This window comes from Manis javanica, chromosome 6 (assembly GCF_040802235.1).
Source record: "Manis javanica isolate MJ-LG chromosome 6, MJ_LKY, whole genome shotgun sequence".
Classification (NCBI taxonomy): Eukaryota; Metazoa; Chordata; class Mammalia; order Pholidota; family Manidae; genus Manis; species Manis javanica.
This window is the reverse complement of record NC_133161.1, coordinates 111600141-111722036: the sequence shown is the minus strand read 5'-3', so window position 1 is coordinate 111722036 and position 121896 is coordinate 111600141. Positions and strand designations below refer to the sequence as shown.

Genomic DNA, 121896 nt, shown 5'->3' with positions numbered 1-121896 from the left:
TGTGCTTGGCAGGTATGTACCTGCCATATAATTGCAACACAATACATTCTTGAAGGAGGTAAGAGTGGCTATGAAAACAGCTGACTCGTCATAAACAGTCTGTCACCCAGTCCTCTAAGCTTCAGTCCTTAGATGTTCAAGCCAAGTCAGAGTGCCAGGAATAGTGCCACCTAGCGAATTAATAATGCTGATTCATATGCCAACTCGGCCACTGTGTGCCTCAACCTCATATCTCCAAACATTGGCTGACTCCAAACTAACTCAGTGAAACCAGAGAGGATGAGGACCTGAGATGGGGCAGGCCAGCCCTGCCGGTCAGTAGGGCAATTCCTTGAGGATGTGGTATTCACTTCCTACCATTAGGTTGCGAAATCAAGTGGAAAGGTGTGCCCCACGCTGAGGTTAGAATAGATTTATTGCTACATTTATATACAATTATACAAACAGCCCAGACAGGAAAGAGAAAGTTGTATCAATTTCTCCAGATTCCACAGATGTGGGCAAGTGAACAGAGTTGTACATCACTGAGTTTCATCTCAGTTCAAAACCAAAAATAAACCACATACATTTTTGGAAAAAGTGGAAAATTCTTGGAAATTCTCTCCATTTATCCTTCCTTACAAGCTAGTCATGCAGAAAGAAAGTGGTTTCTTGGAAGCTGATGCCTGCAGGCATCTATTTGGGGGATGGTGCCTTGAAGACAGGATGCAGTAGATGCTGGTTTGGGGCTGCAGGATACAATGCAAATTCCCAAGTCCTGGCCCATCTTCCTAAGGCCTGTCACTGGAAGGGCAATTGAGGGGTGTTGGAGAGAGAGAGAAAACAACAAGAAAGGGAACCAACAGTTAAGTAAGATGTGGAAAGACCCGTCAGCAAGAGCCCTGGGGAAGGGAGAACTCATCCATCTGGCTCCAGCCGAGATTCTGGACTTCGGGGGATATGCACATTCAAAACATCAGGCATGCCTTGGTGTGTCCGTATCCTAAACTCACCGTATGTTAGATGCCAGGGACCTGCAAGAAGGCACAGAAAGTGAACAGGAAAGTTAGCTGAGAAGAAAACTAAACTTAAATATTACAATAATGGGGTTGAAAAGGGCGTGACCCTAAACACCTTCCCACATTTCATAAGTAACATTTAGCCAAGGCTGACTTTACCATTGAATCACGAAGAGAGGTGGAAAGCTGCTAGGGAAATGCGATGACAACAGTTCCCACCAGAGCAGAGGTGGCTCCCAGACGTCACACTCTGACCTCAGCCCAGCTGGAATTAACTTTTAGTGTCAAAGGGAATCTAACATAGATCTTGCACATTCAGATTCAGAATTATAATGTGGATATGAGATTGTGGTATAAACACGTTTCCTTCTGTGTCACAGGCATATAAGCCTTTGTGATGTGAACCTCAAAAGAACTAGCTGAGCTAGTGGGGGGTGTGCCCAAGGTGTATTCACCTTATTTACACCAGCCCCTCTTACCCACCTCAGGTCACTACCCATCCCAGGGGTCCAGGAAAGAGGATCTGCAGATGAGGTCTAACATGCCCCCAAAGCTAAAATCAGCCTAGCACCTCAGAGAAAGGAAAGGACAAGGCCTGAAGGGTGACAGCAAGAAGCCTGGATACCCTAGACTACCAGGGTAGAAGCTCATTAGGAATTTGGATACAGCCTGGTACCCGAGGCTGAAGGGCGTTCTTTCCCTGAAGAAACCCACCAGCCAGAGCTTGCCGACGGCTATAGATGTCACTTCTGATTCCTCACCACCATGATCCGCCAGGCCCACCTGGTCATTACAGTTCTGATGGAAAAACCCTAAGGACAGTGGGAGAAGGGCTGGGAAACCACACAGAAGTCCCTGACCTTTTTCTTGAGTCAACAACATAATCAACCACGGAGCAGCCCAGCAGTATTTCTGAGGCTGCCAACTATATGACCTTTCAAGCTGAAGGATGTGACAATTGCCAGCTCCCTTGATCCTTTAATAAATTCGTCCATGGGTAATTTAAAATCTCTGTGATTTGATCTTGACTTGTCTCGAGAGTCATGCAGAAACTTTCTTTTCCTCCTGATGACATAGCACAGAGTCAAACTCACTCAAAGGATTTGTAAAAACATTAACAGATGAAAATCAGGAAAAATTGTAAAACATCAGGCAAATTTTAATTTGGGGGATCTTGTTACTCAGCGAACAAAATTTAAAGAGTTACATAAATTCCTGCTTTGGAAAAAATGGCTTAAAGGTGTAAAGCTAAAAAGGGTACTGTTTGTGGCAATCTATGGAACATTAAGAACATGTGTTAACCAAGGATCTTAGCTCAAATATCAGGAATAAGACTAACTGGATTTTATAAGTTTGCAACCAGCTATACCCTTTCAAAATGTGAGCAAATGATGATGGCTATGTGACAAGCCCTTTAAATGGATTTTGAAGCAGTGAGAATATTTTGTTGATGTCATGGAATGTCACAAATTCTTGCATGACCTTAAATTCATTTCAGAGCAATCTTAAATTCAAGGCCAAAGAAGCAAATCATTTCTAAAAATTCCCCACATGAAGTGAAGATATATGACCATTTTTTATGTCCCATGAAAACAAAATCTAAAAATAATATTACAATGGACATTTATTCCATATCTTGAAGAATTATCTCAAATATATTCACATATAGCTAGAGTTTAGGTTTATAGAACTTTGAGAGGCTTAATTAGCAAGCTGGAGGAACTCAAATGTACCATTCAAGATGTACAAAATAAATTGCATTGCTGTGGTTTTATTGAAAAATGTGATGAGTCAAAAGTCTCTGCCAAAGAAATGAATTTTAAAACAACCTGTTATCATGGGAATCATGTTGATCTATGATTTTTAAATATTTCTAAATTGAGATTAATGCATAATACTAACCTGACTTAGGAATCAATTCTGGAATTCTGTACAGTATGTATGGCACTTCATTTTAAGTATATCTGAACTTCTTTTAAATAAGAAAAAGTCTTCTAGCAGCACATAGTGTCATATGTGTGAGCTAGTAATACTCCACATTTAAAGGTTCTTTTACAGAGGTAAGAAAGCAGTCTAAAGTACCATGTCCAATCATTCACTAAGTACAGGAATAATCTCATTTTAATAAGCTCTACCTGACTTTCAGAATTATTAAACTGGAGGAAATGTTCTTGGTTTGTAGAGCCCAAAAGATGCAAACAATTGAGAAAGAATCTGGAGGGCATGGAATTCAAGGCTGTAAGGGTAGGGGTTGCTCTGGGTCTATTCCTTTGACTGAGAATTCCCTAGATTAAAGGCTCTGGGCTGTGAATGAACAGTTCCGGGTTTTATGGGGTTCCACCACTCCTGACAGTGAAGAGGGTGGTAGTTGTAATGGGAAGTTGGCTGGCCCTGGCCCAAATCACTCACCCAGCGAGGGAGGGAGCCTTCTCTGTGTCACATTTGCTTTATGCTGCTCTGGCAGGAACGCATCTGGAATAGCGCATACAGTTTGGGTCCCCACCTTTCAAAGGAGACATGAAGAGGTTAGAAAGCATTTAGAAAAAGAGCACAGAGGAAGCCGAACAGTACAGAATGCCAGGAACATTCTGGGATTGGGTGAGGCCTTCTGGGTAACCAAATTGCCAAAGTAATCTCTGTCCTAATGTTTAACTTTCTTTTCAATCTTCTTTTGAATCTCCACTTTTACACTGTGGATACGACTTCACATCTCCCTTCAGATGTTAGAATTCTAATCATTGCAGTTACTGTACACAAACCAGTTTTGCAAGAATAATTGATATCAAAGTCATATGCATAAAAGCTGTGTAAGTACTACAATAATACTGAAGATCCGGTTTATATTTTATTTAAAGTTCTCTCTTGATTAATCTAGGCACTGTGAAAGTATCTTTCAGAGACCAACCACACATATGGACACAAAATACTCTCTGATGCCTACTTTGAAATCAGTAGTTGCTATCTTTAGTTTATATCTCAATATAATATATAGTATATTAATAATTTAATACACTATACCTGTCATGGTGGGTTAAGACTGAGAAGCAATAAAAACTACTTCCCCTGCAGCAGTGTTAGCTCCCTAGTGGTTAGAGAGATCATGTCAGGCTTACTCTCTCTGGACTGCTGCTTCTTCAGCTGACCATTGCCATTCTCAGATAAATCCCTTAGAGACACCAAAAACGAAGTCCTGATAGCTCTACAAAGAAACTGATAAAATGACTTAGCTTCTCCACATGCCAGTTCTCTGACTAGGGAGAATCCTGCTTACAGTGCTTTCCATGCTCATGGGCTAAGCAACTAGAAACACAGTTACTGGCGATCTCTATCTTATAAATCAGTTATGCACCAAAAGCGCATCTTTAGGCGGCTGTTCCCCAGGGAAACCATGTCCTAGATGGTAGTTCAGTTTCCAGGCATTTTAACCCATAATGAGAACCTAAGGCTTTGCAGGAAAGTACAGTAGAAACCCTAAACTTGTCAAAGCTAGTGATAAAAAAAAGAGAAACTATGAAACTTGTTAACAGCTTTGTAATTTTTATTACTTGAGCTTGATATTAAACTGGGCAGGATTAATTACATGATTAAGTAGTACTTAAAATTTAAGAATATTTTAAAGGGAATTTTTTCAAGGACTTTTAAAGTTAGAGCTGGCACTTTATTGTATCAAATACCATTTTTAAATGTATTGCTATATTTTTTTCTTAGTCACCAGCTTTATTCTCACCATGATTAGCCATAATTGAGGTAGATGAAACTTGTAAAGAAACAAAGGTAGAGACAAAGAGCAAAGGAAGGAAAAAAGAATAATTTGCCGGAGTATACTGAGAGGAGCAAGAGAAAGGTGGGTGGGGGAGTAAAGTAGATAAGTGTAAAGTACAAAAAGGAAATAGAGTTAAATGAAGGGTTTCAGTGATAACAAAAAAAAACCACATGCATGCCTTCCCGTGAGACAAAAGAAGGGGATTCTAAATCAGGAATCTCCGAAGCTTGCCACCAGGTGTTGCGATGAGATCAAAATAACTTGGTTACTTTGGGAGGGAATGGGAGAGAGATACCACAAATGGAGGAACAGGATATTCACAATACAAGGGGCTCAGGGTTCGTGGAGTGCTGAGCCATAGGTTAGGGCATATTAAAATTTAGGACATAAGTCCTTAATAGGACATACCAAGTTACTCCAGGAACACATACTTGGTTTAACATTAGAAAATCTAATTCAATATGAAAACCAAATAAAAAAGCATATGCACATACTATCTCAATATACACAGAAATTACATTAGATAAATTTAAAACATTTTTATTTAAAAAATTCTAGAAAAATAAAATAGGCATATGTATAAAAGTAAGTTTCATTAACCTGATAAGGTGCATATTCCGAAAACCTACAGGAAACATGTAGTGACAAATGTTAGAAATGTCAGAAGCATTCCTCTTAAATCAGAAATGAGATGCTGCTTATGTTCAACATTGTGCCGAGAGCTTCCATCAGGTCAATTCGGTGAAATAAGATAAAGAACTAAACATATGTATTGAGGAGACAGATGGTCGTTATTTGCAGAAGATGAAACTTTTAGAAGAAAAATTTAAAACAAAACTTTTAGAAGAAAACATAGGAGAAATCTTCATGATCTCAAGGAGGTGAAGAATTTTCTAAACAAGATAAACACAAAAATCCCCACTAAATCATATGGACAGATTTATAAATTAAGCTACAATAAAATTTAAAGCCTTCATCCATCAAAAAAATTATAAAAATGTGAAAAGACAAGGCACAGTATGGAAGGAGATACCTGTAAAACATTTAAATGTAAAAATATTAGTAACCAAAATATAAACAAAGTCTGTGAATCAATTAGATCAAAATAAAGCTAATAAAAAATAGGCAAAAAAACCCAGTCATTTCAAGACATGAAAGACCATAAATATAAGAAAAATTGTTACATTAGGAATCAAGAAAATGAAAATGAAAGCACAGTAAGATACCATTTTAATCTTATCAAATTGGCAGAAATTTAAGAATCTAATATCAAATGTGGTAAAGATACAGATATATCCTTAACTTGGAAAACAATTTGGTGGTGATATAGTAAATCTGAAGAGGTGCATACTCTGTAACTGAAAAACTCCCCTCCCTGAGTTTAGCCATAGAGATACCGTTGCTCACATTCACTGAGACATGTATGAGAATATTTATGGCTACATTGTTTGTAAAATGAAAATTACTGGAAACAATCCAAATGTCCATCATCAGAAGAATGAATAACTTATAAATGCATTATAAAACAAATACACTCACAGCGGTGAGAATGAATGAACCCCTGCTATAGTCACCAAAGTGGATGTGTGTGTGTGCATGGGATGAAACTACATAAAGTTTATATGCATGTAAAATTAGACATTATACTGCTGTGGATATAGAGAGTAAAAATCAAATAAAGGGATGATGTTACAGAGGAGGAATAGAGAATGCCAAAGTTTCTGGCAATGTACTATTTTAAAAACTGATACCTGAGTATCTGTTTTATATATAAAATATATACAGTGTTTAATAATACATACCATATAAAATAGTAATGTATATATTCACCTATTTACATTTCTCCAAGGCAAATTTCTTTCCCTCACACTGTTGTAAAACAGTCACTTTTTTAAGTGTTTGAAACAGTCAGGAATTGATGGAGGAAAAATACTACAATAGATGAGAAAGTTACAAATTTGGTTCCAAGTATGTTTGGTCTTTAAACCATTAGATTTTGAAGGTCTCAAATAAACTTTCTAGGTAGAAAAGTCAGTAGTTACTGAATAAAAGAAGCAACTGTTATTCCCACCATATGGGGCACCCAACCTCTAATAAATCAGGGATTCTCAAAGTGTAGCTCCGGAACAGCATCAGCCTCACCTGTTAGAAACTCACGTTCTTGGGCCGCACACACTTAGTGACTCAGACTCAGGGATGGGCCCCGCTAGCTACATCGTAACGAACTCTCCAGCTGACTCTGATGCATGCTAGTTTGACAAACACTGCTGAAAGTTTTCAGATGTGTAAGGAAACCCCTTCATTACAACAAAGTAAAACCCCTCTGTGATCAAATCAAAATGGGAGACAGCCAAGAAAGCCAGAGCAACTGGCCTTTGGAAGAACAAGACTTTTAAAAATCCTTTAATTCAGGGGTCAGCTAACTATGATTCAAGCGATGAATCCAACTTCACACCTGTTTTTGTAGAGACCATGAGTTTTTAAAATAGTTTTTAATCAAAAGAATATTTTGTAACACATAAAAATTAAATAAGATTCAGATTTCAGTGTCCATAAATAGAGTTTTATTGGAAGGTAACCATGCTAATTTACACATGCCTATGGCCACTTCTGTACCTACAGCAGAGGTGTGCAGCTGTGACAGACTGTTTGGCCTTTGAGGCCAAAAATATTTAAAACCTGGACCTTTACTGAAGAAGTTTAACAACTTCTACTTTAATTCAATAATTAGAATTTACCACTCTAAAAACAAAATATAGGCAATCACAGTGATTTTTCTCTTAAAAACACAATTCTCATCTTAATTCAAAGGCAAAAACCTATAGTTTGAAGAATCACAAGAGAAGTTAAGTCAGATCTATTTTTATCTACTAAGTAAATCAAGTAACTCTCATAGAGCATCTGGAAAATGTTCTGAATTATGCTTTCTTCAAATATTATAGTGAATGAGAGAACTGACTGGTGAATTTTAATGAAATACTCTATCACGTCTAGTTCTGAAAACAAATCCAGCAATCTCCTCACAAAGGCTCTTCCGCAGGTGGTTCCTTCAGCCTGTGCATCTGTCTCCTGTGCTGCGCATTGACCCCACCTCTCAGGCCTCTCCTCAGCCACCTGCTTTCCCGTTTCTGGGGTGAAACTACGCAGGCAAGAGCCTCCTCCCTTTGATCCTCAACCTACTCAAGTTTTTCAGACCTAGTTCTGTTCATATCACTGAAGACCTGTTCACAGAGTTCTCATGAAATACGTTATTTGGCATCAATTGGTTGGCTGAAAAGTGTATTTCTATACATATCCCTCTTGAGTTTCATTTTACTCTAGGTTTCTAAGATCCCTTGAACACTGATGGAATCTTCTTTACATTTCAAGGGCTTTAATGCTCAGTAAAGTATGCTTTTTCAATCCACCCAGAGCAAATCATGTACTTCAACGTTAATCTTTAAGCGCCATTCACTCTGTCTTCAAGGCGAGGGCACTAAGCCTCTGGTAGGCTGGCGTTCCCAGCCCGCACGGACTAGCTGGGTGAGGCTGGTCTTCAGTTCGGTGGGCTAATACTCTGCATTCAACTTAATTTTTAAAACATTCTAGAGGAGCGGAGCCAGGATGGCGGCGTGAGTAGAGCAGAGGAACTCTCCTCCCAAAACCACATAGAATTATGAAAATATAACAAAGACAACTTCCTAAAATAGAGACCAGAGGACACAGGACAACATCTAGACCACATCCACACCTGCAAGAACCCAGCGCCTCACGAAGGGGGTAAGATACAAGCCCCGGCCCGGTGGGACCCAAGCGCCCCTCCCGCCGGCTCCCAGCAGGTGGAAAGAAACCAGAACGGTTTTTTTCTTTTTTTTTTTTTGGTGAGTGCTTTTTGGAAGCCTTAAAGGGACAGGGACCCCACTACTAGGGAAACAGGGCAGCAAGACCGGTGAGCGGGTGCCTGAAACCGGCGCCTCAGGACAAAGAAAATCGCGCATTTTTCCCTTTTTTATTGGCGAGTGCTTTGTGGAAGCCTTAAAGGGACAGGGACCCCAAAATTAGGGAAACAGGGCAAGACCGGTGAGCAGGTGCCTGAGACCGGTGCCTGAGGACAAAGAAAATCGCACATTTTTCCCTTTTTTGGCGAGTGCTTTTTGGAAGCTTTAAGGGGACAGGGACCCCAATACTATGGAAACAGGGGAGCAAGACCGGTGAACGGGTGCCTGAGACTGGCGCCTGAGGACAAACAATATCGCGCGTTTCTCCCTTTTTTTTTTCTTTTGGCAAGTGCTTTTTGGAAGCCTTAAAGGGACAGGGACCCCAATACTAGGGAAACAAGGCAGCAAGACGGGTGAGCAGGTGCCTGAGACCAGCGCCTGAGGACAAAGAAAATCACGTGTTTTTTCCTTTATTTATTTTTTTTCCTCTTTCGTTGTTGCTGTTGTTGTTTTGGTTTGGAGAGTGCTTTTTGGAAGTCTTAAAGGGGCAGGAAAGGACACTTAGCCCAGAGGCAGGGAATCTGGGGATCTCTGGGCACTCTAACCCCCTGGGCAACAGGGAGCACAGAGGCCCCTTATGGAGATAAACAGTCTCCCGGCCGCTCCCCCTCAAACGGGGCTCCACCATTTTGGAGGAGCAGCCCCAGCCAGGTCACACCCACTGCAACAGCGGATATAAACTCCATAGCAACTGGGCAGGTAGCAGAAGCCCTGTCTATGCACAGCTGCCAAGCATAAGCCACTAGAGGTTGCTATTCTCCCAGGAGAGGAAGGCCACAAACCAACAAGAAGGAAAGCTCTTCCAGCTGGCACTCGTACCAGCTCTGCAAACTATCACTATCACCGTGAAAAGGCAAAACTACAGGCAGACAAAGATCACAGAGACAACACCTCAGAAGGAGACAGACCTAACCAGTCCTCCTGAAAAAGAATTCAAAATAAAAATCATGAACATGCGGACAGAGACACAGAGAAAAATGTAAGAGCAATGGGATGAGATGCAGAGAAAAATGCAAGAGCAATGGGATGAAGTCCAGAGAGAGATCACAGATATCAGGAAGGAGATCACAGAAGTGAAACAATCCCTGGAAGGATTTATAAGCAGAATGGATAAGATGCAAGAGGCCATTGAAGGAATAGAAACCAGAGAACAGGAACGTATAGAAGCTGACATAGAGAGAGATAAAAGGATCTCCAGGAACGAAACAACACTAAGAGAACTATGTGACCAATACAAAAGGAATAATATTCGTATTATAGGGGTACCAGAAGAAGAAGAAAGAGGAAAAGGGATAGAAAGTCTCTTTGAAGAAATAATTGCTGAAAACTTCCCCAAACTGGGGGAGGAAATAATCGAACAGACCACGGAAATACACAGAACCCCCAACAGAAAGGTTGCAAGGAGGACAACACCAAGACACATAATAATTAAAATTGCAACGATCAAGGACAAGGAAAGAGTTTTAAAGGCAGCTAGAGAGAAAAAGGTCACCTATAAAGGAAAACCCATCAGGCTAACATCAGACTTCTTGACAGAAACCCTACAGGCCAGAAGAGAATGGCATGATATCTTTAATGCAATGGAACAGAAGGGCCTTGAACCAAGGATACTGTATCCAGCACGACTATCATTTAAATATGATGGCAGGATTAAACAATTCCCAGACATGCAAAAGCTGAGGGAATTTGCTTCCCACAAACCAACTCTACAGGGCATCTTACGGGGACTGCTCTAGATGGGAGCACTCCTAAAAAGAGCACTGAACAAAATATACAACATATGAAGAATGGAGGAGGAGGAATAAGAAGGGAGAGAAGAAAAGAACCTCCAGACAGTGTATATAACAGCTCAATAAGCGAGCTAAATTAGGTGGTAAGATACTAAAGAAGCTAACCTTGAACCTTTGGTAACCACAAATCTAAAGCCTGCAATGGCAATAAGTACGTATCTCTCAATAGTCACCCTAAATGTAAATGGACTTAATGCACCAATCAAAAGACACAGAGTAATAGAATGGATAAAAAAGCAAGACCCATCTATATGCTGCTTACAAGAAACTCACCTCAAACCCAAAGACAAGCATCAAAGATGGAAAAACATATTTCAGGCAAACAACAGTGAGAAGAAAGCAGGGGTTGCAGTACTAATATCAGACAAAATAGACTTCAAAACAAAAAAAGTAACAAGAGATAAAGAACGACACTACATAATGATAAAGGGCTCAGTCCAACAAGAGGATATAACCATTCTAAATATGTATGCACCCAACACAGGAGCAACAGCATTTGTGAAACAAATACTAACAGAACTAAAGAGGAAAATAGACTGCAATGCATTCATCTTAGGAGACTTCAACACACCACTCACCCCAAAGGATAGATCCACGGGGCAGAAAATAAGTGAGGACACACAGGCATTGAAAAACACACTAGAACAGATGGACCTAACAGACATCTATAGAACTCTACATCCAAAAGCAACAGGATATACATTCTTCTCAAGAGCACATGGAACATTCTCCAGAATAGACCATATACTAGCTCACAAAAAGAGCCTCCATAAATTCCAAAATATTGAAATTCTACCAACCAATTTTTCAGACCACAAAGGTATAAAACTAGAAATAAATTCTACAAAGAAAACAAAAAGGCTCACAAACACATGGAGGCTTAACAACATGCTTCTAAATAATCAATGGATCAATGAACAAATCAAAATAGAGATCAAGGAATATATAGAAACAAATGACAACAACAACACTAAGCCCCAACTTCTGTGGGATGCAGCAAAAGCAGTCTTAAGAGGAAAGTATATAGTGATCCAGGCACACCTGAAGAAGGAAGAACAATCCAAAATGAATAGTCTAACATCACAACTATCAAAACTGGAAAAAGAAGAACAAATGAGGCCTAAAGTCAGCAGAAGGAGGGACATAATAAAGATCAGAGAAGAAATAAACAAAATTGAGAAGAATAAAACAATAGCAAAAATCAATGAAACCAAGAGCTGGTTCTTTGAGAAAATAAACAAAATAGATAACCCTCTAGCCAAACTTATTAAGAGAAAAATAGAATCAACACACATCAACAGAATCAGAAACGAGAACGGAATATACATGACAGACTTCACAGAAATACAAAGAATTATTAAAGACTACTATGAAAACCTATATGCCAACAAGCTGGAAAACCTAGAAGAAATGGACAACTTCCTAGAAAAATACAACCTCCCAAGACTGACGAAGGAAAAAACACAAAAGTTAAACAAACCAATTAGGAGCAAAGAAATTGAAACGGTAATCAAAAAACTACCCAAGAACAAAACCCCGGGGCCAGACGGATTTACCTCAGAATTTTATCAGACACACAGAGAAGACATAATACCCATTCTCCTTAAAGTGTTCCAAAAAATAGAAGAGGAGGGAATACTCCCAAACTCATTCTATGAAGCCAACATCACCCTAATACCAAAACCAGGCAAAGACCCCACCAAAAAGAAAATTACACACCAATATCCCTGATGAATATAGATGCAAAAATACTCAATAAAATATTAGGAAACAGAATTCAAAAATACATCAAAAGGATCATACACCATGACCAAGTGGGATTCATCCCAGGGATGCAAGGATGGTACAACATTCGAAAATCCATCAACATAATCCACCACATCAACAAAAAGAAAGACAAAAACCACATGATCATCTCCATAGATGCTGAAAAAGCATTTGACAAAATTCAACATCCATTCATGATAAAAACTCTCAGCAAAATGGGAATAGAGGGCAAGTACCTCAACATAATAAAGGCCATATATGATAAACCCACAGCCAGCATTATACTGAACAGCGAGAAGCTGAAAGCATTTTCTCTGAGATCGGGAACCAGACAGGGATGCCCACTCTCCCCACTGTTATTTAACATAGTACTGGAGGTCCTAGCCACAGCAATCAGACAAAACAAAGAAATACAAGGAATCCACATTGGTAAAGAAGAAGTTAAACTGTCACTATTTGCAGATGACATGATACTGTACATAAAAAACCCTAAAGACTCCACTCCAAAACTACTAGAACTGATATCAGAATACAGCAAAGTTGCAGGATACAAAATTAACACACAGAAATCTGTAGCTTACCCATACACTAACAATTGAACCAATAGAAAGAGAAATCAGGAAAACAATTCCATTCACCATTGCATCAAAAAGAATAAAATACCTAGGAATAAACCTAACCAAAGAAGTGAAAGACTTATACTCTGAAAACTACAAGTCACTCTTAAGAGAAATTAAAGATGACACTAACAAATGGAAACTCATCCCCTGCTCATGGCTAGGAAGAATTAATATCGTCAAAAAGGCCATCCTGCCTAAAGCAATATACAGATTTGATGCAATCCCTATCAAATTACCAGCAACATTCTTCAATGAATTGGAACAAATAATTCAAAAATTCATATGGAAACACCAAAGACCCCGAATAGCCAAAGCAATACTGAAAATGAAGAATAAAGTGGGGGGGGATCTCACTCCCCAACTTCAAGCTCTACTACAAAGCCATAGGAATCAAGACAATTTGGTACTGGCACAAGAACAGAGCCACAGACCAGTGGAACAGATTAGAGACTCCAGAAATTAACCCAAATATATATGGTCAATTAATATTTGATAAAGGAGCCATGGACATACAATGGCAAAATGACAGTCTCTTCAACAGATGGTGCTGGCAAAACTGGACAGCTACATGTAGGAGAATGAAACTGTACCTTTGTCTAACCCCATATACAAAGGTAAACTCAAAATGGATCAAAGACCTGAATGTAAGTCATGAAACCATTAAACTCTTGGAAAAAAACATAGGCAAAAACCTCTTAGACATAAACATGAGCGACCTCTTCTTGAACATATCTCCCCGGACAAGGAAAACAACAGCAAAAATGAGCAAGTGGGACTACATTAAGCTGAAAAGTTTCTGTACAGCGAAAGACACCATCAATAGAACAAAAAGGAACCCTACAGTATGGGAGAATGTATTTGAAAATGACAGATCCGATAAAGGCTTGACATCCAGAATATATAAAGAGCTCACACGCCTCAACAAACAAAAAACAAATAACCCAATTAAAAAATGGGCAGAGGAACTGAACAGTTCTCTAAAAAAGAAATACAGATGGCCAACAGCCACATGAAAAGATGCTCCACATCGCTAATTATCAGAGAAATGCAAATTAAAACTACAATGAGGTATCACCTCACACCAGTAAGGATAGCTGCCATCCAAAAGACAAACAACAACAAATGTTGGCGAGGCTGTGGAGAAAGGGGAACCCTCCTACACTGCTGGTGGGAATGTAAACTAGTTCAACCATTGTGGAAAGCAGTATGGAGGTTTATCAAAATGCTCAAAGCAGACCTACCATTTGACCCAGGAATTCCACTCCTAGGAATTTACCCTAAGAACGCAGCAATCAAGTTTGAGAAAGACAGATGCACCCCTATGTTTATTGCAGCACTATTTACAATAGCCAAGAATTGGAAGCAACCTAAATGTCCATCGGTAGATGAATGGATAAAGAAGATGTGGTACATATACACAATGGAATACTACTCAGCCATAAGAAGAGGAAAAATCCTACCATTTGCAGCAACATGGATGGAGCTGGAGAGTATTATGCTCAGTGAAATAAGACAAGCGGAGAAAGAGAAATACCAAATGATTTCACTCATCTGAGGAGTATAAGAACAAAGGAAAAACTGAAGGAACAAAACAGCAGCAGAATTACAGAACCCAAAAATGGACTAACAGGTACCAAAGGGAAAGGAACTGAGGAGGATGGGTGGGTAGGGAGGGATAAAGGGGGGGGGGAAGAAGGGGGGTACTAAGATTAGCATGCATGGCGGGGAGGGAGAAAGGGGAGGGAGGGCTGTACAACAGAGAGGACAAGTAGTGATTCTACATTTTGCTATGCTGATGGACAGTGACCGTAATGTGGTTTTTAGGGGGGACCTAATATAGGAGAGAGCATAGTAAACATAGTATTACTTCATGTAAGTGTAGATTAAATATTTTTTTAAAAAATCAGTTTCTGTGTGCTGACCTCCAATGAGTTCTACACAGTGGTATACAGGGCATGTCAAAGTGTGGGCAAAGGGTCTGTTTGTTTCTATGCAGAAGATCAAGGCCTAGCTTGGTCACCCAGAAAATGAACTAAGATACGATATGAGGAGGAGCTTCCGGCATCAGCACTCTGTGGAGGACTCGTGCCGGGGGATGATCATCAAAAAGCCTCCACAGGGATCCGGGCGATGCTGCGGTTGTGGCTGCGTCCACCCCACCGTTTCCTGGACTTGCCATTGGAATGAGGAGGGAGATGTCTAGGCTGGCATGTGCATACAGTGGGACAACGAATTTGACCGGATCTATACTGTTGGAATTCAGTCAGGAGTTGGGGGGGGTGCAAGTTGTAGTGCTCCAAAATCTTACGACTATAGACTATCTACGGTTAAAAGAATATATGGGATGCGAACAGATCTCAGAAATGGGTTGCTTTGTCTGACTTCTCTCAGACTGTTCAAGTACAGTTGGACAATATCCATCATATCATAGACTAATTTTCACAAATGCCTAGGGTGCCTAACTGGTTTTCTTGGCTTCACTGGAGATGGCTGGCAATTATAGATTTGCTTTATGTCACCGTATTCCTATTATGTTAATATGTGTGCGCAAGTTAGTAGTTTAAAACCTATACATACTTAAGGTACTCTACAAGAAGATATGTCAAAGAAATAATCAATCCTCCCACGTTTTCTTCCATCTGCTACCTCTATAGCTTTTCTTCTTCCTTCCTAATTACAACCCTTAAGTAGAATTCGTGCCTCATATCGAATTTACCAAGTATCATAATTCCTCCAGGTGGTAAAGATACCTCGAGACAAGTGCTGGGCATAGGAGCCACAGGGCATAAATCTGCAAAGAAGTAAAAAGCTAACCTTTTCAAACAATATGGCTTCTCTCTCACTTACCAACTTTACATTTCCCTGTATGGCCCCGGAAGATGACTGGTTAGCCAGAGACCGGCAAGATTCCTCATGGGAGGAACAACCTAAGACAGGCACAGTCGCAGGGGGGCCATCAGGTGAGAATTTGGGGAACAACAGTGGTGAAGCTTAGAACCTCACCCCCACCCTCTTTTGAGAGAAAGCTTCTGCATTTGTGGATGTTTTATTGCCCTTGTCTAGCTAGGATTAGCACATAGTCTACAGGCACACACCTGATCATCTAGAATTGCTCTCTTACAACACTAAACTATGTTTTCTACCTTTATCTTGCATCTACCTACCACTTCAGCAGTTTATTAAAAATAAAAAAATAATAATAATAAAGGGAGAAATGTGGGATCCACATATAAATCAAGTATAAAAATCAAACAAATATTCATGTTTGACCTGATTGTTCATAGTTCATAATGCGTGATCAAAACCGAAAATTTCTGTGATGAATGCCCTTGTACTGTTCACCATGTAAGAACTTATTCACTATGTAAGAATTCGTTCACCATGTAAGAACTTGTTCATTATGCTTCAGAAGATTGGAGAGTGAAGAGAACTAGGCTTGAGATGGATTAATGACTGTGCATTGAGCATTGACCCTATACAGAATTTTATTGTTGTTAACAACCATTTGATCAATAAATATGAGAGATGCCCTCTCAAAAAAAAATAAATAAAAATAAAACATTCTTCTTTGGCCTCTAAATTAGTGGATACTCTCATTTTGAATTATGCAGACAGGGAAATCCTCCAAAGGTCCCTGTCGTATAAATGTATCTCAGTTGAAAAGGTAGTTAGTGTTTTATAGCCAAAGGAATATGGGCTTCCAAAGAAAACCAAAACCCAAATACACTCTGCCACTATGGTTGCCTTTGGGCAGGTTACTGAACTGCAAAATGGAGTAATGCATCAACCTTCAAGGACACTGGCAGCATTTAGGACACCATTGTGTTGATTAGGAAAAGGTCCCGTCCCCCTGGGAGGTGCAGCCCTGTGTCGCCTGGGGTACATGCTTGAGACCACACGGCCTTTGTACTTCTGCCCCTTCACTTCCGTTAGCTCCACGGGATCTGGCTTTCCCACTTCCTCTCACACATGCCCTCCTGTAGGCTCTGGATACACTGCCCACTTTGTTCCTTCGAACAATTCAAACCTTTTCTTGCCTCAAAGTCTTTGCATATGCTATGCCCTCTACCTGGAATGCTTTAATGAAAAAGCGTTTTGTTTAAATTGGTGTCCAGTGTGCCACTTCTGGCAAGTGGATTGTCTTGCCAACATTTTCTAGAATTTTTGCAGTAACTGACATGTAAAATTTTGTAATTGACATCACATAAAAATAACATTTCAACTTAAATATCTAAAGCATTATTCTTTGAATGTGTTTTTAAAAACCCAGGATGTATAGCAACACGGCCTACTCCATCTGAAGAACCACTGCCTCATTAGACAGGGCATGAGACTCCCTACCATACAGTCCCCACAAGGCTTCGTACACTCTGATCCCCTTGGCATTTGCATTTATCATCTTGATTTAAATAAGAGGAGGAGCTAGGCTTCTCTTCTTTCATGTAAGTTGCCACCTCCTCACAGAGACTTTTTATGGCCTTCCTACCCCCATATTCTCCACAAGGATTACTCCTACCAAAAGTTTCTTAGCCATCTCTAGAATATACACAAACTCCATTTTGACTGAACCTTCAGTCTCCAGAATTAGCCCAGGTTGTAAGCTGACTTTCCTAACCCATACCCAGAGAAGTCCTTCCACTACTTAGCACTCCCCCTCAACTCTGACGCCGGCTTTTGTCCCAGATTCCACCTGCCTCTGCTCACATGCAGATGCTCCTGGTTCCAGCACCGAAGTTGCTCCTAAGCTATACTTTTTCCTGGAACCCCTGCACAAGCTGGCATTGAGACCACCACTGGACATCCATGCAGATGTTCCCTCAGCCCTAAGAGAAAGCTGAGGGAAACTGGTACTTGTTCCTGAGGTAATTGACAATTACAATATTATCTACATTGTCTCAAGATGTTAGCAAGAGGTTTTTCCTCCCCACACACCTTTGTTTTCTTTTGTTTCATTGTCACACTGTTTCTTCACTTTTCTACTTCCTCCTCAAGACTATGAATGCTTGTAAAAATTATCTAAGAATCCTCAGGACCTAACTTTAGGCACTTAATACATGTTTAATGAATGAATGAAACTATTTGAATGGGTTAAATCATCAAGTGCCACATGGAGCATCCCTAGAAGGTAAACACAGGAACAGATTTTCATTTCCTAGGTATAATCTTACAAGCCTGAGTGTGGGTAGGGCTCACTCCAGTGTCTGCTTCAGACATCTGGGGTTGACAAAGGACACCCCCAGATAGTTTTCCTTGTTCTATGCATAAGTTTGTGGGACACACTTTCCGGAAGAAAGTGTACAGTTAAGCTAGGTGAAAAACTATTCTAATTCCAAGGAAATTGCTCTTTACAACAATTTTCTGGTTGCAAAAACCAGTGTATACATTAGATATTTTAAGACTGCTTTTTCATGACACTGGGAGTCACACATGCTATTCAACTGTGTCCTGTAGGGTTTGTAGTTCCCTCTCCTGAATGCACTCCTCTTGCTTTGACTTAAATGTTGGTGCTCACCACAAGTTTCTGTATTAAACCATTTCCCTCCTTACACTTCTCCATTGGGGAATTTCACTTGACATTCCATCAGCATTCCAAACTTAAACTGTCCAAAAAGAAAGGTCACAGGCACATCTGCACCTGCTTCCATCATGATTTGTAGTTGTATGGCACCACTTTCTGAATCTCACACTTTATACTTTTCAATACAGACAGTTCTACTATACTTAATGTCTTTTTGTACCTTGATGTATTTGAATATATAGTTCTTTCTCTCTGGATAGCCTTCCTGTCTTTCTTTCCTGACTAAGAGTAACTCATTTTTTATAGAGTTGGCTTAGGGATCATTTCCTTCAGGAAGCCATCCCTGGAATCCTCCTGCAAGATTAGGTGCCTTCCTTCTGAGCTCCCAGATTTTATCTAGCCCATTTATTTAACAAATAATTTGTGCTAGGCTCTATTTATCAAAATAATTTGCTCTAAGCACTGACATCACATTATACAAACAGTAAAATCTCTGTCTTCAAGGACCTTACATTTCAGCCAGAGCAGACAATAAACAGCACAAATACAGACAGTCCCTAACTTAAGACGGTTTGACTCAATGATTCTTTTTTACTTGATGGTGGGAAAGCTATATGCATTCGGTAGAAACTGGGCTTTAAATTTTAAATTTCTCCTGGGCTAGTGATAACATGGTTTGAGTCTCTCATGATGCTGGGCAGGGGTTGTGAGCCACAGCTACCAGCCAGCCACATGGTCATAAGGGTGAACCACCAGTACCCTTAACTATTCTGTTCCCATACAACCCATGTAAGACAAGGAAGATTTGTAGGTAACATATGTATAGGATGTTAGCTGTTATGCGCTATAGAGGATAATAATGAAGAGAATGGGTAGACAATACTGGGGAAGGTGCAATTTTAAATAGGGTGGTAAGGGAAGTCCACACTGAGGTGACACTTAAGCAAAATCCTGGAAGTGGCAAGGAAGTGAATCAAATATATCTGGGGAAAGAAGGCTTCCCAGGTGAGGTAACAGGAGCACGGGATAGTTCAAAGAATAACAAGAAAGCCACACAGTGAGAGAAGAGGAAATCAGCAGATGAGACCCAAGAGCGGCAGGGGACCAGACGGTGCTGGTTTCTGAATGGCCACTGCGGACAGGGCTTCTGCCCTGAGACAGGAAACCTCTGAAGGATTTTAAGCAGAAGTGACAGGATCAGACTTACCTTTGAAGGATGCTGTCTTAAAAGACTGTAGAGCAAGAAAGGAAGCAAGGAAACCTGTCAGAAGGCTCCAGCGATAATCCAAGCAATCCTGGTGTGTGTGGAACAGGTGGATAGCTAGGGTCAGATTCTGGATATCTTATATATTTTGAACGTTGGGCCAACAGGTTTGTGGCCAGATTGGTAGTGAGTTATGAGAAAAAATACTATATACAAGCCAAGGTTTTGCCCTGACTCACTGAAAAAATGGACTTGCCATTCAGTGAGAAGAGGAAGGCTAAGAGGTACAGGGGCCATCTTGAGTTTGGTTTGGAGTGAGTCTGAGAGAGGAAATGTCCAGCAGATAGTTAGATACATACATCTGAAATTCAAGGGGGGGATTCTGGCTGGGGACTTAAGAGCTTTTATCATCCAGATGGTATTTAAAGCAGTAATGCTGGGTAAGGCCACCAAGAGAGACAAGTGCTGGCAGACACTCCGATATTAAGAGGTTGAGAAAGGAACCTTATTCAACATACACAAACACACATAAATTACTTATTTTATCTACTGGGAATAAAGTATAAATTAATGCTCAGGTGTACCGCTCAGGACAGACCATGTCACTTTATCTTCACATAATTAGCACAGGTCCTGGCATGCACTTAATAAAAACATATGCTGAGCAATACCTTTTAAGAGAATTACAAGTAAAATCCTTAAAATGCAAAAAAGACACTGAAAATGGAAACCAAAGGAGGTGGTTATGAATACTGACAGAAGAACAAAAATATTGAGAAACAAAATGACAGAAGTCAATTAACATCTTTAATTCGCCATGCTGTAAACAAGTATTCTGTGTATATTGTTAAAGTCAATGCTCAAGAGATCAACAGTGTTACTCCCCCATTTAACAGAAGAGACAACAGGCTCCAAATGGCCCAGTGGCTTCCCAAGGTCACATAGCTACTAAGTGACCAGGCCTTTCAAACCCAGATGTGACCCACACAGTTATCTGTCCGTTATCTGCTTCACATCAACTCCAAACACTCTCTGAATGCCTGTCAGGCTGGCTATGCATTCACTGTGCTTTCAACTGACAGAACTTGGATCTAAACATCTTCTATAGGAAACAAAACATGTGCTGCTGAAGCAGCAGGAGTCTGGGGAAGGATCCCTGCATCTCTAGACTGGGGGGAACCACAGGCACAGTGTCTGTGATTCGAGGACCGGCAGTTTCGGAGCCCATCCAGAAAAACTATGCAGAAATAGGTGGCAGGGATGGGGACTCAGCAGCACTGGGCCCAGGAGAACGAGGGGAAGATGCTGACCATTACAGACTTCTGAGTTTATCTGGATATCAGCCTAGAAATTAGTGTGAATCTCAGGGAAAAGAGGGAGAGAGGGCGACCACAACCACTAAGATCAATGTTTCCTCTATCTGATTAATATGAAAAATTAGCATTTTTAAAACAAAATTAGCCTGTAAACCCTAAAAATAGTTGTGGCCCAAGAAAATCACTTAAGAACTAGGCCAAAGTTTATAGGCACAAAAGCAGTATTTGATCTAAAAAGGAAGTTCTTGAACATTTTAACTTCAGCAAGATCACATTAATGATACACTGAATTAAAAGACTATGAATATACTGTTAACTTAGAAGTTGTTAGGTTCAAAAAACACTTAAGCTCCTTAAAAATAAAAAGGAAACACAGAACCAAATTTCTTAGAAAAAGTTCTGCCTCTGTTGTTTGGCGTCATGGAAAAGTGCCTTATTAATGTTTTGCAATGATCTGAGCTTGTCACTTAACAAAGTAGGCAAATGAAAACTAAGCACTGAGAAAATGGTGGCAATAAAAGCAAGTTAAAAACCAAAAAGTTACCAAAATACATTTTAAAAATCCTACCCTACTGATATGTTTTAAAAATAACTATTTCCAATTATAGAATTTGAAGAAATCAGAGTTTTCATTATTGGCATCTTTCTCACTTGGGCACTCAAAAGTGAAACATTAAGATTATAGTTGTGTCACCTTTTAAGTAAACCTGATCTACAGAAATCTAATTTATGAAAAGAAGTATCCACTTTTCTAATAAAGGTGCTTTAACAGGCACATAATACTATGTACATTTTTTAAATGTAAAAAGTACACTATATCATTTAAGTAAAAAATAATTTCCTGTATTTTTTAAGAATCCCTGAAATATAGAAGATGTTAAATAAACTTACCTCATTCACTGGACTATAACAGAATTTCTTAAAGAGGATAAAACACAAGCAACGTTTATACAAGAATACATGACAGTACTATTTATAATAGCAAAGGACTGGTAAAAACATAAATGTTCTTTAGTGAAGGAGCAGCCATACAATTAAATTCCATGGTATCTTTGTATTAATTACTGGTTTCCAAAATACCCCATCCAGAGAAAAAAGTACAAAACCATGGAGAATGCTGTAACTTATGCAAACAAAAGTACATAATACATGTGTGTTTGTACATGTATAGGTGATCTCCAGGAGGAGACACAAATGGAAAACTATAGTTACCTCTGGGAAAAACTGGAAGACTACTGAACAGAAGAGTATTTTTAACTGTATCTATTGAATGTTGTTTTGTTGTCATGAATCACTTACTTTAAAAATAAATGATTTAACCAAGTTTTTTAAAATGGATCTTTAGCCATAAGGTAGCTAAGCATGACCTAAAGCACCTCTGGCATTTGGCAACTTCAACACAAAGCATAATACGGGAAACCAATGAAAAATACATTACTTCTTAAAATATTTGTCACTTAGTATCTACTTTTCTAGTTTTTAAAAGCTAAGTACAGCTGAAAATTGTTTTTTTCTTTAAAGGAGGAAACTTGGCAGAAAAAATCTCCAAAGAAAAAAATCACTTAAAAAAATCCTTAAATATTGCAGTGTCTGATGCTTTGCTATGATACAGCTATTGCTATATAAACTTACAAAAATCAACACAGACAATTCAGCAGTGTTTGAGAAGGAAATCTACCTGTATAGCTTGAGGTAATGGAATCCTGATATTTACTTAAAGCAGAAAAATAATTTGTAGTAAAAAATGGTTAGCATGCTGGCAAGTTAAATACAGCAGTTAACAAAAAAGTCTTTAAGAAAACTTCAATATTACATCTCAATATTAGCTATTCTAATATAAACCATTATTAGTAGTTGCTTATATTCAATAGACCTTTCAATAGACCCTATTATATGAAAATCAGACACATTAATATTTGATACTAAAGAATATGCAATTTCTTAGCAGCAGAGTGAACCAAGTTAACAAATCTATTAGCTAGCCTACCTAGTCATGAATTTTTAATTTCTGATACTCCCCAGCTGTTAATTTCACAATGAAGAAAACATTTCCCAGCCTTATTAGTCAATACCATGCTTTTTTGTTTTGCTAATTAGCACCTATTAAGTGACCTCTCATTTCTCTAGCTCCTGCACATTGTATCTCAATTTTTCTTCTGGTATTCACTCCTTTACTTTCAGTATCTTAATTCGAGTTCACTTTTAACTCCTGTTTGACTATAACTTCCATGACAAAGTCACAGAGTCTTAATCTATTTCCCATAACTCTAGAAGTGCTTTGCATAAAACAGCAATTGGTCTGTGAGTCACTTTAATAATGACTGTATGAATACATAAGTAAATTGAAAACCTTTTTAATTTCTAACATCTGAGACCTAAAGCACAATGGCTCCAAGAGGTAGTACAAAACATTTTCTTACCTGTAGACATCATACCAGTAACCTAGAAGACACACTTGCTTCCAGCCTCCCTAATGCTTGAGAACATTCCAAAAATATTAATGTGTGTAATTTCCTCTAAAGATGCAAAACTAGGGTTTCAATGGATATATTTTCTATACATTTTGATATAAAGTCTTTGATACAGTCTGTATCACCCAAACTCACTATAAACATACTTAAAACCTCAAGCTTATACTGGAATGTATGGTGGCCCAGCACATTAAATTATACTATAAACTACACAGATAATTAGGTTTGGGGTTCTAATTCCAGGTTTTATACTGTTTGGTACTCTACTTATTATAAAATACATGTGTTTTCTCAGGTTATTTTAAGAATACATATAAACTACTGAAGAACAGTGGTTTTATTTGGCACCTACCAACAAAAGTATTTTTCAGACTTATGACCAACTCCTTATAAAAGATGTTTATATTTCTTTGGAAAAAAATAATAGTTTCATCAACATATTAAAGGTTCTAAGAAACTAAAATGAGCTACCATCAAATAATACATTTGTAAATATTAATGAAATAATTAAACAGTAAACAGACCATTGAACTATGATTTCCCTTTGCACACACTGAAAAATTTTACACTTTTTGAAAGGAAGTACTTTTAACACTCAGATATTTAAAAAATGAAATGTTCTACATTTAATTTACCTATCAGTGATAAGCAATTATATTTTAAAGTTAGTGAGGAGGAAAGCCATCCACTTGTAACTCAGGCTACCAAAAGACTGTATTTACCTATATTCAGAAATATTATGGCCTAAAATTTAGAAGTATTTTGTATGAGGAATTAACTGTGGAAAACAAGGGAATAAACCTAACACATCACTGGAAATAAGCAGATAAATCACACCTCCAGGAAAAGTTACATTGATGAAACATAATCAAATATGATTCTCAACTTTGAAGAGCCTACAGAAATTACCATAGTAGTTGTTCAAAGCTGTTATAGCCAGTGAATAATTGTTATGTGTGTGTATAATCTTTGATAATCTTCACTGAGTTGAGTTCTGATGACTATAACTCCATTAATGATCTGAAAGAACTATTTTTCGAATCTCTTAAAACCTGTTTTTAAAAATGCTTCAAGTTTATTCAAGTCATTACATTATTAGGATCATCTGGAAGCAAAAAGAATACTGATACAACTATTGTAAACACACTTTGTAGTAATACTATGAACGAATATTAATAATTCAAAGTACATGAATATTAACCCTTGGTCAGGCATTAGTTTTTAGGAAGATAGCACATTTGGAATGTGTCTACATCTGATTTTAAAGAAATGCTCTGAAACAGTCTAATTCAGAATTAAGAAATTGCTTATAAAAACTAGAATACAAGACAGTGGTAAGACCTGGAATTAGAACACAGAATCCAATTCATTTATTCTTGGATGTCTTCAACTTCTAGTTTTTTTTGTGACACTCAAGAAGCCATCCCAGAAAGAGCATGGATAAAAGAATAAAAATGGAGGTCCAATTGGAAAATAAGCAAAAGAAAATACACTGCTACACATGTCAAACATAAGAACAAATTACATTATTATACTTCCTTCTAAGAACGTAGTAATGTAATTCTTTCCCATGACCACAGCCTTTCTTCAGGCTAATTACAGTATATGTCATTCTTCTAAGCTTTTTTTATGCTCTGCACTTTCTAGTACACCTTCACAGCAGCAAAAATTATCCTTTGGAGCTGTTTAGTTGTTCCCTTAGTAACTACATTCCCCCAAACACCAGATGTCTTAAAGTCAAATTGAACAACCTCAGCATAGGATTTAAGGCTCCATAAATTCTTGGCCCAACGCACTTTAGCTTTCCCATCCAAAGTCAGTGCACAGTGAATCTCACCTGCTATTCTAGTTCTCTCTCTCTAAACTCTATCCACTGTACATATCTCTTCTGCTTGGCCTCTTTGTCATAATACCTTCTTCATCAAAAATTATTTTTTATCTTTAAAAACCATGCAGACTAACAGCATAGACAAAAAATAAACTGGACTTCATCAAATCAAATACTTATGCATCAAAGGACACTATCAATAGAGTGAAAAGGAAACCCACAGAATGGAAGAGAATATTTGCAACTCATATCTGATAAGGGATTAATATTCAGAACATATAAAGAACTCCTACAACTCAACAGCAAAAAACTCAATTAAAAATGGATAAAACAAGCACTTCTGCAAAAGAAGACAACATCATAGAGAAATCCAGCACAGTGATGTGCAAATCAAAACCACAATGAAATATCACTTCAACCATTAGGATGGCTATTACTAAAACATATATAATTGTTAGTAAGGAAGTGGAGAAACTGGAAGCCTTACGCAATGCTGGTGGGAATGTAAAATGGTGCAGCTGCTGCATAAAATATTGTGGTATTTCCTCAAAATATTTAAACACTGAATCATATGATTCAGCAATTTCATTTTTAGCTATGTACCCAGAAGAACTGAAAGCAGGGACTTGATGGGTATTTGTGTATCAATGCACCAGCAACATTGCCCACAATGCTCAAAATGTGCAAACAGTGCAAATGTCCATTGACTGATGAATTGATAAACAAAATGTGGTATATACATAGCTTTAAAAAATAATAAAATTCTGATACATGCTATAATACAGATGAACCATTAAAACATTATGCTCAGAGAAATAAGTCACACACAAAAGGATAAATACTATTATGAGTCCACTTATATGAAGTACCTAGAATAGTCAAATTCAGATGGACAAAAAGTAGGATAATGGTTACCAGGGAGTAGGAAGAGAGAGGAATGGGGAGTTAGAGTGTTTAACAAGTACTGAGGTTCTGTTTGGGAAGATGAAACAGTCCTGGAGCTGTATAATAGTGATAGCTGTCCAACAATGTGAAACATAGTGATGTCACTGTATATCTGAAAATGGTTAAAATGATAAATTTTATGTTAACACACACAAAAATGATTCAACTGAAAACTCCTAACTCCATTAAACTTCTCAATACTTAATACAGTTATTACTAATTACTATCTATACTTGACTGGTTTGATAGTAGGGTAAAAAATGCATCTTCCTATTAAGTTAGAAAAACTTTTAAAATTGGGCTTTAAAAAGGAGATCTTTAAATACTGACCACTGTTTAAAATTTGACCTATGAAATTAATTTATCAGAGAACAAGCATACTTGAGAAATTATACTGAGCATTCTTATTCTCTATTAGTCACTAATTTTCCTCTATTAATCTTCTGTATGTTGTAGTTTCTTCCTTCATCACACAAGTATATTTTTTACCCAAAATAGCTACAATTTTAAAATAAACAATTATATAAATGGAGTAATGGCATACAGGGTTCAAATGCTAGACCTAAATGACAGACTTTTCAGCATAAACCAAAGGGAAAGGAGGGAGGAGGCGCTGCCTTAGAGAGCTAAGACATTCATGCATTTCTAAGTCTAAAACAGAAGATAAAACATTTTAATTTATCTTGCAAAAAAATTAGAAGGGTATCATATATTATAGAACAGTAAAAAAAGAATTTCACATAACAAATCCATTTTATCAAAAGGAACTTTTCCAAGGATGGTCACATGAATCCCAACAATCCTGACCGCAGACCAGCACTGCAAGGATGATGGACATCTGGTCATACAGATGTAGTAAGGATGAACTAAAATCAGTTTAATTTTTTAGGAGCAAACTAAATGACATGCATAAACATCAAAATGAATCTAAATTGTTTAAATGATCATTAAATAAAAGTAAACAAAGTAATAATAACAATAGATTAAATTACATGGATGGAAGCAAGAGATTTGATACAGGCATGGAGCAATCTGGGCAAATAACATGAATTAACAAAATGGTGCTGTCATCTTAGAAGAAATCCAGTATTGTAACAGGTTAATGCAAATGATTTAACAACTAAGATAAATTGGTATTTGAAGTTCCACATTTTAAGATAGGCCAAAACAGAGTCATAGTCATTCTAATCTTGCTTCTGTATCCTAGAATATAGCAAGTACATAATAAAAATGTATTGGCTGAATTTGAGGTCACTAAGTAGGAACCTGAAACCACTGAGCAGGTAGGAACTCCAGAGCCAAACAAAGGCCTGAGTTTAAAAGATGTGTCATAGGGTAATTATCTCAGTCATGATACTTAACCTTCAAATTCTGTGAGAAATAATGGGTTTGTCAACTCCTAACGCAGTATATGTAACCTGAAATCAGAAAACTCTTGCCTCGCAGAGTTTAAGCAAAGTTAAAATATTGAGGCAACAGAGAAAGGAGTTATGGTCTTTCCAGAGGGAAAATGGCAGCTCTTAAAATCTTGAAAGATAAACATATTAAGAAGTAGTTCCACTAGGAAAAAAATGAAATTACTTTAATTGGATTATGTAACTAAAAAAGTCAAGGATGAAAATATGATAAGCTTTGGTATATGAAACACAATTACAAGCCAATTTTTCCTCGCTATCAGTGCAAAATATGAGTCAGACTGCCTTGACATTTTACGCACTTATCAAATATCTGCAGTATCCACTGCTTTTTAAATTTACTGGAATATTGTCATTCTACGTGATAAACCACACTAGAATACTGATGGATTGGCTTCTAGCTAAAAAAGAAGTGCAGAATATGAAAATGCTAAGTTTCTCTTCATTTTAGAAGAGGACCCTGTCTACTAGTGTAACTCCATATTTAAGTGTTTTCCCTTACTCTTATTAAAAATACCTAAGCTTTGGTTTACTAATCAGTTCAGTAAATTAATGGTAAAGGCAGTAAATTTCCTTACACTTCAGTTTAAGCTTTAGATTTAAAAAAGACTAGCATCTTTTAGCATCTAAATAGCAAGATTAACCATGACAATGAAACTGTATCTTCCTTAAGAAAAAAAAATTATAAACAGTACACAATAAAATCAATAGCTGGAAGTCTTAAATGATTTTCCATAATCAGGAGTCAATTTAATTTTTCCACAGAATTAATAATCACTAGTACTTCCAAACCAAAAGAGGTATAATTTGGGAGAAATAATAAATCTATGAGGATTTTGAAATTTTCCTTATTCATTTCCCATTTTTAAGAGGTGATGATTCATGGGTCTAAATTATATTAATTTTCAGGAAATATACAAAAAAATCCATGTTAAATAACAACAGTGGACCTTGAAGGCATGAGCTTTTGTCACTTTATTGTTAACCAATGTTACCAAAATTATAATTTAATTGTACAACACAAAATTATGCTATTGGTAAATCCTATTAGAAATTACCAAATACTCAGTAATATATTTTTACATTGCTATATGAACATGTGCTCTCAACTGCTAATAATTAAAGTTATAATTGGTTTAATCACCATGAAAACCCATATTGCAAATAGCTGTTCCTGTTTAGAAAAATTCACACAGCTTTAAAAATGGATTAAATCCATTTTAATCCTAATCTACAGATGGATTATAAACAGCAAATATAACTGGTAAATTTTCAACACTGATATCAAACTGATGTAGCAATGGTAGTGCAATAATTCAAAATGAAGAAAATGAGTAAAAATCCAATGGAAGTCAATTTCCACCTATTATGGCAACTGCTTCAGTGCTTTGGAGAAGTGAACATTTATGCTTTAAGCAAGAATAGTGGGGGTTCACCATCTATCCCTCTCATGTGCTGCCAGTAGAAACATTCTCTTCCATAGTATTTTGAAACATGTGCACAACCACCATACAACAGCCACTTCAAGGTTAACCAGTTATCTTTTGTCCCACAAAGTCCAAAAAAATATATTAAATGCAACCTTTCTTCCTCATATGTCTGCCCAGATTAATCCTTTTAAAGTCAGCAAAATCAAAAAAGCACAAGAGATACTTTCAGACACAATTTGAATCTACTGTGCATGAAAAATGTTTAACAAAATGGCAATTTTAATAGGTAAATGTAAATTTGAGTGCATAATACCAAATGGAAAGTAGCTGAACCACACAGAGAAAAAAAGGCTTTATCTCCAAATCTAGATGCTTTACAATAAAGAAAATGTTAGAACATGTGAATATTAGAACATCTTTCAAACTGGAAAGATTTCTTCGTAAGACATAACTGAATTTAATATGACCTAGAATTATAATTTCTAAAATAGGATTAACAAACCAAATTTAACTATTTTTAGTTATAGACTGAAAAAATAAGCATAATGATTTAGAAACCAAATCTGCTAAAATGATAATGTAGCAATTATATCAAGAAATGAAGGTACAGCTGTTCTTCATATCCTCTAAGGGCAACATCCTCTCTCTCTCACACACACATACACACATGCGGACACACCCTCCAGGAAGAGAGTGTACAAGGGAGAGCTTACAATTTTAATGCAAGTCAGAGTCCCAAAGTTCAGCTCAACGAAAAGGCAGTTAAAAATTTAGCACTCTAAGATACCCTGAAGGAGAAGGAAAGCTCCACTGTATTCCTTCATGATTGAAAGTACCACTGCATATTTAAAATGTATAGCTTACACACTCCATTGTGTTTGGTCAATGAGACATTGCAGGTGTAGTAGTGAGGTAGTATTACTGCCCCTTTTTGGGACTGATGTTTTTCATGATACCCTTCCAGAAATGTCAGGGATATTTTTTTAGTGATTATATCAATTACCAACAAATGTGTATTTTCTTTTTATTAAACAACTGTTTGTCTAAATCTATGAAAGAACAGAACTTCCTAAATCTTTCGGAGACAACTGTTATTTGCAGGTAGTATTTCATCAATAAACTCTACTAGGGAACTACTACCTGCTGTCTATACCTTTGTGAATCTGCAGGCAAAGAAAAATCAAAGGATGACAGGACATGAAACACCAATCAATTCAGCTGTCAAAGATGACTGTAATTAAGCAAGCAGATATCAAATATCCAATAATATAATTAAATTGGGATTAAAAAAAATTAACCACTGGCTGCACACTACACAGTTCAATATTCTAATCCTTTTCATGATTCATAGCCATCTTCTATACAATTATCAAGGACTGTCCATCCTGTCACCTCTCATTTTAAACACTGCCAATGATCTGGTAGAATTATGATTATGGCATGGCAAGTATATCAGAAGGGCACACTGAGAAAATATGAATATGAGAGAATGTGGAAATATATGCAGATAAAATATGCAAGGGTAAACAAGAGTCACCACCACCCTTCAAAATGTACCGAGTGCTTAAATCACATATATATTTGTCAGACATAATAATTAACACTAATTATTAATCATCAACAGAAAAAAAAATGGAAAATGAAATTGTGAAAGGAGGTGATGGAGCACTGTTCTCCATTCCCTGGCCCAAAAGAAAATGAAAATCAAGCATGATATGACACTGCCTTAATGCTGAAGAACTCCCCTTAAATGTCTTTCAGCCCCCACAGTCAAACTGGTGTAAGTGCTTTGGCAAGGTGGGATGCATTCCATCACATCTGCAAAGGCCTGCTTTTCTCTGTTGGTGGTTCAGCTTAGGAAGAACATGTATGCAAAGTAACAGCTCTCACATTGCTTCAAACTCATCAATACGTTGCTTTGTATTGCCTTGTCGGATCTGCCGCAGAGTCTTGTACTTATCACGGCCTGCTTTAACATTCTCAGCATGAAGAACGTCATTTTGTGTTTTCTTGCTTTCATCTCTGGCTTGGGCTAATTCTGAACTTAATGCCTATATTTAAAAATAGAAAGTAGGACTGTATCTTTTCTTAGATTTAAAAAATTTATGAAAAATTGTTAAAGACAAAAATTAACATGTTACAAATCTGATTTTTTAGTTCATTAACATTTCCATTGTGAAATCTCTTTCTTTAAAGTGTGTGTTTTACTTTTAGTATTGGTGAAGGTAGTATTCAAAAGGAATACCCATAGCCTTTCATTTCTACACTCATGAACCATGATGATTTTGTGCATTATTCTAAACTTAACTTTTTCATACAATACTTGAAATGACTCACAAAAGTTTCAATGTAGATGTTATAGAATGTTACTACGAGATCTAGTATCTACACTATGAGAAGCTTCCTCCAAAAGTACAACACCTTCCTCCGAAAGGTGTTGTAACTATCACCTCATTTTCTTTTCTTTATTAATATTAAAGATTTATACCAATTAAAATATTAGAGAACTTAGCTGGAAAAAAGGTCTAATAATATGAAATTTTTCTATTTTGATCTAATTTACATTACATTATTAAATTATATGTTGCATTTAAGTTGTCATTTTGCCATTATAAAATCTGAACAAATAATTCAGTTTATGTAATGTCACACATGGTGCCTATTAAATTACTATTGCTTTTTAATGTGTACTACACAGTTTAAACACAAAATTAATTTGTTTTGTAAACACAGCATTAAAATACTTCCTACTTTTACTGTGGGTCAAGCCATAATTAAGGAGTAACTTACTAGCTAAGGCCTGATTACGCAGGGCCAACAAACATTTGCTAACAGGGTCACACAATGAAGGAAGTGAAAGAATGTGACTGTGGGCCAAGCACTCACAAACCAACACAAGACAAGTTAGTGTTAAAGTCTCCCCAAAATCATTATAATGATCCTTTTTAATAAGTTTGTCTTAATAAATGAAGAAAATGCAACTGTACTTTAAATGTGCATACAACTGCTAATTCTAAATACCTGGAGCTGTTTTTTAACGCGCTCATTTTTCTGTGTTTCTGCCACGCGCTCCTCCTCACTCCTGTGGTCCACCACTCCTTCGTTTGACAGCTCGGCACTGGCCTCGGCATTGTCCTCATCATGTTCATCGTGTTCATTTTCTGTCGGAGGAATGACCGGAGGGGGGGGAGGGGGAGGAGGAGCAGACATCACAGTTTTTAACTCTTCTTTGGTCTTTTCCAAGTCTTCCTGGGCTGCAAAAGCCTGAACATCAAAAATAAGTTTATCAGTTACTTAACCTTAAGTATTGGTGATTTAAAAAATCAAGTTATCATTCCTTTCTAGTAGAAATTACATTTCAGGGTATTGAAAATAGGCCCTATTTGATGAAAGCTCTTTTTTTAGGAGTGATAGAATTTTTAAAAAATCACTTTGCAAACCCTAATAAAATTATTTATTCTGGCAAAGTTGATCAACTGTTGCTAAAATTGTTATGCAAATGACTGATGAGAAATGGGTATTAGTATAATGCCAAAGAATGACACATCTAACAGATTATATTTAGCCACAAGGGAGCACATGTACCACACAATGGAGGAATCAGACTGTCATTACTCTAATCCAACGATCAATTAAAATCACTACTGGTAGGTTAACTGCACATGAAGTGTCTTCTGACATGATGCAACAGGAAGTAGCCAACATCACATTGTTTGGGTGATACACTGTGCCAGTTTGCCTGGAAAGGTCCTGCTTTTACGCTGTTGTCCTGCTATAATTATATACAATTTAATTATAGCTTCACTCTCAAAAATATTCTAATTTGGATTATATTGCAGTCTCACCCATGAGGCGTTATAGCCAAAAACTTTTAACTTGAAACCTTTAAGCTTTTAGGTCTATCTTCCAGTTTATAGGAAATATTGATAAGAGGCCAAACTGAATGTCACCAAGAAGCGACTAGACAAGAAAAGGAGGAGGGACAATTTGCAGGTCCCTTTAGGAAATCAGTATCATAAAAAGAAGGCCTGTGCTACTGTAAAAGAGAGCAAACGTATGTGATGAGAAGTCCCACTTTGCACACTAGCTTGACAAATTAGCAAAGAGATTTTTGAGTCTATTTTGAATATAGTCTACCCAGAAATAAAATCACAAATATATGGTCAATTAATTTATTACAGAGTAACCAAGAATATATAATGGGGAAAGGACAAGTCCCTTCAATAAATGGTGTTGAGAAACCTGGACAGTCATATGCAGAAGAAAGAAACTAGACCACTGTATTACCATACACAAAAACCCAACTCAAAATTGTTCAAAGATTTGAAGGTAAGACCGGAAACCATAAGACTCCTAGGTGGAAATCCCCTTGACATTGGTCTGGGCAATGACTTTTTGGATTTGACACCTAAAGCAAAGTCAACAAGAGCAAAAATAAGCTCAAACAAAACCTTCTGCAAAACAAAGGAAACCATTAACAAAATGAAAAGGCAACCTACCAAATGTGAGAGGATATTTGCAACCATTTATCTGCTAAGGGTTTAATATCCAAAATATATAAAGAAACCATATAACTCAACACCAAAAAAAGCAAAAACAAAAAACCCTACAAAAACAATCCTATTAAAAAATGGGCCAACAGGTACATGAAATGGTGCTCGACATCACTAACCATCAGGTAAATGCAAATCAAAACCGCAGTGAGATAGTCCCTCACACCTGTTAGGGTGGCTATTATCAAAAAGACAAGACTCAAATGTGTTGGCAAGGATGTTGAGAAAAGGAACTCTAGTCACTGTAGGTATGTAAACTGATGCAGCCAATATGGAAAATAATATAGAAATTTAAAAAAATTAAAAATAGAACCATACAATTCAGCAACTCCATTTCTGGATGATTATCCAAAGAAAGCACTAACTCAAAAACATCTGCACCCCCAGGTTCACTGCAGCATTATTTACAAGAGCCAAGATATGGAGACAACCTAAGTGTCCATCAGTAGATGAATGGATAAAGAAAATGTGGTATGTGTACATATACATATGTACATACATACACACACACACACAAACAGGGATATTATTTGGCCATAAAAAGAAGGGAATATTGCCACTTGTGACATCATGGATGGACCTTGAGGGCTTTATGCTAACTGAAATAAGTAAGAGAAAGACAAATATCATGATGTTACTTGTATGTGGAATCTTAAAAAAAAACAAACCCCAAAATGAAAAATAAGCAACAAGAAAAATTGAACTCACAGATACAGAGAACAGGGTGGTTAGCTGGGCAAAGTGGGAGAGGGGGCTAAAAACTCCCAGAAATAAGTCATTGGAATGTAATATACAACATGGGAACTATAGTTAATAATACTGTATTGTATATTTGAAAGTTGCTAACAGAGTAAAGTTTTCATCATGAGAAAAAAATATTTGTAACTATGTATGGTGATAGCTGTTAACTAGATCTGTGGTGATCATTTTAGAATATATACAAATATCACATCTGAAATTAATGTAATGCCGTATGTCAATTATAGCTAAAAAAAAGCTTGATATATTCTAATGTTAGATGAGATGAAAACTGACCAAAATGATACAGTATGTATAGTATGACATCACTCTGAACATAAAACCATGTGTACACAACACGCAAACAGGAAAAGATCCTAGAAGGACATGCACTAAGGTGTTAAAAGAGTGATCCTCGTTTGTGGGAACATGATTTTGTGTGTGTACACATTTTCTAATTTTTACAATTTGCCTTTGTGATATGTAAAAATTTATGTATCTTTAAAATTCTAATGAAGAATGTAGGTTAACAGTTTTACTTTGATGGAGTTATATATACACATATATAATTCTCAATATATCAAAAACTTCCCTATAAAATTTCAACTGCAAAGAAATTTAAGAGTGAAAGAAAAGCATATTCACATTTATTACATAAAAGTCATGTAACTACACACTTTTGAGTGTAAAATATTATGTTGCATTGAGGAGCTAATGGTACTTAGTTTGAATTGAACTCTTATTATGTTATATTCTCCACCCCTTCAACAAAAGCCTGACTTTTCAGGCATTAGCACCTACTATGACGGTTTATCCAGCTAAAGAACTTCTATTAGACATCTCAGTGCCATCCCCACTACATTCTTCTAATTCAACTCTATATCCCATCATTTGGTTGCCATTCCCTTTTGAGTCTCCCACAAAACGTCTTTCCACAATTCCTGTTCCTTTTTATTCTCATAGTCACATCTTCAGCTCTCAAGCAATCTCAGCTACTTATCCCAATCCATCCTTCACAATGACTGCTTAATTATTTTTGTAAAACCATTCCTGATCATGTTACATACTATTTTGATATTTTTGGATTCCAATAACTACAGACATTCCCATCATCTTACCTTAGGAGGACACTTATTTAAAGCCTTTCAAAGCTTAATTTCATCTCTAATTTTCAACTTTCCTCTTTAACTTTGAAGCCACATCTCCCAAAATTTCTGAACCCGTTTTCTAAGCTCTGTTCACTTACTGGTGTCCTCACATCTGTCACGTACTTTCATACTTCCTATACTCATTCAGTTCCCTGTCTAGAATGACTACCTCTTTACTCTCTAACCCACTCCCAATTTTTTCTGACTCAAAGTGAATTTATTATTCAAGACTCAGCCTAAGCCAATAAGGGTTTCCCCAGCATCTGCCTCATTCCCAGATATAAATCACTTCTTGTACGTAGACTAATATTCACTGCACTATACACACGTTCATACACACGGGTATCTTTTCTTGTCTAAACTGTGACAGTCTGATATGCAGCTCCATAAATCCGGCATACTGCTGGACACAAAGCAGGCCCTCAGTGAATGACAGTGAGGGAGCGAACAGATGGTTACTTTGTGCTGCCACTCGGTAGCTTCCTCTTCCTTCTTCTTCTTGGCTTCTTCCAGAAGGGCAATCTTGGCAGTGAATTCCGCGAGTTCTGCTGCCTAAAATAAATGACATATTTACCAATTCTAAAAAACTTGATATTTTTCCAATAATTTATATTAAGTCAACAAAGCTTTCAAAGTACATGCTTGGACGGTTTTACATGTTTTTCTTAGTCTTCCATTTTAAAAAGGTGATATTTCTTTAGGATTATAAGTATCTTCTTTGTAGTAGGTCTAATGAGCTAATAAGGAGACAAATTTAAAAAAAAATTTGTATTATTCTATAGACAAGTAGTTATTCCTCTTTCAGTACCAGGAACTTAAAATGTGAGATTTAGGAACTATTTTTTAACTTTTATCAATAAAGTTTTTGCTGAACTCTACGAAAGAAAAAAATTACACTTAAGTAACACTTTGTGGCAAGTGGAGGAATCTGAACCTCACAAAGACCCAAGGACACAGAGCATGTAAATAACCTGAGTCAGTATTTAAACCTAGTATCTCCTAAGTGTCACGCCTACTCATTATTTGCAAAGTTACTAAACAAAAAATCCAATCAATTATGGCCTACAGTTACCTTGTAGGAGTTAGAATATATTATCAATTTCTCTAAAGCTAAATATGCCAGTGGCCTATGCAAAATTTAAGTGAACCAGAATCTTTTGTTAGCAATACCTCCATTTATCTTTTATTCTGTTTCATTCTCAGGTATTTTTTTAAAGGTGGAAATAAAATTTTCAGATTCATTTCCAGACTTTGCTATTAAGTTAAAAGTAGTTTTGGTTTGCTTTCCAAACAGTATACTACAATTAATTTTTACAAGGTTCACTCCATGCTTTTGTCTAAATTTTTCTTTTTCTCCAGGACAGAACTAAGACAGCTTCTTTACCAGCTGTTCCTGGTTCTTCATCTGGTCAGCAGCTTGCTTGGCTATAGCAGACTTGGCCTCTTCCGCAGCTTGACGCTCCTTTTCAAGCCTTTCTGCTTCTTCTTTTGCTCGTTTTCGTTCCTGGTCCAGTTCTAGAGCTTTTCGAGTCTGTTCTTCTAGTTCTGCCAAATATCGGTATACCCCACCAAACAATGATTGAGTTCATTTATTCTTATATTCAAAAGACACAACATAGTAGCCAGGTATCTAATCTGTATTAAGTCCCTAAAAATCAGCACACCTGCAAATGAACATACAGCTTGTTTCTAACTTCACAAAGCCTAGAAATTTTTAAAAATCTATTATGCACTTTAAAAATGCAAAGACATGAAAATCCTCTGTAATTCAAGTTAGGTCATAAATCCAGCATATCCTTTATTTTTTTAAAGTAATCTCTCCAAAGTTTTGACCTAAGCAATTTGCCATCTCTTTCAAAAATCTGTAAAAAAAAAATACTTTAAAATTTATATAAGCTTTTACTTATCTAAATCTATTAGTAGTAAACATAAGAAATTAAAAATGAAAATAATACCTCCTGATTCAAAATAGGAATTGATATGAATTACTGAAAAATTTGAGCTATTGGTGTATATACACTCCTTGTATGAAGACCAGTAATATTTGGAGATAAATGACATGAATTTTAATCCTTAAATGTAGAGATCATAGAGTTCTCTTTTTTTATTCCAACTGAGTTGAATGAGAAAGGAAAATATTACTAGCACAAAGCCAAAAACAAATTTAATGGGTTTAAAAGTACTAATGTTAAGTGTCACTCTAACAGTCCTTGTTTAACAGCAAGGACATTCTGTAAGAGAGGACAACAGAAAGCCACCTACTGAAAGGATGTGATGTCCAACAAGGAGTGACTTTTTCTTTCTGTACTCTTCAGAGAAGGGAAAACTGAGAAACTGTATGTCAGGAGGTTTGAAAGCTAACTGCTAACTATGTGACCCTCCTTATCATTCTTAATTTTATTGGCACTGGTCAGAAATAATTTCAGTAACTACAGTTAAGGGTTGGGAGGTTTTGAGAGGACTGGGAAATGACTGGTTAGGCTTTAAATTCTTGATAAAATAATGTAAAAATTCTATTTGGCTATTTAGCTATAAAGATGAAATGTATATTAACACTGGATGTTACCACAGCTAAAGTCTAAGATTATTCATTTTAGAATTTGCTTTCTAAAAGTTGGACATCAAGCTAACCTACCACATTTTTCTTACAATCATTCTTTCCATTTGGTGACTGATATATAAAATAAAGCTCACAAAGCTCATGGCTTTATTATTCATGTAAACAAGCAAATAGCTAGAGAAAAAGTTACAGATAAAAACAATGTGATATTTTCTCTAATAATAAAAATTCTTTCTGTAATATGAAATAAGAAAAATAAGTTTGGGTCACAAATTTTAAAATAAATATTCACCAATAGTCATTATTTTCTACCCTTTTTTTTGTAGTATTTGAAGAATGGTAGATAAGGCAATGGTTGTTTTGTGGTATGTTAAGAATTATACACAAGTTTAATTTTTTAAATGTTGAAAATGAACTGAAAACTTCAAATCTACTCTAGTTTCTTCTAGAAAGTATATAATAGACATATGTCCTATATGGGACAATCGCTATACAACCCATGAATGACTTGTTTCTTTCCTCTCCAGTTAAAAGATTTAGAACAGAGAATGACAAACTATGGCGCACTGACCAAACCCAACCCAGTGCCTTCTTTTTGTAAATGAAGTTTAACTGAACACAAACCCTCTTTCAGTGATATACAGGCTATGCCCTCATTTATTTAGGTATTGCACACAAATATTTTCATGCTGCAATGTAGAATTGATAGTTGATAGGTACAAAAGAGATCAGGTAGCATGTAAAGCCTCAAATATTTACTATCCAGGCCCTTTACAGAATAAGTTTGCAAACCCATGAATTAGATTATTTCTATGAAAAAAATGTCTCTCCAGACCCCTATAGTGAAGGATTAGATGAGAAAGGTAAATACTATCATGATTTATAAGTCTACAACTTTTGAGGTCAGGATTGTGGGAAGAAGGTACCAAGGAAACTGGCTTCTTTTAGAAGATCAGCTCTTTCAGAATGAAGGTTACCAGAATAAATTGCTTCTCTCATTAATAGTGTCACATTGATGTGGAATGTGTTTAATTGGGAGACCTTTTAGGTCTAAGATAAAGCTAATAAAACTTGTGAAAGCCTCTTTTCCTTAATCAGGTTTGAATACAAGCTTATTTGATTTTGACAGATGTGAGATTTTCCAAGCCAAATGATCTCTTATGTTAGAGGACAAAGCTTAGAAACTATATAATTGCAACAGTATAGAAAAAAAAACATATTGATAAGTAAAATATCCTAAAAGGATTATAGATTTTTCTTCCTCTTTCCAGTCCAAGGGAATAGTTAATTACAACATTTTCTAACCATGAAAAGAACTAATATTGTCATAAAACAAAAGTAAATATAAATACTATAATAATTCTTTGAAATCATAAAATTAGGAATGTGATTATAAATTACTGAAAAAAACAAAAAAACAAAAAATCTATACTACATCTAAGAAAAGAAGTATTATACTACCATAAAAAAGTAAAGAATCTCTATTAATACATATATAGTAATTTTCAAGATATTGCCTGAAAACAGCAAGGTACAAAAGGATATACCTTCTATGTAAGAAAGAAGAGGAATCAAGAATACGTCACTGTGTGTATTGCATACTTGCTTACTTTGCATACAAAAAAGAAAAAACTCCCTTGTATCTGAGGAATCAAAGGCTGGAGTTCAGGGCCCTTTATGATAGAGGGACCCAGTAAATATTCAGCCATTCAGATGACACCCCCAAAAGGCTATAGATTAGCAGTGAGGAAAACACAGAAAGACACCAAACTTAACAAGGTCTGAAATCAAGCTCAACTCTGCCAAGGTGATGTGCACATATTCTGTCAGTCAAAAGAAAATTAAATCCTCTCTAAAGGAAAATAGCATCATCGAAAGTCTCTATAACTTTTCATACAGAATGTTGAGCATTCAACCAAAATTATCAGGCATACCAGGATACCAGGAGATGGAACCAACTGACCCTCTTCAATTCCCAAAGCCCCACAAAGAAAAACAGACTTTCAAATAGGCCCATAGATTATGCATATATTAGAGTTAGCAAACAAAGATGTTAATACGATTGATACTGCTTATGTAATAAAACTGTAGGAAAAAAAATAGAAAGGCCTAAGGAAAGAATCAGAAGTCCAGAGGAACACTGACAATAATGTAGAAACTGATTTCAGGCATCTTACAAACCTTGTGCAAAGATGCCAATTGCTAAAGTCCTCTTTATAATTACTAAAGTTCAATTATCAATCTCTTCCTTATGATTATGAACATATTCTCCTTTGCTATCTTTTAGAAACCTCATTTTACCTTTACCTTTTAGGTCCATGAGCTATACCACTTCCACAGAGAAACATCTAAAAATTCAAGATGTCTTTGACAGAGACCCAGATACACTACTAATTTTATGTTAGCAGAACAGCAAGCCCCTAGAATCATGCACTGAAAAAAACTTTGAAAAAGCAAACATTTATGACCACCAAAAAAACCCCAGCAAAAGTGCAAATGCGAAGAGCATGTGAAGAAACTCCTGTGGTTGAGAATTAAAGAAAAGGCCAGGCGTGGGTGGGGTAGGGAACAGGGGCAGGGAGGACCCAGTAGAAAAGCTGAATATAAATGCCGAATTGGAAGATCAGTCATGGACCTTGTCATCACATGCAGAAACTGTTTTCACACCCTCAAACAGCAGAAAAACATCCCAACAGCTAATCATCTTTCTCTCTTGGGCTTCCCAACTAAGAACTTCCTCTCTAGAAGCTCTCCATTCAGAAAAGGATTATGAATAACCAGAATGGGAAGCCAAGAAGATAGGAGGAAAGGAAAAATATAGTTAATATAGCAAACATGGAGAGAAACTACCAACCTGGAATGATCCGGGAGGGGTGTCACCTAGCAATATCCTAAGAGAAGAAGGTATATGCTGTGATACAGGCAGAACATCCTAACTGGTGACTCAAACTATGAAGCTCAGTCTTGGCAGATAACAAACACTTCTGGAAATTTAGTCTGTCCTGTTACAAACTAAATGGCTCCCTATAATAACTTTCTCAAGTAATTATTTTCCTTTTCTCAACCTCAGGATGATAAAGTATAGAAGAATGCAATGTATAGCAGTGAATAATTAATATCATAAAAGATAATGCAAAATCTTAATATGGAAGCTATGAACTGTCTTGTCTTTGAAACATGCTTCCTTCCTACTGTGCACTGAATTGCAAGTATTCTGTTGTACACCCGTTACTCAATTATGAGACATGTCAGTTACAAATCTTTCTAGATACACCTAATAATTGAAAAGTATGGCATTGGCAATAACATAGACAAATAGATGTGTGGAACAGAAGAGAGTCTAGAAACAGACCTATATATATATATGCAATTTTCTGGAACTATGACAAAGTGATGCTTCAGTTCCGTGGGGAAAGGACAGTCTTTGCAATAAATGAGTCTGCATCAACTGGAAATACATATGGGAAAAAATAAACCTTGAGCTTTACAAAAATCAATTACATATGGATTGTGGACCTAAATGTTAAAGGTAAACAATGTTTCTAGAAGTCAGTAGAGAATAATATATTCACAACCATAAGGAAGAAAGTGATAAATGAATTAAAATTAAAAGTTATCTTCATTAAAAGACACCACTGAGAGTAAAAAAGTAAACCATGAGAATTTTTTTTACAACACACATAAAGGACTCCTACAGATCAATAAGAGAAATAAAATCCATCTTTTTTAAATAGGCACCAGATATGAAAAGGCCATTTACAGACAGCTATAAGCATTTTCAAAAGTGCTCAAAGTAATCAGTCATCATGAAAATGCACTGTAGTTACTCCACTCACCAGTGAGTGGCTAAACAAACAAAACAAAAAAGAAACCTTGACACTAACAAGTGGTGAAAGTAATGGTGAAAAAATGTATAGCAAATGAACTTTCATTCACTACTGATAGCAATGAAAACTGACACATCACTTTGGAGAAATGGTGGCACTATATAGTATAGCTGTGTATAGCTGTGATTCAGCAATTCCACTCCTAGTTGCACAGCTCTCAACAATGAACAGAAAAGTGCTATGTTCAGGAATACTTATAGCAGACTAATTTGTAAGAGCCCCAAACTGGAAATATCCCAAATATCATCATCAGTAGAATAAATTGCAGTATATATGTGCAATAGAATATTATATAGCAGTGTAAAAGAAAAAATGTAGTTACATGCATAAGTTTGAGCAAAAAGCTGCCAAATATAAGAGTACAGGAATTCATTTATATGTAATTCAAAAACAGGCAAGACTATTCTTAATTACAACGCCAACAGCACAAGCAACAAAATAAAAAATAAATAAATTGATCTCTATCCAAATTTAAAACCACTGAGCTTCAAACAACACCATCAACACATGAAAAGATTACCTACAAGATGATAGAAAATATTTGCACATCATTTATCTGTTATCTGATAAGGGACTTGTATCCAGGCATATAAAAAACACCTCAATAACAAAAAGACAATGAAATTGAAAAATGGTCAGAAAATCTGACTACATTTTCCCAGAGAAGATATATATATAAATGGCCATTAAGTATATGGGAAGATTGCTCAACATCATCAGCCATTAGGAAAATGCAAATCAAAACCACTACGAGATAGACTTCACACCCATTAGGATACTACAGTTCAAAAGACAAGCAGTAACAAGAGTTAATGAAGATGCAGAGGAAATCATACACTGCTGGTAGGAATGTAAAATGGGAATAGTCCCTTAAGGAACCAGTTTGGCAGTTCCTCAAAAAGTTAAATATAAAAGGTATCATATGACTCAGCATTTCCACTCCCAGGTTTATACTCAAAAGAAATGAAAACAGGAATACACAATAACCAGTACACAAATGTTCATTGCAGCATATTCACAACAGCTAAACAGTGGAAACAAACTCAAATGTCCAACAAGTAATAAGTAAAATGTAATATATTTGCAAAATGAAATAATATTCAGCAAAAAAAAGTGTTTGATACAGGCTACAATGTGGATGAACCTTGAAAACATTATTCTCAGTGAAAGACAGTCACAAAAGACAACACAGTGAGTGGAACCATTTAAAATGCGTTGGACTTGGGGAGGGAAGATTGGGAAGAAATGGGAGTGACTGCTAATGGGAGTGGAATTTCTTTTTGGGGTGATGAAATTGTTTTAAAATTGTGGTGATGGCTGCACAACTCTGTGAATATACTTTAAAAGCCATTAAATTCTACACTTTGGCCAATTGTGTCGTATATAAATTTTATCTCAACAAAGCGATTAGAAAAAAGTAGGTGAGACTAAACTCTATGATTATATAAATCAGAATGATATGAGTCACATTTGGAGTGAAAAAATGACTGGGAAGGGACACAGGGAGGTTCCTTGAGTCCAGGTAATATTCTTCATCTTGTTCTGGGTAGTTAGAGGAATAAATTCACTTTGTAAAAATCTGTTGGGCCTTACACCTAAGAGACAAGCACATTACTATACCTATGCTATACTTCAATGAAAAAAGATTAATGTAACTATAAATTAAAAAAAAACTCAGGAAACGAAGTTGGGGATTATTTATTTCCATTTTAAAAATCAGGAAACGAAGGACCTGGAGAGGTTAAAATGACTTGCTTATGGGCTTATTCTAAGTTAATTCTAATTAAAGCTTGGCTCTTATCTATAAACAATGCATACCAAAGTGGACAACCCACTCCTACTCAACAAGCACTATTTTATTATACTATTATATTTACTTCTTTCAAAGAACTTAAAAAAACATAAAAGGATTTTTATTATGTTAACTTTACTACTGTGGCCTTCCTCAATAAAATGTAAGCTACATGACAGCGGGGACCTTATTTGTTCAATACTGTATGTCCACTATCCAGAGCAGTGCATATTGGGTGCTTAATAAGTATTCAGAATTAATGAAATCTCTATACCCCAAGTTTTCCCTACAGTTTCCTATTGTTTGTCTTTTCTAATACCTCTTTCTAAGAGATTTGTAGGAACAGTAAATGAATGCAAGTCTGCTCAAATATACTCATCAATGTATCTTAAAGATGGTTAAAAAAATGATAAAGGAAGATGATTCAATGATGATGAATTCCGGTATGTTAAAATGATAGAATGGTTCTACTTCATGATTTGTGACTAATTTCTAATAATAATGACTTCAATAACAAATTTAAAAAAAATAAAATGACAACAATGAAGTATAGAGAACTTTTTATTTCTTAAACAAATCTTAACAAGTAACATGACTTAGATATGGTCAGAGTTACTGCACTTGAATGAGAATTTTGCATAAATTACAAGACAATCATGCAGATTTTAAGGACAGCCTGGAAAAACTTTTATTATCAGAAAACAAAAAACAAATTCGAGGATGTCCTTTGCCTTAAAATGACTGATGTGAATTTGTCTTGATAGGGATTGCTCTATATTCTTTCTTATGTTCTTCCTTATATTCTTTAGTGTTTCTTTACTTGAGTAGTTTTCTGTGTGTAAATCATTAATATTTTTATTATACATCCTAAATGAGATTGAAAGATTTAGTAAGTACCTATTCTCTTAAAATTTAATTATGTAAATGAAAATGTGCTATCATTCAATCTTTTCTTCAAAATCAGACCAGTACCATAAATTTCTTTAGATTTTCCTTTCAAAACAGTTTAATATATCCCAGATATTTAAAAGAATTCTTCCTCTAGAAAGCATTGCTTATACTATTTGCATGACACTTAGTCCATATTACCTCATTTAATTAAAATATTTTTATGTATATATATCTTATTTCTGCCAATGACACAGACTTCCCTCTCATGCATACTATATATTTGTATTCCTAAAATGCAGCAAAAAATAGGCACTTCATGAACGACCACTTTAATCAGTGATAAAGACACCAAGAGTGGCAGAAACAGTTGGAATTCAGGAAATAAGTTCTACCCTTGTGTTGTGGCCTGCAAGTAAGTTTCTTTATTACTCCTGGGCTTTCAACTAAATAGCTTGAGATCTTTTCTAGCTCTGACAAGTGAGGCTTCTAATGAGGCAGAATAAAACACAGGGTTTTTTTTTTTTAAATTTCTTCTCTTAGAAATATTATTTCCAAGCCTCTGGGAACTGGAATGATCAACCAGTTTGTGAATTCATAGCAATCTTTGTGACTTTCTTCTCTAGCTACCCATTTGCAAATTATTCTACCCACTGTGCAAGAACATCTGCCCACCATGACAGGCTGGTATATGGAATGAAAATAAACCTTAAATAAAGTTATTTTTTATGGCTTAAATACATTATTATTTAATAAACCTTAAACAGAACAAACCATATTCTACTTTCAACAGAACTAAGGGTAGATTCTATAAGCTGTCAGGAAAGCAGGTGTTAACTCATTTTATAAACAGTGTAGATTTCATGTTAACCCCCACAGATTCTACTGCTTAGGAGGGACACATCTTATTTTGCTCAATACCTTTTTCCTTTCATTCTTCCCACTATTTGTTGTTTGAAAGTATTTTATCGAAGAGCTTACTTAATAGAAACCACTCTCTAAATTCCATGTATCCTTTCTATTCACTGTAGCATATTGGCTACACATTGCCTAGGAAGCAGATTCCAGCAAACATGTTTCCAAAAGCAAACAAGCACACCATTTCTATGCACTGTATATTTTTTAACACACTAAAATGAAATTTAAAGATTGAGTTCCAAAAGAGATTTTATATAGTTAGAATACCTTAAAATACCTTAAATGACATAGATGCCTTAAACTACATAAGTATCCATAAAGCGCTAAATAAATGCTTTTGCTTAAATGCCAGAAAGTATTTAAAGTGTGTGTTTATGGAACCCCGAAGAATAAAAGGAATAAATTAACACAGGCACTCATTTAAAATATATAACAAGAGTAGACATGAAAATAGTTGAATATCTAAGTAAATGAAACAGAAAGAACATATCAACATTGTATGTGCCTTAAACATGTTTTTGATGTGATTCTAAGTATTAACTTGTCAATTAAATAATTATTCTACATAAGATTTAACAGCAGGAAAGGAAATAATACTATCGGACAACAGAGCAACAATTTTGAATCTAATTCAAAAAGAAACTTTTACCTTTCTGTGCTTTCATTGTCTGTTCTTCAATTTGTCTAAGACGTTCCATTAGCTCTTCCTTTTCACGTTCTATTTTTTCCTTTTCCTTTTCTGCTATTTCTCTTTTCTTCTTTTCATTCTCTAACTGTGCCCTTAAGAGAAATCGCAATTAGCTTGTTACAAACAAATAGAAATATTCATGTGAAATGTAGGTACTGTGAATCAACTAAGAAACTACAGCACGGACTTTCTGCTGAAAAAGATGGTGGCATCAGAGGTGAGACAGAGACCTCCCCCTAAAACCACAAATAATATGAAAATATGATTAATACAACTAATTCTGAAAGAACAACAGGAAAGAAGGCTGTGCCAGACTGCATACACCTGGAGAAAAGAAAAGACCTCACAGAACAGGGTAACGAACCAAAGCTGGGACCCCGCGGGCCCCGAGCCCCTCCCCCACCCCAGCTCACCAGCGGGAGGAAGAGAAACCAAGCCAGGAGGGAGTGGAGGCCTGGGACTGCTGAACACCTAGCCCTGGAGATCTGCTCTGGGAGCAGGAACCTACATTGCACGGTGCTCTGGTGATTAGTGGGATTGGAAAGCTAAGACAGGCCGAATACCTGGAGAGACTTGAGATTCCAGCTGCTTGTGGAAAACAGGGATCCATATCTGGCTGACCTGGGTGGGCAGTCTGAGAGACTTCCTAACAGCAAGAGGGCTGCTAAAGGGGCAAGGACTGCAAAGAGCTTACTGCTCAGGATAAAGGGCAGGTAGACAAAATTGTCCGGGTGCACTTTGCCCAGCAGACTGGGAACTTTCAGGATCTTCAAGTGCTCCATCCCCCTGGCTGGCTGCACAGGAAAAGATGCTCCACATCTCTAATTATCACGGAAATGCAAATTAAAACCACAATGAGATATCACTTTACACCAGTTAGGATGACCAACACAGAAAAGAGTAGGAACAAATGCTGGCGAGAATGCGGAGAAAGGGAAACCTTCCTACACTGCTGGTGGGAATGTAAACTAGTTCAACCATTGTGGAAGGCAATATGGAGGTTCCTCAAAAAACTAAAAATAGAAATACCACTTGACCCAGGAATTCCATTCCTAGGAATTTACTCAAAGAAAACAAGATTTCAGATTCAAAAAAGACATATGCACCCCTATGTTTATTGCAGCACTATTTACAATAGCCAAGATATGGAAGCAACCTAAGTGTCCATTAGTAGATGAAGGGATAAAGAAGAGGTGGTACATATATATATATATATATATATATAATGGAATACTATTCAGCCATAAGAAAGAAACAAATCCTACCATTTGCAACAACATGGATGGAGCTAGAGGGTATTATGCTCTGTGAAATAAGTCAGGCAGAGAAAGACAAGTGCCAAATGATTTCCCTCATTTGTGGAGTACAACAACGAAGCAAACCTGAAGGAACGAAACAGCAGCAGACTCAGAGTCCAAGAAGGGACTAGTGGTTACCAAAGGGGAAGGAGGGATAAGGTGATTCAGGGGCATTATGATTGGTGTGTGGGGGTCACAGTGAAGACAGTGCAGCACAAAGAAGACAAGTAGTGACTCTGTGAAATCTCACTGCACTGATGGACAGCGACTTCAATGGGGTATGGGAGGAACTTGATAATATGGGTGAATGTTGTAACCACATTGTTTTTCATGTGAAACCTGCATAAGAGTGTATATCAATGATACCTTAATAACAAAAAAAGGCAACGCCCAACCTAAAAAAAAGAAAGAACCAACCTGCCCAAAATGGGGTCATGTGAGCTGAGCCCCACCTCAGCAAACCAAGACTTCATACCTAACCAAACAATAGTTTCAGCCTTCCCCCAGAATATAGCCTTGTCAGGAATTTTCTGGTCAGCATCGGTAATAAGATAATTGGTCACCTAAGCCTTCTCCATCTTCCCTAAAGAAGATTGGGAGATCTACCTTGTAAGACTCCTTTCTGCTCCCCCTAAGAAGCCTGAAATGGTCCCTTCTTCTCTTTGCTAGTAACTTCCCACCACCTTCCTGTCCATGAACTCCCTCCAATTTTATACAATTCCTAGGAGCAGCTCTACTTGCTAGAGGACAAATGATTTAATAAAGCTAATTAGATCTTCATATTTAATATATATATATATATATATATATATATAGAAAGTAAAGCCCAATCAAGAAAAATTTTAAGAAGCAGTAAGACTAGAACCACAATGTGATCCTAAGCCACCTAAGAGCAATAAAAATGACAGGGCCCAGTTAAATTAACAATATAACTTAGTATCTTTAATGATGGGATCGGGAATTACTGGGAAGTTTCATTCCTACATAAAAATGTATGATACAGTAAAGTTATCCAAGGCAAATTTTTGAAGGTTAAGTAATTTGTGAGGAATAATCTGAATAAAGTATCTGAATTATACAGAACATTTAAGAAAAAAATACATCATTAAATACAAACACTAAAAGTATAGGTAGCAAAATAATATCTAGTAATTTTGGTCCCTAAAATTAGGGCCCATTTGATTATTAGATTCCAATTTGTGATTTCCAATACTTTTGTAATATGTAAATGTATGTATGTTAAGGGCTACTCAATTTTACCTTGTTTAAAACTTACTCTATTTCTTAGATTATGGTGTATTCTATGAAGATTTCCTAAATAAAGGTTAACTTAAGTTTGGTCTTTTAAATTTTTTCAAGGAAAGCATAAAGGTCAAATTAAACTAGAATTACATTTGGGAATTAGGTTGCTGAAAACAGTAATCTGGTTCCAGGGTCAATAGGACTTTATTTAATCTTTCCATTTCAAAAACTGTCAACTTAATATATTTAACAGTATCTTTTTTCAAAAGTCTAAGTGAAATGCCATGGTTAAAAAGACCTGTGTCACTGGCAGAGAGTACTGATAGTAGTCTCCGAACCATTCTAGAAACTCAAGTGAACTGACAGTGTTTCTAAGCAAAATATTCAGCATATTTACCCTAATCAATTAAGATATACAAATAACAAGCAAAACAAACTAGAAAATTCCAAACTACTACATCCAGAGCAATGCCTGTCAGTGGAAAACAAGCATAATGAAAGAAAAGCACATCTGTGAAGTCATGAAGCTATTTTCTCAGAAATATGTCAGAGATTTCTAACTTGAAAATTGTATGTACTCATTTTAAAAGAGGATAGTGATAACACTGTCATTCAATTTTAATACACTGATAATGTAAAAATGTAAATTCAGAGTATGTTAAAGAAACTGAGCATACATAATTTCAGATAGCCTACTCCTATCAATTAATGAAAGGCTATAAATCCCATACCTTTCCAATTGCTTCTGGTGTTTCTCCTCCCTAGCCTGAGCCTTCATCTGCTGTACTTCGATAGTATCAGGCTTCCTTCTCCGCATGTAGAGCTCGTGGTTTCCCATACACAAGGCCAAAATCCGCTTATTGATTCTCAGACGAGGTGCATAAAAAACAAAATCCTAAACATAAAGTGTTGGAATTTAAAATCTTCCCAAAGGATAGTCTCTCTCACAATAATATATAGTAAATTTCAAAATGTGGTTCGAATTCTAATTCTTATGTAATGTCTTATTACATAAAGTTAAGAAATAATAAAATCTCCTAATTCCTAGTGAGTGCGACATAACTTTCATACTGGTTCCTTACCTTTTCATTCCCCACTCCTTTTGTTAAGAGGCAAACAATCTTATCCTCTAATATATTAAATGTCATTTATTCTTTTTCTTCTCCAAAGTAACTATCAGCATCTCCTCCTTCACCTCAGAGAAGGATTTTTTTATTTGTTTTGCCTTTTGCCATCAATTTAAAAATTTATCCTTTGTTCATGGTTGTCAAGTTTTATAATCTAGGTATGTTCTCCTTTTCTGTCTTTTCTTTAACAGAGTTAGAATACTACAGTCTACTTGACACTATGACAATCAAATACTGTGTTTAAATATAAAAATTTCTTAAGGCTTTGAGTTACAAAAACACAATGTTCATAATGCAAAACTCTATAAACAGAGTTAATTTAGAATAGGGTTAACTCTGCTATGTCCTATTCACCAACAAACAAGTCTTTTCTTAATAGCTTCTTAGGAATGTTGATTATCTTCAACTACTTCTTAATAAATATTACCTACCTTACGGTAGAATCTTAGTCAAAATAAAACCCTAAGATGTATATGTTGTAGAAAGATTAAGATCTTGTACTTTTAATGACATTCAGTATTTAATCACTGGGAAAGTTAAACCAGAGAATGTTCCTCAGGAGCAAGTCAATGAATGAACAAAACAATGCCATTCTTCAAGTGGTATTATAGCAAAGTGGCATAAATTTAAAGAGTTAATACACAGAACATATAAAAGAATTTTACTTACAGGTGCCTTTTTGTCAATTGGCTTTATAACAAATTTTTTGTCATTAAATGAAATATTTCTGATTTCACTCCATGGAAAACCAATTTTAGGTGTTAACCTTAAAAAATGAGAGCATCCTTTTATATCAGAAGCAAGAAACAATGGATAAAATTCACAGTAACTTTGTAGGACCAATTCAGCAAATGACCAGTCTTTAGAGTTCCAGATTTTCAAAATATATTGACATTCTCATTAACATACTGTTAATATTATCTTTTAAGGGGAAATTTGATCAATTAAACCATATAAAACAAAGAATTAACTATTCAAGGATTTCATAGATGTGTCATGGACATTGAAAGCATTATACTTACTTTTTTCTAATTAGCTAGAAAAAACTATATAGCAACTAGAGTGTACAACTCAGCCTCTTGGGGTTTGCATTAGCTCTATTTAGATTCAAGCTACTACAACCATTAGTTTAAATACATTTAAGAAGAGAGGGGGAAAAAGAAAGATTTTATAAGTTTTCATGTGAGTTAGGGACATAAATTACTAAAAATAACAAAATTTTATTTCCTTCCTCTAGTTTAAAAGTGTTTGGATATTTGTGAATACACCAAAAACACTAAATTTTCAGTATACTTTAAAAGGATTAATTTTATGGTATGTGAATTATATCTCAATAAAAACATTGTAAGCATTCATATACACAAATGTTTGGTAAATGGTAAAGCTGGAATTACAACTATGAAACTATAAAACAGCTGCCCCTATTTTACCACCCTACACACAAAGATGTAGAAATCAGATTGTAACAAAGAAATTTTATTTCTGCTTTCCATATCTTTTACCATTTCAGACTACCCTTCAAATGTATCACTGCTATCTGATAATGGGAGTACACAATGATCATGATGCCTATGCTGGCCAAAATCATAACAGTATTCATTTCCACCTATTATAGTCCTTTTCATTCCTAAGCCAACTAGGAAACACATGTAGCAAATAATTTTTCCTACATAAATCACTGTTTACTCAATATGCATGTATTACACTGCCCTCTAATGCCCACTGAGATGTCAAAGTTACATGCTTATTAAGGAGGCCGCTCACACAACTATGCTATATACCACATTTAAATGTTACTTTGAAAAATTCTAAAGCAATTTCCTCACGTAATTCTCACAACAATCTTGTGAATTAAGTCTGGCAGTTACTTGAATATTAGATACTTGATAATTTGGCTAAGATGGGGCATAAATTAGATATAACTAAGTAGTAAAGCTGGTAAAAGAAACTAAAGTTTGTATAGTTGTACCCTATTTTGAGTTTTTAATTTTGGAAATATAAGTAAGATAGCTGAATATATCCTCATTATATTTAAAAAAAAACCTGAACCATTACAAGTAAGACCAAATTCCCTTTTGTCTAATCACCAATCCCATCCTAAGCTAACCCTCTCTTTGATATTCTGTCCCCATCTTAATCTGTATTCATACCTGTCCTGGGTGCTCTAATAGAACTAATACAAAATAATTCTTAAAAGAAAGAAAAAGGAAAAAGAGATTTGGTCCACAAAAATTAATCTTGAAGTCTTTTGCTTTTCAGAATTTTCTCTTCTGAATGATACAGCATTTTGACTTGCTTTGTAATATAAAGGAAAAAATATATATCAAGAGTAAAAATTAGTAAAGTGCTCTCTTTAGGAGTCATATGCTAAGAAATGTGTACTTTGTTAGACAGCTGTAATAATGAAACTACAGTTCTGGAGGTAACCCAGAATAAAAAGAAACAAGAGGGGATTGATTACTGGTATAGACTTGGACATTTAAGTGTTGTTAATAAATTAAAGAAAAATATAAAGCAACTGCATTCATATTGTAATATGCAGCTATAATTCCTGAAGAGTGCTTGAAGAACCTGATGTATTTTATATTAACATAAAAACTAACACCTGCTCAATTTCAAAATAAATTACACTGTTCACTATGCTTAATACAGGGATATTCTACTTTATTGATGTCTAAAAATATTCAAAGTAATTCCTATGAGATAAATGTTTAAAGAAAAAGGTGTTACAAACTACATTAAATCATACATCTATTAATTTCATTGTCTCACTGCTCCTGATTTCTTATATATGTTAATTTCAATTAAACCCACATGCCAAGTATAACATTTAAGGACTTATTGTTCACCTATTAAAGGAACAAATTTCAATTAACTTGGTGAACAGAGCTCAAAAGAGATCAGTAAGCATACTTTAAATAAAAGTGAATTGTCCCATTTGATAAACACACTTAGAATTCTGGAAATAGAAATATGGTGTCTGAAAGCTTATGTGGCATTAACTAATCTTTTAATTTGAAAAGAAAAGTCGTAAAGATGATCAAACAAAAAAAGCTTTTACAAATATTAAAGTTATAGACTATAACTAATGACTAATGCACTATATAGCAAATTTACTTACTTGTCATCATGCTCATAAATATTCAGACCCAAAGCATCAACGCCTAGCCACAATTCGGTTCCCTTTTTATTTTTTATTTCAAAATAGTTGACTCCATACATTTCTAGATCTTGTGCAATTTTCAGGTATTCCATCATAGAATCTTCCCTGTTAAAATAAAGCTTATTGTGATATATTTAAGTGTCTAAGAAACAAACATACTTTGGATTAAAATTTAGTGCTTGTATTTATTCATGTAAGTTGAAATCTTTCAGAGATAACCAGATATAATATAAATGTTATAAAATAAAAATACTTCAGTTTAAGGAAAAATACTATGAAAATACCACAAAAGTACCTTAGCATTCCTCTATGTTCTTCATGCCAGTTTTGTATTCTTTCTTCCCACTGTTCTTTTGTTAGTTTGTGTTGTTCCAAAACACTATGAAGGAAAATAAAATCTATGAAAATGCCTCTATGATTCAAAGTCAATATTCTTGTAAAGTCTGGAATCATTCAGTAACTTGACTGTGGCAGTTGTGTAACACATCTATTCACATGATAAAATTGCAGAGAATAAATACACACACACACACACAGATGACGGCATATAATGCTGATGAAATCTGATTACGGTTGGTGATATATTATTTGTCATAGTGTACTAAAGTTATGTAAGACATTATCAGGGAAGGCTGAGAGAAGGATACAAAGGATCTATTATTTTTCAGTTGCATGTGAATCTATATCTCAAAAAGTTTCTAAGATCCTGAAATTTTAGATAACACTTTTTTTTACTTTGAGGTGTCTTCCCCAGGTTGCAGTACGGGGTGTAGGAAAAGAAAGCAGAGGAGGATTTGTTGGTTTTTTACTTTTAATTTTTATACTGAGGTACATACAATAAAATCCACAAATCTTAAACAGCTTAATTTTGACATGTGTATATACTCATATAATGCATGTTTCAAAAAGTTATTATACAGATAGTGATGGGAATTAAAATGTTTCAAATGAATGAAATAGTGAACAAAAAAAAGAATATTACTTTCTTAATTGAAAAATCAGAATTCTTGAGCCTTAATTCTTACTTTATGTATTTACCTTTGTTTCCTGCTAAATTTAGTTATTTTCTATAGGTAATACTTTATATAAAAGTATACAAGTAAAAAGTTATACTTTTTCACCATCATTAACCTAGTAATTCTTATTATAGTTTCCAGTGTCCCTTATGTAAATATAAATAAACATAAATACTCTTATTTTCTACTAATATTTAAACACCATGTCAACAAATTCAATATTTACATAATTTATGTGCTATGCACACTATAGATTGTGTATTCCTATTCTCTTTGGGTCATATGATGATCATTTCCCATTTTTAATAGTAAGTTTTCAGATATTTTACTGATAGCAAAATATGTGTTGTTAAAATATTACTGTTTTACCATCTAAAATTTTACCTGAATCCCAGGGACGTCATGGCAGCATAAAGGATCTTAGCACGGACTCTTCCCTTGGCCAAGTTACTCATTATTTAGAGTAGGTTCCTTTATGCAGACTCATACAGACCACAGTGATCTTCCCACACACTGCTCCTTTCCCTAGGTGTCCCCTTACAAGCTCTTCTTTTTTGGGAAAGGAGTTTTGTCTTCCTCCTTAGAGCACTTAAGTTTCCACATTTTTCTTGTCTTTATACTTTCCCTGACTGTCTGGGCTCTGTGTTCACCAAGAGGGAAGCAATCAGCCTTGAGGCTGGTGATAATAAATCAGTGCAGCCAATTGCTAGTATCACAACATTAACTGAATCTGAAGGTATGGGTTAATTAAATTGCATGCCACTAAAATTTATGTTCTAGCTTTTTATATCCTGCATTTCAAATCTCATTCATTTGCATTCTGCATAAGGTACTTATATTATTAATCTGTATGACTGGCAACAGGTATCCAAATAATCCCCACGCATTTTTATTTTGTCCAGAACAAAGGAGTCCTTTTTCATGCCTAAGTCTAATCTGTCCAAACATAGCATTAAATTTGTCTTTCTAGGCCTTTAAATGACTTCTCTTCTACTTTCTAGGACCATCACTCCATCACTACGTCCCTCATTAATGACATAATTAATGACATATTTATTGTCCTCGGCCTATATATATTGTCATATATACTTAACTGGTGTTACAGGGGGCAAAGACTACATCCATGTTGCTCACCACCATATGCCTAGTACCAGCACTGAAGAGGTGATCAGTGATATTTGTAGAATGAATAAAAGAATTAAAACAAATATACTCGGTGGGGATTAAAGATGATGCTGTGAGAGGAGAGACAGAGGCTTCCTCCTAAAACTGGATACAATTAAAAAATATAGTTGGCGCAACTAATCCTGAGAGAACAACAGTAAAGAGGACGGCGTCAGACTGCATACACCTGGAGAAAACAGCAGACCTCACTGAACAGGGTAACGTACTAGACATGTGGCTCTGTGGGACCTGAGCCCCTCCCCCACCCCCGCTCACTGGCGGAAGGAAGAGAAATGGAGCAGGGAGAGAGTGGAAGGCCTGGGACTGCTGAATATCTAGCTCCGGAGATCTGCGCTGGGAGCACAAACCTACATTTCATGGTGCTTTCATGAGACTCGCATGACTACCGGGTTGGAAAGCTAATACAGGCAGAGTTCCTGGGGAGACTAGGATTCCGGCCTCTTGTGGAAAGCAAGGATCCATATACGGCTGCTCTGGGACAAAAACATACCTGTATGACTGAACCACTGGCTCAGGCAGTGGAGACAGGCACAGCAGCCAGGAGGCGGGGAACAGTTCTTTCCTCCCACCAGGCGCTAGTACCACTCCCCTGCGACCCCCGACATTGCTTCAGGGGCTCAGCAGCTCCAGAATAGAGCTTCTGGACACTAGAGAGCGCCATATACAAACATGAAACGCCAAAGGAACCTTGTCCAGAGTAAAATTGTTAATACAACTCCGGAGAAAGATTTAAATGGTATGGACCTTGTGACTCTTCCTGAAAGAGTGTTCAAAATAAAAATCATCAACATTCTAATGGAGGTATGCAAAGACATCCAAGAACTCAGGAATGAATTCAGGTCAGAGATTCAATCATTGAAGAACACGATGGAGGGTATTAAAAGCAGGTTGGATATGGTGGAGGAGACAATAAATGAAATAGAAACTAGAGAAGAGGAATACAAAGAAGCTGAGGCACAGAGAGAGAAAAGGATCTCTAAAAATGAAAGTATATTGGGAGAACTGTGTAACCAATCCAAGCAGAACAATATTCGCATTATAGGGATAACAGAAGAAGAAGAGACAGAGAAAGGGATAGAAAGTGTCTTTGAGGAGGTAGTTGCTGAAAAGTTCCCCAATCTGGGGAAGGAGATAGTCTCTTAGGCCATGGAGATCCACAAATCTCCCAACACAAGGGACCCAAGGAAGACAACACCAAGACACATAGTAATTAAAATGGGAAAGATCAAGGATAAGGACAGACCGTTAAAAGCAGCCAGAGGCAGAAATAAGATCACATACAAAGGAAAGCCCATCAGGCTAACATCAGACTACTCAGCAGAAACCTTACAGGACAGAAGAGTGTGGCATGATGTATTTAATGCCATGAAGCAGAGGAGCCTGGAACCAAGATTACTTTATCTGGCAAGATTATCATTTCAATTTGAAGGAGGGATTAAACAATTTACAGATAAGCAAAAGTTGAGAGAGTTTAACTCCCACAGACCATCTCTGCAGTCTATTTTGGAGGGACTGCTATAGATGGAAGTATTCCTAGGGTTGGATAGCTGTCACTAGAGGTAGTAAAACCACAGTAGGGAGGATGGAGCAGCTGACTGCAAGGCAAATAAAAAATTAAATTGACTATGCCCAAAGTCAATCAAGGGATAGACAAAAAGTACAGAATCTGATACCTAATATACAACGAATGAAGGAAGAACAAAAAGGAGGAGAAATAGAAAAGAACCTTTAGATTGTGCTTGTAACACCATATTAAGTGAGTTAAGTTAGACTCTTAGATAGTAAGGAAAGTAACCTGGAACCATTGGTAACCACGAATCTACAGCCTGATAATCACTCTAAATGTAAATGGACTGAATGCACCAATCAAAAGACATAGAGCCATGGAATGGATAAAAAAACAAGACACATTTATATGCTGCTTAAAAGAGATTCACCTCAAACCCACAGACTAGAAGTCAAGGGATGGGAAAAGATATTTCATGTAAACAGTAGGGAGAAAAAAGCAGGTGTTGCAGTACTAGTATCAGACAAAATAGACTTCAAAACAAAGAAAGTAACAAGAGATAAAGAAGGACATTACATAATGATAAAGGGGTCAGTCCAACAAGAGGATATAACCATTATAAATATATATGCACCCAACACAGGAGCACCAGCGTATGTGAAACAAATACTAACAGAACTAAAGGAGGAAATAGAATGCAATGCATTCACTTTAGGAGACTGCAACACACCATTCACTCCAAAGGACAGATCCACCAGACAGAAAATAAGTAAGGACACAGAGGCACTGAACAACACACTAGAACAGATGGACCTAATAGACATCTATAGAACTCTACACCCAAAAGCAACAGGATACACATTCTTCTGAAGTGCACATGGAACATTCTCCAGAATAGATCACATACTAGGCCACAAAAAGAGCCTCAGTAAATTCCAAAAGATTGAAATTCTACCAACCAACTTTTAAGACCACAAAGGTATACAACTAGAAATAAATTGTACCAAGAAAGCAAAAAGGCTCACAAACACATGGAGGCTTAACAACACGTTTCTAAATAGTCAATGGATCAACGACCAAATTAAAATGGAGATCAAGCAATATATATGGAAATAAACGACAACAACACCACAAAGCCCGAACTTCTGTGGGACACAGCGAAAACAGTTTTAAGAGGAAAGTATATATAGCAATCCAGGCATATTTAAAGAAGGAAGAACAAACTCAAATGAATAGTCTAACATCACAATTATCAAAATTGGAAAAAGAAAATAGGAAGCCTAAAATCAGCAGAAGGAGGGACATAATAAAGATCAGAGAAAAAATAAACAAAATTGAGAAGACTAAAACAATAGAAAAAAATCAATGAAACCAAGAGCTGGTTCATTGAGAAAATAAACAAAATAGATAAGCCTATAGCCAGACTTATTAAGAGAAAAAGAGAATCAACACACATCAACAGAATCAGAAACGAGAAAGGAAACATCACGACGGACCCAACAGAAATACAAAGAATTATTAGAGACTACTATGAAAACCTATATGCTAAGAAGCTGGAAAACCTAAAAGAAATGGACAACTTCCTAGAAAAATACAACCTTCCAAGACTGACCAAGGAAGAAACACAAAATCTAAACAAACCAATAACCAGCAAAGAAATTTAAGCGGTAATCAAAAAATTACTGAAGAAAAAACCCACTGGGCCAGATGGATTTACCTTGGAATTTTATCAGACATACAGAGAAGATATAATACCCATTCTCCTCAAAGTTTTCCAAAAAATAGAAGAGGAAGGAATACTCTCAAACTCATTCTATGAAGCCAACATCACCCTAATACCAAAACCAAGCAAAGACACCGCCAAAAAAGAAAATTACAGACCAATATCCCTGATGAACGTAGATGCAAAAATACTCAATAAAATATTAGCAAACCAAATTCAAAAATATATCAAAAGGATAATACACCATAACCAAGTGGGATTCATCCTAGGGATGCAAGGATGGTACAACATTCGAAAATCCATCAACATCATCCACTACATAAACAAAAAGCCAAAAACCACATGATCATCTCCATAGATGCTGAAAAAGCATTCTACAAAATTCAACATCCATTCATGATAAAAACTCTCAGCAAAATGGGTATAGAGGGCAAGTACCTCAACATAATAAAGGCCATATATGATAAACCCACAGCCAACATCATATTGAACAGCGAGAAGCTGAAAGCTTTTCCTCGAGATCAGGAACAAGACAGGGATGCCCACTCTCCCCACTGTTATTTAACATAGTACTGGAGGTCCTAGCCATGGCAATTAGACAAAACAAAGAAATACAAGGAATCCACATTGGTAAAGAAGAAGTTAAACTGTCACTATTTGCAGATGACATGATACTGTACATAAAAAACCCTAAAGACTCCACTCCAAAACTACTAGAACTGATATCAGAATACAGCAAAGTTGCAGGATACAAAATTAACACACAGAAATCTGTGGCTTTCCTATACACTAACAATGAACTAATAGAAAGAGAAGTCAGGAAAATACTTCCATTCACAACTGCATCAAAAAGAATAAAATACCTAGGAATAAACCTAACCAAAGAAGTGAAAGACTTATACTCTGAAAACTACAAGTCACTCTTAAGAGAAATTAAAGATGACACTAACAAATGGAAACTCATCCCCTGCTCATGGCTAGGAAGAATTAATATCGTCAAAAAGGCCATCCTGCCTAAAGCAATATACAGATTTGATGCAATCCCTATCAAATTACCAGCAACATTCTTCAACGAACTGGAACAAAAAGTTCAAAAATTCATATGGAAACACCAAAGACCCCGAATAGCCAAAGCAATCCTGAGAAGGAAGAATAAAGTGGGGGGGGATCTCACTCCCCAACTTCAAGCTCTACTACAAAGCCACAGTAATCAAGACAATTTGATACTGGCACAAGAACAGAGCCACAGACCAGTGGAACAGATTAGAGACTGCAGACATTAACCCTAACATATATGGTCAATTAATATTCGATAAAGGAGCCATGGACATACAATGGGGAAATGACAGTCTCTTCAACAGATGGTGCTGGCAAAACTGGACAGCTACATGTAAGAGAATGAAACTGGATCACTGTCTAACCCCATACACAAAAGTAAATTCAAAATGGATCAAAGACCTGAATGTAAGTCATGAAACCATAAAACTCTTTGAAGAAAACATAGGCAAAAATCTCTTGGACATAAACATGAGCGACCTCTTCATGAACATATCTCCCCGGGCAAGGGAAACAAAAGCAAAAATGAACAAGTGGGACTATATCAAGCTGAAAAGCTTCTGTACAGCAAAAGACACCATCAATAGAACAAAAAGGTACCCTACAGTATGGGAGAATATATTCATAAATGACAGATCCGATAAAGGCTTGACATCCAAAATATATAAAGAGCTCATGCACCTCAATAAACAAAAAGCAAATAATGCAATTAAAAGATGGGTAGAGGAGCTGAACAGACAGTTCTCTAAAGAAGAAATTCAGATGGCCAACAGACACATGAAAAGATGCTCCACATCGCTTGTCATCAGAGAAATGCAAATTAAAACCACAATGAGATATCACCTCACACCAGTAAGGATGGCTACCATCCAAAAGACAAACAACAACAAATGTTGGCAAGGTTGTGAGAAAGGGGAACCTTCCTACACTGCTGGTGGGATTGTAAATTAGTTCTACCATTGTGGAAAGCAATATGGAGATTCCTCAAAATGCTCAAAATAGAAATACCATTTGACCCAGGAATTCCACTTCTAGGAATTTACCCTAGGAATGCAGCACTCCAGTTTGAAAAAGACAGATGCACCCCTATGTTTATCGCTGCACTGTTTACAATAGCCAAGATATGGAAGGAACCTAAATGTCCATCAGTAGATGAATGGATAAAGATGTGGTACATATACACAATGGAATATTATGCAGCCATAAGAAAAAAAAAGATCCTACCATTCGCAACAACATGGATGGAGCTAGAGGGTATTATGCTCAGTGAAATAAGCCAAGTGGAGAAGGACAAGTACCAAATGATTTCACTCATATGTGGAGTATAAGAACAAAGGAAAACTGAAGGAACAAAACAGCAGGAGCGTCATGGAACCGAAGAATGGACTAATAGTTACCAAAGGGAAAGGGACCTGGGACGATGGGTGGGAAGGGAGGGATAAGGGCAGGGAAAAAGAAAGAAGGCATTAAGATTAGCATGTAGAGTGCGTGGGGGACACGGGGAGGGCTGCGCAACACAGAGAAGACAAGTAGTGATTTTACAGCATCTTACTATGCAGATGGACAGTGACTGTGAAGGGGTATGTGGGGCGGACTTGGTGAAGGGGGGCACCTAGTAAACATAATGTTCTTTCTGTAATTGTAGATTAATGATACCAAAATTAAAAAAAAAATGCTCAAAGTAGACTTACCATTTGACCCAGGAATTCCACTTCTAGGAATTTACCCTAAGGATGCAGCACTCCAGTTTGAAAAAGACAGGTGCACCCCTATGTTTATTGCAGCACTATTTACAATAGCCAAGGAATGGAAGCAACCTAAGTGTCCATCAGTAGATGAATGGATAAAGAAGATGTGGTACATATACACAATGGAATATTATTCTGCCACAAGAAGAAAACAAATCCTATCATTTGCAACAACATGGATGGAACTAGAGGGCATTACGCTCAGTGAAATAAGCCAAGCAGAAAAAGACAAATACCAAATGATTTTACTCATCTGTGGAGTGTAAGAACAAAAGAAAAACTGAAGGAACAAAAGAGCAGCAGAAGCACAGAACCCAAGAATGGACTAATAGTTATCAAAGGGAAAGAGACTGGGGAGAATGGGAGGGTAGGGAGGGATAAGGGCAGGGAAGAAGAAACGGAGTATTATGATTAGCATGTATAATGTGAGGGGTGGGGGAAAGGGGAGGGCTGTTCAACACATAGAAGACAAGTAGTGATTCTACAACATCCTACTATGCTGATGGACAGTTACTGTAATAGGGTTTGTGGGGGGAATTGCGGTAGGGGAAAGCCTAGTAAACATAATGTTCTTCATGTACTTGCAGATTAATGGTAACAAAATTTTTAAAAATTTAAAAATAAATAAATAAATAAATATACTCTTTCCCATTTTTTAAAGATTGTGTCTATAAACAAATACTTCCCTACTCTACTAGGTTTATTTTCTTTTTCACAGTCAACAGTTCATTAGAGAACTGTCTATATTTACTATCCTTCATTCCCACACCTCAAATCCACTGACCCCAGTCTACCACCATCTGGCTTCGATCCCCGACACTCTAATAAAATTGCCCTTACTAAGGTCACTTAACAATCTCCTTATTGTTAAGCCCAAGAGACACATTAATCCCCCACATATTCAATCTATTTGTACAATTTTATATTGCTGATCAGTCTCTCCTTAGAGTATTCTTTTACTTTGGTTTCCATGATGAGACACTCCTGTAGTATTATTCTTTTTTTTAAATTATTAGACTGTCTAAATTATTAGACTCTCTGGCCATTTTTTTCTCAAAATACTTTATAGGAACCTCTTACTCTGTACTTAGCTTTTAAGTTCCAGCAGGTCTGTCTTCAGCCTTTTTCTCATTCTGTATGTACTTTCAGAACCATCTCCCTCTTTCCCTTGGGTCATCATCTATTCACTGATTACTCCCCAAACTATATCTGCTCTCCAAGACCCAGACCTACATCTAAAGAGGAATGCTAATCATCTCACTTGGTTATACTACAGATATTTCAAACTCAATAGGATCAAACCTGAAATCTTCTGAAAAGTATTCTTTCTCCCCTTATCTTGGCAGAAAGGATTACCAACCACTCAGATTCCCAAGTTGGAAACCTGGCATGTAAAATTTTTATATATACTTTGTTTAAGCAGAGATACTATCTGGTAGAGCGGATTATCCACGCATCACCAGAGCTACACTCTAGAGTGGGAGAACAGACTGCTTAACTGGATTGTTCAGAACAAGAATTAAAAGCATCCATAAACATCATCAAATTATTGTGTGTGATTTACAATCACCAAATAACCTTATGATTATTAATTTCCCCCTCCAAGCACTTAGATAGTGAGAATACAGGGAATAATTCAATCACTGTGAAGGTATTTTCTCCATTCAAAACCAAACAGTTAATATTCTGACTGTATCAGTCACTCTTGTAAGCTTTGATAGCTTGAATCTGTCCTCAAGAGACTATCACCTTGAAGAATACCTAAGTGGGCCATCAAATTTAAAGATCAAATTCTGAAAAGCATGTGCTGTTTTCCTTCTTAAATAGAGTAAGTTACAGCACACATGCATTTAAAATAAAGAAATTAATTGAGCTTAAAAGTGATTACAGTGTTTAAACCATGTTTTTAGATCACATAACTATTAAATGTAAGCCAAATACCCCATCTGATGCTCAAATAGCAATCTGATCTAACAGTGAAAAAACAACTACCTATGTTATACTTGCTGAGATAAAGAATGCCTATTCTTTTATGAACAATTCAGTAATTTTTAGGGTAATTTTGATCATACATAATATTTATCTTACATACAGATTTAAAACCTAATGCACTATGCATTTTACTAAATATGTATTATACTTCAAATAAAAAAAAATTAGCCTTTCTCCAAAACGAAATTCATTTACCTTAATTCAGTGCTTCAAAAAATCTGAGACAAAGAATTTTCGGTTAGAATAATTAAAACCAGACAAACATACAGATTAACAAGCATCCCCTATTCCTGGTTCTTTTGGTGAGCAACATGCATTATTTGACCTTCTAATATAGCTATTAATGCAATAATATTACAGGGAAGACATTATAACATTTAATAGTCACATATTAAAGTTACTATACATAATAGTATCTTCTAAAACATATTAAGAGCATACAATTTATTAGCTGAAAATAATGCCTACAACCAAAAGAAATTAATAAAAACATACATAAAGTAGTTTTGTCTCTCTTCCTATTTAGTACTTATGAAAAAGAACAACATCTAGGAGCTTCAATACTATGAGGAAGTGTTACAGAACTGAAATTTTTTTGTTTAATTTATTCAACAGACATCAGGTTTATATGTACCAGGTAATTTTACTACATGCTGGTCTTTAAAAGTTCACATAGTTGATGAATAGTAATGATAGGGGTTACTAAAAAAAATGATAGGAGTTACTATATGTAGCACTATTATAGGTACACTGTCCAGAATTGAAATTTTAGGTTAATAATACACAGTTTTGCATTAAATAGAAACTTTAAAATTCAGGAATTTAGACTAAGAACAGTAACAACTTCTCTCAGAGTTCAAAAAGAAAGATCTCCATGTACATTCTAATGTCAAAGAATAGTGTGCTACTACAACTAAGAAATGAGATACTTAAAAGTAACATTTGATGTACTTTCTAGATTTCATACATACTACTATCAACTAATACTTACATCACACTTTACAGTTAAAACTAAACTATACAGTTCATGTTCTATAATCATAAACTGTGAGGTAGGTAGAACAGAATCATTATCTCTATCTTGCAGATTCACATACCAAGGCTCAGAGATTTTAGATTATGTCCATTAATGTCAACAATTAGCAAAGAGTAGAAATCAGTACTCAAAATCGAGGTCTTCTAATCACTTCCTCCTGTGTCATGCTACTTTAAAGTAACTGTTATAGAGGCAGCAGTATACTGCAGATAAGAACAGAGCACTAGACTAAAGAGTATGAAAACTAAATTTAAAATGTCTTTTAAAAAATTAGAACCTTCATTTTAATTCTATAGAGGAAATATTCTTGGCACTTACTATTCTCAAAGGCATTTATGATAAGCACCTATCTGCCTGTGGAGAATTTTTAACCAAGCAGCAACAGGCATACGCTCCCCCAAATCCAAATGACCACTACCTCCATTTATTGCCTATCTTGTAAGAATGAGGAGAAAAAAGGCAGAAAGTTTAGATAACTACTGGGCATATAACTCTATGTAGCTACTACATCATGATTTTTAAAAGTATATTCTCTGATCTAGCTGGCAATTTATAACCTAAAAAAATAAAAAATAAAATCTATTTACAAACTTCTGAAATAAAATTTTTCAGAGACTGTAACATAGAGGCATGTTTCACTTACCGCTGGGGTAGGAGTCTATCATTAGCCAGGTAGCCTGCTTTATGAATCTCCTTACTATAATCTCCATATTTGGCTTGGACAGCATAGGAAGCCAGAAGAACTGCAGTTTCTGGTGGGCAATATATCTCATCATTTAAGATAGCTTCTTTAACTTGCAGGAAGAAGAGTCTCTGAGTTATTTCTTGAATTAATTCCTCAGAAACATCTTCCGGAAAGAATTTAGCTCTAAATTTGAACTGTAAAGGATTCTCTTTTTTAACATCTTGCTGTGTCACCTGTAACAGTAATTTCAAGTATAATCAACAAAAATCTTAAGTTCACTATAACTGAACTACAACTAATAAGTTCACTATAACTAATCACTTCAAGTTCTTTTTGGAATTAAGTAAAATGTGAAACATAAGGTTCTAAGTCTATAAGTAAGACTCTAAAACATGTAAAAAAAATACATCCATATGTATGTATGAGAAAGAAAATTCTATGTATGCTCACAATTGTGACCTGTAACTCAACAGATCCTATCTAATAACCAAACTGAAACTTCTCATGGGAAGCTTACCCTGCAGATATTTAAATCAAAGTCTTATGTGTTAAGTTTTCAGTTAGGAAAAGTGAACATATCTTTCTCCTGAGGTGGTAAGTTGATGGTACCTTACTGAACTAAAAGGCATGGTACCTTTAATGATTCACAGGGTCATCTACAAAAGGAAGCCTGAAATCAGTCAGACCCTGAGCCTTTCTGGCACAAATTCAGAATCACACTAACTTCAAAATAACTTAATTCGTTGACTATCATATGTATTTTACCTTTTTATTTAGTTTAAGCCATGTAGAATAACCTTTGCTGTCCACATACTGCAGCCCAAAAAACCAGACCTCACGCAAACCAACTGTTTTCACCACCTTAAAAAAAAAGTAAATTTCAGTTCAATGGTCACATTTTAACCAGATAAAGAACAGAACTACATAGGTATTGTTATATTCCTTTGCTATAGAGATCTTTCCTAAATTTAACATATCAAAGGAACATTTCTGAAAACTTAAATTCAGGTTTTTGTATATTAAATTTTGTAGTGTCATGTCAATCCTATTTGATCTACTTTTTGATACTTCCCTCTCCCACCACAACCCCAACAGATAACAAGAGAAGTCTGGGAAATAGAAAACAGAGCTGTCATAATCCCACATTCCTATTCTGACTTCCCAAACAGCTACAATATCAGGTAGGCAAGGCAAATGGTATCATTTTGGTGACAAGAGACTCTTGAGAACATTTAAATGCCAATCCCCAGGTTACCAGCTGGTGTTTCACCCCCATTTCTACTTCCCTTCACTCACCATCAAATATTCTATGTTCTTCCCTCACTGAGCAAGAAACCAGTCTTGGAACGTGTCATGAATCCTACCTTTCTACTGCTTTGCTCACACATCTTCCTCTATATGGAATGTTTCTTCTGCACTTCTTATCATCCATTGAATAATTTTCTCCTTAAGGCCAAACTCAACTAACATGCCTTCTATGAATGAAACTCTTCTACCATCTAGATTAAAATTAATCACTTTTTCTTGATGTTCCCATAGAATTTTAATATACTGCTATTAAAACATTTACTCTATCATATCATAATTAACTGTATTATTAGTAGTTTGTCTATTTACCCTCCCTGTTTAAAACTAAGGACAGAAATTATTGCCTTATTCATCTTAATATTTATGTCATCTCAAAGAATGCTCAGCCTGTGGTAGGTACTCAAAAGTATTAAATAAAGTGGTGAGCTAAGACCCACCACAACCAGTATTGTACTAACAATTAACAAAATTATGTTTTTTAAATCTATACTTAAAATGAGAGAAATGAGCCAGGGGAAGTGAGAGTTTATCAACATTTTAATTTTAAAAGCTTTACAGGAAGATTCAACTTTAGTTCTTAAATAATAAATATTATTGGTTTATTTTTTTTAAATCTAAAAACATGTCAAGTTTTTGGTTTCAAGACAGCAATTTGAATACTTCACTTTACTTTCCCTCTCTTGAGAAATTTCACTGAAATCACAAAATACACACAATAATCGAAAATAAGAAAAAGCACTTAGCTAAGAAAGTTACCCTCAAAAAACCAAAAACTAAGAAATGTCTGGATGATATGGACATAAAGACTCATAATGATGCAAAAGTTGATCAAAGCCAAACCAAAGGTAATTCCAAATAATTTAACTTTGGCAAAAGATAAATTGTCCCAACAGAGCTATAGAAAATATTTCAGCACAGAATAGCAGAAGTAGGAAATTTATACAATTCAAGAGCAGCAGAGAGTTGTGTATCAAAGTAGCCAGCCTCAACTTTTGCCTCAGGCTTAGTGTTTCTCCAGGTTGGCTAAGGGGGATTTGCCACTGCAGGCACAAGGCACAGTCCCTGACCTGTAGACCATCACCACAAACAGCAGAAAGAACAAGAAAGCTCAGCTATGAAATTCCTAAACCAGCCCTCTCTCCTCAGCTTCTCTCTTCACTAGGGGTTCTTGTAAATTCCCAATCATATACTTTCATAAGTAAAAAAATAATGTTTTGGTATACAACTATAATATATTTATTTATAAATTAAAGACATGCTATCACACTAATATATTATAAAAGCATATATATATATATATATAAAATAATCTGAAAGAGAAAGTGAACATTTTAGTATTTTTTTCTTGTATCCTAACAAATCATGTTGAGTATTCATACTCCTTGGGGGTAACACTCTCTACTTTAATCCCATAGATAGAAGCTAGAAGAGGAAGCTACGGAGGGAGAAGTCAGCTGGGAGCAACCACAGGACTTCTGGCTCCACTTGAGCCTCCTACACACAGCAGCTGGCCCCAAGCTGACATCATGGTCAGGAATGTGTGTGTATGTTTGTCTTTATTAAATACTGTTCGATTCTCATTTAATTCTCACAACAAATTTCTGAGAGTAATATTATCATCATCCTAATTGTACAAATGAGAAAGATGAGGCGAAGAGAGTGACTTGTCCAAAGCCTACCTGCTGCACCTGGGACTCTGCTGCAGGACTGTAGCTCCAGAGCCTGCGCTTTTAAACTGCTACATGCACTACACTATGACATATGAGGCTTTTCCCCCTGGTATCCAAACTAAAGTACTATTGAATAAAAAGGAAATATTTTACTTCTCAGTATCAAATACTAAAAGGCCCATCTGATTAGTTTCTCAATTCCACTACCATCTCCCCCACTATAATTAACAGTTCAACTTGCTATGAAATACAATAAATGCTAACTCCATTCACATTTTTATTCAGTTAAGATAAACTGTTTATTTAGAAACAGAAGGCCCAGAGGAATTAACAGAAGTAGATGTTAGATCACAAGATAAAATATCTACAGGGTATGGTGCACATAGTTCTTCATAATTTTCCTTAAAAATTTGCTCATTCACACACACACACAAAAAGCCTTTCACCTTGCAAAACTTACCAGAGCTTTCAAGATCACTAATAACCTAATCAGGAGATTAATTATACTATTTCAAGGAAAGAAACAACTTCCCAGGAATTTTAAACTTTTATTTAATCATATTTTGGATCAGTATGTACAGAATAACACCTAATAAAACCAAGCTATCTAATAAATTATTGCTGTAAAACCAGAAACTCTGTCCTATTCTCGATAAGTAAGTCTGATTACAGACTATGCTCTTCTGCTCATATGCAAAAGTTTATGTAAAAATTATCCTCCTCGAAGTCTCATGCATTCAAGATATATCACCTTCCTCTTCTTTGCAATCAACACAACTTCGTAATCACTTGACCTCTGGCACCAATTTCTTTCCTCCTCTTCTCAGTAAAACTTGATTACTTACAACATTACATACAGTATCATCTAGGAAACTTCAAAAAAAAGGATAATAATGGTTGAAAGTAGGCCCCAGGCAATTATATCAGGCTCTCTGGAGGGGGTTTCTATGCATTGTTGTTTTTTATTACACTCCACAGGTGACTCATATATGCATTCAAGAATAAGTGGACAAGATCAGTATCCCAAATTCCTTAAAATTACATTCATGTTTTAAATCTAGGCTAGCTTATTATGAGGTTCTGACACCAAACTGCTGTTAGGTGCCTACTTACAGCCTATAACTCCCTGTGCCTTTACTCCTACCATGCCCTCTTTTGAGGATCTCCAAACCATTCCACTATGTAGAATATCTTTGAATTCCTACAATGATTTGCATAACAGAAGTTAAATAAATACCTGCTAATAATTATTTTTAAGAAGTCCTATCCCTCAAATCTAGGAATGAGAAAGAATAAGAATATTGTTACAGCTGTTCAAGATATCTAATAGGTACTGTGAAAAACTGCAAATGCTACACTGGTGCATGACCAGTAAAGGTATAGGGAAACATCAAAGTTGCAACAGTATACACACTCTGGTATCAAACACTGCACACTTCAAGTAGAGAAATGATACCTGGTCAAAAAGTTGTTTGCCAGTTGTATTGGGCTGAATGGCAAATTCCAGTTCAGCATCCATTGTGGTTACTCTTACATTGATCTGCAATAGAAACAAAAGGGATAATCAGTAGGGAAGAGAACATATATATATATATATATATATATAAAGTATTAGGCATGAGAAAATACTTTAATCTGATTTATAAAATAAAGTGGTCTACTATGCAGGCAGTAAATAGTAACTCCATAATTGTACCTAATATTTTCTTTATTAGAGAGAGTGATAAAGTTTGATTTTAATCAAAGGAAATCTTAAATCTATTTGAACAAAGAAATTATGAAATCCTCTTTTAAAAATATTTACTGAATCCTTAACATAATACTAAGCACTAGGCCATAAGCTTTCCATATTCTCATTTAGCCCTGCAACAATACTAGATGTGTCCATATCTACAAAAATTCAAGAGTTCCCATTACTTGCCCAGGGGCACATGGATATCAAATGGTAGAGCAGATATTTAAATGTATGTATAACCCCAAATTCTCTGAATATCATTTTTTCTTCCAACACAAAAATCAGATATTTAGTTTTACTCATAATACAAATACATAATTCACTTTATAAAAAGCTTTCATTGTATTATGAGTTTTACTCATAATACAAATATATAATTCACTTTATAAAAAGCTTTCATCTATTGCCCTAACAAATGTTAGACTATTTTAAATTCTATTTTTTTTGTGTAAATACCTTTCTTAGTTGGCTCTCTCACCAAAATCTTAACATGCCTCAACCAAAAAAACTTAATTCCAGAGTAGCAGCTTCACCTAGAATTCACCATGATGTGGTACAAACCTATCTTTTAAACTTCAACTCACACTATTAGAGCTCTAAATCAGACTTCTTATTTCTCATTATGTTTTACTCACTCTAACAACCACAATCTCTGCACATGCAGCTTTTATCTGAAATACCTTCTCTAATCAAAAAAATCTTAACACATCTATCCTTTAAGGTAATATCTATTAGGAAACATTGACAACACATACTATATGTAACATATTTAAACAAAGAAGCATAATAAAATGAAACCTACTGTCATGTAGTAAGAAATACACATTTGGTCTTTTTCCTGGTTCCTGGCACAGAGCTTCTAAAACCCTTAGAATTTCATGAGTGATAGATTTGAGAGGAATTTTGACATACAAGAGGTTCTCCACTGCTGAATTGGAAAGGTCACAGGGCAAGGACATGACACCCAGCCTGGAGGAGTTAAGAGTAACCCCTTGGCCAACAACTAGCAAGAAATTGGGGACTTCATCCTTCATTTGGAAGAGAACCCCAAGTTCCAGAAGAGCCTGCATCAGAGCTCAACCTTGCATTCAGGATAGTGAGACCCTGAGCAGAGGACCCAGTTACATCTTCCTATATTTCTAACTTATAAAACTTTGAGATAATAAATTATAAATATAAATTTAAAGTTACTAAATTTATATTAATTTGTCATAGAGCAGCAGAAAACAAATACATTTATTGACCAGTCTCCTCATTCTTGAAATGTCTGTTCACATCTGTTGCTTATTTTTCTACTGGTTTGTCTTTTTTTTACTCATCTAAAGGATTATCTTCATATATCCTAGATACTAATTCTTTGTCAGCCATTTGTATTACAAAAAAAAAGAATCTTCTCCTAGTTTGTAGCTTGTCATACTACTCTATGAAATGCCCTTTATGGTAAACATATTCATTATTTTAATGTTGGATTCATCAATTTTTACATAGTAGTATCTATTTTTTTTGCCATATTTAAGAAATCTTTCCATTTTCTGGGGAATAAAATATCATAAAATATTCTTGTATTTCCTAGTAAGGTTTTGTATTCATAGTTTGCCTTCAATGATTTTTGTTTATGATTTGAGGTAGAGGTCTAATTTCATTTATTTCCCACAAGGATAATGATATGGGGATTTAAAGCATCCAAGCAATATTTAATTCATGTGTAATTAATTTGTTCTCCAAAGATTACTCTGTCATAAATCAAATGTCTATAGCATTGGGTCTCATGTTGTGCTCTCTATTCTATTACATTGGTCAACTGAACTACTCTGCCAATACCATACTGCCTTTATTACTGTATCTTTAAAAAAGTCTTGACATCTGGTAGGGCCAATCTACCCTCACTCTCTTCAGAACTGTTTTAGCTATTCTTGGCTCTTTGTTCTTGCTCTTGGCTTCATATAATTGTAAACTTTTCAAAATACCCCATTATGATTTAAATTGGAACTACACTAAATTCATCATCAGTCTCTTGAGGTGAGAAATTGTATCTTTTCAATATTGACTTAGTATCCACGACTATGTGTGTCTTTGTGCACTGTCTTTAGTATCTTTCAAAAAAATTGTATTTATCAATTTTTACAATTTCTCCATAAATAAATCCTATTAATCATTTGTTAGGTATCTTTCCTCTAGATCATTATGGTTTTGTAGGTCTTATAAATGCAAGTCTACAATCTGTTGACACCCAAAAAGCATTAAAAACTGAAGTTTACTGGCTAATTTTAGAAAATCTTAACAGGAAGTGATGTGAGACTACCTAGTGAATTAATTTATCCCATTTAAATGAATATTCACACACTGATTTATAGAAGTATTAATGTTTTTGAGGCAATACATCAGACCTTGAAAGAAGTTTCATTATATAAGGGATATACACATTATCTATTATATATATATATTCACTTTTCTGAAATCCACAAAGTTCCTACTGTAAGTCATACAGCTTAGAGTTTCAAATATAGGATTGTGAATCTAATGAAATATCTTTCCAAAATTGTTTCTGCTTTTGCTTCTGTAGAAATGGAACTGATTTTTATATTGACCCTTCTATCAGTTTCCTTGCCAATTGTTAATGAGCCTATAAATCTTTGCATTTATATAAACCAAAGGTCAGAAAACATCTTCTGTAAAGGGCCAAACTGTAAATTTTTAGGCTTTGCAGACCTTAGAGTCCATTCCATCTCCTCAACTATGCTATTATAGAAACAAAGCAGTAATAGATACTAAACAATGAACATACACTGTTTCAGTAAAACTTCATAGACACTGAAATTTGAATTTCACATAATTTTCATATGTGGAATATAATTCTTTTTATTTTTTTTTCAACCACTGAAAATGTAGAATCCATTCTTAGCTTGCAGGCTGTATAAAAAGAGATGCCGCGCCCCAGAAGATGACTGGTTAGCCAGAGACGGGTAAGATTCCTCAAGGGAGGAACAACCTAAGACAGGCATAGTCGCAGGGGGGCCATCAGGTGAGAAATTGGGGATCAAAAGAGGTGAGGCTTAGAACCTCACCCCCCCGTTTTGAGAGAAATCTTCTGCATCCGTGGATGTTTTATTGCCCTTGTCTAGCTTGGATTAACACATAGTCTACAGGCACACACCTGATCATCTACATTTGCTCTCTTACAACACTAAACTATGTTTTCTACCTTTATCTTGCATCTACCTACCACCTCAGCATTTTATTTAAAAAAAAAAAAATAATAATAATAATAAAGGGAGAAATGTGGGATCCACATATAAATCAAGTATAAAAATCAAACGAATATTCGTATTTGACCTGATTGTTTATAGTTCATAATGCGTGATCAAAACCGAAAGTTTCTGTGATGACTGCCCTTGTACTGTTCACCATGTAAGAACTTATTCACTATGTAAGAATTTGTTCACCATGTAAGAACTTGTTCGTTATGCTTCAGAAGATTGGAGACTGACGAAAATTAGGCTTGGGGTGGATTAATGATTGTGCATTGAGCATTGACCCCCCTATACAGAATTGTATTGTTGTTAACAACCATTTGATCAATAAATATGAGAGATGCCCTCTCAAAAAAAAAAAAGAGATACCGGGCTGGATTTGGCCTAGGGTCCATGATTTGTCAACCGCTGATATAAACAAGGAATTTTTAACTTCTTCAAATTGAGCTTCTTCCTTTCCAGTCAGTTAGCTTTTATTTTTTCTGTGGTTTCCTTGTTCATGATGAATAGTAGCAGTGATAATGTATATATCTTTTGTCTTATTCTTGATTTTAAAAGAAATGCTTCTATAGTTAACACATTTAAGACAGCTTTAGCTAAAGATTTTTTTTTATACGTAGCTTATGAGGTTTTAGTTTTTGTTCTTTAAATCATGAACAGTTGTTCAATTTTAGCAACTGCTCTTTCTGAATTTATTATATGATTTTTCTGCTTTAAACTAATCATGTGATTAGGGCAGACAGTGCTTGGTTTGACTACCAAAATCTACTAAAATTATAGTTGGACATATGGCTATTGAGCACAGAACATTTCTCAATGTCTGAGCTATGACGAACAGAACATGAGCAGAAGAGATATAGGCCGCTTGTGAGCCTAAGCATAAAATACTTCCCTATTCTTCCTCCCTTCCTCCTGGCTGGAACCCAGACAGAGCAATAACTCACCTTCAACTATAAAGACAATAATTATGCCCTAGGCCAGAAGTTTTCAAACTTCTTGGTCTCAGGATGTCTTTACACTCTTAAAAATTACTAAGCATCCCAAAAATCTTTTGTTTATGTGGGTTATCTATCAACAGTTGCCACATGAGAAATTAAAACAGAAAACTTTAAGATATTAACTCATTAAAATATAACAATAAATCTGTTAGATGTTAACATAAGTAACATTATGAAAAACAAGTATTATAAATATGTTTAACCAAAAAAAAGCACTATAAGTCAACTTCTAAGCCTTTCCATTTGAACTTAACTGTAATTCTGAGGTAATTATTTATTATTAAGTCAACTTTACAATTAAAAAAATAGGTCTACAGAAGTTGTGAATTGATCAAAGTTACGTATCTCCTAAATATAAAGCTGGGCCAATATGATCAGTGTGAAACACAGAGATCAAATTAAATTTCTTCAAGCTTTGTGCTTTGAAGAATTAGACTTTATTATTTTGCAGGAGGTAGAAGGGGTGGCTAATTATATACTGACCTAAAAATTTTTAAAGGGAAAAAAAAGACATCACTATCAATATCTTAAAATATTTCCTTCCAAAATTTTTATGCATGAACAACACAATTTATATCCAATTATACATACAATTTTGAATGTTCTTTTTTTTTTTTTTTTTTTTTTTAGGAGAGCAAGGTACAGGCTTTTAGAGATACAGTGAAAGCACAGAGCTCCCGGCTCATGCCAGGACCCCGGGGACAAGAGAGTCCCACAATTTTGAATGTTCTTGACTCAATGATACTGACAAACAGGTTTTCAAAGCAGTTATAATTTTTATGTTCCTACCAGATGTATTAGAGTTCCCAGTTGATTCAAATCCTTACCAACACCAGGTAGTCTTTAATTTTAGCCATTCTAGTGAGTATAAAGCAGTATTTCACTATAGTTTTAATTTTTGTTTCCCTGTAACTTAAGATATTGAGGATCTTTTCATATGCTCATTGGCTATTAATATATATTCTTTCGTGAAGCATCTGTTCAAAGTTTTTTTCCATTTTAAAAAAACTGCATTATCATATTGAGTTCTAAAAAACTTTATATTGCAATTATTTTGTCCCATTCTGTCCTGCTTTTTCATTTTCTAATGATTTTCATTATTACTACCTTCCAAAGAACCAAAGGTTTTAATTTTAATATATCTATTTTTTTTAATGGTTAAAACATTCTGTATATTATCTAAGAAATGCTGTCTACCCTAAAGTAGCAAAAATGATTTATGTTTTCTTCTAACAGTTTTATGGTTTGGGCTTTTGCATTTAGGTCTTTTATATTTGTAGAGTTAGTTTTGTGTGTAAACTATGAGATAAGGCTCAATGTTCTCATTCTTCCATAAGGAAAACTCTGTTCCAACAACATCTATTGAAAAGAATTTGCTTTCCCCATTGAATTGTGTGACACCCTTTAGATAATCTAATGAATACGTGTGCAGTTGTATTTTTGTTCCCCTGATCCTACTGTGTCCTTTCATCAATACATTGTCTTATTTTTGTACTTTGTAAGTCTTGAAATCCAGAAGTGTGAGTTTTCCAACTTTGTTCTTTATAAAATTTCTTCAGATATTCCATATATTCTGGTAATTCCATAAACATTTTACAATCAGCTGGCCAATTTTAGCCAAAGAAGCATGCTGGAATTTAACTGATTGGAACTGTATTCAATCTACAATTACATATGAAGGAAATGACATCTTAATAATATTTCTAGATATATTTATGAACAATATAATTATTCTATAAATTTAGGTCTTTCTCACAAGTTTTCAGGAAAGAGGTCTTGTACAGCTTCTGTAAATTTATTCCTAAGTATATTATGTCTTTGATCCTGTTACAAATGGAATTTTTTCCTTCAGTTTTCAAATTCTGTTGCTATATATAAAAAGAAATTAAATAAGTGTATTTAAAAATATAACCTTGTGTCCAACAATCTTGTTAAATTCAGTTATTAGTTCTCGTAGATTTCTGGAGATTCCTGAGGATTTTCTACATAAACAATGTCATGTCATCTGTAGATAGGAAAATCTACTTCTTCCTTTCTGATATTTATTCCTTGCCTTTTCTTTTTACTCTTCTCTCCCTCCAATGATACACATTTAATTACCTGTTGCTTCTTTAAAGTATTTCAAAGTGATAAATAACCATGCCAGAAATTTCCAATAGCTATAACCAATGATTATCTTAAAAAGATAATTAGCCAAAAGAAACATTACTGAAAAAACATCTCTATTTTGTTAGATGAAGAACATTTATCCTAACACAAAAGGAATAAACCTTAGTCAAAAACTAACTATAGGGGTTTGTGGGGGGGACTTGGTGAAGGGGGGACCCTAGTAAACATAATGTTCTTCATGTAATTGTAGATTAATGATAACAAAATAAGAAAAAAAAACCTAACTATAAAATTAAGTAAAATGATCATACATATACCCTCAGATAAGAAAACCTAAGATTATATAATATCAGCATAGTTATAACTAACATCAATGCTAGAATTATGAGAAAATTAATATATGGATCCTTCCAACTTCTAATTACCTCCCTCTGTGTATCAGTAAGTTGCTATTTACTGAGCACTGAATGTGTACCAAGTTCTAATCCTCACCAAACTCCCTTGGTAACTAGTTGTATCTCTATTTTATATCTGAGGAAGTTGGGAATTGGAGAGTGAACTAATCTTACAAAGTCACCCAAAGTAAATGGCAGAGCCAGGATAAGACGACAGAACCATTTAAGTCAATTCTTCCCTACAATGTCACCATACCTCTTCTTCACAAGCCTGTGTAATACTGTGCTCTAGCTACACTGATCTAACAACAACAGTACTATCAGTGTCTTTTCCTTCCAAAAACTCTATCAAAATACTTTGCTCCTTGTTCCAAAAGGAACTTAATACTATTGGTATTTTATTATATAAGTAGTGGCAGAAGTAAAATAAACTTACTGGTTTCGGCATTTTCCTCTCTTTTTGTCACCTTCTTTAAAAATTCTTCACTTTTATGAATTCTGTTGTCACCTTCTGTTAAAGAGAAAGCATAACTGATCTATTATCTTTACATATAATGTTTTTAACATAATTTGTATAGAATACAAATTAAAACATTTTAGAATTTGAGTTTAAAGTAACACAGAACTCTCTTAACCTAATTTTCAATGTCTTCTACTATCATTTCACATTCTCTAAAAATACAGTTGTGATTTAAAATAGCACACAAATATTGATCACCAACTAAAAGCTTTAAATCAAAGATAACACAGCAAGGAAACAGGATTGCTAAAGGCCCAGATGCCATCTCTGTCTGAGTCAGATTCCCCCATCCACCCAGCCTAGTAGAGGAGGGACAGTAAAGGTGAGGATAGGTGGACTGACTTTAAAGAGATGAACTCAAGAACACTTTTCAACCTTTTTCTATACTGTCAAAGACAAAAGGAAATTCTGATTAATGTAAACTGTAAAATAACTTTTTAAAGATAATTATTTTTTCTTCTTGAAACTTTAAAAACCCAAGTAGAGAAAACTATGTAACAGTAGCTTAATCACCTAAGGTGTGTAAAAGAATCATAGTTTATAAACGAGCAATCTGCATGCTACTCACCAGCAAGCTAGCAGCCTTCACTGAAATTTAGAATTGTCCTTAAAACCAATGTTAAGTTGTTTCTTCTCCCCCAAGGCAACAAAAGTGAATCTTAATCCAGAAGAACCATCATGCTATGACATGTGCTGTTTTAGGATAAACGTTCTTATTAACATTTAACAAAACTGGGTCTCCCCCTTATAACCTACCAAATGATTTAGCATTCTTACTCATTATTAGTTGTCCAGAAAAATTGATTATCACTCCAATTTGAAAATCTATAGTTATTTCACTTTTTTGAATATAAAAACAAAGCAAAAGAGAATGAACAAACAGCAGTAGACTTGTAGACACTGAGAACTGACTAGTGGATACCATTAGGAAGGGGTTGGGGTGGGTCAGTGGGAAAAGGGCACAAAATTCTCAAACATAATTATAATCATTACTTCCTATGATGACAGATAGTAACCACACTAGTGGGGTGAGGATTTAATAACATGGATAACTTGAACCAGTGTGTGTACATTTGAAACCAATATGAGATTGTATATCACCAATACTTCAATTAAAAAAACCTATACTGAGAATTACTTGGCAATTACTTGGAAATAAGCTTATATTGGTAATATCTCTGCCAAGGAACTCTACTCTTTATACTAGAATCAATTAAATTAACATACAATTACTTTACTGTTTTAAAACTATTATCAATTCCTTTTTAAGCTGCCATAATAAAACTCAAAATTCTCCAAACTGAAATAAAAACGAAGCATCAAATAAGGTCATTTCCCTAACTTATACTCAATGCTGAGCCAATAAACCTCTCCATAGAGTGAACTTCCACTTGAGACATTTTTTTTTTTGAGAGGGCTTCTCTCATATTTATTGATCAAATGGTTAACAACAATAAAATTCTGTATAGGGGAATCAATGCACAATCATTCATCAACCCCAAGCCTAATTCTCAACAGTCTCCAAACTTCTGAAGCATAGCAAACAAGTTCTTACATGGTGAACAAGTTCTTACATAGTGAATATGTTCTTACATGGTGAACAGTGCAAGGGCAGTCATATCACAGAAACTTTCGGTTTTGATCACGCATCATGAACTATAAACAATCAAGTCAGATATGATTATTCGTTTGATTTTTATACTTGATTTATATGTGAATCCACCATTTCTCCCTTGTTTTTTTTTTTTAAATAAAATGCTGAAGTGGTAGGGAGATGCAAGATAAAGGTAGAAAACATAATTTAGTGCTATAAGAGGGCAAATGTAGATGATCGGGTCTGTGCTTATAGACTAAGTATTAATCCAAGCTAGACAAGGGTAACAAAACATACACGGATGCAGAAGATTTCTCTCAAAACAGGGGGGGTGAGGTTCTAAGCCTCACCTCTGTTGATCCCCAATTTCTCACCTGATGGCCCCCCTGCGATTGTGCCTGTCTTGGGTTGTTCCTTTCCTCCCTTGAGGAATCTTACCTGTCTCTGGCTAACCAACAATCTTCTGGGGCCATACAGGGAAATGTAAAATTGGTAAGTGAGAGAGAAGCATTATTCTTTGAAAAGTTAGCTTTTTACTTCTTTGCAGATTTATGCTCTGTGGTTTCTATGCCCCCAGCATTTGTCTTGAGGTATCTTTACCACTTGGGAGAATTATGATACTCGGTAATTTTCAAAATGAGGCACGAATTCTACTAAAGGATTGTAATTAGGAAGGAAGAAGAAAAGCTATAGAAGTAGCAGACGTTAGAAAACATGGGAGATTGATAATTTCTTTGACATATCTTCTTGTAGAGTAACATAAGCATGTATAGGTCTTAACAAACTACAAATTAAATTGTGTACACACATTAACATAATAAGAATACAGCTACATATCAAAAGCAGACCTACAATTACCAGCCATACCCAGTAAAAACAAGAAAACCAGTCAGGTACCCTAGGCATTTGTGAAAACTTATCAATGATATGATGGATACTGTCTAACTGAATTTGAATAGTTTGAGAAAAATCAGACAAATTAAAGCAACACATTCCTGGGAACTGTTCACATCCCATATGGTCTTTTAACAGTAGACAGTCTAATAGTTGCACGATTTTGGACCACTGCAACTTGCACTTCTCCTTATTCTTGGTTGAGTTCCAAGAGTATAGATCCAGTCAAATTTTTTCTTTTACTGTATGCACAGGCCAGCTTAGATATCTCCTTCTTCATTCCAACGGCAAGTTCAGGAACCAGTGGGATGAATGCGGCTACAACTGCAACAGAGCCAGGATCTTTGCTGGAGTTTTTTGATGATCTTCTGGAATGACTCTTCCAGAGGATGTTGATGTTGGAAGTTCTTCTCATATCGTATCTTAATTCGTTTTCTGGGTAGCCAAATTAGGCTTTGATCCTCTGTTTAAACACAAACAAACCCTTTGCCCACACTTTGATATGACCTTTATACCATTGTGAAGAACCTATTGGAGACCACCACACAGGAACTGCTTTTTTTCCTTTTAAGATAAAGAAATATTATCAGAAAAATGTACTTCTATGACTGATCATCCAACACCCTTTAAAACATCAAAATTAAGGATATGTAAAGCATGCATTAATTGTTGATTTGCAGTTAATTTTATCCTATCAGGGAGTAATCCCCCCACTTTTTAAAATCATTAATCTACAATTACATGAAGAATATTGTTTATTTGGTTCTCCCCTTTACCAAGTCCCCCCCACAAACCCCATTACAGTCACTGTCCATCAGCATAGCAAAATGTCGTAGAATCACTACTTTTCTTCTCTGTGTTGCACAGCCATCCCCTTTCCCCCACCCCCCACATTATACATGTAATTCATAATACCCCCTTCCTTTTTCCCCGCCTTTATCCCTCTCTACCCTCCCATTCTCCCACGTCTCTTTCCCTTTGGTAACTGTTAGTCCCTTCTTGGGTTCTGTGATTCTGCTGTTTTGTTCCTTCAGTTTTTCCTTTGTTCTTATACTCCACAGATGAGTGAAATCATTTGGTACTTGTCTTTCTCCGCTTGGCTTATTTCACTGAGCATAATACCCTCTAGCTCCATCCATGTTGTTGCAAATGGTAGGATTACTTTTCTTCATATGGCTGAATAATATTCCATTGTGTATATGTACCACATTTCTTTATCCAGTCATCTACTGATGGACACTTAGGTTCCTTCCATTTCTTGGCTATTGTAAATAGTGCTGCGATAAACATAGGGGTGCATCTGTCTTTCTCAAACTTGATAGCTGCGTTCTTAGGGTAAATTCCTAGAAGTGGAATTCCTGGGTCAAATGGTAAGTCTGTTATGAGCATTTTGATGAACCTCCATACTGCTTTCCACAAATGTTGAACTAATTTACATTCCCACCAGCAGTGTAGGAGGGTTCCCCTTTCTCCACACTCTTGCCAACATTTGTTGTTGTTTGTCTTTTGGATGGCAGCCATTCTTACTGGTGTGAGGTGATATCTCATTGTGGTTTTAATTTGCATTTCTCTGATAACTAGCGATGTGGAACATCTTTTCATGTGTCTGTTGGCCATCTGAATTTCTTCTTTAGAGAACTGTCTGTTCAGCTCCTCTGCCCATCTTTTAATTGCATTATTTGCTTTTTGTTTATTGAGGTGCATGAGCTCTTTACATATTTTGGATGTCAAGCCTTTATCGGATCTGTCATTTATGAATATATTCTCCCATACTGTAGGGTACCTTTTTGTTCTATTGATGGTGTCTTTTGCTGTACAGAAGCTTTTCAGCTTGATATAGTCCCACTTGTTCATTTTTGCTGTTGTTTTCCTTGCCCAGGGAGATATGTTCATAAAGAAGTAGCTAATGTTTATGTCCAAGAGATTTTTGCCTAAGTTTTTTTCTAAGAGTTTTATGGTTTCATGACTTACATTCAGGTCTTTGATCCATTTCAAATTTACTTTTGTGTATGGGGTTAGAGAATGGTCCAGTTTCATTCTCTTACATGTAGCTGTCCAGTTTTGCCAGCACCATCTGTTGAAGAGACTGTCATTTCCCCATTGTATGTCCATGGCTCCTTTATCGAATATTAATTGACCATATATGTTAGGGTTAATGTCTGCAGTCTCTAATCTGTTCCACTGGTCTGTGGCTCTGTTCTTGTGCTAGTACCAAATTGTCTTGATTACTATGGCTTTGGCTATTCAGGGTCTTTGGTGTTTCCATATGAATTTTTGAACTATTTGTTCCAGTTCGTTGAAGAATGTTGCTGGTAACTTGATAGGGATTGCATCAAATCTGTATATTGCTTTGGGCAGGATGGCCATTTTGACAATATTAATTCTTCCTAGCCAAGCGCATGGGATGAGTTTCCATTTGTTAGTGTCCTCTTTAATTTCTCTTCAGAGTGTCTTATAGTTTTCAGGGTATAGGTCTTTCACTTCTTTTGTTAGGTTTATTCCTAGGTATTTTATTCTTTTTGATGCAATTGTGAATGGAAGTGTTTTCCTGACTTCTCTTTCTATTAGTTCATTGTTAGTGTATAGGAAAGCCACAGATTTCTGTGTGTTAATTTTGTATCCTGCAACTTTGCTGTATTCCGATATCAGTTCTAGTAGTTTTGGAGTGAAGTCTTTAGGGTTTTTTATGTACAATATCATGTCATCTGCAAATAGTGACAGTTTAACTTCTTCTTTACCAATCTGGATTCCTTGAATTTATTTGTTTTGTCTAATTGCCATGGCTAGGACCTCCAGTACTATGTTAAATAACAGTGGGGAGAGTGGGCAACCCTGTCTTGTTCCCAATCTCAGAGGAAAAGCTTTCAACTTCTCGCTGTTCAGTATGATGTTGGCTGTGGGTTTATCATATATGGCCTTTATTATGTTGAGGTACTTGCCCTCTATACCCATTTTGCTGAGAGTTTTTATCATGAATGGATGTTGAATTTTGTCAAATGCTTTTTCAGCATCTATGGAGATGATCATGTGGTTTTTGTCCTTTTTGTTTATGTGGTGGATGATGTTGATGGATTTTCGAATGTTGTACCATCCTTGCATCCCTGGGATGAATACTACTTGGCTGTGGTGTATAATCCTTTTGATATATTTTTGAATTTGGTTTGCTAATATTTTATTTAGTATTTTTCATATACATTCATCAGGAATATTGGTCTGTAATTTTCTTTTTTGATGGGGTCTTAGCCTGGTTTTGGTATTAGGGTGATGTTGCCTTCATAGAATGATTTTGAGAGTATTCCTTCCTCTTCTATTTTTTGGAAAACTTTGAGGAGAATGGGTATTATGTCTTCTCTGTATGTCTGATAAAATTCTGAGGTAAATCCATCTGGCCTGGGGGTTTTGTTCTTGGGTACCTTTTGATTACCACTTCCATTTCTTTGCTCGTAATTGGTTTGTTTAACTTTTGTGTTTCTTCCTTGGTCAGTCTTGGAAGGTTGTATTTTTCTAGGAAGTTGTTCATTTCTTCTAGGTTTTCCAGCTTGTTAGCATATAGGTTTTCACAGTAGTCTTTAATAATTCTTTGTGTTTCTGTGGAGTTTGTCGTGACTTTTCCATTCTCGTTTCTGATTCTGTTGATGTCTGTTGATTCTCTTTTTCTCTTAATAAGTTTGGCTACAGGCTTATCTATTTTGTTTATTTTCTCAAAGAACCAGCTCCTGGTTTCATTGATTTTTGCTATTGTTTTATTCTTCTCAATTTTGTTTATTTCTTCTCTGATCTTTATTATGTCCCTCCTTCTGCTGACGTTAGGCCTCATTTGTTCTTCTTTTTCCAATTTCGATAATTTTGATCTTATTCATTTGGGATTGTTCTTCCTTCTTCAAGTGTGCCTGGATCATTATATACTTTCCTCTTAGGACTGCTTTCGCTGCGTCCCACAGAAGTTGGGGCTTTGTGTTGTTGTTGTCATTGTTTCCATATATTCCTTGATCTCTATTTAAATTTTTCATTGATCCATTGATTATTTAGGAGCATGTTGTTAAGCCTCCATGTGTTTGTGAGCCTTTTTGCTTTCTTGGTACAATTTATTTCTAGTTGTATACCTTTGTGGTTTAAAAAGTTGCTTGGTAGAATTTCAATATTTTGGAATTTACTGAGGCTCTTTTTGTGGCCTAGTATGTGATCTATTCTGGAGAATGTTCCATGTGCACTTGAGAAGAATGTGTATCCTGTTGCTTTTGGGTGTAGAGTTCTATAGATGTCTATTAGGTCCATCTGTTCTAGCGTATTGTTCAGTGCCTGTGTGTCCTTACTTATTTTCTGTCTGGTGGATCTGTCCTTTGGAGTGAGTGGTGTGTTAAAGTCTCCCAAAATGAATGCATTGCATTCTATTTCCTCCTTTAATTCTGTTAGTATTTGTTTCACATATATTGGTGCTCCTGTATTGGGTGCATATATGTTTATAATGGTTATATCCTCTTGTTGGACTGAGTCCTTTATCATTATGTAATGTCCTTCTTTATCTCTTATTACTTTCTTTGTTTTGAAGTCTATTTTGTCTGATACTAGTACTGCAACCCCTGCTTTCTTCTATCTGTTGTTTGCATGAAATATGTTTTTCCATGCCTTGACTTTTAGTCTGTGCATGTTTTTGGGATTGAAATGAGTTTCTTGTAAGCAGCATATAGATGGGTCTGTGTCTTTTGATTGGTGCATTCAGTCCATTTACATTTAGGGTCACTATTGAAAGATATGTACTTATTGCCATGGCAGGCTTTAAATTCGTGGTTACCAAAGGTTCCAGGTTAGCTTCTTTAGTATCTTACTGCCTAACTTAGCTCGCTTATTGAGACATTATATACACTGTCTGGAGATTCTTTTCTTCTCTCCCTTCTTATTCCTCCTCCTCCTTTCTTTATATGTTGGTTGGTTTATTCTGTGCTCCTTCATGTTTCCTTTAACTGCTTTTAGTGGGTAGTTGATTTTATTTTTGCCTTTAGTTAGTATTTGGTTGGTCTGCTTTCTTTGCTGTGATTTTATTTTCTCTGGTGACATCTGTTTAGTCTTAGGAGTGCTCCAATCTAGAATAGTCTCTCTAAAATACCCTGTAGAGGTGGTTTGTGGGAGGCAAAATCCCTCAACTTTTGCTTGTCTGGGAATTGTTTAATCCCTCCTTCATATTTAAATGATAATCGTGCTGGATATAGTATTCTTGGTTCAAGGCCCTTCTGTTTCACTGCATTAAATATATCATGCCATTCTCTTCTGGCCTGTAAGGTTTCTGTTGAGAAGTCTAATGATAGCCTGATGGGTTTTCCTTTGTAGGTGACCTTTTCTCTCTCTCTGGCTGCCTTTAATACTCTGTCCTTCTCCTTGATCTCTGCCATTTTAATTATTATGTGTCTTGGTGTTGTCCTCCTTGGGTCCCTTGTGTTGGGAGTTCTGTCTGCTTCCATGGTCTGAGCGACTATTTCCTCCCCCAGTTTTGGGAAGTTTTCAGCAATTATTTCTTCAAATGCACTTCCTATCCCTTTTTCTCTCTCTTCTTATTCTGGTACTCCTATAATGCAGATGTTATTCCTTTTGGATTGGTCACACTGTTCTCTTAATATTGTTTCATTCATGGAGATCCTTTTATCTCTGTGTCAGCTTCTATGCATTCCTGTTCTCTGGTTTCTATTCTATCAATGACCTCTTGCATCTTATCCATTCTGCTTATAAATCCTTCCAGAGTTTGTTTCACTTCTGTAATCTCCCTCTGGACTTCATCCCTTAGCTCTTGTACATTTCTCTGCATCACCGGCAGCATGTTTATGATTTTTATTTTGAATTCTTTTTCAGGAAGACTGGTTAGGTCTGTCTCCTTCTCAGGTGTTGTCTGTGTGATCTTTGCCTCAAGTTCTGCCTTTTCATGGCGACAGAGATAGTTTGTGGAGCTGGCACGAGTGATGGCTGGGAGAATGTCCCTTCTTGTTGGTTTATGGCCTTCCTCTCCTGGGAGAACAGCAACTTTTAGCAGCTTGTGCTGGTCAGCTGCGCAGATCGGGCTTCTGATTCTTGCCCAGCCGCTATGGAGTTTATCTTCACCGTTGCTGTGGGCATGGCCTGCCTCGGGCTGCTGCTCTGATATGGCAGAGCCGCATCAGAGGAGAAACAGCCAGGATGGTGTTTATCTCCGTGAGGGGCCTCTGAGCTTCCCTGCTATCCAGGGGTTTAGGGTGCCCTGAATTCCCTACTGGTGGGCTAAGTGTCCTGGGACGCTTCCATCCAGTTGTGGGGTCCCTGTCCCTTTAAGACTTCCAAAATGCACTCGCTTTTCTTTGTTCCCGGGGCGCCGGCTGCGGGGACCCGCTCACAGGTCTTACTGTCCTGTTTCCCTAGTTTTCAGCACCCCATGCATGCACTGTCTGCGGTCGGGTGCGGATGGCTAGGGCTGGCTATTTAGCAGTCCTGGGCTCCCTCTACCTCCCCACCCCAACTCCTCTCCTCCCGCCGGGAGCTGGGGTGTGGGGCGCTCGGGTCCCACCAGGCCGCGGCTTATATCTTACCCCCTTCACAAGGCGCTGGGTTCTCACAGGTGTGGATGTGGTCTCGCTGTTGTCCTGTGTCTTCTGGTCTCTCTTTTAGGAAGAGTTGTCTTTGTTGTATTTCAAAAATATATGTGGTTTTGGGAGATTTCCGCTGCTCTACTCACACCGCCATCTTGGCTCCACCTCCCCCACTTGAGACATTTTTCATCTAATACACTGGGCTATGAAATTCAGTTGGAATACTGAATTCATTTCCTTAAATCAGATAGGTACCACCTTCCTACAATTAACTACTTTCATGATCCTAAATGTACTCAAGTCCTACCTTCTAATTCTATATTCTTTTTCATCCCACTACCATCATCTCAGGTCTTAAAACATCCTCCAAATTGACCTGCTTTTCACCTCTTTTGTAAACTAGTAATCTCTCAAATCTCTATCTCTAGAACTTGCTTGGCTAATTTGCCTTGCATCTAAAAATTGTTTCAAAATACTTAAATCCCTACTCCCATAGTAAAATCTGCTTTTCTACAAGTCTTGGTAATATATTTCTGGAGTTATTCATAGCGTTCTCTCATGATCTTTAATATCTCTACTACATAGGCAGTTATAATCCTCTTTTCTTTCCTAATATTGTTCATTTTGCCTTCCCTTTTGCTTAATATTGCCAGAAGTTCTGCTTAGGTTGTTTGTCTAAAAGCCAGCTTTCTTTTGGTTTTTTAATCTTCTGTTTCTTTCATTGTTTTCTCTTGTTCATTTCTGTGTTTTTTCCTCAACATTTTTCTTCTCACTAGTTAGTTTTACTCTGTGGCTCATTTTCTAATTTCCAAAATTGAAAGTTTACATGATTAAGTCTTTATCTTTTCTCTAATTCATGCATTAAGGCCATAAACTAAAAATGTCTAACCATACGGCAACTCCAAGTAAAGGGATTGCCCTATTTTGCCAGTAAGAATATTTTAAAATATTTTTATCATATGAATATGTAAAATAATCAAATATTTATCATTTATTAATGTAAATATCAAAAACATATAACTTACAAAATATTGATTCATATTATTTGCTTTACCTTTTTCATAGGTCACAGAATTTCTTCAAACTCTTCACATGTGAAACATGAGTGTCTATATCAAAACTTTCTGAATTACAGTTGTTTCCCAGATCATACAAGTACTTTTTGAATCAGTGCATTATCGCTAAAATTTTATCCCAAATCATAACACCCATTTATCTAAGAAATTAGGATTTTTTTTTTGCTATTTGTACTGTTGGAATATACTTCATTATCTACAGTATAACAACTGCATTATTTCTTGTAAATCTGTCCTTGACTTGCTTCTTTTCCATATTTAAATCATTTATCAGCTAAGCTCTATGAACATTCCAAACTCAAAAGTGCTATAAAGGCATTTCAGGTAAATGTGCCTGTTTTAGACAGTACTTTCACACTAAAGAGAAACAGAACATCTTACAATAAAAAGAGTTCCTAAGAACACAAATATAAATCTTTTTCTAGGGAATTTTTTTTTAATGTCTTGCCTTATATATGAAACCATACTATTTTTCTAAGTATCACTTGAGTGGTTTCCCACATGGTTTTTTTATATGTAGTTTTTTCATTGTTGCTTAGCTCTAAATTGTTTTATTTTCCAATTATGATTTCTGATAACTACTAAGAAAACTTTTTTTAGTTTTCAAATGGAATGATTAGAGATCTGTGGGCAGAGGGCTATTATCTATTCTAGGTTTACTACACCATAGTCAAAGAATTCATTAAGACTTATGTTTAATGCTTGTTTTCTTTTTGACTGTTCTAGATAAAAATGAAAACTTATTTTCTACACTTGCTAAGTCAGATCAAGCTGACAATGTTTTGTTTATAGTCTCTTTACTATTATTTATTTTAGTCAATTTGTAAAAAAAGTATTAAATTTTCTAAGTATGATTGTGGATGCTAATGTTTTCTTATAAATTGTTAGCTTGTTTGTATGTTTTTGGACTTTTATTGGGTAAGCATATGTTTAGTATTGCTAAATCTTTCTAGTGCACATTCCCTTTTCTCAGTAAGTAATTATTTAATTACATACAAAATTCTAAATTGATCATTATTCTCTCAGCATTTGGAAGAGAGTATTTTTCTTGGGGCATGTGTACTACTGATGAGAAGTCTGCTGTCAATCTAACTCATGTCTCTGAGGCCTTTCCTCTCTGCTTTCCTTGAAGTTTGTTTTTTTGGTTATTTCTGGTGTCCTTCAGATTTGCCTTTATTTATCTTGTTCAGGATTTGGTAAGCTTCCTTACTCTCAATATTCATGCTTTTCTTAAATTCTGGAAAATTAGTAGCTATTGTCTCTTTCCTATTCCTTGTTTTTATTCAGCAATTCTTTCTGTGTACCTTATTTCTAACCCATGCCTACTTTTTCATATTTTCCATCTCTTTATCTCTCTGTGCAACATTCCTCCAATCACTATTTCTTTTCAGTTTTTAATGTTTTACCTGTCCATTAGTTTAAAATTTCAGTGATTATATATTTTTAGTTCTAGAAATTCTTCTCTGGCTTTTAAAAAAATATTTTTCAATACTACAATGCTACTTTAATAATACAGAGCTATTTTATAATTTGTTTTAAATGCTCCCTTTATCCTTATGTTTTGTCACTATAACATTTTTCTCTTTTCTGTTCATTATGGCTTTGTTTCTTTACTGAGTTTCTGGTTTTGGACAGAAAGCTCTTGTCCCCATCCCACTCCCCAGTGTGGGAGTCCTGGCAAGCTGTACATGAGTTGTATATGTATTCATACATATGCATTTCAAGTTTGCTACTACCAGAGAATTAGAATTTTAATTGTCCTAGGCCAGTTCTTAACATAAATTTCTTGTTCTGGCATCCTATTACTGTATCAGACCCTACGGCCATACTCTGGAGAAGTCAGGAGATACTCAAGAGAACCTTTTCATACATAATGATCATGTTACTTGCTAGATTCATATGGCTGCTGTGCCCTTCCTGTGAAATCTGTCATCAGTAAGGAATAACAAAGGAATGTATTAATCAAATACTGGAACTAAACAAGGGTAGTTTTTTTTCCTTTTCCTTTAAGAAATAATTTATCCAAATTTTCAATATTAGAGTTACTTCAAGTTGTACTCTATATTATTTTACCTGAAAGGTCCTATCTATAAAGCCTTAGCTTTAATAAGAAATCTGCTGCCATAAAATAAATGTATCAGAGGCCCAACATACACAAAACCAGGTTTTTTACACAAGCTATTTTAGCTTTTCAAATTTCCAACAAACCTACCTGATCTATATGAACTGTGGGGAAGGGGGCAGGAGGGAGGAGTAACAAAAGCCTTAAAAAAATAAGGTTATGGCTGGCTTCTAAAAATGTTTATCTTCAAACCAGTGTTTTCTCTTAAAAAACCAAGTTATAAAGATACCTCAAGACAAATACTGGGCATAGAAGCCACAGGGCATAAATCTGCAAAGAAGTAAAAAGCTAACCTTTTCAAACAATATTGCTTCTCTCTCACTTACCAACTTTACATTTCCCTGTATGGCCCAGAAGATGACTGGTTAGCCAGAGACGGGTAAGATTCCTCAAGGGAGGAACAACCCAAGACAGGCACAGTCGCAGGGGGGCCATCAGGTGAGAAATTGGGGATCAACAGAGATGAGGCTTCGAACCCCTCCCCCCCCCCGTTTTGAGAGAAATCTTCTGCATCCATGGATGTTTTGTTGCCCTTGTCTAGCTTGGATTAATACTTAGTCTATAGGCACACACCTGACCATCTACATTTGCCCTCTTACAGCACTAAACTATGTTTCTACCTTTATCTTGCATCTCCCTACCACTTCAGCATTTTATTAGAAATAATAATAATAATAAGGGAGAAATGTGGCATTCACATATAAATCAAGTATAAAAATCAAACAAATATTCATATTTGACCTGATTGTTTATAGTTCATAATGCGTGATCAAAACCGAAAGTTTCTGTGATGACGGCCCTTGCACTGTTCACCATGTAAGAACTTATTCACTCTGTCTAAGAATTTGTTCACCATGTAAGAACTTGTTCGTTATGCTTCCGAAGATTGGAGACTGTTGAAAATTAGGCTTGGGGTTGATTAATGATTGTGCATTGAGTCCCCTATACAGAATTTTATTGTTGCTAACAACCATTTGATCAATAAATATGAGAGATGCCCTCTCAAAAAAAAAAAAAACACCAAGTTAGTCTTCACCCTGTTTTATTTCCATTAATTATAAATTATCTGAGAAGAAAAATAAGGCTTTATCTCCTTATTTACCAATTGAACATAAAATGATTAGTTAACAATGCTTTATATTTACAGAATAGTTCACGTTGTATGTTCTTATACATTATTTATCTACTAACAAAAAACTGAGGAGACATACAAAAAAATGTCACATTAAGGTTACTTTATAGTTGAAGAGTCAAGGTCCAGAGCATAAAAAGTAGCTTTTTTTATCTTCTTGGTCTTTTAACTCTGAGGGTGACCCTAAAGAAGTCACATGGGTAATAAGCAGCCAAACGGGTCTTCTGACACCTTCGAGTGCAGAGCTCTACCATATACCCACCCGCATTTCTCTTTTTGACATTAAAAAAGGTGCCAGATAATTTCACTTGTGGGAATTTACCCAAAGAAAATAACAAATGTATACAGTGGTATAACTACAAAGATTCTAGTTACAGTGCTATTTATAAAAGTATAATACTAAGAGACTACCTAAATGAATCATGGTACATCTATAGGCTTTGCCAGACCACAATATAACCAATCAAAACATTATAGAAAATAATAAATGATATTACAAGATATTCACAAACTATAAATAAAAAGGCAGCTTATAAAAACCATATACATAGTGTCATTTTTCTTTTTAAAAAGTATGAAGAGATTACAATGATTATAATCCTAAATATTGAGCCTCCATGAATTAGAATCATCTATAAATTTCTAAAATGAAATGCAGAGTGTGGATAAAATGAGAGTTCTCGTGGCCAGGGTTCTCACCTGGCCCTGGTTGACTAGCTCACTGCACACCTGTGGGCAATGCATTGCTACTGACTCTATATAAAGAGCTCTACCCATTGCTCTGGGGTGACATGGTGGCACAGCTGCAAGGAGAGCAGAGGCTGGAGTGGTGGCAGCGTCCAGGGCAAAGGCCCAGAGGACGGCTGTGTGGGACGAGTGTGCAGGCAGAAAGGCCCAGAGGACAGCTGTGCGGGATGGCTATGCAGGCAGAGAGGCCCAGAGGATGGCTGTGCAGACAGAGGGGCACAGAGGCAGAGACGGGCTTGCTGCATGCAGACTCATTCTGAGTGAACGGGATTTTAGAGTGACTGACCTGCCACCATGGAAATAAAGTTGGGTATAACCCTTTCACCCCAAGAACGTTTTACTGTCACTTTCTTTTGTCACACTGAATCCCTAGCGAACTTGCCGGGGGCTGAAACCCACTGGTAAGACAGAGCTTTTGTAATTAAAAAGAAAACAATTCCTTAAAATCAAAGAACAAAATTAGTTTAAGTAAAATAAACTGGTTGGACCTGTAACATCACCATGTTTAGTAGTCTAAGTAGGTTAATCTTTGTTTTTAAGAGACTTAAAAAAATGTAGTTTTAGAGGGAAAATATGACTAAGGAAGATAAAATAGGTTATGATAAAAACAGATTAATATGTTTTATTTAAAATCCTTTTGTAGGTAGAATATAATATCAAAAGTAATAGAACAAAAAATATGCAACAGGCACCACAAAAAGTTACTGTGGAAAGTAATAATTACATGTTTAAAGATGTCCCTCAGACCCCACTCAGCAGAATGGTTAAATGAGAAACGATTCACAAATAAATCTATGTTAAAAAAAAAATGCAATTGTACTGATTAAAACCATAAACCAAAATGGCTTTAAGGTATTTCTGATTATGTATTCATTACACTAGCAAAATAATTATTAATTATCCATGCCAGTACTGAGCAGACCATGTTGATAAACAAGTAGGTAGATGTTGCTGGCAGCACCATAAAAAATTGGCTCCATATTTCTAGAAAATTGTCAATATAAAACAAAAGCTACAGATCTTTTTTGAACAGGAAATCCTGCTTATGGAATATAACCCAAAGAAATAAAGAAGAGAAAGTAATCTGTACCAAGATATTCTCAGCAGCACTCAACAGCCAATAATTAAAATCACAATTAAGGTAATGTTGAAACCACATGATAACATGATGATGGACTACTACAGGTTTTTCGTATATTATGACAAACTCTGTCAATATTTACATAAGGATAAGTGAAAAGGCATAATATGCAGCCACCCTTTATAACTAGATAAAAACAAGGTATCCTTACAAATGATATTTCAATACACAGAACTGAGAACTTAATACTAATCAGGGTCTTATTTTTGCTGAATTCCTAATTTTAAAATCAGATGAGTATTTTAAAAATACATTCCATTCTTTTATTTGTTAGTTTACTAGCTTATATAATACACATAAAAATTCTACCTTAAATTTTTTAGGATGTAGCTGTGTATAAATGTAATTAAAACCTAAGTTTTTAGCCAAATTAGTGATTATTGAATAAGTATTTATATAATGATTATATTATTTAACCTCAAGAATACATTCCTAGTCCTATGACTGGATTAGTATGCTTTTTTTCTTGAAACTGGCATAATTAGTAGCAGAATGGACAATTTAATAATATGTAACATGAAAAGCCAAGATACCTAACTAGATACATGTCCTGGGGTTCATCTTGAAAACTAACTTTTTGTTTCAGTGTCTTTCTTAATTTCCTCTCTAAAACAAATATATAAAATTTGCTTCAGAAAATTTTTAAAAAATATTTTTTCTCTTAAAAAATATAAACAAATATACATAATCACCTAAACCACTGCCATATAAAAGACACAAAAAATTAACTCTTCTCCCCTCTACCCTCATAGTATATAATTTTGAGAAAAACATTTACTCCCTCCACCCCAGTCATAAATTTCTTAAAGTGATCTTACCCTGCATCTCCATTTCCATACTGACTCCCCAAGAAGCAATGAAGCACAATAATGGCAGCGACAGACCCAACAAAGCGTGTTAAAATATGCTGCCAGCAGACCCATTTTCCACTTCCAGAAAATGTGTATGAACACCCACTCAAACATGGTGCCACATTTTAGAGACAAAACATTCACATAAAACATTATCTTCTTGGTCTTTTAACTCTGAGGGTGACCCTAAAACAACTTTCTCTCTACCTCATACACTAGAAAACTGCCTCATTTTTAACACCTTCAGGTCAGTGGCACAACAGACTCTTCCCACCTATCAGGTGGTAAAACAGGTGTTGAGTCTAGTCCACACAGGACCTACACTGACATTTCAATAATTTATACTAGGCTGTCTAGTTTTAAGGTATTCTTTTCCCCCAGCCTAACTGTCATTTTTTTTCTAACTTTGAGACACAGAAGCAATCTCTGAACACAACTGTGGTATCTCCACTGACCAAAAATTACAAAAGAAGAATTCTGCCAATTTACTGGGGGATTGGGAAGCAGTGTGGCAAGATGTATAAACTGAAATAATAAGGTTAACTCTGGCAGTCAAACAAAAAAGGTTCTTAATCACTCCCCCCCAACAAGGGCCCCTCGAGGGAAGCCTATAAAGCCCTTCTTAAGAAAATATTTTTAAATGCACAAAATACACAAAATTACAGAATTAATGTATAATACATGCACTTTAATCTTTAAATAACAATACCAGTGATTTTACTGAACTTCTAAGTATGATGAGCATAAATGTCACTTTCAGATATCTGCAACAGTATGAATTATGATAATACCTGCAATTTCTATAGAAAATAGTCTCTGCTATTGCTATTGCTACTGCTGTCCATGTTCTTAATGGAAAAAAATGTGTAAAGATGTAACGTTTTTCCCATCCAAGTTCACCGACCTATAGGCTTAAAACCTCTAATATACACAGAACTATGCTTATTATATTTCTAGCTCAGTGTTAATACTGAATTTAATAGCAATAGTAATGCACTTGTACCTACGTAATGCCATGTGATTTCCTCAAATAAAGGAAAAAGGGTAAGAATTTTTAGCTCCATTTTGCAAATAAATTAATAACGCCAAAAGCAAGGCCAAGGGTAGTAAATAAATGGAGTATTCATAGAATCCTCACTCTTCAGACACTTTTCCTACATTATCTAATCTTCACATAATTATCCTTTCTCCCCCTACCCAAGATAAGCATCACAATCCCTCATTCTGCTAATAAGGAAATGAAGATCCAGGTAAGTGACTTGCCCAAACCATTAAGGCTGATTAACAAAGCCAGAGGTCCTTTTAACCCCCAGTACCGGGGTCTTTCAGCTCTCCTATTCTGCCTCTTCCTGACACCCTTCTAGACAACCTCATTCCAAACAGTCACTAGAGATTTTCACAAAGCAGCTGACACTCTTCCCCCGCTGTTCTCATGTAAAAAGACTACCCTCTAAAGATGCTGTAAGTGGACGTCAACACTGGTATTATCACCTCACCTCTGTAAATGGATGTGCTGCAAGGATTATATGCAGTTCTAAATTTTCATTTAGGGATATTTTCAAGGAAATGAAATACTCAACATTTTTTTAGCAATATATACATGTTATGAAAATGCAAATTTTAGAACTTAAAGAGCAGAACTTCAATTTTACAAAGTTTTACACTGAATTTATATTTTTTTCTTAAATAAATTTGTAATTTTAAAAGAAACACCGTATCTGTATTATTCCCACGGAAGGAAGAAAAATTAATACGTTACTATTTGCAATGAATAATTATAAATGTTAAAAGATAAGAAAGCTAAATCCAGTCCAATTTCTTTATTTTACATTTATGGAAACATCTAAAATTCATATAATAAATGTTTAAAAGTGGAAACGTAAACATAGGTTCATGTAAGTCACCTAAGTAGCAGGAAAGAAGCAAAGCCTCAAACTGATCTGGGAAATTTCCTACAATTCTAAGCTTTATATGTTTTAAAACACCAAATATTACAGTTAGTTTATTTTATTGAGGTACAGTTGATATACAATTGTATATTAGTTTCAAGTACAAAACACAGTGGCTCAACAGTTACCTATATTATGAAATCCTCACCCCAACTAGTGCAGTTACTATCTGTCAACATAGAAAGATGTTACAGAATCACTGATAATCTTCATGCTCTACTAACATCCCCAAGACCAACTTACACTGTGATTGCAAATTATTGTGCCCTTTTATCCCCCTCCCCCATGGTAACTCCCAGTCATTTATCAGTCTTGAGTCTATTGCTACTTAGTTTACTTTGTTCTGTTTTTAGATTTCACAGGTAAGTGAAATTTATGGTATTTGTCTTTCTCTGCCTCATTTTTTTCACTTAGCATAATACCCTCTAGGTCCAACCATGTTGTCACAAATGGCAAGATTTCTTTCTTCTTTATGGCTGAATAATATTCCACTGTATATATGTACCATACCTTCTTTCTCCACTCATCTATTGATTGACACTTCCATACCTCAGCTATTGTAAATAATGTGGCAGTAAACATAAGGGTGCATATATCTTATAGAATCAGTGATTTTGTTTTCCTCAGAGAGAAATTCCTTGAAGTGGAATTAATGGATCATATGGTGTTTATATTTTTAGTTTTTTTGAGCAACTTCCATACTGTTTTCCATAGTGGCTATACCAACTTATATTCCCACCAACAGCGTAGGACGGTCCCTTTTCTCCATATCCTCGTGAACACTTGTTATTTCTTGTGTTTTGGATAGTGGCCACTCTAAATGGTGTGTGGTTTTGATTTGCATTTCCCTAATGATTAATGATGTGGAGCATCTTTTTATGTGCCTGTTGTCCATCTGTATTCCTTCTTTGGAATACAGAAGCTTATTTTCAGAACAGCATAAGATGTTTCTTAAATACCTTTAAAATTAGTATCCTATCATATACTCAATAAGGTATTTAATCCCCCGTTTGAGAAACTAGGATGGTGTCTGGCTTACAGTAGGGCCTCAGATGTTTGTTGATTTTGTTGCTGAATTAAATCTACATGTAATATTCATATGACTTTTTCTTGATTACTGCCAAAGGCAATATTTTCCTGTCATTTTTTACATTTTAAATGACCAAGTTAATAAGCAACACACTACAAAAGACAGCAAACATGAATGTGAGAAAACATTCCTGACTAGGTCTCTCAAATTCAGGTCTTTATCATCTCTATTCAAGCCTCTTTCAGTAGTCTCATCTAATCTGACCATCAAAGAAAGGCGAGATAATTTAACACATTTAATGGTAACTATAATTATCACAATACTTGTTGATTAAATGAAAGTAGTTAAACTCTTTAGGTATATACATGAACTTTGTTTAATAACCAAACTAAATTTTTAGTTTCTGTAAATCTAGAATCTAAGAACAGTTTAGATATCACGAGTCGTTATAATGGATAACAAAATTTCATCCACCTCTCACACTCAGTAAAAAAGCCAGAATTCTAGATTCCTATGTCTCCACTATCCCTTTTTAATAAGAGTCCCTGTGTTGCACTCATGTGCCCACATCACTCCTTGTACTAGCCAGAATTTTTGGTTACAGACAACATCTACTCTGGTTAACTTATTAAAGGTTATTAGTTTATTTATAGAAACAACTGGAAGATTTTAAAAGAAGTAGGAAACACTCAAAACTCACACCACAGAAGACTTAAGAATATTCATTTAACTATTAACTCCAGTTTATACACACAAAAGCACTTTGCATGCTTTATAGTATATAATATGGCACATCTATATTCCCATTAGTGTGACCTCAGTATTGTACTCACCAAACACCCAGAGTATTTGGCATATGATTATAAATGTCTGAGTGTATGAAAAATACTTTAAAGCAGGGGTTGGCAAACTTTCTGTAAAGAGCCAGCTAAAAGTAAATTTTTAGGTTTTGTAAACCATATGGTCTCTGTTGCATAACTACTCTGCTGTTGTAGCATGAAAGCAGCCACAGATTATATGTAAACAAATGACTATGATGTGTTCAAATAAAACTACAAATACAGGCAGTAGGTTGGATTTGGCTTAGGGGTCATAGCTTGTCAGCTGCTGCCTTAAAGTATTTTAGCAGGAATCTGTACTTTTCATATTGTAGTTTAAATAAGGTTGGTACCCAAAAAGATATGCACTCACATATTCATGCTAAACAGATTAATCTTGGATACAATTTTGGGTGGAGGTAAGAAAGAACCTAAGACATTTGGTATATGAATCAGGAAAATAATCTAGTAGAAACACAGTTAAAAGAAAGGGCAATTCCATTATCCTTGCCAGTGACTTGTTAGGTATGGAATGTACCCCAATACTGGCCAATAAGACCAAGAAGACATCTGTTGGGGGTTCTTCTGGAAAAGGGACAGCCCTTCTCATTCTTTTGTATAATGTATCTGGATGGGATGCTAGTTCTGCTGCAGCCAAATTGGGACAAGGAGAAAGCAGTTTCACTATGAAGCAAATGCGAGAAAATCACAGGGCAGAGAACTGGAAAGAGAATGAGTTTTAGATGTCATTACTGAGCTATTCTTGAACCTCTGGACTTTATAATAAATTTCCTCATTACCTAAGTTTAAGAATTCTGTTACTGCAGCCAAAGCATCTCAAATGATGTAAGGGCGTGAAATTGAAGACTGCTCACTTCACAGATGCACCTGGAGCCAGTCTTACTTAATTTCAACCTTTAGCAAATCAATTAAAAGAAACATTTAAGATCCTGAAAGCCCATAGATGACCTGCAACTCAGAATAAAACTACCAATTACTGATACTAAACTTCGTAACTCTCTAAATTCTACAATCACAAAGAAAAAAAAGGCAGTACCTCCTTTGATACTGTTTCTAAAACATTCTTTCAACAGGACTCTTTTTTCCCCTCTAAATCAGGGGTTGGCAAACTTTTTCTGTAAATGGCCACACAGTAAATACTTATTTTTGCAAAAAATAGACTGCCATTATAGCTCAAAGCAGCTATACGCAATATGTAAATGCATGGGCATTTCTGTGTTCCAAAAAAACCACAAAATCAGGCAAGCAAGCTGGGTTTGGTCTACAAACCAGGTTGCTGACCTCTTCAAATGGTTAACAATAAGGAGAATGTCTTTCTCAAATCAACTTAACTAGAACTCAAAAGTTTCTTCTTTCACATGTATATAAATTACACAGAAAAGTAACCAGCACTTCTTGAGCATTCTAGTTTATAGATCACCTGATGTAAAAATAAGTCTGGTTACCTTATTTATGTACTTATAACTAACCTCTATAAAATGTGATTTAGAATTCTACTGTTAAAGAGTAACTGATATCACAGTTGGAAAAAAATACAAAATTATTCATATGCAAATAAAACTAAATTAGTGAATCTGCAAGGATATCTAAACACCCTGCCGATTAAAAAAAAAAAAGTTCTATTTAACTCTTAACCTGAATGAACCGTCTGTTTCAGGGAAGCTGAAACTAGAGTTCCTTTTTAAATTAAATCAAGAAATAAAGAAGTGAATCATAAAGACCTTATTTCCTTTCCAAACAGTTCCCAGGTACAAAGATACATATATGGGCATTTCACTATCTAAAATCATAAACCCTTTTTTAAAGAACACCATTTTTCACTGTCAATTACATGACATAACCTAGGAACAAAAAGTGAATTGACCTTCAATCACTAAAGTTATGTGCACATGTACATAAACACTTTTGTGAATCATAGAAAATTCCATTCTTTCATTTCATTTAAACAATGAAAATGTGAGAAACATTAATGTTTAAGCCAGTAATAAACACCCTTTCAATGTCTGTTACAATATAACCTTATTTTAATATAGACTTTAAAAGCACAAATAAGGGACACAAAGTAAATGTTTATCCTTTAGTAAGTATTGGCATTTTCTATATAGAAGAACTTCAAGTAACAGCTACCTATGAAAAGCAGGACTAGGAAAAAGTATGTGGGTTTCTGGGGAGTGAGAAGGACTTTTACTTTTCTGTTTATATCTTTCTAGGTTTTTTAACTCTGTCATACTTTAAAAGAAATGTTCAATATAAATTAACACTGATAAATATACCAAGTACTAAAAGAAATAGAAAGGCAGAATTTTTCTGAAAGAGGCTAGAAACTGAGGAATTCTCTGGAGTCAGACTGTCCACCTTCATAATGGAAGAGGTGACCATATACTGGGGCTGCAGAAGTTCCCTAAGCAGACTTTAGCCATAAGTAACACTACCATGAGGCTTAAAATAACTTTGTAAAGATAGAGTCTTCAGCATTTAAATCCAATTCTACTGAACCCAGTACCCCAGGGGTTGGCATCAAGCACTATCTCATGGTCTGCAAGAGATTCAAGCCGTCCCAGAAGGGGTGACTTCCTTCACTTTCCAGATTTCACAGCAAAAGCATGGAATTAAATAAGCTATACCCTTTCAGGTATGTTCCACTAGCATAACACATTTTTTAGGCTTTAGTCTTTGGGCAATATTAATTAAAATTGCCATTTTTAAATGGTGTTAAGTTAAAATGCATTAAATTAAAAAACAAAGCTCCCACCATCATTCAACGTTTTATACTCTATCAGACTATACACAGCAGATTGTAAGATCAAGAAGCGATAAAAATACATAAACTTTCAACAGCCTGCCAAAGAGAAAAATAAATAGTAAATCCAATTCTGCTCTTGGAAATGGTGAAGTAATACACAAAAAACAACCCTTGTTTCCCTCCTTGAGAATAAGGTTTTGCAAAAGAGAAAAAACAGCAAAGACTGTCACTTAACACCAGAGGAAAAAGAATAATTTAATTTCCAGTTTAGTAACAATGTCCAAAACAAAAGACAAACTCAGCTGTCCTTTGCCCTCACTGAATTTAATTACATTTATTCTGCAAGTATTTCTGAACGTCTTCTTCCATGCGTGAGACTATAGGACTGAACAAAACAATGTATAATTCACACGGGCAAGAATTTAAGAGTCCTAAATGTCATAGCCAAATTTTGTCTCATTTAAGTAAAACTTTAAAGAATTTCAATTGTAAGCATTCCTTACTAATATTTAATGATTATTAGATTCCATCCTATCTAAAAAAAATCATTAAGCAAATCAAGTGCAATTTTTTTCACAGCATACTATTAACTTTAAAAAGTTTCTATATTTTGTGACATCTGAGGAAATTATTCGTCTCTGGAAGATAAAGCATAGTGGTGAAGGAAACTGAATTCTCAAATTTTAAAAATTGCCATTCTGATTATTAGTCTCTCTTCTCAAGTCAAAGAATGCTGTTTTGGTAAATGAACTAGGCCATTACTTATTCCGCAAATGAAAGGAGCAATTGTTCACTCAGAGCTTCTTCCGAAAATAAAAGGGTGTTTAGTGTTCTAAAAAAATGTATGCTCCATAAACAATAGGTTGCAATGTCTATGTCCAAGTTACTCTTTATCAAATAAACCCTTATCTTAGGCTTTTACATTTACACCATGCCTCGGGACTCATTAAAATTTCTACAAAATCCCAACTGTAATCTAAAATACACCTTTGATAAAGTTGACTTTACATTTCCAACCTCATTAATTACCACTTCCAAGGGGGAAAAATATACCAAATATTGGGAATGGTTAAAGAACCACGACATATCTGTATAGAAGTGACTTACTCTACTTAAAGTCAAACAATGTGGTGCTCCTCTTCCAGAGTTAGCCAGGGGATTAAGTTCTGAACCATTTAAAGGAAGCGGCGGGGGAGCTGTAAAGCACTCCAACTTGTCTGGTGCGGTCTAAGGTACCACATCGGGCTGCCTCAAGGACCCAGGTAAGGTGTGAGTCTCCGAGGGCCCTGCAGCAGCGGCAGGCGAAGCAGGCCAGCCGGGAAGCGCGGCCCTCGCCCCGGCAATGCAGCAAAATCCCTCTGCCGCTAGGGTGGGGCGCACGCTGACGCCAGTCACCCTTCCTTTTAGGCTGGACGAAAGAATTCCTTCCCTGCACTGCAAATTGTCATTTCTGCCTACGCTCAATATGTGTACTTTCAAACTACGCTGAAGGGGGTGTGCGAGGCCGAGCCCGCGGCCGCGCCCAGACGCGACCGTTTCCCAGGACGCCAGAGGCGTCCAGACCGACGCCGAGGGCGGGCCGCGCGACCCCCGGCGGAGGAGCGCGCGGCGGCGCGTCCGGGCCGGCCTCGCGGAAACCGCCGAGCCCGGGAGAGGCCCGGCCGGCGCGGCCCGCAGGGCGCCAACGGCGGCGCGCGAGGCCCTGGCGGCGCGGAGGCTGGGCAGCGCGGCCCCGCACCTTCCGGCCGCCACCTCCGTGTGTGCGGCGAAGCGGGGAGCGGCGACCGGGAGCAGGGACGGCGCGGCGGCTTACCCCGGAGCGGCTTCTTCCCTCCCGGCGGGCGGCCGGGGCGCTGCGCGGCGGCGGGGAAGGGGAGGCGGCTGGGAGAACTCGCGCCACCGGAGAGGAGAGGGGCCGCCGCCGCCGCCGCCGCCGCACACGGCTCCGCAATATGGCCGCCCGACCGCTCCTCGGGCGGAAAGGCGGGGCTGCCTCGCGCCCCCCGCCCTGCCGGCCGGCCGGCCTCGCGCCGCGGCTTGAGCGCCGCCGCTGCCATTGCCACCCCCCGCCCCCGCCACGCCCTGTGGAATCGCAGCCCCGCCGCGGCGGGGCGTCGCCGTGGGCCGCGAGGCGAGGACGCGCGCGGGCTGAGCTGCGAGCCCCGAGCCGCGAGGGGTGCGGGGCGGGCGCGGAGGAAGGGGTGCTTCTCCTGGGGAGGACTGGGCCCGAGCGAAGAAGGCGCCGAGCGCGGAGGAAGAGCCCAGCACGGAACTCGGAGCGCGCGCGCCGCCTCCGCCTCCAGGGGAAACTTGAAACTCGCCCCGGTGCCAGAAAACTCACCCAGCGCGTTTCCGTCGCCCCCAGGAGGAAATCTTCCCGCTGGGAGGCCAGAATCGAATCGAGCATGTTACTTGGCTGTTCAGCCCGAAAATCTTGGACCAGGAAAGAGAAACGGGCCTATCTCAGAGGAATTTATATTTGCAACCAAGAACATTTAGATTATTTTGGCTGTTTTTATCCAACTAGAAAAACGAGCTTTTTCAGGGGCAATTGTTTAACTCCACCAAAACGTCGATGGATATACCCCCGATCAAAAAGTACAGATTTTTATTTAAACAACGATGTTTGATAATATTTTATTACCACAGGCATTTTTTGGCAGTTGGAGTTGGTTACGAAGAACTTGGAGTAGCCAAGCCTAATTGTCCTAGATATAGAGAAGGTTAGACATTTGGCTATGTTGTAACTCCAGCCCGTTAACTGAGTGCATGGGACTGAAAACTTCTAGCCAGGTTTCTGTCATCTACACCATGTTCCCTCCCCGTTTTCTGCTGGGATTCAAAGGGCAAGCATGCTTTTGCTGTGAGTATACAAACAATAAAGCCCACAATCAGATTAGCCTAGCCTGTCCTGTTTGCAATGGTTTACATAATTTACCTTTTATGCACAAACTTTAGATTCAAGTAACAAAACCTCAAGAGAGTTCTTAAATTGTATAGAACAAATAATTAATATCCTTCCTGTTTTAGCATTTCATTCGCTGAGACAGTAGCTGCTCCAGGAACTCTCTCCCCAGAACACTTTCCCCAAACTCTCTCTTCAGTGAGTTTCAGTGAGTGCCCTTTGAGACTTTTCTGAACAATTAAAAGCCCCAAGTGTTAAAGGCCTTTAGGTTGCAAATTCCTCAAGGATGAAAACCAGGTGTGTTGCTTTTCTTTAAAAGATTATTACTCCCTGACTTTATCCCAGGGGTGCAAAGATTATCCTGGTGATTATTCAGCCTTCCTCACCCAGATGCATGTACAAAGATAGTCGAAGTATTATGTGTATTTTCAGATAGTACAGTAATCGAACAAAAGTATACAACATAACATTTGCAGTGGAAAAGGATTCACTATTGTTTGCGGTGTGCCAAGCACTGGTGTGAAAAGCTTTTATGTGACTGTCTCTAAATAGTTACAGTAACATTGTGTTTGAAGTCAATATTACTAACTACCTTTTTTTTTTAACCAGTGAATAAGAGACTCTCAAAGGAGTTAAGTAATTTGTTCAATGTAACACAGTCAGAAAGTGGCACAGCAATGACCAAACTCTGTTATGTTTGAAGCCAAAGGCTTGATTTTACTGTGTACTCTGTAACATCAAACAGAAATTGTAACATTTCAGTTGGTTATCAGTAAATATTTAAGTAAAAGTTAATATTCAAGGCTGGTTATATAAAAAGGGAGTGGGAGTATTAACTGAAACAACCTGTTTAGAAAGTAGTTTGCATTGTGACTCTGTCTATAAAAATATTCATACTCTTGTAACTCATAGTCCCTTATCTAGGATTGTTTCTGAATGAGATAATCTGAAATGGAGCAAAAGCTTTATTCATAAATTCTACATCAAAATGTTATTTATAAGATGCAAACAAAAATATGGATGAATATTTCAAAAATTCTATATCTTCCTATAGCATTTTAGGTAGCACTTTTAAATGCACAATGTATATAACATCATGGCAAGTTTTTTTTTAAAATAGTATTAAGTGGAGAAAAAATAATTTGTGGAACTATCCATGCAGTACAATCACATCTATATTAAAAAAAAGGAAATACGAGGTGGTAGGAAAAACTGAAAGATTGAAACCCTTAGTCATCTCAGGGTGGTGTGTTTCTATGGGCATTTTTTTTTATTATTCAGTATTGCCTGTGTTACTTTTTCAGTGTAAAAATATTTGACTATTACTACAATGTGAGTAATCAGTTACCCAAACATCAAAGCTATTCTTTCTTACAGTGTGATGCCCTTCTGTGAAGAATTGGGTAGTCAGGGCCAGGCTTACTATTGATTATATATTTAATCTACACACACCATTTTAAAAATTTTGTTCCTTACATCAAGCATATGCATCTTAAGATGAAATATTAAAGATTTAACTAAAAGTTACCTCTCAGTTTTATTCCAAAATTCCAGATTTCAAGGGGAAAAATTCATACACATTTGCTTGAATGACTTTCAGAAAAAAAATATAATGTAGTAGTTAAAAAAATTATCGCACATAATGTACATAAAAAGACCAAAACCAATGCATTCCCCTATCTTCTGTGCGGTAGTCCTACCATACTCCACCACATGTTGGCTAATCCTGAATTCTGAAATTCCAGTGATAGATACAAAGCATTTGTTTTACTAGCATATATAAAAGTCCTTCTTGAAAATAAAGAAAACTCATTTTTTTCACCAGTATGGTTTATAAGTGAAAGGTTTTTTTTTTTTTTTTTTTTTTTTTTTTTCATCTAGAACAAACTTTGAGTTCCAGGCACCTTGCTAGTTTGAATAAGACTTGGTTCCCACTCTCTAGGTTCAGTAATTTGAATGGCAGACACAGTGCTGTGCAGTATAAGCCATAATAGACACAACCACAGTGTCAAGCAAGACAAAGAAGAGGGCAATTAACTCTTCCTGGAGAAGAGAGAGCCACAGCAGAGAAGGGGACAGTCAAGGAATGAACAGAAAGAAATTTCCTAAGAGGAGAAATGGGAAAAGGCAATCAGCTTTGAAGACTTGAGTAGCAAGATGGGATTGATGTTTAGATATAAGGATGTTCATAACCAGACATTTCAGAAAGATATAAGATGAGATCTGTTTGGGAAGTTCAGAGTTTTTTCTTTATCCTTGAAGAAATAAGAATCCATAAGAGGTAAAAAGAAAAGGAATAATGTGATCCAATTAATGCTAGTAAAGTACCTAGAAGCCATGTGGAACACTTATTTAGGAGAAAGGTTCAGTGGCAGTGATCAGTGAGATCATCAGGGACACCTTAGAAAGTTTTACTGTGAAGACCTTGGCAAGAGAGGATGAGGGACTGAACTTTGGAGATTGTGAGGATGAAGAAGCAGCAGCAGAATCTTTTAGAAGATTTGGAGAAAAGGAGATGTGAAAATGATTTCAAAGGGTTTCCAGTGGGTACCATTAAGATAAACAAGGAATAGAATTCATAGATCAAGATGAAATGATTAAAGAATTGAGAGATCAAAATGAATCAGGAAGCTTAGGAAGATGCTGATTTTAAGTGTTTATGGGTAATCTAGGACCAATGTATATTCAATACTTGACTATCTGAACTATAAGAACCATGGCAAATGAGACATCCAATAAGTATTTGGTAAATAAATGAACATAGATAAAAGATTAAGCAGGCCTTTTATTTCCGACTATGTTTTTGGGAAATACAGTTTTGTTCAAGTTTAGAATTTTACTACAGTATTAGATATTAAATTAATCTGAAGCATGGTAATACACAAATGTTTTTCAGTCAAAAAATTTTATTCATGCTTTTTTAAAAGCTATAACAATGTAAAATCACAACTATTTTTAAAACCCATACACTGACAAAAGAGAATTTACTTTTATTAACTATGATATTTCATACTATGCACACTATCTTGCATATTTAAGAACATATTTGCAACGTATTCACCAATACAATAGCCCCCAGTAAAAATAGACAAAGTTAATAAAACTATCTTATCATCTGCTTTGTATGCTTAATAGGTCATACAAATTTAATTGCTGATATAAGCTATAACATTTCAGTATAGTCAACAGAGGTTTGTTGGCTAATGTACCTAAACTAAGACTCCAGAAACCACAGGCCCATTCCTACCTTTATTCTCTGCCTATCTTAGATCAAATTACATAAGTACATAATTCATAATGTGTTTGCAGATATGAGCATATAATCTTCAACAAAAACAAGGGAAAAGTTATTACTTAATCCTTTCTGCTTACATAATAAAAATGCCAATTTGTAATGTGATGATCGGCAATAAAACTTCAGAGGTAAGTAATAAACAGAGAGGAAAGAGCCTAAATGAGGGAGTATATAACCTTGGCTTTATTCCCAGTTCCTCCAAACAAGTTGCTAAGTGACACTAAAAGATCCAGTGAACTATTCTGACTTCTTTGCAAACAATGTTAAAAGTGGGATACAAACTGTGCCTTTTTAAGACATCATAGATTTTCAGTACTAGAAGAGGACCTCAAAGAGCATTGAATCCCCTCTCCAATATTGAAAATGATCATCCCATCAGCAGTCCTGCCACTAACTGAGAGTTCTAGGAAAATCTTTTTTTTTTTAACTTTTATGGACTCTCAGGTATGTTATTTATCAAATAGGGAGCTGGATTAGAATAATCATCTGTAAACTTTCTTCAAACTATAAAGTTCTTCAACTATGACTTAGATTCACGTGAATAATTTGATTCTTATACATAACAATGTGTAATTTCTAGAATTCATTATGTATTTTATGACCTATGTAGAAAGCATTTATGTACAGACTCACTTATCATATTGTACAATTTTTGACCCAAGTATCTATTAGTTTATTACTCAGTAAGCTTTGAACAGACTCTCCTTGCCTCCTTACAGAGATGTTTATAAATAAATAAATACATATTTACCCTAAACTTTAGGACTGAGTAGTATGGGCAGCTTTTTTCTAGTTTACAACACTTTATTTCTGATTTAATGTAGTTGAACATTAAAAGCATTAAAAACAACAGTATTGTTTACTCTTCAGGAAAGGTGCCCAGCTCTTTATGTAAAGTGTATAAGATTTAAACTTTGCTGTGATAGTTTAAAAATAGATTCACAAGGGGAGCCAAGATGGTGGTGTGAGTAGAGCAGTGGAAATCTCCTCCCAAAACCATATATAATTTTGAAAATACAACAAATACAACTATTCCTAAAAGGGAGACCAGAAGATACAGGACAACAGCCAGGCTACATCTACACCTGCGAGAAACCCATCGCCTCGCGAAGGGTGTAAGATACAAGCCACGGCCCGGTGGGACCCCAGCACCCCTCACCCCAGTTCCCGGCAGGAGGAGAGGAGTTGGAGCGGGGAGGGAGAGGGAGCCCAGGACTGCTAAACACCCAGCCCTAGCCATCCGACCAGAGCACAGACACAGTGCATGCGTGGGGTGCTGGAAACTAGGGAAGCAGGACAGTAAAATCTGCGAGTGGGTCCCTGCAGCCGGCACCCCTGGGACAAAAGTAAAGTGAGTGCTCTTTGAAAGTCTTAAAGGGACAGGAGCCTCACAGCTGGACAGAAGCGTCCTGGCGCACTCAGCCAAGCAGCTGGGAAACCCGGGGAACAGCAGGCGCCCTAATCCGCTGGGCGGCAACACAGATCTGAGGCCCCTCATAGCGATAAACAGCCTCCCGCCCATTTCCCTTCCAGTGCGGCCCTGCCATAGCAGAGCAGCAGCCTGAGGCCAGACACGCCCACAGCAGCCACCTGGGCCAGACTTAGAGGCCATGTGTCTGTGCAGCTGCCCAGCAGAAGCTGCTAGGGGTCGCCATTCTCACAGTAGAGGAAGGCCACAAAGTAGCAAGAATGGACATTCTCCCAGCTGACACAAGCACCAACTCGCCACAACTAACTCTATCAACATGAAAAGGGAGGAGAATTTGATCCAGATCAGACTAACAGAGACAACCCCAGAGAAGGAGCCTGGGAGATAGACCTAATCAATCTTCCTGAAAAAGAATACAAAATAAAGGTCATAACCATGCTTACGGAGCTGCAGAGAAAAATGCAAGAGCTAACCAACAAAGTTGGGAGGGAGACTAGGAAATAAAACAATCTCTGGAAGGGCATAAAAGCAGAATGGACGAGATGCAAGAGACCATTAATGGAATAGAAACCAGAGAACAGGAACACAGAGAAGCTGATGCAGAGAGAGATAAAAGGATCTCCAGAAATGAAACAATATTAAGAGAACTGTGTGACCGATCCAAACAGAACAATATCTGCATTATAGGGGTACCAGAATAAGAAGAGAGAGAAAAAGGGATAGGAAGTGCATTTGAAGAAATAATTGCTGAAAACTTCCCAAAACTGGGGGAGGAAATAGTCGCTCAGACCATGGAAGTAGACAGAACTCCCAACACAAGGGACCCAAGGAGGACAACACCAAGACACATAATAATTAAAATGGCAAAGATCAAGGACAAGGAAAGAGTTTTAAAGGCAGCCAGAGAGAGGAAAAAGGTCACCTACAAAGGAAAACCCATCAGGCTATCATCAGAGTTCTCAACAGAAACCTTACAGGCCAGAAGAGAAAGGCATGATATACTTAATGCAATGAAACAGAAGGGCCTTACACCAAGAATACTGTATCCAGGATGATTATCACTTAAATATGAAGGATGGATTAAACAATTCCCAGACAAGCAAAAGTTGAGGGAATTTGCCTCCCACAAACCACCTCTACAGGGTATTTTAGAAGGACAGCTCCAGATGGGAGCACTGCTAAGGCTAAACAGACGTCACCAGAGAAAACAAAATCACAGCAAAGAACGCAGACCAAACAAGTAGTAACTAAAGGCAAAAAATAAAATCAACTACCCACAAAAGCAGTCAAAGGAAACACAAAAGAGCACAGAATAAACACCCAACATATAAAGAATGAAGGAGGAGGAATAAGAAGGGAGAGAAATAAAGAATCATCAGACAGTGTTTATAATAGCTCAATAAGCCAGTTAAGTTAGACAGTAAGATAGTAAAGAAGCTAACCTTGAACCGTCGGTAACCACAAATCTAAAGCCTACAATGGCAATAAGTACATACCTTTCAATTATCACTCTAAATGTAAGTGGACTGAATGCACCAATCAAAAAACACAGAGTAATAGAATGTATAAAAAAGCAAGACCCCTCAATATGTTGCTTACAAGAGACTCACCTCAAACCCAAAGACAGGCACAGACTAAAAGTCAAGGATGGAAAAAGATATTTCATGCAAACAACAGGGAGAAAAAAGCTGCTGTTGCAGTACTAGTATCAGACAAAATAGACTTCAAAACAAAGAAAGTAATAAGAGATAAAGAAGGACATTACATAATGACAAGGGGTCAGTCCAACAAGAAGATATAACCATTATAAATATGTATGCACACAATACAGGAGGACCAGCATGTGTGAAACAAATACTAACAGAATTAAAGGAGGAAATAGAATGCAATGCATTCATTTTAGGAGAGTTCAACACACCACTCACTCCAAAGGATAGATCCACCAGACAGAAAATAAGTAAGGACACAGAGGCACTGAACAACACACTAGAACAGATGGACCTCATAGACATCTACAGAACTCTACACCTAATAGCAACAGGATACACATTCTTCTCAAGTGCACATGGAACATTCTCCAGAATAGATCACAAAAAGAGCCTCAGTAAATTCCAAAAGATTGAAATTCTATCAACCAACTTTTCAGACCACAAAGGTAAAAAACTAGAAATAAATTGTACAAAGAAAGCAAAAAGACTCACAAACACATGGAGGCTTAACAACATGCTCCTAAATAATCAATGGATCAATGAACAAATCACAATAGAGATCAAGCAATATATGGAAAAAAATGATAACAACAACACAAAGCCCCACTTCTCTGGGATGCAGCAAAACCAGTCTGAAGAGGAAAGTATATAGCAATCCAGGCATATTTAAAGAAGGAAGAACAATCCCAAATGATTAGTCTAAAGTCACAATTATTGAAATTGGAAAAAGAACAAATGAGGCCTAAAGTCAGCAGAAGGAGGGACATAATAAAGATCAGAGAAGAAATAAACAAAATTGAGAAGAATAAAACAATAGAAAAAATCAATGAAACCAAGAGCTGGTTCTTTGAGAAAATAAACAAAATAGATAACCCTCTAGCCAGACTTATTAAGAGAAAAAGTGAATCAACACACATTAACAGAATCAGAATTGAGAAAGGAAAAATCATGACAGACTCCACAAATACGAAGAATTATTAGAGACTACTATGAAAACCTATATGCTAAGAAGCTGGAAAACCTAGAAGAAATGGACAACTTCCTAGAAAAATACAACCTTCCAAGACTGACCAAGAAAGAAACAGAAAATCTAAACAAACCAATTACCAGCAATGAAATTGAAGCGGTAATCAAAAAAGTACCCAAGAACAAAACCCCCGGACCAGATGGATTTACCTCGAAATTTTATCAGACATACAGAGAAGATATAATATCCATTCTCCTTAAAGTTTCCGAAAAAAAGAAGAGGAGGGAATACTCCCAAACTCATTCTATGAAGCCAACGTCACTCTAATACAAAAACCAGGCAAAGACACTGCCAAAAAAGAAAATTACAGACCAATATTCCTGATGAACGTAGATGCAAAAACACTCAACAAAATATTAGCAAACCTAATCCAAAATACATTGAGAGGATCATACACCATGACCAAGTGGGATTCATCCCAGGGATGCCAGGATGGTACAACATTAAAAAATCTATCAACATCAACCACCACATAAACAAAATAAGGACAAAACCACATGATCATCTCCATAGATGCTGAAAAAACATTCAAAACAATTCAACATCCATTCATGATAAAAAATCTCAACAAAATGGGAATAGAGGGCAAGTACCTCAACATAATAAAGGCCATATATGATAAACCCACAGCCAACATCATACCGAACAGCCAGAAGCTGCAAGCATTTCCTCTGAGATCAGGAACGAGACAGGGATGCCCGCTCTCCCCACTGTTATTCAACATAGTACTGGAGGTCCTAGCCATGGCAATTAGACAAAACAAAGAAATACAAGCAATCCAGATTGGTAAAGAAGAAGTTAAACTGTCACTATTTGCAGATGACATGATATTGTACATAAAAAACCCTAAAGACTCCACTCCAAAACTACTAGAACTGATATCGGAATACAGCAAAGTTGCAGGATACAAAATTAACACACAGAAATCTGTGGCTTTCCTATACACTAACAATGAACTAATAGAAAGAGAAGTCAGGAAAACACTTCCATTCACAATTGCATCAAAAAGAATAAAATACCTAGGAATAAACCTAACCAAGGAAGTGAAAGACCTGTACCCTGAAAACTACAAGACACTCTTAAGAGAAATTAAAGAGGACACTAACAAATGGAAACTCATCCCATGCTCCTGGCTGGGAAGAATCAATATCATCAAAATGGCCATCCTGCCCAAAGCAATATACAGATTTGATGCAATTCCTATCAAATTACCAACAGCATTCTTCAATGAACTGGAGCAAATAGTTCAAAAATTCATATGGAAACACCAAAGATTCCAAATAGCCAAAGCAATCCTGAGAAGGAAGAATACAGTGAGGGAGATCTCACTCCCCAAATTCAAGCCCTACTACAAAGCCACAGTAATCAAGACAATTTGATACTGGCACAAGAACAGAGCCACAGACCAGTGGAACAGAATAGAGACTCCAGACATTATCCCAAACATACATGGTCAATTAATATATGATAAAGGAGCCATGGACATACAATGGGGAAATGACAGTCTCTTCAACAGTTGCTGCTGGCAAACTGGACAGCTACATGTAAGAGAATGAAACTGGATTATTGTCTAACCCCATACACAAAAGTAAGTTTGAAATGGATCAAAGACCTGAATGTAAGTCATGAAACCATAAAACTCTTAGAAAAAAACATAGGCAAAAATCTCTTGGACATAAACATGAGTGACTTCTTCATGAAAATATCTCCCCAGGCAAGGGAAACAAAAGCAAATTAACAAGTGGGACTATATCAAGCTGAAAAGCTTCTGTACAGCAAAGGACACCATCAATAGAACAAAAAGGCATCCTACAGTATGGGAGAATATATTCATAAATGACAGATCCTATAAAGGATTGACATCCAAAATATATAGAGTTCATGCACCTCAACAAACAAAAAGCCAAAATTCCAATTAAAAAATGGGCAGAGGAGCTGAACAGACACTTTTCCATAGAAGAAATTCAGATGGCCAACAGACACATGAAAAGATGCTCCACATCGCTAATCATCAGAGAAATGCAAATTAAAACCACAATGAGATATCACCTCACACCAGTTAGGATGGCCAACATCCAAAAGACAAACAACAACAATTGTTGGTGAGGATGTGGAGAAAGGGGAACCCTCCTACACTGCTGGTGGGAATGGAAATTAGTTCAACCATTGTGGAAAGCAGTATGGAGGTTCCTCAGAATGCTCAAAATAGAAATACCATTTGACCCAGGAATTCCACTTCTAGGAATTTACCCTAGGAATGCCGCACTCCAGTTTGAAAAAGACATATGCACCCCTATGTTTATCACAGGACTATTTACAATAGCCAAGAAATGGAAGCAACCTAAGTGTCCATCAGTAGATGAATGGGTAAAGAAGATGTGGTACATATACACAATGGAATATTATTCAGCCATAAGAAGAAAACAGATCCTACCACTGGCAACACATGGATGGAGCTAGAGGGTATTATGCTCAGTGAAATAAGCCAGGTGGAGAAAGACAAGTACCAAATGATTTCACTCATACGTGGAGTATAAGAACAAAGAAAAACTGAAGGAACAAAACAGCAGCAGAATCACAGAACCCAAGAATGGACTAACAGTTACCAAAGGGAAAGGAACTGGGGAGGATGGGTGGTAACGGAGGGATAAAGGCAGGGAAAAAGAAAGGGGCCATTATGATTAGCATGTATAATGTTGGGGGGGGCACAGCAGGGGCTGTGCAACACAGAGAAGACAAGTAGTGATTCTACACCATCTTACTACATTGATGGACAGTGACTGTAATGGGGTTTTTTGGGGGGGGACTTGGTGAAGGGGGGAGCCTAGTAAACAGAATGTTCTTCATGTAATTGCAGATTAATGATACCAAAAAAAAATACATTCACAAATCTTAAGACACTCTTAGGAGGTGGAGTCTAATTCCACTCTCCCACAAGTGTGGGCTGCATTTAGTGATTTGCTTCTAAGATAAAGATTCAAGTGGAATTCTATATAGCTGAGACTAGATCATAAAAGGCATGGCAACTCCCCTTTCATTGTATCTCTCTGGGATCACTTGCTTTAGGGCCAGTTAGGTGCTATATCCTGAGGATGCTCAAGCAGCCTAATGAAGATGTGCGTGTGGTTAAGAAATAGAGGCCTTTCCAAGACCCAGTGAGGACATAAGGCCTTTTGCTGACAGACATGTGAGTGAGCCACTGTGGAAGCAGATGAATCTTCTTGCCCCAATCAAGCCTTAGCAGTTCCATAGTTAATGCAACTATGAATAGATTTTTTAAAAATTGATGTCTGTCTTCTCTGGTAGAGTACAATTCTATAAATAGAGACAATGTCGATATCTTTTCACTCTTGTGCCCTAGCACTTAGCAGTGTCTAGAGTATTATAAGGTATCCAACAAATACTTGAATAAATGAATGAATACTTGAATAAATGAATGAAATTACCCAAGAAGTTAGTGTGGGAATAAAAATCTAGGTTTCTTGACTCCAAATTTAATGTTATTTTCAACCCATCTGCTGCTCTCGATTTGATATATGCAAATCTTAGTATCAGTACAATGCATTTATTATGTGGAAGGACCTCATTGATATTACTCAAATACTGTTTTTGGCAACACTGGTTGTATATAATTTCTAGGCATAGTTGCTGTATTAAAATAACAAAGTTTACTGTGTGCTTTTTTACTTTGTGACTTTGCCACTTCCTGAAATACAACTGTGATGGTTGATTTTATGCATGAGCTTGACTGGTTTAAGGGATAACCAGATAGCTGGTAAAAAATTATTTCTGGCTATGTCTGTAAAGATGTTTTCTAGAAGATGTTAGCATTTGATTTAGTAGGCTGAGTGAAGAGGTCTGCCTTCACCAATATGGGTGGGCTCATCTAATCCATCAGGATCCAAATGGAACAAAAAGGTAAAAGAAGGATGAATTCATTCTTTTTGAGCTAGAAAGTCTATCTTCTCCTGCCCTTGGACATCAGAGCTCCTATCCTCAGGCCTTCAGACTCTGGGACTTACCCAGCATCTCTCTAGTCCTCAGGTCTTTGACTTGGACCCACAGTTACATCATTGACTGCCCAGGTTCTCAGACTTCAGACCTGGGCTGAGTTATAACACTGACTTTCCTGTCTCTCCACCTTGCAAATAGAAGATTATGGGACACTCACACACTGAACAAACATTTATTGAGCAAGGACTGTGTGGCAGGCTCTGTTCTAGGTGCTGGGGACAAAAGATAATCAAGATGGCTTTCCCCCCCAAGAAACTCAGCCTGTTGGGAAGAAAAATGTCTCAAGCAGAAAATTACAAAAATTATTTCAAAAGTGTTCTAGCTAAGCCCTCTTCCCTGAGCTGCTGGCTCATATATTAATTTCTTGCTTGGCATTTGTACTTTGTACCCAGGAATATTTAAAGTCACTTATGTCCAGAACTGAGCAGTCATCTTTTCCACTAACCCTTCTCCTCCCTGCCTCCTCCTCCTCTTCCTCCTTCTGTTTATGTTCCATCTCAACTTGTGAAATGATCTTCCAACCAAACACCCATCCTAGAAACCCGAGACTAATCCTGAACTCATTCAGCCCCCATATTTCATCAGTCACCAAGTCCTGTTAATATTACCTCTTAAGGAGCCCTCCAGTCCACCCCTTTCTAACTCTGCTACTTGTCAATCTAACTGTCATTACCTGGGATGCTGGTAAGCATCCTGACTGGAATTCAGACCATTGTCCTGTCCCTCTCAAACATGTCCTTCATAGAATCTACTTCTTCAGTTTTCTGATTAGAGAGCTTAGCACAGGGCCTGACCCGCAGCAAATACTATTCTAATTAACACCATGAATTAATGTAGATGAGAAGAACCGATAGGTCAGGTTTCTGAATGGGGAATGTTTTGTTTTATGCTAGTGTGGAACGTCAATACTCTGTTAACTCAAAAGTGATCAGGTCTCTGGAAATTTGGCTCATATAATCTAAATTTACAAGAGATATAGTGTAATATAATGGTAAAAACATTAATCTTTGGATCCAGTCCTGCCATGCAATGCAATAAAATGACTTGATGCTACTTTTTCTTCTTTTCCCTTCATTTTATTTATATATAATACCAATTTTCTACTTGAACATTTAGGATTAAGCTCAGCAGAAACCGACAGAAAACCCAAAATAAAAGTGACTTTAAAAAGTCAGAATTGTATCTCTCTCTCTCTCTCTCAAAATGATGTCCAGGCTGACAGCCTAGAGCTGGTATGGTGCCTGCCCAATTATCAGGCCCCAGGTCCTGTTGTCCCCATGCTCCGCCATCTTCAACACATAGCTTCCACCTCTTGACTGAAGACGGCTGCCCCAGCTCCAGCCATCATACTCACATTAAAGCCAAGGGAAAAGAGTGAGGGAAGGAGAAGGGCATCCCCACTCTTCTAAGGACACTTCCCAGATTGTATATATATTTATGTGTGTGTGTGTGTGTGTGTGTATGATCATATACATTAGGTATTACTATAATGTGATATGTCATTATAGTATTATATATTAAGAATACTATTCATTGGTCAAAACTGTCATATAACCAAGTCTAGTTGCAAGGGAGATTGGGAATGATAGTCTTTAACCTGTATAATCATATTCTTAGTTAGAAATTAAAAGTATTAAAAGTACTATCTTACAGAGAATAAATAGAGGATATGATAAATGTCTTAATCTGGGTTCCACAGAAAGCAGAGCCTGAGGCAAAAGTTCATGTGCTTTTATTTACCAGGGAATCAAGTGTGAGTGAAAAGGGAAGTGAGGCAGGGAGAGACGGAGAGACGGAGAGCCGGCACGGGGGTCTTCACCGAGCTGTCCGTCCATCACTGGGCATCAGGCACAGCCCACTGCTTGATTCTATGGGACAGTCCTCAGAGAGCAGTGTGACTACATATCAGAACAGTCTGTCCAGTTGAGAAAGGAGTAGGAATTCAACACTGCTTCCTATCAGTTGAAATTCACCCCATCAAGCATTCACTGCCTTGCTCATCCTGCTGTCCACTCATGGGTACTGAACAGGCCCCATGATGTCTCTTGCCTCAGCATCAACAGGGAGGCATCAGCAAAGGAGTCAGTAGTCAAGAAACATGGGCCTGAGGGGAATCACCGTCATATGGCATCTGCATGAAGTTAGAGTATGTACAGACCTGGAACGGCAGAAGCAGCTGGGCCCAAAGAGTGGCCCAAGCCTAAGTAAGACGGGTGAGGTTGAAGGGTCTCAAGAGGCGCCTCCGAGATGGCTAAAGGATGAAGATCTAGCAGTCTCTACCTGACTGCTCTAAGTTCGGGTTAACCTCTCATTGACAAAGCCTGTGTGTCCCTGGGTATTCAACGGCCAATAATGAGATAACTTGCACACCTGACTTAGTAGTAACAATAGAAGTTAGCAACCGCCTGCTGCAGGCCAGGTTGTCTGCTAACAGCTTTACAGGTGCTCTTTCATTGAATCCTTAAAACAAACCCAGATGGAAGGCACTATTCTTTTTCATTTTTTCCTTTTAGTTTTATTCATGAAGAAATAGATGGAGATGTGAATGTAGCAGGTAATCAGTGGGGCCAGTATTTACACTCGGGATATCACCAAGGGCTTACCTGCTACTCTGCTTCAGGGCATTAATGATGAGAAAGTAGCAAAATCAATGTGAGATTATAAGAAGACATTTTTGGGAAAGGAAACCTCATAATCTTAAAGAACATGTCAGTATCTGATAGAAAAGCTAATGATTTTTCCTTCTCCACTGCAGTGTACACCCATCTATTCCTACCAAGAAACTAGCAGTGCTTCTGATTGCAAGCTTCTCCTGCTGGCGCAGACCCCTCGGGGCATGTTTCCTTGCCTGGCTGCCTTTTTACTCAGCCTTTCCTCCCAGAGGGTCCAAGTCTGACCCTTGCTTTTATCTGGCATCATGCTTTTTTCGCCAGCCTGAGTTTTCTTCCCTCTTTGACCCTGAAAACAATGTCCTTGTTTTCTTCCTCCCTTCCTCGCCTCTGTGCTGGAAAGTGACTCTGAGTGTTTCTGAGGAATTTTACAGCTTTCAAAAGAAGAAAAGCATAGGAGGGGTTGAAATAACATTGTTGAGAAATTTCAAACTTAGCAGTAGCCTTAAAAGCTTGATAGTTATACCACTCATTCATTTTTCCTTGAAATGTAAACATAACCAGGTCAGACTTTCTGAGGTTCCTTTTTTCCCTGGCCCATCATTTTGATAAAAATTGGATCCAGAAAACTCAATGCTTTTATCTCTCATTTCTTTCAGGGCTGGAGGCTCTGAGATCTCCTTCTTTCAATAAGGAAGAGATCATTTTTCTTCCTACTCTACACGATCTCCTCTATACAGCTATATGGGAAAGAATAGAAATACTGAAGCGAGGAAGTGGGTTGACAAAGGCTTGAGTATGATTTATTTAAATTTCAAAGAAAACCCAGACTACTCCTCTTCACATTCATCTCTTCATTCTTCACACAGAAAATCATTTAACGCTATTCTGAGAGTAACATCCAAATCCAAGGCATTTCTCCTTTGTTGTTTTATTTGCCATCATATTTCTTGACTCCAAGTTAACAAGTATTGTTCCTTGAGAAAACTTATGTTAAGCACCTGCAAAGCCCAGGCACTGTGAGAGGCGCCAGGGGTCAGATACTTGCACCCACCATTCAGTGCCACTCTTCATCATTTCAACACATTTTTATAACATACTGCAACACCTAATTAACATGTTTGTCATTAACTTTTAAATCACATTTTAGATAAAATCTCCGAGCAGTTTCCTGCAGACCTCATTCATAGTATATTTATTCACTCTTTGGCCTCAGATAATTTGCACCCACCATTCAGTGCCACTCTTCATCATTTCAACACATTTTTATAACATACTGCAACACCTAATTAACATGTTTGTCATTAACTTTTAAATCACATTTTAGATAAAATCTCCGAGCAGTTTCCTGCAGACCTCATTCATAGTATATTTATTCACTCTTTGGCCTCAGATAATTTAACTTTTTGTCTGCTTCTTTACCATTTTTCTTTGCAAATACCCCTCTGAACGCTGGTCTAACATTGGATCTATAGACTTTGGCCCTGCCTGAGTTGTTCTGAAGTCCAAGTGCCCTCAGCATCACAGACTGTCTGAACTAGACTATTCATCTGCACTGAACGAGCAGGGACACTTCAGTCGCTTGAGTAGAGGTCAGAATCATCAAATAAACACCCAGAAGAGTCAGCACCTATAGTATAGACAAAAATTATAAAGTCCTAGCACTTCACCTCTGACTTAGTTTTGTCCTTAATAAGCCACAATTAAAAAACAGAGAATCTATCTAGACTGTAGATCTTAGAATGACTCTTCACAGTTTTAACTATTCAGTCTATAAAGTTATACTTGATATTTGTAGCTAAGTAATTGTCACTTCTTCCCAGGTGACAATTTCTGCTGGAAACTTATAATGAAGCACCAAGTGCAAAAGTAATAATTTACCATTTTGCAATCTATGCCTTAAAAAAATCTAATAAAATTTTTACTTGTTTGTATATTCAAATCAGAGACTATTTATGGTAGTGTGTATTACAAATTGTGTATTAGCAAAAAAATTGTGAGACTAACAAAAAGTTACATGAGTTACAGTGTGATGCAATATTAATGAATGTTAATGACACTCCTCATAAAAGTGATGCTTTGATTTTTACACTTCGGCAAAGCTGACTTATATCTTTTAAGTAGGATTTATATCAAAATAGTAATTTCCTTCAAATAATCGCTTTTCTTCCTTAAAGAGTGAGGGTGTTAAAATTTTAAAAGCTCTTTAAGATTCAGTACTTTGAAGAATATAGTAAGAGCTGTCTCATATATTTATATATATTTCTTTTTTTTTGATTCATTAATCATTTTTTTATTGGAATACAGTTGATGTACAATATTTTATTGATTTCAGATGTACAATTCAGTGACTTGATAATTATATACATTATTAAATGCTTGCCACAGTAAGTGTAGTAACCTGTTACTACACCAAAATATATCAATATTTTTGGTTATATTTTCTATGTTGAACTTCCATTCCTATGACTAATTTATTTTATCATTTGAAGTTTTACCTCTTTATTCTCTTCACCTATTTCACCTATCTGCTTACTCACCCCACTCCCAATGATAACCAATAGTCTGTTGTCAGTATTGATGAGTATATTTTTTTTGTTTCTCTGTTTTTGTTTTTAGATTCCACATATAAGTGAATTCATATAGTATTGTCTTCCTCTATGTGACTTGTTTTGCTTAGCATGATACACTCTAGGTCCATCCACCTTGTCACAAATGGCAAGATCCTTCTTTTTATGGCTGAGTAATATTCTGTTGTGTATATGTACGACATCTTTATCCATTCATCTATTGATGGACACTGCTAGCTTCCATATTTTGGCTTTTGTGAAAAATGCTGCAGTGAATGTAGAGGAGCATCTATCTTTTTGAATTATTGATTTTGTTTTCTTTGGCTAAATTCCCAGAAGTGGAATTGCTGGGTGATATGGTATTTCTATTTTTAATTTTTTGAGGAACTTCTATATTGCTTTCCACAGTGGCTTCAGGATTTCCATAGACATCCCCAACTGATATTCTCACCAACAGTACAGGCAGGTTCCCTTTCCTCCACACCCTCACCAACACTTGGTATTTCTTGTTGTTTGGATAGTACCTATTATGACTGGTGAGAGGTGATACCTTATTGTGGTTTTGATTTACATTTCCCTGATAATTGGTGATGTGGAGCGTCGTTTTTTTAAAATAATTTTTTATTAAGGTATTATTGATATACACTCTTATGAAGGTTTCACATGAAAAAACAGTGTAGTTACTACATTTACCCATATTATCAAGTTCCCACCCATACACCAATGCAGTCAGTGTCCATCAGTGCAGCAAGATGCCACAGTTTCACTATTTGCCTTCTCTGTGCTACACTGTTTTCCCTGTGACCCCTCACACCTTGTGTACTAAACATAATACCCCTCAATCCCCTTCTCCATCCCTCCCTACCCACCCTGCCACACTCCTCCCCTTTGGTAACCACTAGTTCCTTCTTGGAGTCTCTGAGTCTGCTGCTATTTTGTTCCTTCAGTTTTGCTTTGTTGTTATACTCCACAAATGAGGGAAATCATTTGGCATTTGTCTTTCTCTGCCTGGCTTATTTCACTGAGCATAATGTCCTCCAGCTCCATCCATGCTGTTGCAAATGGTAGGATTTGTTTCTTTCTTAAGGCTGAATAAAATTCCATTGTGCATATATACCACCTCTTCTTTATCCATTCATCTAGTGATGGACACTTAGGTTGTTTCCGTATCTTGGCTATTGTAAAAAGTAATGAACATAGGGATGCATATGTCATTTTGAATCTGAGAGGTTGTATTCTTTGGGTAAATTCCAAGGAGTGGGATTCCCAGGTCAAATGGTATTTCTATTTTTAGTTTTTTGAGGAATCTCCATATTGCTTTCCACAATGATCGAACTAGCTTACATTCCCACTAGCAGTGTAGGAGGATTCCCCTTTCTCCGCATCCTTGTCAGCATTAGTTGTTCTTAGTCTTTTTGATGCTGGCCATCCTTACTGGTGGGAGGTGATATCTCATTGTGGTTTTAATTTGCATTTCCCTGATGATTAGTGATGTGGAGCATTTTTTCATGTGTCTGTTGGCCATGTGAATTTCTTCTTTGGAGAACTCTCTTCATATCCTCTGCCCATTTTTTAATCTGGTTATTTGCTTTTTGGGTGTTGAGGCATGTAATTTCTTTATATATTTTGGATGTTAAGCCCTTGTTGGATATGTCATTTACAAATATATTCTCCCATACTGAAGGATGCCTTTTTGTTCTGTTGATGGTGTCCTTTGCCATACAGAAACTCTTTAGTTTGATGTAGTCCCATGAGTTCATTTTTGCTTTTGTTTCCCTTGCTTGAGAAGATGCGTTCAGGAAGAAGTTGCTCATGCTTATATTCAGGAGATTTTTGCCTATGTTGTCTTCTCAGAGTTTTATGGTTTCATGACTTACATTCAGGACTTTGATCCATTTTGAATTTACTTTTGTGTATAGGGTTAAACAATAATCCAGTTTCATTCTCTTGCATGTAGGTGTCCAGTTTTGCCAACACCAGCTGTTGAAGAGGCTGTCATTTCCCCACTGTATATCCATTGCTCCTTTATCATATATTAATTGACCATATATGCTTGGGTTTATATCTGGGCTCTCTAGTCTGTTCCATTGGTCTATGGGTCTGTTCTTGTGCCAGTACCAAATTGTCTTGATTACTGTGGCTTTGTAGTAGAGCTTGAAATTGGGGAGCGTAATGCCCCCAGCTTTATTCTTCCTTCTCAGAATTGCTTTGGCTATTCGAGGTCTTCTGTGGTTCCATATGAATTTTAGAACAATTTTCTCTAGTTCATTGAAGAATGCTGTTGGTATTTTGATAGGAATTGCATTGAATCTATAGATTGCTTTAGGCAGGATAGCCATTTTGACAATATTAATTCTTCCTATCCATGAGCACGGGATGTGTTTCCATTTATTGGTATCTTCCTTAATTTCTCTTAAGAGTGTCTTATAGTTTTCAGAGTATAGGTCTTTCACTTCCTTGGTTAGGTTTATTCCTAGGTATTTTATTCTTTTTGATGCAATTGTGAATGGAATTGTTTTCCTGATTTCTCTCTCTGTTAGTTCATTGTTAGTGTATAGGAATGCCACAGATTTCTGTATATTAACTTTGTATCCTGTGACTTTGCTGAATTCAGATATTAGATCTAGTAGTTTAGGGGTGGATTCTTAAGGGTTTTTTATGTACAATATCATGTCATCTGCAAACAGGGATAGT

At 36.3% G+C, this 121896-nt stretch overlaps 1 protein-coding gene across 7 annotated transcripts; it reads right to left on the bottom strand.

Annotated features, from left to right (window-relative positions):
* Nucleotides 1-397: 397 nt before the first annotated feature.
* Nucleotides 398-101616, bottom strand: RDX (radixin). 7 transcript variants are annotated; one of them, XM_037026667.2, is made up of 17 exons: nucleotides 101458-101616; nucleotides 76895-76969; nucleotides 69427-69510; nucleotides 65758-65853; nucleotides 64951-65225; nucleotides 53340-53423; nucleotides 53003-53149; nucleotides 50551-50647; nucleotides 49486-49649; nucleotides 46176-46306; nucleotides 36866-37026; nucleotides 35941-36033; nucleotides 32064-32306; nucleotides 30933-31093; nucleotides 3408-3501; nucleotides 993-1013; nucleotides 398-783 (listed from the first exon to the last, which is right to left on the bottom strand). In XM_037026667.2, exons 2-15 carry the CDS (start codon nucleotides 76904-76906, stop codon nucleotides 3435-3437), a joined length of 1815 nt encoding a protein of 604 aa, XP_036882562.1. In that variant the 5' UTR covers nucleotides 76907-76969; nucleotides 101458-101616; the 3' UTR covers nucleotides 398-783; nucleotides 993-1013; nucleotides 3408-3434. The 7 variants fall into 7 exon arrangements, with proteins under 7 accessions (XP_036882562.1, XP_073095373.1, XP_036882561.1 ...); XM_073239272.1 differs by adding an exon at nucleotides 77547-77671 and having other exon boundaries at nucleotides 398-1013; nucleotides 101458-101613; XM_037026666.2 differs by having other exon boundaries at nucleotides 398-1013.
* Nucleotides 101617-121896: the final 20280 nt, after the last annotated feature.

Excerpts from the sequence above, each read along its gene's own strand:
- RDX (XM_037026666.2), bottom strand. Across the intron at positions 53,150-53,339 it reads GAACATAGAGGAATGCTAAG|GGAAGATTCTATGATGGAAT; the intron begins GTACTTTTGTGG and ends TTATTTTAACAG. Across the intron at positions 49,650-50,550 it reads CAATTGACAAAAAGGCACCT|GATTTTGTTTTTTATGCACC; the intron begins GTAAGTAAAATT and ends CTTTATGTTTAG.